This window comes from Tenrec ecaudatus, unplaced genomic scaffold, assembly GCF_050624435.1.
Source record: "Tenrec ecaudatus isolate mTenEca1 unplaced genomic scaffold, mTenEca1.hap1 Scaffold_148, whole genome shotgun sequence".
Classification (NCBI taxonomy): Eukaryota; Metazoa; Chordata; class Mammalia; order Afrosoricida; family Tenrecidae; genus Tenrec; species Tenrec ecaudatus.
Window position 1 is genome coordinate 351,158 of NW_027457965.1, and position 144,179 is coordinate 495,336.

Here is a 144,179-nt window from a genome sequence, read left to right on the forward strand (position 1 = left end):
TATCACCAACTCCTGTTGTTTCTGTAAATAGTGCTCAGTCACTTAAAGGTTTAATTTACACAAGTCAACAATTCATGTATTGCAGTTCACAGCTGGCCCATACTTGTATAATTTCCCTTTCTCGACAATGTTCTAAATTCTGTAACATTGGCTAAACTAATGACACCATCAAAGTGTACCGGCTACACATTAGACTCCTAAGTGAAACATCAGCAGTTTAAAGTCACCAGCCAAGTCTGTGGGGGAAGGATGAGGCTTTTTACTCCTGTGATGATGTGCAGGCTGGGAGACTCACAGGACAGTTCTACCCTGCCCTATAAAGTTGTCATGAGTCAGCAAGGGGATGATAATTGATAATGTTCTGTAACATAAAATGACAATGATGTCTCTTAGGTGAACCAGAGTCATTTATAAACCATGAGTGGATTTTAGGCTTGTACTTAATTCTAGTCCCAATCTAAGAACAGCTAGTTCTTATGACATGGTCCTGCTTGGTGGTTGCCCTCATGAAGAAATCACTGAAGATATGAGTCTACAGCAAAATGTGGTGAAGAACCTAGATGGTGCCCAGCTATTAGAAAAAATAGTATTGGGGATTTTAAAGGTTTGTTTTCAAACAAGCAGCCATCTAAGTGGGGTGTCACATGGAAGGAGCCCATCAGCCTGTGTGAACATAATCCAAATCTAAAGGCTGGAATGATATCAAAGCTTAAATTGTGAACAATTGGTTTGTAGAAGGCTATGGTTGTCAGTGGAAGCCCAAAATCCATTTAGAGGGTCCACAAAGAGATCAAGCCTCTTGTGAATTCCCTCTCGTTATAGCTGAGGGATGTGAAGAGCTCTATTATCAGACACTGTAAATCAATATGTCAGACATAGATCAAAATGCAGTATATCTTATTTGATTTTCCTTTGGACCCATTTTAAAGCTGTTTCAATTAAAAAAAAAAAGTGAAGGGAAAACACTCATGAAGCAAACCCTTGGAGCCTCACTGTGACCATGGACGAGGGGTGGAGGGCCTCGCTAGCATGCAGAGCGCAGTGGATTCCTGCGGATGCGGTTAGGTTCAAACTCAGCACCCCACCATTTGCTCTCCCTTATGAGCCATCTAAATGTGTTCTAGTTCTTAAGATACTTGTAGCTTTCTTTTGACTGAGGTTTTTGTTTTACTTTCATAGTCTTGTTAGTATTGTTTTTATTGTTTTCACTGTTTTTCTGTATATAAAATCCAAGATAGGTGAATCAGAGGCAGTAACTGGATTCATGGTTCCTTGGGGCAGGGCAGGGGAGGTGGGGAGGAAATGGGGAGCTAATAACAATGAGTCCAAGAATGAAGAAAATATCTAAACCTGATTATGGTGATGATTCTACAACGATATGTGAATTATATACCAATAAACTGTTAAAAAGTCCATCGCAAATGATATAATTAAATGGTTCAATCATATTAAGAAGAGTTGTACAATCATTACCACAATCGAATTTAGAACATTTTCTTCCTTCTTGTACTCACTGTTATTATTGTACTCACTTCCTTCAAACCGCCCCGGCCACAACTCAGGAACCATTAATCAAGATATTGTCTCAATAGATATACCTACCCTAGATTTCATATACACTAAAACATTTAAAAACAGCAAGAAACCTACTAAAAATAACAAAGTAAAACAAAAGTATCCCAACTGAAAAGATAGAAAATATAAAAAACTAAAATCAATTTAAAATGGGTCAAAAAGGAGATCAATGGCTATGGTGCTAAATTTTAAAGGAATTGCATCTGCAATAATCCACTTTCCAATGCACTCTGCATAACAGCAAGGCTAACCACAACACTTGTCTATGCTCAGAGAGGACTCACAGAGCTTTATCCATACATATTTCCCCTGCACTTTGTTTTTACTGAAGTAAAATGGGTCAAAACAGAGGTCAAATGATATCATGCTTTATTGTAATCATCTCTATAACACTCTCTGTCTGATAGCAAGACTACTGACATCCTTCAACTGAGGCAGAGAGGATTCACCGGAATCTTAAACCACTTGTGTGGAACTTGCAAATGATTTTGGATTTCCACTGTCATCCATATCCTTCTGCAAATCAGGTGTTCACAATTTAAGCTCTAATACTATTCCCTCCTTCATATTTGAGTTTTAATTATTCACACTCCTCTGGTCACAAAGGCTGATGTGCTTCTTCCATGTGGACTTAGGTGACATTTCACTCAGAAGGCTGCTTGTTGAAAAATAAGACCCCCATGCGCCATTCTTTCTAAAAATCATACCATCTAAATTTCTTTACTACACTTTGCTATAGCATCCATATCTTCAGTGAGCATCAAAAAGGGCCAAGTCACAAGAACTAATTCTCATATTGGGCTAGAATTAAATGCAAGTCTAAATCCCATTCATGTTATCTATGGTTTACGTACATCTCTGGTTAATCTTAAGAGACATCATTGTAATTTTATATTAGAGAACATTATCAATCACCCCCAGGGGCACATGGCAATTCTATTGATAGTGTGAACTTTTTGATTAAAGAATCTATAAACGAATGCTGATCAAAAGGGAAAAATTCAAAATTGAATTTCAAATTACCAAGAACTCTAGACTTTCTAGAGCCACGTAAACTGGAAAAACCCAAGTCCTAAAATAATCCTTAAACCAAAAATATCCTCCAAAGTGGGTCACTCCACAAAGAGGTGGGATATGGGATAAGACCATCCACCTGAGGGTCTACACCAAGACAAGGCTGGGGCAAATCCCCACAGAAATGAAAGAACCTTGCCAGGAAATCAAGTTTAGGCCAGGGGAGAGGAACATCACTGATAGTTCTGTTGGCGAGCATGGTAGGTGATTGGGGAGAAATATCCTCACATTGGGAAGGGGTGCTAAACAATGATTGTAGGGAACCTATAGGGACAGATTTTATGTTCCTGGGTAAACACTACAAATATGTCTCTAGCCAAAGCTCAATAAAACATGCCATGGACTAAACACCAAGATGTCACTGGATGCTGACCTTGTGGTACGGTAAACCTTGTGGTCAGCATGGCATCACTCGGGCTACACAAGCGCTTAACACAGAGGCCCAGCAGAATGAACTGAGCCTGGCCTCAACGGTGCCTGTACCCTTGGACTGAGGACTGGGGTGCTTAGATAGAAGAGGAAGCAGAGTGGCTGCCCTGGACCTGTGGAAGTGATGGTCATTGGACCTTGGGGGGAACCCCATTTGGTTGGAGTCCATCAAAAGGGACTCAGAATCACCATATATTTAGTACCTTGATGCTCCCCTCTCAGTGATATGACTGGCTTTGATCTGTTGGGCAGGGATTTAAACTTGGAAGAATTGATCCAGGATGTTTCCCCTGGCATCGATCCCCCCTGCTTAGGGTAAACAGAATTCAACTGAATATGAGATCTAACTGTGTGGAGCAACAACTCATGGGTTTCGGCTCAAGTTAGAACTGTACTTGCAGACTCCTCAAACCTACAGCAGAATGATGTGTCATCGGAAAACTTGATGGTGTTGCCAGTGCAATCATCTTATACTCCAGGGGGAATGATTGACAATGTGTTACTTTTCTGTTTCTATGGGTTTTTTTCCTTGCCTTTCATTTGCTTGTTTTGTTTGTGTTTGTCTTTAGTTGTCTGCTAGTTGTTTTGTTGCTGTTGGTGGGGTAGTTGGTCTTACAGGGTATTAATTTGTCATAGTATGGCTGTCAAAGTAAACCCGAGCTATGCATATCCCAGGGACAAGCAGATGGATTCTGGCCCCAATTTAACTTTAGTCCCAATCCAAAGACAGTTAGTTTGGATAACATGGCCTTGCCCACCTCATGTAATGATCACTGAAGATAAGGGTGCTATAGCTAAGTGTGGTGAAGAAAACAAATGGTGCTCACTATCAATCGGAATAGTGTGTGGAGTCTTAAATTCAAACAAGTAGTCATCTAAACGAGGAGTGAACTATGTCCACAAAGAAGAAGCACACCAGCTTGCGTGACCCAAAGGCACGCAAAACAAAATTCAAAAATGACAAAGGGAAAAGTATCAGAGCCCAAATTTCGAAGACCCAATTTATAGAATGCTATAGAAGATAGGGGGGCCCCAAACCCATCTGCAGAGTATCTAGTCAGATTAAGCCACCAGCAGATCCCCTCTAGTCACAGGAAAGTGTCTCGAACAGCTTTTCTATCAGATAGAGATCATTGTAAGTGTGATTATGCTGGAATGAACTGGATACATGGTCAGATGACCTCCCTTCTAACCTGAACTTGTTCTTGGTCAGTGGTTTTCAACCTTCCTAATATACATTTACTACAGTCCCTCATATTGTGGTGACCCCCCCAACCATAAAATTATTTTTGTTGCTACTTCATAACTGTAATTTTGCTACTGTTATGAATCGTCATGTAAAACCTGATAAGCAGGAAGTATTTTCATTGTTACAATTTGAACACAATTAAAGCAGAGTGATTAATCACAAAAACATTTTCTATTGTGAAAGACTAATTTCTAACTACAAATGAAATTAATTTTGTTGTAAAGCATAGTGTAGCATGGGTAACAGTTTTCACGCCAGTTACTCGTATGTGGGCATATCTGCATATGGGCAGCCCTGCCTAGAGACAGCTAGAGGAACAGTGTCTTGGTTCCTAAGACCATTGGAAATGTGTTTTCAGGTCTTAGGTGACTCCTGTGAAAGGGTTGTTTGACCCCCAATGGGTCGTAACCAACAGGTTGACAACTGCTGTTTAGGTGAGAGCATTTCTTGCTTGTTCTAAGACAAGGTGGTCTTTTCTTTCTTACTCATTATTTGTAATTTTATCTCTAAAGAATTGATTGTGTTAATGATTATGTAAGTCTTCTTGATATGACTGAACTATTGAATTGTGTGATATATGTGGATTAAGTACCAATAAAACTGTTTTAAAAAAGGCTCAGAAACCCACACAGGCAGTCTATCCTGTCCCATAGAGTCACTATGAGTCGGCATTGACTCAATGGCAGTGAGCTTGGTTTGTTTTTTGACCAAATCACAGGGCACTATTACTTTGTCTTACAGCTCAAATTCTTCACTGTGCCAAATCCCAGGCTGAACTTTTACTATCTGTAAATCTAGAAACCTTTTGAGCTTTCTGCAGCACTAGTTCTGTATAAACTCCACTCCAACTATGAATAATCTCTACTGCGCCGATACTCAAACCAAACTCTGCCAGTGAGTTGATTTCCACCCAAAGCAGTTCTGCCCATAGGACAGGGTAGAACTGCCCCTCTGGATTTTTAAGACTGTCACTTTATAGGAGTAGAAAGCTTCATCTTTCCTCCTCAGAGTAGCTGATGGTTCCAAACAGCTGATCTTGCAGTCAGCAGCCCAACATGTAGCTATCATGTTGTCTATTGTCTATACTGCCTACTATATATTGTCTATTCTCTTTACTCAATGCATTAAAACATCTATTAATTTTTTTAAAAAGTAAAATGTATGTATTCCACTTTGTTAGTGCTTTTATTCACTTGTATCTCAATTTGGGTCTATCCTAATTCCGTCATATCAATCAACCAACAAATATGCATTAAAGCACCCAAAATGCAGATATAACAATAAGCAATATTAAGTCCTTTAGAGCTGGGCTAAATTATATAGTTAGAATATAATCAGGTGCACAGAGATTAAAAAAAACCCAAATATGATGCAAAATCAACTAGCTAATATTATTTCTAATTAATTCTTAACTCTGATAACTTAAAAAAAATCTTATGAAAACTTACACATCGGATTGGTTTTGTTCATATAAAGCCTTCATCTCCTCCAGAATTTGTCTGAATCCATCCTCCTGGAATATATAAACTGCTTTTGATATATATCCATGGATTCCCCAATGCATTCAATTAATCCCCTAAGTCTATCTGTACTACATTTATCCTCAATTTATATATATAATTTATTTAAAATCCATAGCCATTGCATAAATTCTGGCTATTTATGTACCTATATCAAAAATAAAGGCTTAATCGAGCATGAAAGTACACATTTTCACTGCAAAAACAACAAATACAAGTTTTAAAATATTTCTCCCAATTTTTTCCCCCAAAGACACAGTTTTGGTTTGTACTGCAAGAAAAGAAAGGCCAAAGGAATTTTTCCTACCATCTACCTTAAGATAGAAATTTTTCACTTAGACAAATAAAATGTTTTAATTCTAAAATTCATAAATATTAATAAGATAGTTGACCATTTGAAAAGAAGTGACATCACATATTCTTTCAGCCAAAATACAGTCTTGGGTTCAACCAACCCTGTAGCCAATTATATGTTGAAAATATTTGATGATGATGAATAGCCTTGTTTACTCTTGATGTCATTTATTACCCATTTCATCTCCACAATTCTAAAAGTTACAAGTCCTGCTAGTCTTCAATCACTTAAAAAACTCATTTATCAATATCTGTAGAATTGAGTTTCAATCATCCACATTTCTCACCACTAGCTCATCTCTCTGCCTCCATTAGTTCTTCTCTTCTGATGCATTTTCCATATTGCCAATAACCAAAACCACTTCCATTAAGTACATTTTGATTAAATGACCCTATAGGACGGAGAAAATTGCTCCCTATGGTTTACACAGCTGTAAATCTTTACAGAAGCGGCTATCTTTCTCCCTTAGAATGGCTGGTGTGTTTGAATTGCTGACCATTAGGCTAGCAGCCCAATGCATAACTCCAGGCCTCATTTTACTGCCAATAAGTACTCCAAAATATAAAAACATCCCGCCACACCCCTACCTGAAAACCTCTACCTGATTCCAAATGCCTGTGGAATAATGCCGAAGTTTTTCTAATCCTAGAACCCACCATTGACATCTCCATACATCTTTCCAGTTGTGATCATGAGTCTTAAGCCATTGTTTATCACCTGCCTGTGTGAGGGCTAATACTTCATACAAGGCTCGAACACCCACTCCCAACCCCCCAGTAGCATTTCTCTTTATGCTCCCATCTACGCAACACCAGTTTCACTTACCACATTGCATTCTATTCACTTGTGTTTCTTGGTCCTCTCACTGACATCTATCTAGTTGCTGCCCTATGATTGTTTACTACGATGCTTAAACGTACAGGCTCTTGAGCCAGACTTCCAGGGTTCAAGCTCTAGCTCTGCTCTTTACTGGCTATATCACCACTGACAAATCTCCTAACTTCAATTCTCCACTCACATGTTTGAGGTGGGGGGAGACAGCTCAGATCTCACACAATGATGAGGAGAGACAATTGCAAGCTAAGTGCTGAACATCATTCCTACTTCCATGGTATTGTAGTGGACAAATAATCATAATAGTAACAATACGACTGTTAGCACTATTATTATTTCTTGTAGAAACAGCATACAGGGACTCAGCCCTGGGTGTGTCAGGTACAGTTCCTCACTACACCAAGAGCTCTGTACCATCATCATGCCCATTTTTGTTGGTGAGAACACTGGACGCACAGAAAGCCTGAGTCCACAGTGATCGAACAGAGTATGAATCTCAGTCTGGCACCAGAGGCCTACTTCATCATCACATTTTGCTCACTGAGTGCGTGCGCGCACACTAACGCGCATAAAACGCTAGATCCAATAAAAACGACTGGTTCTGTGGGTTTCTGAGGCTGTCAATCTTTAAAAGAACAGAAAGCTTCCAGCTTTCTTCGGCAGAATGGAGGTGGATTCGAATTTACTTTAGTTCGTATTGGCTAAGCAAAGGAAAAGCAACAAAGCTAAAAATGAAGCAAAACGGAAGGAAGTAGACTTTGAGGAAGCGCAATTGCTGAGTTGTACAGTAACTTCCTTCTTTCTCCCACAGTAACCTTTTGTTATGCTGTTACTTTCCCTTCCGGAACTTGGCTCACACCCTCAGGGGAATCTGAAGCAAACCGCGAAAAGAGCAGCCCAGGGGAGATCCCGCTCACCCTCCAGCCCCTTTCAGCCAAGCTCCCCGGACCTCCATCCCGCCCTCTGCCGTCCAGCCCGTCATATTAAAGGCGGGCAGCTGCCCTTCTGGCGTGTGGTGCAGTTCGCGGACCACCTCCGTCGCCTTTTCACAGAACATGGCGGGTAGACCTGGTACCGGGACCTCCTTGTCGGCCGCCCACTTGACCGAAGAGTCTGCGGGCTCCCTGCAGCCTAGTTCGCGCCGCGCTTATTAGCGCAGGTCTAGGAAATCGCCTGCGCTTTGGCGGTAAAAATCCCCAACCAATGGGAAGGCAAGGAAGCAGGTTGCATGGCTACGGTGGTTGCAAAGGGACAATTCCATACGCGGTAGAGAAATATGACCGGAAGTGGGGAGGCGGTGACCGGTGCCTTGTTCCGGTGGAACGCGGCCCTCCGGAAAGAGTCCTTGGGGTTCCATTTGACTTTATCCATGAGGTGAGACGAATTTTCCAATACTAATCTGAGCACATAGTTTAGGGAGCAGCATAGCTTGGAATAGATGTACCGCCCACACCCCCCGAAACTTCCTCTTTTCCCTTTTTTAAAAATAAAAATCATTCTATTGAGGGCTCATATAACTATCCATATGTACATACATCGTGTCACGCTCATTTGTACATTTTTGCCATCATTCTCAAAACATTTGCTTTCTCCTTACTCCCTTTATATCAGCTCCTCACTTTTTCCCCTGCTTCATGGAACCTTGATCATTTATCAATTATTTTGTCATGTCTTACAGTGCCCACATCTCCCTTCATCCACTTTTCTGTTGTGCAACTCCATGGAGGGGGTTATATGTAAATCCTTGTAATCAGTCCCCCCCTTTTTTTTAAATCATTTTATTGGGGGCTTGTACAACCCTTATCACAATCAATACATCATTCCATTGTGTTTAGGACATTTGTGCATTTGTTGACCTCATCATTCTCAACACATTTCCTTTCTAATTGAGCCCTTGGTATCAGCTCCTCGTTTTTCTATCTCCCTCCCTACCCCCTCCCTCCTAAAACCTTGTTAATATTGATAGGTTTAGAATTAAGGTAGCAGATGGACATTGGACCTCCACTTCTTTTCTCCCTCAATTGCAAGAACACTTTGTTCTATTGAACTGGCATGCCGTGATGCTCACCTTAAAAGCTTGAAAATAAACAATCCGCGATCTAGCTCAGAAACAGCAAAGCCCACATGGGAGAAGCACACCAGCATGTGTGATCACGAGGTGTTGAAGGGATCAGGCATTAAAGAACAAAAAAAATCACATCATTGTGAATGAGGAAGGGTATGGAGTAGGGACGAGGCCAAAACCCATCTGAAGGAAAGTGGACATCCCCTTACAGAACGGTTGTGGGAAGAGAAGAGGTGTTCAGGGTGCAGTGGAGCAACAATGAAACATACAGCTTTGCTCTAGTTATTTTCTATTTGTTTATGTATTTGTTTGTATCATTTTATCAGGAGCTTGCACATCTCTTATCACAACCCATACATACATTGTGTCGAGCACATTTCTACATTTGTTGCCATCATTATTCTCAAAACCTTTGCTTTCTACTTGAGCCCTTGGTATCAACTCCTCATTTTCTCCAACCCTCCCCGCTACCCCCTCCCTTATGAACCCTTGATAATTTATAAATTATTATTTTGTCATATCTTACACTGTCCGACTACTCCCTTCACCCACTTTTCTGTTGTCCGTCCCCCAGGGTGGAGGTTATGTAGGTCCTTGTAATCGGTCCCCCCTTAATACCCCACTTTCCCTCCACCCTCACGGTATAGCCATTCTTAGCACTGGTCCTAAAGAGAGCGTCTGACCTGGATTCCCTGTGTTTCAAGTTCCTATCTGTACCAGTGTACATCCTCTGGTCTAGCCAGATTTGTGCGGCAGAATTGGGATCATGATACAGGAGGGGGTTGGGAGAGGAAGCATTTAGGAATTAGAGGAAAGTTGTATGTTTCATCATTGCTACACTGCACCGACTGGATCATCTCCCGACAACCCTTCTGAAAGGGGATGACCACTTGCCTACACATGGTTCTTGGGTTCCCAATCTTCACTGCCCTCATTCACAATGATATAAATTTTTTGTTCTTTGATGCCTGATACCTGATCCCTTTGAAACATCATGATCACACAGGCTGGTGTGCTTCTTCCATGTTGCCTTTGTTGCTTCTGAGCTAGATGGCTGCTTGTTTACCTTCAAGTCTTTAAGAGCCCAGACGCTATCTCTTTTGACAGCCAGGATTTGTTTCACCACATTTGTTTATGCGCCCATTTGTCTTCAGCAATCATATCGGGAAGGTGAGCACACAATTATATGACTTTTTTTGTTCTTTGATGCCTGATAACTGATCCCTTTGGCACCTCATGATCACACAGGCTGGTGTGCTTCTTCCATGTGGGTTTTCTTGTTTCTGAGCTAGACAGCTGCTTATTTACTTTGAAGTCTCTAAGACCCTATATCTTTTGATAGCCATTTGTCTTCAGTGATCAGATCATTACACACCTCTTTTTAACAAGTTTAAACTATTGTATTATATGACATCTGAATTATATGTCAATAAAACTGAAAAAATTTTAAAGATTAAAGGAATATATGGAGTCGCTATACTAAAAAGAACTAGTCAATATTGCATCATGTTAAGAGGTATCATATAAGAACCAAAGGTACTGAAAGAAGAAGTCCAAGTTGCACTGAAAGCATTAGTCAAAAACAAGGCTCCAGGAATTGTTGGAAAACCCACTGTAGGCAGTTACATAATCTAATAACTTGAGAAAGGGTAAAGTCTAGCCTGTCAATAGGGTCACAGCGAATGAGGCCTCTGTGGGGCCTGGCTTTCTCCAGAGAATTTTGGGTATTCCTGTATTGCTATCTTGTGGTGGAACACACTGTCTCTTTTCTACACAATCCTGTTGACAAACCACATGGAGACACACTGAGAGAGCCAGAGCCCTGGAGCTGGAGGAGCCACATAGTGACCCCTGCCAGCACCAAGATCCTTCACCGCTACTGGATCTACATGACTTTCCACCCACTGGTCTGTGATATTCTTGCATTTGGCATTATTGCATGGCTACATGAGTCTAAAGAGGAATTTATTGACCAGTATTGGACATAGGGGATAATATTGGACTTACGGACTTGATCTGGACTGGGCTGGGATGTTTCTCAATATACAATTGCTCTTTTATACAAAGCTCTTTCTTATACACATGAGTGTCTGTGAATTTGTTTCTCTGGTCTACCTGGACTAACACATTATGCTACCTGGAGTGGTGTACTAGAGAAACAAATCACAAAGATGGAGAGTGGATGCTTGTTTGACGTCTGCTCATGGTAGTACTTTTTTGGCTAGCCAGAGGTTAGATCTGGCCATTCAGTTTGCTGGGTTGTTTTATGGAAAAAATACAGGAAGTTAAACTTTTTATGATTTCCTTTGATTGCTGTCTTTGGTGATTCCTGTACTAACTGGTAAAAATGAATGTGATTAATGTATATTTGGAGCTCAGGGGTAGAAATCCAGATTGGAGACTGGAAAGTCAACTCGGTGCTCCTCAAGGGGACAGGCACTCCCCTCTCTGGATATCACTTTTAACATCGATACACAAAGGTCGATTCTGTGAGGGTCACAGACTGGGGACTCCCATGGCCAAATGAGGACCTGTGTGGACTCTGGTTGGCCTGCTTATTCACTGCCATCTAGAAGATTCCAACTCACAGTGACCCTGTAAGACCGAGCGGAACTGCCCCTGTGGGTTTCCGAGGCTGAAATTCTATATGGACTAGAAGGTCTCATCTCTGCACAGCCCCCCACCCTATCCCCCAACCCCCGCTCCCCCAGTGTGACTGGTGGTTTCAAACTACTGACCTTCTAGTTAGCTGCCCAACACATAACCCACTGTGCCATCAGGGCTCTTTGGCCTACTTGGCTTCTATCCAATGTTATTGAATCGCCTTTGAAAAAATCAGGAGGTTTTTAAGAAAACAGGAATTTTGACTTTCTCTAGAAAAATCGATCTGGCATCACTGGAACCTAAACTAGAGGATCCACAATTCCACGTGGCTCTGGGAATCTCAACATTTCTTCCTCCTGCTCAAAGTAAAATGGTTTAAGGGGACCTTTCACAGCTGGTGGGCTGGTCTCCTTTCTAGAAAGTTGCCTCTGTAAAGAAAATGCATCTTTCTTCCCTTTTACCTAGTTGGGGGTGGTGAGGGTAGCAGGAGCTATTGGGTTAAGAAAAAACAGTCCAGGTAGCTTCAGTCTGCCCTGCCAGGGCTTTAGAGGCCAAGCCTTTTTTGCTCCAGCTGACTGACCTGCTGTTTCCAGGGCAGCCCCACCATCTGTTCCCAGATGCAGGGAGGGAGCCGACTTTCCTCCATCACACCTGCCCCAAACTCAGGCCCAGAACTACTGTCTAAACACAGAACAACTTTTGTCTGTGGCCAAATGTGGGACCCCAAATTTCTTCCCTCTTTCCCGATACTCCTTCAGTGACTTGATGACCTGGGCCAGGCTGAGATGAATTAGCTTGCTCCTCACAGCTGGCTGCTGGGTTCCAGTCAACTCCCAGAGGCCACTGGCTGTGCCCATCAGTAGAAGTGGGAGTTGAGAACCCTCAGCTCTTGGCTGAGCAGCTCTGTCAGTCTGTAGCTATTGACTGTAGCTGCTTCTGACAGCCAGTCTAGCTGGTGCTTTAAGTCATTTCAGTCGCTCCACCTCAGCTGTGATTAGTCTAGTCTCTGTAGCCTCAGAGGGAGGGGAAAACAAAACACCTCAATGACTTTGAATCAGAGTGGGTTATCCTCTTTTAAAAGGCAGAAAGTCTGAATTGGAGGATATTTTTGGGGGGTCTCTTTTATGCATTTCACATTTATGAAATAAGAACTAACAGTATTTGTTCCAGTAAGTGGATCAGAACCACCTAAGGGCACACTCCTCCCACCAGGCCACGCCTCACTAAGAATAGAGGTCCATCACTTGTCTGGCATTTTGTGGTACTGTGGTGACTTTTGTTTTGTGAGATACTGGGAGCTATGTGATTGGCATTTCATATACCAGCAGGGTCACCCAAAGAGCTTCCCGACAAAGAACAGACAATGAAGAAGGAATTGGCTGCCTGCATGGGAAGAATGAGCCATTGAAAACCCTATGGATAGCAGCAACACTGTCAGTTACTAGACCCCCCATGAACAACAGAAGAACATTGTCAGAACGTGTGCCAGAAGATGAGCTCTTCAACTTGGAAAGTACTCAAAATACGGCTGAGGAAGAGGAAGAGCTGACTTTTCATAGGCAAGTCGACCATAATGATGCAAATCGAGTATAGCCATCAGGACCTTCATTTGCTGATGGGGCACAACTCAAAATGAGGAGAAACAGTTCAAATCGTCATTAATAATTGAAACTTGGGATGTATGAAATATGAATCTAGGGACATTGGAAGTCATTAAAAATGAAATGGAATACATAAAGATTGATATTGTAAGCATTAGTTAGCTGAAATGGACTGATATTGACCATTTTGAAACAGAAAATCTTACGGTTTACTCTGCTGGAAATGACACAATCAAGAGAAACAACATTGCATTCATCATCAAAAGGACATTTTAAGATCTATTTTAATGTACAATGCTATCTTTGATAGGATGCTATCTATGCCCCTTCAAGGAGAACCAATCAATACAACTATTGTTCAAATTTATGCACCAACCACCCAAAGCTGGTGATGCAGAAATTGAATAATTCTACCACCATATTCAGTCCCAAATTTGTCAGACTTGCTATCAAAATGCTATTGGAATGCAAAAGTTGAAAACAAAGAGGAAGGATCAGTAGTTGAAAAATATGGTCTTGGTGATAGAAAACAAGCTGGAGATCGCATGACAGAGTTTGCAAGACCAATACATTGCTGATAGCATATACTATATTTTCCAACTTCTGTTCTTTCCTCTTTGGTTCCAACATTTGCACTCCAATCACCAATAATTACCAATTTATCTTGATTGGATGTTAGAATTTTGCATGATTAATGATTTCTTCAAACATTTGATCAACAACAAAAAAGGTGACCATAAATGTGGACTTCTCCAGATGGAATACACGGAAATCAAATTGACTACACCTGTGGGAAGAGACAATAAAAGAAGCTCAATATCAGCAACTGAAACCAGTCCAGGGACTGATTGTGGAACAGATCAGCAATTGTTCATATGTGAGCTCAAGTTGAAGTTCAAGAAAATGCAAACAAGTACACGAGAGTCAATATACAACCTTGATAATAACCAACCAAATTTTGAGAACATCTCTGAATAAAGCACAGTGTCATTATAAAAAAAAGGAAATAAAGAAAAGATACAAGTGCATGTCCAAAGACACTCTGAAACTTACTCTTAATCAGAGAGTAGCTAAAGCAAAAGGAAGAAATGATGAAGTAAAGAGCTAAATAGAAAATTTCAAAGGACAACTCGAGAATACAAAGTAAAATATTATCACAAAATGTGCAAAAGCCTAGAGTTAGAAAACCAAAACAAAACATATTCAGCATATCTTAAACTGAAAGAACTGAAGAAAAATGTCAAGTCTTGAGGTGCAATATTAAAAAATTCTATGGGCAAAATATTGAATGATGAAGGAAACATCTGAGGAAGATGGAAACAATATGGAGTCACTGTATCAAAAAGAATAGACCAACATTCAACCATTTCAGGAGGTAACATATGAGCAAGAACCAATGGTCAGGAAAGAAGAAATTCAAGATGCATGGAAAGCACTAGCCCAAAACAAGATGCCAGGAATTGCTGGAATATCTATTGAAATGTTTCCACAAGCTGATAAAGCACTGGCAGCACTCACTCATCTATGTCAGGAAATTTGGAATACAGCTACTTGGCTAACGGACTGGAAAAGATCCATATGTGTATACATACCAAAGAAGGGAGACCAACAGAATGGTCAAATTATGTAACACTATCATTGGCATCACATGTGAGTCAAATTGTACTGAAGCTAATACAACAACAGTTGCATTGATTCATTGACAGAAAGTTACCATATTCAGCATTCAAGAGCCATCGTGGCACAGTGGTTACAGGTTGGATTGCAAACCCCAAGGTCAGCAGTTCAAAACCACCAGTCACTCCGTGGGAGAAAGGCAAGGTTTTCTACTCCCATAATGAGTTACAGTCTCAGAAACTCACAGGGGCAGTTAGTTCTACCCTATACTATAGGGTCAGGATGAGTTGTCATCAACTACAAGGCAGTGAGTTTGGTTTCCCAGAGATTTAAGCCAGATTCAGAAGAGGATGTGGAACAAAGGATATCAGATATCAGATGGATCTTGCCTGAAAGCAGTGAATACCCTAAAGATGGTTACTTATGTTTTATTAACACCCAAGCTATCTGACTGTGTGGATCATAAGAAAACATGGATAGTTTTGAGAAGAGAATTCCAGAACACTTATAGAACAAGGGTAGATTGCATGGTTTAAGAACCAAGAAAGGTGTGCATCCTGGTTGCACCCACTTATTATACTTTTTCAATTGTATGGTGAGCAAATAATCAGAGAAGCCAAATTATATGAAGAAGAACACAGAATCAGATTTGGAGGAAATATTATTAACTACCTGCTATATGCAGACGACACAGTTTGGCTTGCTGACAAGGATGGGGGACTTGAAGCACTTGCTGGTGAAGATCAAGGATTGCAGCCTTCAATGTGGGATACAACTCAACACAAAGAAAACCAAAATCCTCACAACTGAACCAATAGGTAACATGATGATAAATCGAGAAAAACCTGAAGTTGTCAAGGATTTTGTCTTGTCTGGATCCACAAGCAATGCTCCTGGAAGCAGCAGTCAAGAGATGAAAAGATACATTGCACTGGGTAGATCTGCTGCATAAGAGCTCTTTAGAATGTTGAAAAGTTAGGATGTTACTTTAAGCAGGAAGTACACCTGATCCAAACCATAGTATTTTCATTTGCCTCATCTGCATGTGAAAAGCTTGCCATTGAGTGAAGAAGACCCAGGTAAACTGTATGAATTTGAACCATGGTACTGGCAAAGAATATTGACAGTACCATGGACTGCCAAAAGAACAAACAAAATCTGTCTTGGAAGTACGGCCAGAATTCCCATTAGAAGTAAGGATGGTGAGACTTTGGACATGTTGTCAGTGGAGACCAGTCCCTGGAGAGGCATCATGCTTAGAAAAATGGAAGGGCTGTGAAAAAAGGTTGAAGGCCCTTGAAGAGCTGGATTGACACAGTGACGACAACAAGAGGACTGAGCATAGGAACACTTGGATGGATGGAGGAGGAGCTGTTATTGTTACATTCTGCTGTGAATAGGTTTGCCATGGACCAGAACCAACTGGATGGCAAACTAACAACAACAACAACAACAACAGGGAGAGACATTAAAAAGCCAAACTCACTGCCATTGAGTTGACCTTGATTCAGAGCAACCCTGGAGGACAGGGTAGGACTGGCACCCGTGAGTTTCCCGAGAGTGTAACTTTTCACAGGAGGGGAAAGCCCCTTTAACCTACTACTTAGCAGCCCAGCCCATCACCAGGGCTCCACAAGGATAGAGAGAAACACTGTTAGGGCTGGATAGGGCAGAGGCTGTACACTGGTACAAATGAGGGCTGGAGGTACAGGGAATCCTTGGTGGACGATACCTTCAGGACCAAGGGTGTGAGGGGCGATGCTGGGAGAGTGGAGGGTGAGTGGGTTGGAAAGGGGGAACTGATTACAGGATCCACATGTGACCTCTTCCCTGGGAGAGGGACAGCAGAGAACCGGGGAAGGGAGACTCCGGATAGGGCAAGATATGACAAAATAACGATGTATAAATTACCAAGGGCACATGAGGGAGGGGGGGAAGGGGAGGGAGGGGAAAAAAAGAGGACCTGATGCAAAGGGCTTAAGTGGAGAGCAAATGCTTTGAGAATGATTGGGGTAGGGAATGTATGGATGTGCTTTATACAATTGATGTATGAATATGTATGGATTGTGATAAGAGTTGTATGAGTCCCTAATAAAATGTAAAAAAGGAAAAGAGGAGAAAAAAATTATTAGGGCAAAGACTGTACAGATGTGCTTTACACAATTGATGTATGTATATGTATGAACTGTGATAAGAGTTGTATGAGCCCCTAATAAATTGTTAAAAAAAAAATGATCCTCAATTCTATCTGAATCCTTGCCAGAGCTGCAAGTTGCCTTAATAAACACGTGCAAAAAAAGTACCTCTGGCAGCAGACCGCTCAGGTTCAAATCCAGGCTCTCTAACTTATTGACTATGTGACCTTGGGCAAACCTGGACCTCTCTGTGCTTCCAAAGACTCACTTTCCAAAAGGGAAGTCATAAGCCAACTTTTCTTATTCCTCACTGGGTTGCTTTGAAGATGAAATGAGACATCTGTCTAAAAATGCTTCTGACCATCCCTTGGTTCTCAGAGCTCCACAAATGCTATGGATTATTGTTATAAGATTATGAATGATTTTTTCCAAGGGTAGTGCAAAGATTAACATCAGTGCTACTTCTCTCTGACAAAATATCAATCCAAATTTCTAAATAGCAGGGTCTGAACGGATGCGCTGTTAACAGCATCTTGCTTTTCTCCCATCACTTGTCACAGTAAATCTGATAAGAAATGCTGGGCTAGGGCCTGCAGCCAAGCCCCTCACTGGCAGCGTGCAGGACCTCAGGTTGTTGCCAGGCCAAGGGACATCACAATGGCAAGAGGAGACTCCACAAAGGGCCCCTGCTTCCTCCCCCACGCCACCCTTCCCCACATTCAGGGTGAAACGTCAAAATACAATTTTTTTTGTCACCTGGTGAAATAATGAGCCCCCATTCCCGTTGCCTTGGTATCATCAGAGCGCAACAGCCACGTGGGGTAATCGCTGTCTCCGTGTTAATGCTGCTCAGTTCAAACATTTTCACAGGCCCTGGCGAAATGAAACCCGTGCTTTCTACCTAGGTAGAGTTTGAGGCGATTCAGCCCATTTGCTTCTGCTGAAGAGGCTACCTCAGAAAAACAGGAAATAAAAACATAGAGGGTGCCATTGACATTAGGTTTCTCGTTTTCTTCCTTTCTTCCCTACCTTCCTTTCTTCTTGCCCTTCTCTTTCTCTTTTCTTCCTTCCCTCCCTTTGCTCACGTCTTCCTGCCTGCCTTCACTTTCCATCTTCCCTCCCAAACTCCTCCATTTCTTCTTCGCTCCTCTCTCCCCACCGCCACCTTTCTCCTTTCCTTCCCTGCCTTTTCCCTTCAGCCTCCCAGTTTCCCTCCTTCACTCTCTCCTTTGCTCCTTCCTTTCCCCACCTTGTTTTGATCCAGTGATTTGTACTCCTTTCTTCCTCTCATCCCACCCCTCCCCATTGCTGGAGAAACATCAGTTCCTTGTGGTGCTGGTTTCTTGGCGCCAGACCCTGTTCTTTGGGTGTTCACAAGTCTGTGTCCTGTGTGCAAACATAAGACAGACATATGATCAGGATTGGACAGAAGATGGGATTTGACAGGTGTTCTGCATCCCAAATCTCCAGGAGGCAAAGGTAAAGTCAGGCTCCTGCCTTTAAGGTTATGTCTCCCATTGTAACTGCATCCCACAAAGGCTCCTGCCTCCTGGCCACCTGAGGCCTGCTGCCTGCCTTCCTCTAGCTCCTGGGGAATTGGGGCAGCAGTGGCAAGAACAACAAAAATCCCCAGGAGTTGACAAGAAGGGAAGCTGCCTTGCTCGAGAGACGGCCCCCTCACCCACCTGCATGATGTTGAGATACAGGTTCTCATCCCTGTGGCTGGGCAAGAAACACCCCCTCCCCAAACGCAGTGGCTTCAAACAAGGACCATCATCGTGTGGTTGCTGGGAGGCCACTGGGTCGTGCTTGGAGTCTCCCATGAGTTGGCAGTCACATGGGAGCTGGGGCAGGGGCCTCTGGTGACTCCAGTGCCTACATGTGCACTCAGAGGGCTGGAAGCTGAAGCTGGGTGCTTAGCTGAGTTGTTGGTTGGAGTGTCTCCACGTGGCCTTTCCAGGCGGCTCAGGCTTCTTTCAGCATAGTGTCCGGGTGCTGAGAAGTGTCCTGAGAGGTAGCACGTGGAGGCTGGACATTCTAAGGGTGAGCACTCAAGAAGAAGTCTTTGAAGGGATTTTTCAGAAGCTGTGAAGCACTTTGTGGGAGGGAAGGGGGTTGCCCAAACTAGATGTCACAGTGTCATCTTCTCCATAATCTATTGGTCACAGAGGTCATGGAACATCCCAATTTAAGGGGAAAGGGCATAGACTCTACCTTCCTATAGGTAACCTGTCAAGGAATTTGGGGGTCACATACGAAGACTGGGAGACCCTGGGTGGCACAAATGGTTAAGGACTCAACGTATCAAGAGGTGGGCAGCTGCACCCCTCAGAAGAAATAACTAATGGCCTGCTTCTAGAAGCCCACAGGCTTGAGAATCCTGTGATGTGTAGTTTCTCCCTGGCACCCAGGGGGTCCTCGGGAACCAGAACCAACATAAGAGCAATGGGTTGGGTTTTTGTTGGTTTTGTTTGGGCTAATATTAAAATGACTAGTATGAAATTATATATGTATTGTGTTTAACTCTCAGGACTCTGATTATGCTGAAGTTGAACAAAACCGTCTGCCTCTTCTATGAACGCCAGCCGATGGAGGCAAAGGGTGAGGGTCTAGAGGAAGAATGAATGTCCCATTCCCGTCCTTATGTTTCAGTTGTCCTTAAAGGGCACAGGGGACAAACCAGATGTCTTTGATATGATTTTAGCCTAATGATGTGCTAGTATGATGATGAGCAGCCTGAAAAGTGGTTTTAACTAATGTGATCCAATATTTGAAAAGTTGACGATTTCACATCGAATTTTATATTCTCAGCATCTCAGTTACAAACAGAAAATCAGGCCTTAAAATCCTTGCATTTCCCCAAGGCAACAACAGTCTGGAGCTAGAATTTGAATGTCCCCTGTGGATGAGCTGACACGTGCCTGTTAACCACAGTCCCCATCCATCCCTATTGCCCCCAAAACAGAGGTTGGCTACAAGTATCCTTTATCTATATGGCTAAATAGGTTAGTTAGTTTGGATTGGGTTGCTAGTTTTTCCTGTTTTGTTTTGCTTACTTTTGATTTTTTGGGGGCTAGGAAATGGTGTGTATTTTGGTACCATGTCTTCCAAAGCGAGAAAACCAAACCCAGTAAGCCAAGAAGGTCAAACAGTCTAGATTAATGATGAAAGGAGGAGCCCTGTTGGTGTGGTAGATTATGAGTTGGACTTCTAACTGCAACATCAGAAGTTCGAAACTCCCCCCACCCCCACTCCACAGGAGAAAGATGAGATTTTCTACTCCTGTAAAGATTTACAGCCTTGGAAACCCACAGGGGCAGTTCTATACTCTGTCCAAAGGGTTGCTATATGTCAGAATTGATTCCAGGGTAGTGAGGTTTTCTTGATTGATATAAATAATTTTTGGTGAGTATTGAAAAAACCAGTCAATATTATTTTTAATACACATCAAAGAAGGTCCACATTAATTGTTCACACAACCCTGCCACCTTCTTTCTTTATTCCCTTGCCTCCCACTCTCCTTTCTTCCTTCCTATGGTCTTTTATCTCATTCATTTTCTTTCAAGGGTTAGCCTAGGAGTGGGAAAGTCTGACTAATTCTTAACCAAAAGACTAAATTGGTTTTATTGTTGGTGTTATTACTTGGGTTAAATTTTTTTCTTTTCTCTTCTTCTATTGGTTTGTGTCATGTAACCCAGAAAATGGGGAAACATTTGGAACATCAAAACACTATCCTTTCTCAGTAGACTACAAGCATTAAAGGCAACAGAGATAAATACTCCAATAATAACAATAACATACAAGGATAGCTAGAGAGATAAATAGATAGATAGAAAAACCACAAAATCTGAGCAGTTGTGGGAAGGGGAATGGGAATAGCCCCATGAATAAATATAGGTTTGCCAGAGAATAGTTCTATATACATATTAGCATATACTACAAATATGACCATGAATATAATAGTGCATCCAGGAGGCATAGTTAGGAAATGTCTTAGCTAGAACAAAACCCCTTGAGGGAGCGTGTCCTAAATATTGGGGATCAGGAACATAGCTCTGAGAGACCTCAAGATCAATTGGTACAAACTAGCTCACAAAGACAATGTTCTGTATCCATCAGGGAAGTGACTGGGATCTTCAAAAGCTAGTGAGTAGCAAACTAAAAGTCGGTCCTTGGTCTCACCCTATGTGTTGGACAGGGTTCTCTAGAGAGACAAAACCATATTGCTAGTAATTATATATAAATATATTTATAAAGCTAGATATGCAATACAAGAAATGAACCACTAAATTATATACAGATAGATAACACAAGAAACTAACAGTTAAATTATAAAACAGTGAGACACTAGCAGTCCTTTAAGGCTTGAGAGCCGCCAGTTGCCAGTCCCTTTCTGTAGAGAGAGCTGGGCTATATATACCCAGGCAGCAAACAGCAAGGCAAGTCACCAACTGTCACCAACTGTCGGTCCCCAGCTCCAGAGACGAACATTCCAATCCTGTGGGATTAAATGGACCTCAACTTACAGCGACAGAGTCCACAAGCTAGGCATCCCACAGGTAGTGTACCCCTTTAAATTGAGGCATAGAACAAGCAAGGCGAGGCTCACGAAGCCATTTATCCCTCTGCCCTTCGATTAATCCTACTTGTGTTTATCGGCCAGGCTGGCACAATAAACTATTGCACCCTGTCTGGAGCGAATAACATTGAAGAAGCTCAAGATGCCTGGCAACAATTAGTCCAAATCAGTAATGGACTATGCGTACCTCAGCCTCTATGATGCTAAGGTCAGAAGAACTAAATGGTGCCTGCCTATGACAAACAGCTGCTCTGAAAGGGATCATGGTACATGGTCCTAGATAGAGTGGGGAGTAATGTGTAAGAAAACTGAAAGTCATACTACTACTACCAATAGTAATAATAATAATGGTAAAAGATGAGGTTTATTGGTTAGATAGACTAGTGAGATCCCCACTACTATGGTCCTTCATCACCCTTCAGGTCTGGAACTGAATTCAACCCCCTGAAAAATAGACAGGTTTATAAAGTGAACCTTATGAGAAAAGATTGCAGCCCTCAGTATGGTTTACAACTCAATGTCAAGAAGACACACATCCTCACAACTTGATCAATAGGTACCATGATAAATGGAGAAGTTTGTTGTTTTTTTTACTTGTTGTTATTTGTTGAAGTTGTCCCGGATTTTTTGTCTTGATGAGGTCTATAATCAATGCTCTTGGAAGCTGCAATCATGAGATCAAATGACGCATTCCATATGGATACATTTGGTGCACAATACGTCTGTAGAGTGCTAAAAAGCAAGGATGTTACTTTGAGGACTAAGGTGCACCTTACCCAAGCCATAGTAATTTAAATTGCCTCATAAGTATGTGAAAGTCAGACATTGAATAAGGAAGGCTGAAGAAGAATTGATATGTCTGAATTGTGGTGCTGGTGAAGAATATTAAAAGTAACATGGACTGGCAAGGGAACAAACAGATCTGTCTTAGAAGAAGTATGGTCAGAGGGCTCCTTAAAGGCAAGGATGGTGAGACTTCCTCTCACATACTTTGGTCATGTTATTAAGAGAGACTAGTCCCTGGAGAAGGACATCATGCCAGGTGAAGTAGAGGGACAGTGAAAGAGAGGAAGCCCCTTAAGGAGATGGATTGACAGTGACTGAAACAAGGGGCTCAAGCTTGGGAACAATTAGGAGAATTATTCAGGGCTAGGTAGTGTTTCTGTCTGTTTGGCATAGGGTCAATGTGGGTTGCAACTGGCTCAATGGCACCTGATAAGAACAACTACACCAAAATGAATCATAGCACTGAGGAGCACACATTCCTCAGAACCATCAACCATTCAAAAGCAAATAGGCAGTATTTGCCCAAGGCCAAATTCAAAAGGCAGGCAAGGTTAGGGGAGAAGGATGAATGAAAACAGGAAGCAGAGTTTCAATGGCATGAGTGATATTACATTGCAGGAGATTGTCATCAATGTCACATAACAAAACGTGTATAAATTGTTACGTGCAAAGCTGATTTTCTCTGTAAACCTTAACCCACCTTACAATAAAAACTTTCTTTTTTTAAAACAAAGACACCATCGTTCATATTATAGACACAGCCAAAGAAAGATCTCCTGGACAATCCTAAAATGATCTCCCAAATGATTTGGGTAGTTAGCCCTCCCCAGGGAGTTCTACCCATTGAAACGCTGGGCGGTTATGGCTGCAATTATATTTCAGGCCAGAAGAGGCAGCAGAGGCCTGGTTGTTCAAATGCTACAAAACTACCAGACAATGGGCAAACAGTTTCTTTCCACGGACGACTAGCGGCTCTGTCATATCCATGTCTGGTGTTCAACACTTGGCGACAGAATCCAGCCCGCTGGGTTTGGGTGGGGTCTGTTTCTCACCCATGCTTGGCTTGGGATTGTTCTATGGCATCCACAAAGTGGAGTCCTTTCCTTTCTGATGTCCCGAGAAAGTTGTTTTCTCCTTTTTCTCTCTCTGGCCCTCTTCCCAAGAACCCTGGGGTTCACTCTGCTTTCCTCTGGTTGATGTTTCTCAGGCAGTTACTTGACCTCGGTTCATCTACTGCAGGTGACCATTAGCAAGTAACTGTACCGTCCTTGGATGGTATTGTTCATGAGCTAGGCTGCGAACTACGGGTTAAAGGTTTGAGTTCACCCAGAGGTGCCTTCCAAGAAGGGCCTGGTGCTATGCCTCTGGAAAAAAACCCACCCCAGCCATGGAAAATTCTAGGGACCGGACTTCTCTAACACACTTGGGCTCTCCATGAGTCCGAGTTGACTCAATGGCAATTGGTTGCTGGTATTCCTGTAAGTAGAAGACAACAATCTTTAAGCAGTCCCTCTTGGATTCATGGGAGGAGGATGGCTTCCTCTGAGAGAACTTCTCAGGGCTCCAAGGGCTCAATGATCTTACAAAAAATGAGAGAAATGATGAGCCTGATGACAGATGATATTGCTATGCAGGCCTCGTTTCAGGATGCTCAAGTTTCCAGGTCTTTCCCTGACTCACAGTGTAGCCCTGTGAGGTTCCAAATAGAAGGGCACCCTTGCTCCCAGGACCTGGAGCCTTGTAGCTGAGCAGAGCAGTCATGATGAGAAAGAGGACCCAAGGGGGAAGTCAGGGGGCTGCTTCACTTGTCTCAGTGTCAAGCAAACAAATGTTTTGGCAGGAAATTTCTCTTCAAGAGTGTTCTGATTTCTTGAAGGAAATCTTTTTCTGAACCATTTCCTCAGGGGAAAACCACTCAACTACCTCGGGAAGGAAGATTTTTCTCCTTCCAAGCTTACCAGGCTGTGCTAACTCACAGAGGAGGTGTGACTAGCAGGCAATGAAACTGATTTCCAGACTCCTATGAAAATCAGCAAGTGCTCGGCTACTAAGTGAAAGGTCGGCAGTTGGAAAACCCCAGCTGCTCTGCAGGAGAAAGTGGTGGCTGACTGTGTCTGACAAGATGACAGCTTTGGAAACCCAATGGGGCAGTTCTCCTCTGTGTTCTACAGTTGCTTTGAGTTGGAGTGGACTTGACAGTGATAGATCTGATCTTTTTCCCCATGAAAATCAACTTTCACGAATACATGTGCATTCATGGATGTCTGTGTCTGCTTTGGCATGCATGTGCACATATGTGCCTATTTGCACGTGGATGAATACGTCTGTGAATGTGGGCGTCTCTATTTACTTTGCCATGTGTGTGCACATGTCTGCCTTTGTCAGTATGCATGCGGGTTCAGGCAGCATAAAGAGATCACAGAGAAACTTGGAGAGAAAGAGAAAAGTAACCTATTTTCTCATGGGTCTCCCATACCTGACAGTCTACTGGCATCCACCGCCACGAAGACCAGAGGTCACTTCATGCCATGTGTCCAGCTGCACATTGCTGGTTGAGGTCAGTCACCAGGGAGGCAAGTGAGACTGGCCTCGCCAACCTACCACCCACCTGCAGGAGTGATTCCCACCATCTGTCCTGGAGCCCCTCCCACCTTACTCAGCCTCCCTAGACCTTGAGTGAAAGGCGTTTCCAACGTTTTTACATAAAGATTTCTGAGATTGACTGAAGAAATGATTTCATTTGACAAAACAAGAAGCTTTGAATTTAAAGATTTGAGGCAAGTGCCCTTCAGAGAGGGGCCACAGGACGGGGCCATGCTCCCTTCCGGTATGCACAGGGGTTGCTATGAGTTGGAACCAACTTGATGAGCACCTGCCAGCAACAACAACAACCAGAAGTTGTCCAAACTTCTGTGGCCTCAACTCGGAAATGAGAATATTATTATTGCCTCCTAGAAAGAACTCAAGGTATGTACAATTGGTTAATAGGCGTTTGGAAAGTGAGTACATTAAGTGGACTGATGACATTGATAAGGCAATAAGAAACTGAGAAGGCTTCACTAACAGGTGCTTTCACATCTGTAACCAGTAGATTCCTTCCTTCTTCATCTCTTGCCATCTTAATCAGCTCCCACACTTTCCAGGCAGCTTGAGGGATTAAATGTTCAGTCTGATCCTATTATAAGCCTCAGCCTCAGAATCAGAGGCTTTACCTGAGGTTTGAGGAGCTATACTGGGAATGAGGGAGAGTAACCTGTCTTTTCTATTGCTCTCCTATCGCTCCCTCTTCCCTAGCCCTTCCCTGTCTCTGGGCCTGCCTTTCCTCCCTAGAGCATTGGCTTCCGGGAGAAGGGGATGGAAACAATGAGCACAATGAGCACATTCCTGACCAGGCCTCTTACCATGCTATGTTCCAACCCTCTCTTGGAAGGGCCTCCACGAAGTCCTCTTATGTCATCTCACAATAACTTGTTAGATACCATTGAGTGAGCTCCTGACTCATAGCAAAAGTACACACAAGAGATTGAAGCACCACCTGGTCCTGCACCGTCCTCACAATGGTCCTTGTGTGTGAGCCCATGGTTGCAGCAGTGTGGAGGAGATCCTGTCCAAGAAGGCTGCCAGTGGGTGGGAGGGGCTGCAGCTTTCAGAGACTTTGGAGGATGCCAAGGTGGATAGTTCACGGCGTATCATATGAGGTCAGCCAGCGGGCCTTGGGGGCCCTTCCCATTATCCATAGATATATGAAATAAATGGAGGCCCTCAGCAAGATGGGCTGCAGACACCTCCAGGACTCACTTGATCCTTGGCAAGCTCCCTTAGCCTTAGGACACCACCTGCTGGAACTGTGGCTTTGCTGCCTCTCCTGGCTCTCAACTTCCCTCCTAGAGGACTCCAGCCACCCTTCTCCTTCCAGATCCTTCCAGCAGGAGGCAGATATTGGTCTCTATGCTTTTGCATGTGGCCAGTTTTCTAGGGACAGATCAGCCTCTCCCAAGAATTTGGGTTCACCAGAGTGAGCGTGCCCACAAGTCTGCAGAGCGTACGGCCAGGCCTCTGAAGAGAGAACTGCTGGAAGATTTGCCCCTTTTCAAAAGCGCTAATTCCACAGTTGAGAGCTCGTCTCCTGGGGACTCAGCTTGAGTCTCAAGGAGCACATCCCCTTTGACACTGCTGGCAACTCGAGGTGCTGTGGGTCATTTTCTTGCCTTTGAGGAGTGCAAGGGAAATGCTACAATATGTCCCTTCACATGAACCACCAATCCTTATCTGGAGAACTCTCTGAGATGACAGGGATGAGAGGGAGATGTTCCTGGGGCACGCTTTCACCTGCACATCTCTCAGGTGAGTCAAACATTTGACCCCCAAAAGTTGAGTATGATGGTGAGAGTTCAGGCTGGGAGATAGAGTGTCTGGGTTCAAATCAAGAGACTGCACATCTCAACTCCCACGGTTCTCCTGCATAAAACCCAAGCCAAGCAGTTTATCACTTCCCGGCTGAGTATCCTACTGAGGCCAGCTAAACTCATTCTTTGCTGATGACAACGTTGCTTGTACCAAATGGCTTTGCCATGTAGCCCTTAGCAATGGCCAGAAGGGCTGCTCATCAAACCGCAGAGCAGGGCTTCTGGTGCACACGTTAAGAAGGGGGCTATTCACAACAAGGTCAGTAGTTCAGAACCCACTAGCTGTTTCTCTGGAGAAAAACTGTGGCTGTGTGCTTCCATAAAGATGCCCAGCCATGGAACCCCCCTGGAGAGGGCCATGATGAGCTGGAGTGAGCTCTACAGGAGTGGGATTTTTTACTGTGGATGTAATCCCACCTGGGCAGAGATTTTCTTTGTGACTTAAAGAGGCTGTACCTTACACCAATGACTTGGCTGATACAAAAGGATTCAATTCAACACTGAAGCAAACCAACTCCAAGGGAAGAAGGCAGCTGCCATGCAGAGAGCTCCAAGGACCACCAACCATGGAGGTCATTGAAGCCAAAACAAGAATACTGCCCACCAGCCCTCAGCCCCCAGGGATGGACAAAGAGAGCGTGCCCATCAAACTGGTGCACTGGCATGATGCTGTCAGCCTCCGGTGCTGTGAGAACATTGACTTTGGTGTGTTAAAGGCACCCACTTGCGGTATGTTTGTGATGTCAGCGTGTGGAAACTATGGCAAGCCCCCCTCCCTGCCTCACAGCAGCAAAGCCTCGGCATTAAAACCCTGTGCCTTCTGTGGCGCTTGCCAGCTGTGAGAGGGCAGGAAATGCCCTTGGCTTTTCTGCTCCTTGTTGCGACCTCCCTCTGAGGCAGGGAGCAGAGGATTTGAGGTTGGAATCTGTTTTGTTTCATCACTACCCTTTGTCATCTCTCTGAACACTGTCATGTGCTCCTCACCAGTGCTTCGCCCTCTCTATCACCACGCCATGTGCTCTTTAAAACATGCACACACACACACACACACACACACCTAATGTTCACATTTTGAGGCACATTTGTCTTTAATTCACTAATAATAACAATAATTATTCAAAGCCACTTTACCATCTGAAAAGAAATCTCTATGCATACACTTAGATCATGGATGCCAACTGCCTTCTTAACAACATTTCCCAATGAAATATTCAGCAGCGATTATATTAAGCCTGAAGTTGTTCATCCAGTTTGTGTTAATCAAAACAAAAACAAGAGACGAAGGGATCCAAAAGGACATGTAAGATCATAGACTGAAAGTAGCCCCATCGAGCACCAAAGGCTTGTCCAGAAGGGCAGAGCCACAGGGTAAAGCTACATCTCTCTGGAGTTGCTGGCATTTAACTAGATGCAAAATGTCAGCGCAGGAAATGGCTTGCCCAATGCAAATACTAACAAGGGAGGCATGTGTTCCTGTGTAAATGGAGCTTTAGCCAATCCAGGCCTTCAGGATCCAGCTCCCATCGCAGCATCCACGGGAAGCACCAGGGGAATGTTCCGTTTGCTTATTTTCCCTCTCTTTGCTAAGAAGAAAAAGAGCCTTTGTGGCCTAGTGGCTACAAGTTGGGCTGCTAATTGCTATATCAGCAGTTTGAAACTACCAGCTGCTTTGTGGGAGAAAGATAAGGCATTCTGCTCCCATAAAGAGTTCGAGTCTCAGACACTCACAGGGGCAGTTCTACGCTGCCCTATAAGTTGGCTGTGAGTCAGCATGGATTCGATGGCAGTGAGTTTTCTAAGAGTAAGAAGTATCTAGGGGTGTAAACAGTTAATGAGCTCTGCTATTAAGGGAAAAGTTGTCATTCCCAACCCACTTAGAGGAGCAGTGAAAGAGAAGCCTGGCAATCTTCTTCAGAATCCTCGGCCATTGAAAAGTTTATAGAATGTATTGACCTAGGTTGTTAAATAGATACAGGTATATGGTGGAGCATACAGGGACCAATGTCATAAAACGGGGTGGGGGTGGAAAAAATCTCTGAGACAGATGCAAAAACTGTGAGGGAATGAGTTTTTGAGGCTGGGGGATCAGGACCATCGTCTCTGGGATTTTCAAAGTTCCTGAGCAATCAGGAAAGGGGCAAGAGTTGGTCTCTCCCCATCCAGAGGACAGCAGAAGAGGAGAACTGATTGGGCACAATGAATCAATGACTAGTGACTCAAGCAATGATCACCCTCCAACACTGGAGACCAGAAGAACTAGATGGTGCCTAGCTCTCACTATCGACTGCTATGAAAGAGATCACATTAGAAGGGCTTGATTAGAGTAGAAGGGAAATGTGGGGCTAAACTCAAAATCATGATTGTCGCGCGCCAGGTCTCGCCAGCAAGAAAAGACGCACCACAACAGGATTCTTCCACAAGCATTTAATTTTTCATAATGCAGTAAAAGACCCCGAAACCCCAAACTACTGCTGCTTATATATGCTCTATGGGGACGTGCTGTGCCCTGATTGGTGCATTTGCCAAAACCTCATGCATTGATTGGTGAGTTCGCCAGAACCTTCGTTTGCATACTCCAGGGTGGAGTTATGACTACGTCATCTCAGCATCGCGCATGCGCTAAGTGGTTGTTTATCACTTAGTTGGACCACCGCCCTGACTGCCCGGCGCCATCTAGTAATGGCGGCGAGAGCTGCGGCTACCCACATCTCGCGAGAGCTATGGCTTCCCACATCTCCTCCTTTCTTTTTTATTTTAAGCCTAATCCATCGATCAATTCCAGAGCCTCCATCAGCTCCAAAAGATCAAGATGGATATAAAGTCCATCGATCCATCCCGGAGCCTCCAGCAGCCCCAGGAGATCAAGATTGATATAAAAACCCAAATCTGGTCACCCTAATGTGTGCAATGAGCAAAGCTCCACATGGTGCAAGGGCTGACCAAGATCCAATTTCTGTCACTCTTCCCAGTGCAATGGGACAATTCCCTTGGGGTGCAGGAGCTGACAACTTATGGGGGTTAATTTTCTCTTAACAAAGAAAGCCAAAGATCATGGGAACCACCGCGCTCAATCGCTAAGAGCGCCTGCATGATGATGACTTTGTCACGTTTTTGCTGGGCTTTAAGCTTGCAGAGCAACCATAGCAACAACACTCCTCCACAGCACATTATTGCAGCAAATGTAAACACCCCCACCCACTCTTTAAAGTAGGAAAAGGCAGTAGAAAGCCAAGAAGTAAAATCTCCAACAGTTATGGGTTTCATTCTTGTGCCATTAAGAGTCGTAATCTGCATCCGGAGTTGTTCTTGAAGTTCTTCCAGCTCAGCTGTCCATTGTCCTGTAAGATACTGGGATATATTCTTGCTGCTAAAAGAAGACTCATTCAAGAATTTTAAAGGTGTTATGCACAAATTAGGTGTTGAAGAAACACAACTTAATTGCACCATGCTCGTAAGAGTATCCACTTGGTGTTGTAATAAATCAACTCTCTGGTTCACTAACAGTAAACCAGACATTAATCGAGCATCCAACATATGGACTGTAGATAAAGCTTCTGATGTAGATTGTGTAATATTGCTAATGACATTTGCTGTCATTACTTGATTAGACATAGCCAATCCTGCTGTAACCGCTGCTGCAGCTGAGATAGTAATAGCTGTAATAATTGCTGCGGTAATGCCAAAATCTCTTTTATATCTATAAAGTGTAGCAATAGGAAAAGTATTGGGATCTGCTTCAACCGGTACAGGTATCATAGTGGGAATCTTTACTATCAAGGCAAATGCCTCAGAGCCATTCCAACATTCAGCAAGCCAACACTGACTGCTAAATCTATTACATGAAGCTTCCCAAAATGTATCATTTGCATGACTAAAGTTGAATGTTAACAGAAAGAAAAATGGGGGCTGGACACAAACAGGTGATGGCTGAAATTGCACTCTTGATATATTAACCATAGTATTTACTTTCAGCCTCTTTGTAGTGGTATTGTATACACCAGTGACATTGTATAAAGTATCATTAATTCCAAACATTTTTGCAAAAGGAGTTACTATGGTAGATGCTCCACGTTGATTATATACCATCCATTCATACCATGGCCAGGTATTATCAGGACCAGTGGTATTAGTATTACTATTCCATTTTGCTTTACCTAAAGTCGGAGTCATATCAAAACCTGGTATAATAGGGTTGCTCCGATAATTTGGAGACTGACATTGAGTAAAAGTAGGCGGAAAACTTTTTTCAGGTGAGCAACTAGGTAATATGACACGTCTGGTCACATTAGGTGGCACTACTGATCCATTAATGGGCCCAGAGGGCCTGGATCCTTCACGAATCACCATAAGTGTTGTTGTATTTACACGTTTTCCTTTCTCAGAGGTGCCACTTCCACCTGTAGCACCTTGTGCAACTTTCATAAGGGTGGATATAATATTATTAAATGTAGAGTCTCCAGAAGGATCCACCCAATTGACTAAAGATCCATTTCTTACAGATATACAAGGTGCACTAGTATTGATGGTGGTAAAACACAAACTATATGCCAATGTAAAATTGCTTGCATTATATACTTTAGGAGGCTCCCCTCTAGGCGTAATACATGGTATTCCCAAATCACATTGCGTTGATAAGAATAAGGGTAATATTGACGCATTCGAGTGTATGGGAATAGGTACAGGCCAAGTTTTAGCTATGGCCCATAAAAAAACTCCTTTAACTATTGGGGTCCATATTACCATCAGTATCAGCAACATTATTAGGTTGATCATCGTCTTCTTCATTCTTCCTGCTCACACGATCTTCATCCTCCTTAATTAATCTCACCAGTCTCTCTGGCACCCAGATGGGGTTTTCTTCTTTCTGTGGAAAAACACAAATTGCTCCCCTGGACCTGATTAATATGGGGTCCGGGCCATACCATTTGTTGTCTAGGACATTTTTCCATCGGGCCATTTCCTTTGGTGGCTTTGGCCATTGTCCATGTCTGTCTGCAGCTGATTGGCCTTTCTCATCCAGATTTAAAAAAAATTTCAGTTTCTCCCTATTGAGTAAGATGCTGGCAGTTGGTTTTTCATATATGTCCCTGATTTCATTGAGAATTTCCCTTCGATTCCTATTTTTTAGTATTTGTATCTAGAATGGCTGTTAGATATTATCAAATACCTTTTCTGAATCAATTGAAATGCTCATGTGGTTGTTTTTCTTTTTTATATGGTAGATCACATTCATTATTTTTCTCATTTCAAACCATCTTTGCATCCCTGGAACCAATCTCACCTGCTGTGGTTCTTTTGCTTAGCTTTTTGATAGATTGTTGGATTCTGTTGGCCAGGATTTTGAGATTTTGCCCCTATATTCATAAGGGATATTGGTTTACAGTTTTGTTTTGTTTGAAATATTTATTTCTGTTGACAAATAAATGAAATTTTGTCTTAAAGCATGGTGCAGCATGGGTAACAATGTTCACTCACGGTACTCACATGTGGGTGTATCTGCATGTGGGCGGACCCACCTAGAGACAGATAGAGGAGCGGTGTCTTGGTTCCTAAGAACATTGGTAACACAGAAAAATATGAGAAAAAAGACAAAAAGGATGGTAATAGAAATAAATTAATAAAAATATCTATTAAAGGCAACAAAAGAGAGACAATGGGAAGAAAACATAAAATTTAAATTTACAAGACATATTTTTGTTTTAAATTCTATACCATTGGCTAAATTAACTACACCATCAATAAAATTGCCTTATGCCCAAGGGGATGATTGATAATGTTCTCTAACAGAAAATAACAATTATATCTCTGAGGTGAACCAGAGCCAGATGAACCATAAATATGTGAATGGATTTTGCGCTTGCACTTAATTCTAGCCTCAATCTAAGTACAATTAGTTCTTATGAAATGGCCCTATTTGATGCTCGTCCTCATGAAGAAATCACTCAAGACATGAATGCTATAGGAAAGTGTAATGAAGAAACTAGATGGTGCCCACCTATCAGAAAAAAATAGCCTCTGGGGTCTTAAAAGCTGGTCTTAAACAGCCATCTAAGTGAGGGATCAACTAAGTCCATGTGGAAGAAGCACACCAGCCTGTAAGGTCCTAGGATTTTAACTCATGAAATTCAAATCTGAAGGAGGGAATGATATCAGCTTCAATTATGAACACCTGGTTTTAAGGTTGTGGATAACATTTGCAAGCTCTGGGGAATCCTCTCTGACCAGAGCCATGGGATGTGAACAGCCCTGTTATCAGACAGATAGCATTGTAAAATTGGTTATTGCAGATGTATTTAAGTTAAAATTTATACATCTCCCTTTTGACTCATTTTAAATATATTCCAGTTCTTTTAACCTCTGCTTTCTTTTCTAGAGCTTTTTTTAATCTGTTTTCTTTGTTATTGTTGTTAGGCTTTTAAAAATACATTTTTCTGTATATGAAATCCAGGATAACTAAATCTATATAGACAATGGTTTGGGGGCTATGGCAGGGGAGGTTGGGGGAAATAACATGAATACAATAAAGAAAAAATGTTCTAAAATTGATTGTGGTGATAATGATTATTACAATTTATCTTAATATAATTGAGCTATTGTATGGCATGTGAGTCATATGCCAATAAAAGTGTTTTTGTAAATGAATTAAAACAATTTTTCCAAGCTGTTCTCAGCCTGCTAATTGTTTCTGTCTTGGAAATTTCAACGACAATATGTTCCAGTGTTTTCTTTTGGGATCTGTGGTGTTTTGGGTTCTCTCTGCTTCCTGGAGAATTATTTTCTCCTCCTCTGTTCTGTTAAGGAAGTATTATTCCGGAATTTCTTATATGGATAGAATCCCACTTCATTCTTATGTTTTCTTCAGATTCTTTTGTTCTTTTAGCTGATTGTATCACTCATAAATTGGAGTTAAGAGATATGCCTTCAAACTCACCAATTCAGCTTTCCATTTCTTCAATTCTCTTACTCTGTTCTTCTAAATTGTTGCCTAATTCTCTTATCTTAATATTTTCTGCATTTCTTTTTAGAGGTTTTTGTTGAAGATATCTAGCTTTTCTATTCTGACCATTGTTCTCGCAGACTCTTTGTTGAAAGTACATGACAACATTTTTCTGAATTCAATTTATGATAGTTTCAGAGCCTGTTCTTTTTAAGAAAATTCCTTGAGATCTGAGTGTTGTTCATTTGTTAATCCTTCTTCTGATGAATCAGGAGTGACTGCTGCCACTGCAGCATCGTGGCCGGGTATTACGGTTGGGAGGGCTGCTAGATTTTGTGGGAGTCGATGACTTTGTTGAGTAGTGCCAGAAATGAATAATAGAAGAGGGACGGGGGAGGGAAAAAAGGCTTTGGGCAGTAAAAGGCTGTACTAAGAAAAGTTGGGAGGGGGAGGAACACTGTACTTGAGTGTATTCTTCCCTAAGGCCTAGAGCTTCTTAACATAGTCCGTCAAAGCACAGGCAATCTTCAGGAAAACCATCATGGTGCCAAGTTTGTCCTTGGGATAGCCTAGGCTGGTCCTTTGGGACCTATGCTCCGGGAACTGTGCAGGCCAGCTTGCTTGGAGAGCTGGAAGCCACATGGGACCTGCGTGCTTATTACACGTGAAGCTTTGGACCCTGCTCACAATGATAGTCTTTGAGGAGTGGAGCTGGGTTGCTGTAGCCAGCAGTGCAGAATGGAGCTACAGATGGGTAGCAGGAGACCACTGGGCGCCTCTTCAGTGGACCTGCTCTTTCCTTCCCTTCTCTGCTTGCTCCCACAGTCTCTGATATATGGAAGCCTCCTTTTACTTCACTTTCAAGCCATTGTCTGAGATCACAGGCCACCTGTCTTTTCTTAGGGCCTAGTCTATCCTGGTTGTTACATAAGGATCTACCTGTGTGTATGTGTTCAGTTGGACATGTTCTAGTCCCCTTTCTTTAATGTTTTTAAAAGTTTCTATAGAACTGGTGTCAGCACTTCTGAATTTTTTATGAAATATCCCAGTGAAGCCATCTTGCCATTGACTTTTCTTTTTATATATATTTTTGGTCTTTTTTGAAGGGGTGGAGCAGGGGGTTAATCACATTCTGAATTGCTTATTTCATAATTACTCTGCTTAAACCTATTTCTATTCATATTAGTTTAGGTATGTCGTATATTTTCAGGAATTTGTCCCATTCATCTGCACTTTCAAATCTGTTGCAGTTCTTTTTCATAGTGTTATGATTCTTTATTCAATGAATATGTTGTGTTGTCTCCAGATTCATTTCTTTTGATTATTTACCCTTCCCCCCCCCCCCCCCCCCAGTATATCCAGTAGTTTGTTTCAGTGATTCTTTTCAAAGAACCAACTTCTGGTTTGATTGATTTTTTTCTGTTGTTTAACTGTATTCTATTTCATTTCTTTCTCATTGGTATTTATTATTCATTTCAGCTAGTATCTTTGGCCTCTTGCTCTTCCTTTCCTTTTTGTTCAAGTTTTCATTTAAACAATTGATTTTCATCCATCTTTTTAAATATGGGCATGTATTGCTATGAATTTCCCTCTGAGAATGGTTTGCGCTGTGTCACAAAGGATTTGGTATGTTGTGCTTTCCTTTATATTTGATACCAAGTATATTTTTATTTCACTTTTAATTTCTTACATAGAGAAATTGTTTTCTAGTCGTACAATATTTAATTTTGGTATAATAATAATTATTCATTTTTATTCTTCCTGTGATTGATTTCTTACTTCATACCATTATGGTCAGAAAGTATGCTTTGTATGATTTTAATGTTTTAAAACTTGAGATTTGTGGCATAATCTGTAGTTGGTTCTGGAAAAATTATCCTGTGAAAATGTCTGCTGATGATGGATGGAGTGTTCTAAGTTAAATTGGCTTATGATTTTCTTTATGTTCTTAATGTCCTTATTGATTCACTTTTTAAATGTTCTGTTGAGAACTGAAATTGAAGGTTTCAAAACTACAAATATTAATAGCGGCACTGTAATTTTTTTCTTTGATATTAGTGTTTGTGTCATGTTTTTGGACAGGTTAGGTGAATATATGCTAATAATTGTTGAATCTTCTTGAAGTATTAGCCCTTTTATTATGTAATAGCCTTTATCAGTATGACCACACTCCTTTTTTTGGGTGCTGGTTGCACGGAACATTTTTTCCATCCTTTATTTTCAGTCAGTTTGTGTCCTAATGTGAATGTGTGTTTTGTGTAGGTAACAAAAGATGAATCATGTTTTTTATCCAGTCTATCACTCTGCCTTTTGTGTAAATATTTTGGCTATTTACATTTTCTTCATTCTTTTAGCTAATTGGATTTTGAGTTTCTTTTATCTGGTTTCTGTTTTTATCAATTTTCCTGTTATTTTTGTATTTAGCATCTTTTGTTATGAGCTTTAATTCCTCTTTACATATTCTCTTAGTGGTTACTACAAATATTATACTATACAACATGCAATTACAGTAACATTTAGCATGCAATCAACAATGAATGTGAAATATTAAGTATTCCTGGTTTACTGTTCCCTCTCCTTTTTCTGTTGGTGAACCTCCAGTGACAGTAATGTACACCCTACATCCAGTAGTCGTAATATGTACTTATTTTCTGAGATCTCTGTCTGACTCCTTCCTCCCCCTTTGTGTACATTTGAGTGTTTGATTAATGTTCTTTCCTTTCCATTTAGAAAACTTCCTTAAGTACATGTAGGGCTGGTCTGGTATTGCCAAATTCCCAAGGCTTCTGGTTATTTGGGACTCTTCTTCCCTGTTTCAAAGAAATGCCTTGACTTAGTGCTTTTCTGTTGTTTCCTTTTTAATTAAAGTAGGGCGATGCCATCTATCGGTTGGCGTGTGTCACATATTGGTATAAGGAGCCCTGGTGGTGCAGATTGGTGTGATACTGCTAACCACAAGTCAGCAATTCACATCCATCTTTCTCTGTAGGGGAAAGATCAAGCTATTGCTCCCATAAACATGTACGCTCTCAGAACTCTAGGGTAAAAAAAGAAACCAAGAAACCATGGGGAGCAGTTTTACTCTTCCCATAGGGACACGAACAGTCAGAATCAACTTGAAGGCAGTGGGTTTTTACCTGTTGTTATGGAATTAAAGAATTTCCGATTTATTACCAAAGGTTTATAATTCATTACTGTGCTTAGATTTCTGGTGTTCAAATTGTGCCAGACAGGTCAACCTATCTACTAAGTTTTTGCACTGCACCATCATTGTTTTGGTTGTTTTATTACGTGGTTCCTGAGATACTCCAGATTTACCTTGTACATTGCTGCCATTTACCCCAGAATCAGCCATTTCTCCAATGACTGCCGGTTCATTTGACAAGAGAATGATTCTTGAGGTCGATTAGGTTACCAGATGGGCTCATTGCTACAGGGATATCCTTGCTTGTTGGCTGAACTCAGTGTCTTACACTCATTCTACAGAAGGAGAAATAGCATGACCTTTCCCCCTGCGTAGCGCCCATTCTTTTCCAAATTTTAGCGTAAAGTTTCACTGTAATTTACAATGCATATTGCAAAGCACAACAACCATGCTTCTTCCCTTTGTCGCTGAATTTTCCTCCAATTTAGCTATCATTTTAACTTTCTTTCTCTTTCTCTCAGCTGGTAATCTTTGTTTTCTCGATGAGGCTGCCCTTGGCAAATATAAGATTTTAGTCAGATCGCTTTCAGTGGCAGTTTTTACTGCTATTGTGGACACTACAATGGATTTATCAAATGTTCTTTCTCTTTAAGCATCATTTCAGCTTTTTCTTTTTTTTCCCCAACTGTCCATCTTGATTTTCCTGGTGAGGCTGCCTTTGATAAAAGGAAATATAAGATGGTAACCCGCTATCTTTGGTTTGATACTTTTTTCTGCTGTGTATTTTGCTGGACACCATAATGGCTTTCTGTGGCCTCTGTAAGAAACCCAGAGTCCTTTGTTCTTAATGCTGTGATAGACCTGAGGGGACTTGCTACTTCACAAGACTTTCCCCAGATTCCTTATCACCTTCAACATCCACAGCCACCCACTTAAGCAAGTGATAACTTAAAAACAGTAGTCTGACTTCCATCCTTCCAGAGAGCCACCAAGTAGACGTGCTAAGGCCCTGCTGCTCCAGCTCAGGCTCCACACATCTCTACCAGTTGTAATGGACTATGCTCCTAGGTTTTGTGTTACTAAATCTCAAGACAGAGAGACTTCGACTCGTTGTATATCAGGCATCAGCTTTCTCACACTGCTGAGTGGTGTGGATGTGTCTAAAGGAGTCCTAGTGGTACTTAGTGGCTATGTTTGGGTGCTGTTAAAATCTAGGTCAGTCGTTAAAACCCATCAGCCAGTCTGTGGGAGCGAGATGAAGCCGTCTGTTCCTGTAAAGATTTTCCACCTCAAAAACCGAAAGAAGTAGTTCTCTGCCCTATATGGTCGTTGTGAGTCAGAATCAACTTGTTATCAGCAGTGGACATTTTCAGAATACCTATTTGGAATATAAGAAGAACCACACAAGAAGCAGGCCACCAGATAAATATGACTGTGGATGTTGCTTCCAAGATCCGTGCTGCCCAGTGGAAAGGGAAATGAGCTGCAAGTGCACACAGTTGACGCATCCCACTGCCGACTGCGAGGCTGGCAGTTTTGAGTCCACCCACATTGAAAGGGATATTGAAAGAAAGACCTGGTGATCTACTTCTGAAAAATCACCATCGAAAACCCTGTGAAGCACAGTTCTACCCTGACACCCATGGGATTGGCAGTACTACTCAACCGGGTGCCTAGCAAGACACCATTCTTTGTGGGATTTTTCCTATTTTAATTACCATCCATTGCTTTTTATTTTTTTAATCATTTTACTGAGGGCTCGTACAACATTTATCACAATCCATACGTACATCCATTGTGTCAAGCACATTTGTACATTTCTTGCCATCATCATTCTCAAAATATTTCTTTCTGCTTGAGCCCTTGGTATCAGCTCCTCATTTTTCCCCTCCCTCCTAACCCTTCTCCCTCATGAATCCTTGATAAATTTATAAATTATTATTATTTTGCCATGTCTTACACTGTCCAGCATCTTCCTTCACCCACATTTCTGTTGTCTGTCCCCCAGGGGGTGGTTATATGTAGATCCTTGTGATCAGTTCCTGCTTTCTACCCCTCCGTCCCTCCACCCTCCCTGTTTCGCCGCTCTCACCACTGGTCCTGAGAGGGTCATCTGTCCTGGAGTGCCTCTGTTTCCAGTTCCTGTGTGTACCAGTATACATCCTTTGGTCTAGCTGGATTTGTAAGGTAGAATTGGGATGATGATAGTGGGGAGGAGGAAGCATTGAAACTAGAGTAAAGTTGTATGTTTCATCATTGCTACACAGCACCTTGACTTGCTCATCTCCTCCCTGCGACCCTTCTGTGAGGGGATCTCCACTTGCCTACAGATGGGCTTTGGATCCCCACTCTGCACTGCCCCTCAATCACAGTGATAATAATATTTTTGTTCTTTGATGCCTGATACCTGAACCCATCAACATCTCATGATCACACAGGGTAGTGTGCTTCTTCCATGTGGGATTTATTGCTTCTCAGCTAAATGGCCTCTTTATTTTTAAGCCATTAAGACCCTAGGTGCTATATCTTTTGATAGCCAGGCACTACCAGCTTTCTTCACCACATTTGCTTACGCACCTGTGTTGTCTTCAGCGATCGTGTTGGGAAGGTGAGCCTTATGGAATGCCAGTTTAATAGAACAAGTGTTCTTGCATTGAGGGAGTACTTGAGTAGAGGCCCAATGTTCATCTGCTACGTTAATACTATAAATATATGCACATAGATCGATTATTTCCCCATTGTCATATATAAATATGTTTGCATATGTACATGCCTGTATTTAGACCTCTATAAATGTCCTTTGCCTTCTAGTTCTTTCCTCTATTTCCTTTTACTTTTATCTTGTCCCACTATCATGCTCAGCCTTCATTTGGGTTTCAGTAATTCCTCTCAGTTACATTACCCTTGAACAAGCCCTACCAGGCCTTTTACACCCTCCTCATCACTGATTTTGGATCACTTGTTATTCCATTGTCCCTGGGATTTATTAACACCACTTCCTTTCCCCCACCTCTCCCTCTACTATGTCCCCTGGAACCTTCGGTCCTGTTGTTTTCTCCTCCAGATTGTTTATCCAGACTCTTTTATCTAGACAGACCTGCAGAGATAATACTATGCACAAACCAAGACAGAGCAAAACAAAGCAACAAAAAAGAAAATAGCTCAAGGTCTATTGACATTTAGGAGTGTTTTCTGGTGGAGTCTGATGGAGTGCCACACCATGGCCCCAAAGTCTATTTTTGGTATTCCCTCGAGACGTCCTTGCTCTGCTCCCCTTGCTGTTCTGTTGCACGCCTTTAGTGTTTTGCCTCGGTGTGGTGGGGTCTGATCAGGCATAATTCCCTCACTGTGTATCCAGTGTTGTCCCCTATAGGGCTATGGGCCAGTGAGGGATGTCATGTCTCATAGTGGGGTTGACCATATGGCCCTCTCTAGCTATTGGCTGCTCTGAGCAGGGATATCATCTTCAAGTCTTGGTGGGCCAGGATGTGCTCCACTCTCTCTTCCTCCCCCCTCATTTGCTCCTGTGTGCTCTGATCAGACATGTCCCTCTCCCTGAGCTGTAGCTTCAGTGCTGCCCCTAAGGTAAATTCTTCAGGGGGCAGGGGTGGTTGTCCACATAGTTGGGATTGGGGCCTGTCTCTCAGACCCCTCTACTGGTTCCCTGCTTCATGCCAGTATGTTGCATTCACATCTTAGAGCACCGCTTTGTAGTCTGGTCCCTCTTTCCCTGAGAAGATATGAATAATACACTCCCCTTGGGGGAGTTAGTGCCCTGTTCCCCAACTACTCATTTGTTTTTTCTCTCTTTCCCCTTCCTTTTTAGTTGTCTACCATATGTATTCCTGGATTTGGTCTGGTCCCTGCCATACTCCCTGAACCTGAACCCAGGAATGTTTATATACAATAGTTTTTTCCCTAAGCCCGTTTTGCACTTTTTTTTTTTAAGCTTTCCTCATCAGACTCATATAGTACTTCTCATTTTCTGCTTGGCTTACTTCGCTTAGTATAATTTCCTCCAATTCTTTCCAATGTGCTTCATGCATTCATCACTACTTTTTTTCTTATTTTTTTAATCATTTTATTGGGGGCTCATAGAATTCTTATCACAATATGTTCTTGATCCATTGTGTCAAGAACATATGTACATTTGTTGCCATCATCATCCTCAAAACATTTGCCTTCTATTTGAGCCCTTAATATCTGCTGCTTATTTTCCCCCTCCCTCCCCACTGTCCCCTACCTCATGAACCCTTCATCATTAATAAATTATGATTATTTTGTCATATACTACACTGTCCGATGTCTCCCACCGCCTTCTTCTCAACTGTCCCTCCCCCAGGGAGGAGACTATATGTAGATTCTTGTAATCAGTTCCCCCTATCCACCCCACATTCTCTCCACCCTCCAGGCATCGCCACTCTCACCACTGGTCCTGAATGAGTCATCTGTCCTGGATTCCCTGTGTTTCCAGTTGCTATCTGTACCAATGTACATCCTCTGGTCTAGCCAGATTTGTAAGGTAGAATTGGGATCATGATAGTGGAGGAGAGGAAGTATTTAAGAACTAGAGGAAAGTTATATGTTTCATCGCTGCTACCCTGCACTCTGACTGGTTCATCTCTTCCCCACAACCCTTCACTAAGGGGTGTCCGATTGGCTACCAATGGGCTTTGAGTCTCCACTCTGCACTCACCCACATTTTCAATGATATGATCTTTTGTTCCTTGATGCTTGAAACCTGATCCCTTCGACAGCTCGTGGTCACACAGGCTGGTGTGTTTCTTCCATGTGGGCTTTATTGCTTTTGAGCTAGATGGCCACTTGTTTATCTTAGAACCTTTAAGAACACAGACGCTATATCTTTTGATAGCTGGGCACCATCACTTTTCTTCACTACATTTGCTTACACACACGTTTGTCTTCATTGATCGTATCAGGGAGGTGGGCACCCATTGATATGATTTTTAGTTCTTTCATGTCTGATAACCAGTCCCTTCTGCACCTTGTGGTCAGACAGGCTGTGTGCTTCTTCCATGTTGGCTTTGATGCATCTCAGCTAGATGGCCGCTTGTTTATCTTCAACGCTTTAAGATCCCAGACGCTTTGATAGCCACGTACCATCAGCCTTCTTCACCACATTTGCTTATGCACACATTTTTCTTCAGCAATCATGTTGGGAATGTATGCATCCTGGAATGCCAATTTAATAGAACAAAGTGTTCTTGCATTGAGTAAGTGGAAGCCTAATTGTTTTATTAGGAGTTCACACAACTCTTATCACAATTCATACATACATCAGTTGTGTAGAGCACATTTGTACATTCATTGCCCTCATCATTCTCAAAACATTTCCTCTCCACTTAAGCCCTTGGCATCAGGTCCTCATTTTGTCCCCTCCATCCCTGCTTCCCCCTCCCTCATGAACCCTGGATAATTTATAAATTATTATTTTGTCATATCTTGCCTTGTCCGACATCTCCCTTCACCCACTTTTCTGTTGTCCACCCCCTAGTAACAAAGTCAAATGCAGATCCTTGAAATCGATTCCTCCTTTCCAACCTACTCTCCCTCTACGCTTCTAGTAGTGCCACTCTCACCACTGGACCTGAAGAGATCATCCACCCTGGATTCCCTATGTTTCTGGTTCCTATCTGCACCAGTGTACATCCTCTGGTCTAGCCAGACTTGCAAGGTAGAAATCAGATCATGATAGTGCAGGAGGATGAAGCATTTAGGAACTAGAGGAAAGTTGTATTTTTCATTGTTGCTACATCACACCTTGACTGGCTCGCCTCCTCCCCTACACCCCTCTGCAAGGGGATTCCGGTGACTGACAAATGGGCTTTGGATCTCCAATCTGCACCCCGCCCCCCTACCTCATTCACTATGGTAAGATTTTTTGTTCTGATGATGCCTGATACCTGATCCCTTCAACACCTTGTGATCGCACGGGATGGTGTGGTTCTTCCATGTGGGCTTTGTTGCTTCTGAGCTAAGTGGCTGCTTGTTTGCCTTTAAGACACCAGACGCTATACCTTTTGATATCCGGGCACCATCAGCTTTCTTTGCCACATTTGCTTATGCACCCATTTGTCTTCAGCGATCATATCATGGAGGCAAGCACAAAATGTTATGATTTTTTGTTCTTTGATGCCTGATAACTGATCCCTTTGGCACCTTGTGATCACACAAGCTGGTGTGCGTCTTCCATGTGGGCTTTGTTGCTTCAGAGCTAGATGACCACTTGTTTATCTTCAATCCTTTAAGACCCCAGACGTTATATCTTTTGATAGCCGGGCACCATCAGCTTTATTCACCACATTTGCTTATGCACCCGCTTTGTCTTCAGCAGTTGCGTTGAAAAGGTCAGCATCACAGAATGTCAATTTAATAGAAGAAAGTATTCTTGCATTAAGGGAGTACTTGAGTGGAGGCCCAATGTCCTTCTGCTACCTTAATACTAAACGTATAAATATATGCACATAGATCTATTTACCCATCCTCATATATAAATATATTTGCATATATACATGTCTTTATCTAAACCTCTATAAATGCCCTTTGTCTCCTAGCTCTTTCCTCTATTTCCCTTGACTTTCCTTCTGTCCCACTATCATGCTCAGTCCCGACCAGGGTTTCAGCAAATCCTCTTTGTTACATTACCCTTGATCATGCCCTACCAGGCCTCCCAGCCCCTCCTCACCACTGATTTAGATCACTTGTTCCCTTGTCCCTGGGTTTGTTAACACCACTACCTTTTCCCCCACCTCTCCTATGTCCCTCCTGAACTGTCGGTCCTGTTGTTTTATCCTCCAGATTGTTCATCCAGCCTATCTTATTTAGAAAGACCAGCGGAGATAATAACATGCACAAAAACAAGACATAAAAATACCAAGGAACAATATACAACCAACCAACAACAATAAATCAATGACAAAAAAAAAACACAAGAAAGAAAAGTTTGTAGTTAGTTCAAGGATTGTGTGTTGGCCTTTAGGAGTGTTTTCCAGTTCAATCAATTGGGGTACCACACCCTAGCCCCAAAGTCCACCTTCATCATTCCCTGAGGACCTCGCCGTTCCATTCCCTTGCTATTCTGTTGCACCCCCTTAGTGTTTTGCCTCGGTGTGGCGGGATCAGATCAGGCGTAGTTCCCACACTGTGTCTCCAGTGTTGTCCCCGGTAGAGCTATGGGTCAGTGAGGGGCGTCATGTCTCATAGTGGGGCTGGCCATGTGGTCCTCTCTGTGGACTGGCTGCTCTAATCGGGATAATCGTCCTCAAGACCTGGTGGGCCAGGATGTGCTCCACTTTCTCCTCCTCCCCCTTCATCATCACCCATGTGCTCCCATCAGATATGTCCCTCTCCTGGAGCTGCAGATTCAATGCCGTCTTTTGAAATAAGTTCTTCTGGTGGGAGGGCCAGGCGTCCTCTTAGTATTTGTCATCACTGCTTTTTAGTGATGTGTAGTACTCCATTGTATGTATATACCACTGTTTTTTAATCCAATCATTTGTTGGTGGAAATTTGGGTTGTTTCCAACTCCTTGCATTCGGATTTGTACCCTTGTGGAACTGCTGTTCAGGTCCTTTGCCCACCTCCTCGGTGGGCAATTAGTTTTTTTTTCTCTTTGGAAACTAGCAGAGTATTGTAGATTTTAGTAATAAGGCCTTTGTCTGATGTGTCAGGCTAAAGATGTTTTCCCAGTCCGTGGGCTCTCTTATTACTCTCTTGGTGAATTATTTTGATGTACACAGATGTTTTATCTTCAGTGTATCCCACATGTCAATTTGTGACTCATGTGCATTTGTGTCCTTCCCTGTTTCTGCTATCCCATGTATTCCCAGTGCCAAAATTCTCAGATTGCTCCCAGTTCCCTTATTGATGGACCTAATAGTTTGGAGTTTTACCTCAAGGTCTGTGATTTACCTTGAGTTTATTCTTGTGCATGGAGTCAGATAAGGGTCATGCTTCATTTTTCTGCAGGTAGATATCCATTTTTTCCAACACCGCTTGTTAAAGAGGGTACCTGCTTTTGATATTTTGGGGGCTTTATCAAAAGTGAGTTGTCTGTATCCTGATGATTTTATTTCTGGGTTTTCAGTTCTTTTCCAGTAGTCTAAGTATCTGTCATTATACCAATACCTCCCAGTTTTGACCATGATGGCATTATAATATGTGCTAAAGTCAGGTAAAGCAAGCCCTCCCACTGTGTCCTTCTTAGGGAGTCTCTGCTAATTCTGGGCTTCTTCCCTCTCCATATGAATTTGGTAATCAGTTTTTCCATTTCTTTCAAGAAAGATGAGGGTAATTCTCTCAGGATTGCATTAAAGTTATATAGTGCCTAGGAGAGAACTGACATCTTTACTATATTGAGTCTTCTGATCGACAAAAATGGGATATTCTCCCATTTGCTGAATCACTCTTGGTTTCTTGTAATAGTGTTCCATAGTTTTCCTCATATAAATCTTTTGTTCTTTTAGTCTGCTATTTCCCTAGATATTTTAATTTGTGCTTGGCTATTGTGATGGGTACCACCTTTTTGACCTCCTCTTCTGTTATTTTAGCTGATATGTATAGCAGTCCAGTGGACTTCTGTTTGTTGATCTTGTATCCTGCCACTCTGCCCCTTTTGGATCTTTTGGGATTTTCCATTTATAAAATCATGTCATCTACATATAACGATAGTTTTACCTCTTCCTTCCCCAGACGAATACCTTTGATGTCTCTCCTTTGCCTTATGCTGCGAGCTAAAACCTCCAGTACGATGTTAAATAAGAGTGGGGACAAGGGGCATCCTTGTCTGGACCCTTTTTCTGTGGAATTGTGTTCCTCTTTTCTGCATTGACTACCATGTTGGCTGTTGGTTCTTCATATATAGCTTGTATTGTCTTGAGGAATTGTCCTTCCATTCCTATCTCCTGACGTGTCTTAAAAAGGAATTGGTGTTGGATGTTGTCGAATGCTTTTTCCACATCTATCAATATTATCATGTGGTTCTTAGAGTTTTTCATGTCAATGTGGCACATGATACTAATGGTCTTTCGTATGTTGAACTATCCCTGGTATGAATCTTGCTTGGTCATGGTGAATTACCATATATACTCGTGTATAAGCTGAATTTTTCAGCACAAAAAATGTGCTGAAAAACTGGGGTTTAACTTATACGAGGTGTAATATCTCACAGGTGATTGTCGTTCCTCCGCTGTTCATTCAAAGCCCCACTGATACTGCAGGGCTTTGAATGTTTGTTACTCACATCTAACCAATCAGAACCATCCTATGACGTGGAAGGCTCCAATTTGCAGAAGCACCCATAGTGATTCACTTACGCTGGCAGCTGAACTGGTCAGGATGTGTCCGTGGCTGCGCTCCGTCTCTCCCCTCTGGTCTCTGTGTTAATTCACATCCTGCATTTCCCACCCTAGGCTTATACTCAAGTCATCAGTTTTTCTAGTTTCCCAGGTAATAACTAGGTACCTAGGCTTATACTCAGGTCGGCTTATATTCAAGTATATATGGTATTCGTTTTATATACATTTGTGTTCTATTGGCAAGTATTTTGTTAACAATTTTTGCATCTGTGTTCATTAAGAATATTGGTCTGTAGTTCTCAATTCTTGTAGGATTCCTGCCCTGTTTGGGTATCATATTTATACTTGCTTCAAGAGGTTGCCGTCTTTTCTATGTTCTGGAAGATTTTGTGTAGGATTGGTGTCATTTCTTCCCTAAATGCTTGGTAGAATTGTCCTGTGAAGCCATCTGGTCCAGGGAATTTGGGGTTGGTAATCCCTTGATATCCTTGTCTATTTCTTCTATTGCTATGGGTCTATTGACATTCTTGATGTTCCTCTGGGAAATTCGAGGGAGGGATTGTTTTTCAAAATTTGACCATGTCTTCCAAGTTGTTGAATTCATTGGAGTACAGTCCTTCGTAATACTCTTTAATTATCATTTTGAATTCATTAGAGTCTGTTGTAATGCCCCCTCTTTCATCCCTCATTCTTGCTATTGAAATTTGTTCCCGTCTTTCTTTGGTTAGGTTTACCCACGATATGTTGATTCTGTTTATCTTTTCAAAGAACCAACTTTTAGCAGCATTAATTTTTTCCATAGTTTTCTTATTTTCCCTCTCCTAAATCTCAGCCCTGATTTTTATTATTTCTTTTCTTTTGCTATTAGCACGATGGTGCTGTTGACTCAGCCCTAGTTGCTGTAAATTTTGTGCCAGCATATCAATCATATGGCTTTCTTCCTTTCTCAGGTGTGCATGTATTGCTATGAAACTTCCTCTGATAACTGCCTTTGCTGTGTCCCATAAGTTTTGGTACGTCTTATTCTCATTCTCATTGGTTTCTAGAAATTTCCTAATTTCATCTATGATCTGAGCCAGTACACACTCCTTTTTCAGTAGAGAGTTATTCATCCTCCAAGTGTTTGCCTTGTTTTATTCATCTTCCTTTTGCTGATTTCCAGCCTTATGGCACAGTGGTCAGTGAGAGAAGTCTATATGATATCAATGTGCTTAAATTTATGCAGATTTGACTTATGCCCCAGCATGTGGTCTATCTTCGAATATGTGCTATGTGGGCTTGAAAAGAATGTGAAATATTTTGTATTTTCATGAAAAGCTCTGTAAATATATATCAGGTCAAATTGACTAATTGTAGTGTTTAGATCTCTGGCCTCCTTGTTGAGTTTCTTTCCCTGTGATATTTCTTTCTCAGAGAGTGGTGTATTGAAGTCACCTACTATAATTGTTGAGGCTGTGACTTCCTTTTTCATATTTTGAAGCATTTGTTTGACGTATTCAGCAGGTCTGTCATTTGGGGAATATGTTTACAATGCTTAGTGGTTCTTTGCCTACTGCTCCCTTGAGCATTATATAGTGTTCCTCATCTCTTTTTATGGTTTGCACTTTGAGGTCAGTTTTATCCAAGATTACGATTGCAACCCTTGGTTTTTTTTTAATTGCTGTTTCTTTGGTATGTTTTTCTCCAGCATTTGATTCTCAGCCTAGTTTTGTTTGTAGTCTTGACATGTGTCTCCTGTTGGCAGCAGATTGATTAGTTGTATTTCTAAACTAGTCTAAACTAGTCTGCTAGCCTTAGTCTTTTAATGCCTGAGTTTAGTTCATAGATATTCAGGGGTATTATTTCCATCCGTGGACTCTGTGATGTCATCTTACACCTTTTGTGTTGGGTGTTTTCCCACCTCCCTTTCTTTTTAATGTAGTGTGTGTGTGTGTGTGTGTGTGTGTGTGTGTGTGTGTGTGTGTGTTTCATTCTTGACTTCTTTTCACCCTTAATCCAATGCTATCTTGGGGGCTGTTTTCTCTTTGTTTCCCTCTGGGTGAGGTTGTTCTCTGTGGCAGTCTCTTACTTATGCTTGGTGAGTGCTGTTCTTCTGCCTATACTGGATCGACAAGGATCCAGGCTGGGTTTCTTCTAATGTATTCTTTGAGTTTTTCCTTCTCTAACAAGACAATTACTTCTTCATCTATCTTGATCAGTAATTTGGCTGTGTAGAGTATTCTTGGGTTTGCATTATTTTCCTTCAATTTTTGCAATGTTACTCAACAACTCTCTCCTCTTCTTCATAGTGTTCTCTGATACCCTGTTTCCCCGAAAATAAGACAGTGTCTTATATTAATTTTTGCTCCCAAAGATGCACTAGGTCTTATTTTCAGGGGATATCTTATTTTTCCATGGAGAAGAATGTGGTACACGTTTATTGTTTATTGTTTTATTAAAAGAGACCTCGTACTACCTGTCTGCTCTGACTGCGCTGCAGCCAATAGTGAGCTGCGTGGTGGTGCCCACCACTATGATCCAGAGTCCAGAGTTACGGTAGCTTCGGGGGTGCTGATTTTTGGGGAGGTCTTATTTTTGGGAGATGCCTTATATTTCAGCCCGAGGCAAAACTGTAAGTAGGTCTTATTTTGGGGGGATGTCTGACTTTTGGGGAAACATGATAGGTCTGAGCATATTCTTATTTGGGAAACTATGTGATTGCTTGTTTTTCCCTAGCTCTTCTCATGATTTTCTCCTTTTCCTCAAAGTTGGATAGTAAGTATGATGTGCCTTGATTTCTTCTTGGGTTTCAATCTGACTGGTGTTCTTTCAGCTTCCTGAATGGTTGCCAGGTTTTCATTCATTAAGCTCGGGAAGTTTTCCTCCAAGAATTTCCTCTCTGTTGCAGTTGACTTCTTTGTGGTGTCTTCCTCTGGTAATCCAATAATTCTAATGTTGTTCCACTTCATAGCATCAGACCTAGCTTTTAGGTTCTCTTCATCTTCACTAATGATCTTATTAGATTTTTGTTCGCATTTAAAGTCTCCTTGGCTGTCCTCTAGGTCACTGGTGCAATTATCTGCCTCCTCCAGTCGATTCTCGTGGTCTGCGTGTCTGCTACTAGTTTTTGTTATCTCTTCCCTGATCTCTTGTATTTCCCTTTGGTGTATGGACTTAATCTCCTCTTTCATTTCATCTTTTTTCTGTATTGTTTTTCTCATATCCTGTATTACAGCAAGAAGTATTCTGAAAAATTCTTTATGTGGCAGATAAATATCTGCTTCTTCTATGCATGTCGTTCGGTTCAGGACATCTCTGCCATTGAAGTTTGTTTCTCATGTTTTTTTGTTGAGGTCATTGGGCCTGATTGCTGTTTGTTTTAGAGGAGCCAGGTGCCATTTTTCAGGGAGTCAAAGAGCACTGGCTCTCTCTGGGAGACTCATAGGAAAGCTTCTTCGAACTGCTACAGCTAATTTCACTGTGGAATTAGCCAACCACTTCATCCTCCTGTGGCTTCACTCTTTCCCTAGTCAACAAGTTGGATGGGCCTCTCCGGAGATGCTGGTTGGGTTGTTGTGGATCCACGAGGATGGTGCTTTACTGGGTGATCTCACAAGAATCCATGATGGTGTGGCCCATGACGGCTTGGGTTGCCACAGGTGGCATGCAAAGGTGCCCGCTGCAACAGGAGTGTCACAGAAATCTGGTTGGTTGCCTGCTTTGGTATAGAGCACCGTGAATGTTGGGCGGAATTTCCCTGATCAGGTAGATCACTGCATAGGTTAGGCAGAGGTTCCCACTGCTCCGTGGAAAGCTGGTGAGTGTTTGATAAGCTTTCTTAGTCTGTGAGGCACTACAGCAGGCGGGAGGAAGCTCCCTCAGTAACGTGGGACCACAGAGGATGGATAGGAGCTCCCCAAGGCACACAGGCAGGATTTCCCCCAAAGAAGGGGTGCCGAATTTCTCCAGCCATGTCTTAAGCACTACAGAGGACCGGCAGGTGGGCTTTTCCAGGGAAGAAGTTGGGCAGGATATCCCCTGTTGGAGTGTGGGTGGGCTTTCCCAGCTTCCGGTTATGCTGCAGAGGGAGGAGCTCGCCCAGCAGGGTTGAGTGCAGGCATTAATGCCCTAGGCTAAGGGTAGTGGTCAGGATGTTGGCAGTGCTGTGTGAGAGAAAGGGGAAGAGAAAAAGAGATGGAAAAAAACAGCCCACTGAGACAGGGAGATAGGGGGGAATAGAGAGAAGAGAGGGAAACTGAAGCATCAATATAAATGAACCTGATCCTTGACCATGGGGCTGCAGGGGTTTAATCCCTGCCCTGAGATGGTGTCAAACTGTGGCTGTGTTGAGATAAAGCCCCTGTGTTGGCTACAAATGATCCTGGCTCCAGCCAAGACAGTGGCCGGGCCAAGGTAAGGTGACCAGATTTTAACATTGGTATAGCGGGACACCATTGATAAAACTCATATCCTGGTGAAATTGCCACATGGCAGCCGAAAACCGTACATACCCTCACTTGTTGTCCATTCTTTCCAAAAATTGGGACTTTTTAAAAACACCATAGACACGAGAAAAAATGTTTAAAAAGCGGTACGTCTGGTCACCTTAGGCTAAGGTCAAACCCTAGCTGGCCTCCATTGTGGTAAGCCAAAAGACCCAGCTCCTTAAAACCTATTGGATCTCTGCCTACTTATCTTTCTGATGCTCCTTCTGCGACCTGGCGGTGTGGAATTTCCCTCTTAGTGACTCTCCTGCACAGATTTCTGTGGAGTTCCTCTGCTATGTGTTACTCAGTCGCCATCTTCCTGGAAGTCTCTACCATCCATTTCTTAACAGATTTTTGTGAGAACTTTTTTTTCTCTCCCACTTAAAATTAATATACTTTTCCCCTCAAGAGACTGTAATTTACCTTTGTAAATTACAGAAAAAGGGCTTCAAAAATTCATGGAAAATTCCTTTACCTTTTAATCCTATTTCCATGAGCTATTTGTGACTCACTCATACATGTTATTCCAGTTACTATGGCTCCATAAGAAATTATCGCCAACACTTAATGGCCTAAAATAGCAATTAAATATGCTCATAGATTTTATATTTTGTGGGAAGGAACTCAGACATAGCATAACAAACATGTTTCTTCTCTGCCCTATGATGCCGGGGCCTCAGCTACACACCTTACTGGCTAGACCAGAAATGTCTGAAAGCTCGCTTACCATGTGGCTGCCTGATGGGCCAGTTTGGGCTTCTTCACAGTTCAATGTCTAGTGTCCCTCCAGAGTACGTTTCCTAAAGGAGAAACCAGGTAGAATCATACTCCTATAGTCCCTGGGAGCACTGCTGCCGTATTCATTAGGTCTGAAGAGTCCCAAGTCCCCCATCCCCAGGTGCACAAAAGGGAAAGTGACCACACACCTCACATTCCTTCACGAAGGGATCTAGGGTCCCTGAGTAAACCGCATGGAGTGCATAGCTGACCTCTGGCTACATCAAGGAGAAGAATCCTACGTAGCTCCATCAATCAAGGCCGATTGCCACAAAATAGAGATCAGGCATGCCTCCACCCTCCATCATTCTTTACCCTTTTCTGATAGTAACTGTTTCTTCCACAGCATTCTACTTTTGTGCTGTGTTCTATAATCCATTGCACTGGTCTCACAGAGCTCACAGGCAATACTCACAATTAAGGGAGCTTTTTAGAGAACTTAATGGGTTACTACAAGCCAAGATCAGAAAACACTAAGGATACACTCATTGGTCCACAGTTTCATCTCGCCTCAATCAAGTCTTTCTCTAGTCCTTAGTCTCTGTGTTGCTCTTCAATTCTGTCTCGTGTCTCCTTGCCTCAGCCTCTGACTTTGCCTTGTTCTTTCAGTCTGTCCAGTAATTTCTGTTTCACAGCCTCTGGTTCCTCTTGTCTTTAGACAGAGATCTCATTTGTTCTCCACTGGAAGTTCTTTATCCCTTAAGTTCATGGGATTCCTCTCTGTTCCTGTTCTAAGATAACACATCCCTATGGCCAGGGAAGTGGCAACGAAAATGAACCAGTCCACTCTGTTTTGTGTTAGACATGCCCTATTTGCAAAGTCCCACCTAATCATCAATGGGAATCACAAAGACCTAGACAGAAGAGCCATGCCAAGAGACTTCACACCACGATAGTCCCACAGACAGGTGCTTCTTGCCTTCTTACCCTTAAATCTACAAGTGAGAGCTGTGTCTTGGGAGATTCGCCTCTAAACCCTGGCAACCAAGTGTGCTTTTTACAGTGCATTTCCTCAACTCCTGTGCAGACAGACCACTGCAGCCAGGTGCTGATTCAGGGCAGCCTCCCAGCATTGCCTGTCTGTCCTGCAGACCCCACTCTATGTGCCTCATTGGGCCTCAGCCATCCATGTGGCCTTTCTGCTCTGCTGGGTGGCATTTTGTTTTAAGATGATGGCAACGCCTTGACAGTCAAAGCTGCAGAACCCTCTGGAGAAAGGACACCAGTGAGTTGCTTTTCTTGCCCACACCCCATCACTGTGGTGGACTTGCACACATTCCTGTTGAGTCAGATGTTGGTGATCTGCATTTCTCCTCCACATTCACTTCACTTAAAAAAAAATTTAGCCCCTGCTATGATTCTAGTGATAGAAGGCGATGTAGGATTTAAGAAAGCTGAATTATCCCTGTCATGTTTAACTCACTGCATAGTTGGAAACTTATAGTTTGAATGTTACATGTTTGCTGTCAGGAATTGAATTTCCTTTCCACTGGGCATCCTGCAGACCCTGCGGTGCTGCATTGCTCCTTGGACCTTGCTGTGTAGCATGGGGATTGCAGGGCCATCTCTACTCTGCTTATGGGACCTGCAGGACCGCAATGATGAGTTGCAGGCTGCGCTGGAAGGCCTACAGACATGGATGCACAAGACACAGAGTAGCCCATCTAGTTTCCGGCCAGATGGATGCCTGCCCCCAGCAGATTGCTCCGAAGGTAGAGGATCTTCTTGGGGAAAGGGTGGAGTCCTTGTTCCAGCAAACTGGGCTATCTCTCAGACCTACCCGTAGTTTGTGTCATGGGCCACTTCCAAGCATCATAGGGTATATTGAGGCACAAACACCTGCCCCAGACACACTGGCACCACCCGGCTGAGTTCCTTGTAGCTGGGAATTTATGGAAGGGGATGGGGGCTTTATCAACTGTAATGAAATGGCAGCAGTTATGTGATCTCACAATGACCTCATGAGAGGCATGTCCATCACTCGTAGATGTTCCAAAGCCACCTCCAGAGTTGTGATTAAGATGAAGGGACTTGGTGGTGAGGTTTCAGCATAGGCTAGAGACAGAGAGAGTGAGGGTATGTGACAGTAAATAAAGGAGCTATATTTCCTTTGCCCAGGTCACAGACCAGTCTCTATACAGATTGTCCTCTGAGCTGTAAGCTGGTTGATGTGAAAACTCTTTTAATAAAAGAGATAAATTATATCTAAAACATATTAATGACTCCCTGATGTTCAGAGAGAGCTTGAGATTTGTCCCCTTGAGTGTCAGAATTCGTCAGAATAGACCTGTGCCAGCGGCGCCTGCGCAGGACACAGGTCAAGCACTGGAAGCAGTTGGGACCTGTGTGCATAGGCGTGCATATCTGCTTAAAAGTAGATATCTCTGGCTTCAGGATCCTCTTAGTGCTGAGGTTTATGACAAATTCCACCTACAGTGTAGACTGTGTTTGATTAATCTCAGCTCCTTCAAAAGACAAGAACAAGGAGGTAACACAGCTGCCCTAGAGTTTTGTCATAGTCCTGTATAGCCAGGGGTTGGTTCTTGGATCAGTGCCCCCAACTGTGCATCAGCAGACACCGTGGCAAGTCTCTCAGCCCTGCTGCCAAAGCTCTGATACACAGTGGTTTTGTGTGCTAAGTTTTGGCCACTCCCTCACCCCAGGGAGATCTGTGGACACTGACAGGCCACTCCCTCACTCCAGGGAGATCTGTGGACACTGACAGGCCACTCCCTCACCCCAGGGAGATCTGTGGACACTGACCTGTGGATCTTTGGCAGTCGAGCATTTTGCATCCTCCTCCCTCCCAGTTTTGTAGTGCTCTAAAGCTATTTATTTAATAAAATGTAAATGAATTATAGCTAAAAGAGCCAACCTGGGAACCTTAAGTTTTCTCTGAATGTGGGTACAGCGTCTTTGGACCCCAACATAACCTGCTCACCTGCAAATGGCAGATTGGTGTCTTGAAATCCTGTGAGTCAACAGCCAAAGGCCATTAGACTCATTTGGGAAATGTGGGATGGAGCCTGACACAGCCAGCTGCACCACATCCAGAGATGCCAAGGGTGCTGTGACATCCATTTAAGGCATCCTACGTATTCTTCCACACAACAGACAGGTCAGCCATCCCCAAGGAAATGGACACTGTGTCCCCTCAACTACACAGAATTTATGGCCCTCAGCACGAACCACTGACCCAAAACCTGGGAGACAAGGCCCTGAAGTCTTGGGTCTGCTCGAGACTGGGGACTGCGGCACCAGATCACAGACCTAGGCTTCATGCCATCGCTAATGAAACCTAGCAGTTTCACAATGTGGCCTTTTTATGTACTGTCCTCCCATCCCTCTGATGGAAACCATTTTAGAAGCAGCACCAAGGCTCAGTTGACCCTTCCGATGTTTGTCTGCTGCTGAGAGAATAGTAAGAAGCTGGGTTGCAGTAAGCCTAGTGATGTGGACTGTCCAGCCTCACGGACCTCCTGTCAGCCCAGGTGACTGCGCAAGTTGACAGTTCTCAGTTTCCAAGGCAAAGTAATTCTTTCCAGAGGTTCTCATTCAGGTTTTTGTCTTGTCCCTTATGTCAAAGTTTGTCACCATTTTCAGGGTGACAATGAGAGTAGAGGATGACTTTGCCACGTCCCATCCTTGACACTGCAAAATGAAGACTGAGTCATGGCATAAATGCAATTCTGAGTCTCAGACCAGCTCTCTTCCAAGCCCTAGCAACACACGTAGTTCAAAGATGTGCCTTGTGTGCCTGGTGTGCGGAGTGGTGATTCAGGTCGGAAAGCGAGTCCTTGCAGTGCTCTCAAGCACCATTCCTCATTCCACACGTATGGAATGTGCCTGACTGCTTTATTTATTATTATTATTATTATTATTATTATTATTGTATTTTAAAATCATTTTGTTGGGAGATCTTACAAGTATAACATTCCATAGTTAAATCACATCAAACAGTGTTGTACAGTTGCTGCCACAATCCGTTTCAAAACATTTTCTTTTTCTTGAACTCCTTGATATCTGCTCCCCATTTATTCCCTCCTTTGCCCACCATATCCCGCCCCAGGAAACCTTACTTTATTTTTTTCCATATCTTGCACATCCAATATATCCACTCACATACAATTCTGTTGTTCAATCCCATTGAGTGGGGTTATTCAGTCATCAGTGCTCTCAGCTCCCTGTTATCTCCTCCCCCCTTCCCGTACCCTCAGGGAACCGTTACTCCATTTATTGTTTCTGAAGGGTTATCTATCTTAGCTTTCATGTATCAAATGATATTAAATATACGATGAACCTACATCAAATCTGATATGATTAAAGAGGCAAAACAAATAAAAACCATAATCATAAGGGGAGGGAATATTAAGGAACTAGAGGATAATTATGTAGTTCATCAGTGCTATACCACACCCTGGATTTATCATCCCTTCCTGTGTCCCTTCTGAGCGTGACTGTCCAATTACCAGAGGGGCTGTGATTTCTGGGTCTCTACTACATCCATGCCCCTTCACATCAATTTGGTTGCTTATCTTTTGAACTTCTGATACCATTTCTCCTCAACACCTCATGATCACACAGGCTGGTGTGCTTCCTTGTGGGCTGTTTCTTACCTGCTAGTTGGGCACTTATTTAACTGCAAAGCATCTAAGACCCCATATGCTATTAATAACCAGGCACCATCAGCTTTTTTCAACCACATTTGCTTATGCACCCATTTTGGCTTCAGCAATCATCTGACCAGTTTATCGAGCAACACACAGACTTACTGCCATCAAGTTGATGCCAACTCATAATGACCCTATAGGACATGGGAGACCTGCCCCTGTGGGTTTCTGAGACTGTAACTCTTGATGGTGGTTTCAAACTGCTGACATTTCAGATCACAGTCCAATGCATAAACACCATGCCACCAGAGCTCCTACATATCCTGAAACCCAGCATTATTTGTGTGATATAATAATGTGGAGGAGGAGGAGGCCAATTTGAAGTCTTTAGCTAATAAACAGGCCATGAGGTGTGTCTGGCCACCTTCACACACAGTGAGGCTCATTCCCAGGCATCACACTGCCCAGAGGCATGTGTCACCAGGTCACCCCACTTCTTCCATCTCCCCACCTCCTCTATGATCCTGGCATCACCAGGGAATAAACTTGAAGTGAAGTACAAGGGGGCCTTACATTCATGGACAATTCCATTATCTTTTTCTTCCGTGTTCTGGAGGTTTTTTGAAGTCCCTTCACACGATATCACTGCCACTTTGTAGGAACTTGAAGGGTGTGATGGGCTGCAGGAGCCTCCTGAGCAATCTGTTCTGGTGAAAGTGTGAAATGGTTCTAAATGAGTGTTTCCTAACGTGGGCAATGCTGCCCCCTGGGGGGCACTGGAATAATCCGTGGGAGCTGCCAAAGCAAATAACCTACACCCTATCCTGGATTAGGGATGGGCTATTGTATAAAAGTTAATTGCCAGAGGGTTGCTGGGTAACTATTTTTCTGAAAATTGGACAGCTGACCAAATAAGTTTGAGATCCTTTATTCTACATGGATACAACATAGCAGATCACCAGTGATGCGTGCTGTTGTACGCCAGTGTGGCAGGACTCCACCATCACTGCCTTTCCCTTGAAAAAGCACATGTAGAATCTGTGCTTTGTTGTCCCTTGGGAATAGGAAAGCTGTAAGAAACCTGTAATGTCCTCACTGAGCTAAGCTGAGATTTCCTCTTCTTCGCAGGCTTTTTCACATGCGTTACAGCTCCTACTCCAGTGAGCCTCGAAACGGAACTCATGATGGAGCAGGTGAAAGAACGTTACCAAGACGTCAAGAGCCAGCTGGAGACGAAGGTAGGTGTGAGGGGTGCCCGAGGGGGAGCCTGGGGCTTCCTTTTGTGCACAGAGAGCCGTGCTTAGTGCTGACCCTTCTCCAGGCAGCTGCCTTGGATTTCTCTGGTTGGTGAGCGGGGGCACTAAGAAGACAGTTTGAGGGAAATACAAGCAGAAATGACTGTCAGTGCCTGGCCCAAAGTCGCTGGGGGCTGGCATGCTGAGTGCAGCCCTGCCAACTGCTGTGCGGGAATTCACACCACCTACCTCATTCTTAGCATAACTTATCCTTGGCTTTGCCTCTCGTGGGATGCTGCATAGTTTCTCAGCCAGGATTACCCTGGCTGACAAGGTCTTCTCAGATGAAGTTAGCTCCTGCCTCTCCTTAAATGGTGACTAAGAGAATGTCCGCACACAGTTGCCATGTGCCGCGTTCATTCTACTTTCAGGACTCAGAGAGCCAGCCACCCTGTTTCCATCGGGACCTCTGAGCTCCTGGGTGCAAGTTACTTACCTAAACGGAGCTTGCCAGCCAACGGCCAGACAATATCTTCTCCCACGGGAGGTTATCCAACTGGTCCAGACAAGGCTGTGCCTACATCTTGAGCACTGAGTCTTGGGGATGTCACCGCTGCCTTTTCATCCCTGACTTCTGCAGGCCTCAGCTCCTTGGCATGCCCGACAACCTTGCTGTTTCCATGTCATATTGTCAGGGGCTAATGTTTCTCTTTCCAGGTAAACTACAAGCAGGAAATTGAACTAATGAAGAAAAACTTTGAGAAGGAGAAAAGGGAAATGGAGCTTATGTTCAAAAGTGAAGTCAGCATGCTAGAGAGCCAGAGAGCAGACCTGGAGGCGCTCCATGCACAGTCTCAGGATGCCCTTTGCAGCCTGCAGGGGCAGCTGTGGGAGATAAGGAGTGGGGGCCCACATTGCCCCAAGGAGTTGGCCACCTTAGCTCAGTGGCCAGACGAGAAGCTACGCCTGAGACACCAGCACGGACTACCACAAATCAGGTCTGCTGCCCTGTTTTCTTCTGGGTCCTCCTTCAGTCTGAAGTTCTTCCCAAAAACCCACATTAGATATTTAATTCAGGAAATGACTCAACTGCAGTGCATGCTAAGTGGGTAGTTTTTCTCTGGCCACAGAGAGGAAGGTAGGAAAAAATAGGGCTTTGTATGAGTTGTTTTAACTTAAATTAGAAATATATATATTAAAACTTAAGTTATGAAGTAATTTAGTTTGTAGACTACTTTTAACACATTCATATTTATTTTCTGCCTCAGACTTCTCTGTAGCAAAGGAACAAAGTAGCAAAGCATCTTCCTTATTTAATGTCATGTTCTAATTTTCCAGTGCACGCGGTAGCATGTGGGCAAATGGAGAAAAAGGCTAAAAGCTCCTTTGCAATAGGGAGGCCAGTTATCTGCGAAGGTAGCTTTTCAAAGCTGTCCTAAGCGAAAGGAGCCCTGCTGGGGCTTTGGGTTAGCATCAGGCTGCTAACTACAAGATTGGTGATTCCAACCTCCCAACTGCTTTGTGAGAGAAAAACAGACTTGCTCCTCCAAGAAGAGGGACCATCTGAGAGCCTCGGCAGCAGTTTGCTCCATCCTGCAGAGCATAGGAGTTAGAATCGGTTTCATGGCAGCGAGTTGCTGTGTCATCACAAAGAAAAGCAATGAAAGATTTCTTTGGAAAACTGAGCGTATCAAGGAGGTTTCACTTAGTGGAATGATAACTGGTTGCTGCCAGCCCATGCCTATTTATCATGACCTCACTCTCCCACAGAGAATCTTGGCCCTCGCCAACTTGGACACCAAGCGGGCTAGAGCCCTGCTGACCAGACCTGCAAAGCCTCCTTGGGAAGCATTCTTAGCTGGGAACATGGCTCGGGTTAGAAGTGGCACTACGATGACCACAGTGGACCAAGCCATCTCCCGTGTCCTGTGACCTGGGGAGGTTGATGATCCCAGAGCCAGTCTGCCTTTCTGTCATGGTGCAAGGAAATTGAGGCAGCTTGAGTATGGGCGGTAAAGAAAATCCTGGACTACTGAATTGTACCCTCTTCTGTACCCTGCCTTTCTGTTCCCCAAAAGATGACCACACAGTGGCCTCAGACCTGGGCGTTGCAATAACACATACTGCCCGCTAGGATGATCCAGAGCTTCCTCCTGAGAATTTTGCTTCATAGTATCTGAACCTGTGAACTGTCTGGTAAAGGGCGGGCTACTGTCCAGAACACCTTATAGACCATTGCCACTATTCCCAAGCCCTCTCAGGCTCTAAGAAGCAGCAAAGGGACATGTCTGGTCCCAGGAGTTTCCTTAACTGGCTGGAAGGCTGCTCCCACCCCCATTCCCACCCCATGTCATGATTGTGAGTCGAGCCATATTGCATGACTCTGATGAGCTGAGTTACTCTTGTTCTCCCAGGCTGACTGCTCTCAGCTGGGCCTCACTCCACCGCAGTGTTATTTTCCTGGGGCTTCTAAAGGCCTCTTTCCTAGATGTTTAAAATACTTTTTAGAGTAATTTCGACTAAAGGTACTTTTTTTTTTTCACTAAACTTTAGGCCAGTACTGCCCAATACAGCTTTCTGTAGTGATAGACATATCTTGTGTTTGCCTGCCCATTACAGGAGCCACTGGCCACATGGGGTCACTGAAAGTGACTGATGTGACCAAGAATCTGAGCTTTGATTTTATTCCATTTTAATCCGTCTAAATGTAAATTTAGTCCCATTTGACAAGTCGTGTCTGCTGCATTATCAACTAGATCCTGTGCATGCACTCTCTGAGCGCAGCTGGCACGAGTAGCGAGGAGTTGTGCACTTAGAACGTGCGCTTGGGCAGGCCTTTCTAACCCTGTGATACATGTGACATTCGTGTTTCTGAGCCAGGTCCATGTGAAAGTTTCTGTAGAAAGGGGGCAAAGGCTGAACTGAGCCAGGAACTCCTGTGGATGGAAGCAGCGCACTTGTTACAGCAATGGGACTGTAGAAAGAAAAAGATGCTTCAGAGGCAACTGCAGCTAGTGACAGACATGGGAGCCCAGCTGGACTTGGACAAGGGATAGAGAAGAGAGGCAGAAGGAGATGCTAGCCCAGTGCAAGAAGCAGCAATGCAAGTTGGGTGGGGGGTGGAGGGTGGAGGGTGGCAGGGAGGGCTGATGAGTAAAGAGCAAGCTAAAATTTGCAAAGTGTTTGCACTTGAAAAGTTAGAAACCACATATAGGAAGCAATTAAAAGGGCTTTCCCTGGAGGCAGAGGGGCTGAAAGCCTTCTTGAAGGAGGGAAAGGCAACTGCCTCCAGGCCTGCTGAGGTCCACAGAAGTCAGAAAGGAGACGGGACCAGCAGGGTCAGAACGTGGAGAGGCTGAGTTCCTGTGTATGCCAGGGAGGCATCTCACTGCAGATCCTGTCCAGAGCCCGGTCCCGAGAGCAGCCCCACAGCCCAGAGGACCCTCTGCATAGCTCACTATCAGGGCCATCCCATCTTGGTGAATGATATAGAGGTGGCTCCTGCTCCTTTAGAGACATGGGTGATCTATGCTATCCCCTAGAGGGGCAAGGCCCATGTTCCTGGAGAAACCCGTACCTTTGGCTAGCAGCCTTGCTGGTCAGAAGCAAAGATCATCTGAGCAGCAGGAGTCCAAAGCCACAGAGCAGCCCTTACTGGACATGGCTGGACACAAGCTGCCCCTCTAGGAGCCTCTGTGTCTTGGAAGGTGAGCATGGGGTAGGGACCACTAGGACAGGACAGCAGAAATTAGAAGAGGCTGTACCGATAACAGAAGGTAGAAACTGTGCTGGAGAGAGAAAAGAATGACATGAAAACCAGGCTCCTACAGCTGGAAGATAAGCTTCTGGCTAGGGAGAAAGAAGCAGACTCGAGAGAGAATAACAGGTTTGCCCTCTATCCATTCTTAAACAAGTGGAACTGAGTCATCTCAGTCCCTGATGACTTGATTGCATAACCCCCTTTCCTCCTAGCAGGCTGGTAGACTCGGCACCAGGAGAATACCACGTAGCCCAGGTGTGCCCAAGCTTACAAGCCCAGTCTGGCCTGTACTCGGGCCGTGGTGTTGCTAGGTGCTGTGTGAATGCGAAAAGAGAAATTTTCCATACAGAAACCCCCAGAACTTCACCAAGAGGACTGCTGTGGCTTAGACTCAGGTTTTCACTATCTCTGTCGGCAGGAAATCTGTGCTTGTCTCACGGGGCCCACGAAAGACTGCCCTGAACCCCATTTCATTCCTTTGGGGTCTCTGAAGGTCTCTGCCTGCCAGCTCCAAGCACCTTCCTTTAGTCCCACTGTGTGTATTTATTGAAAGTGTCCTTGGCGCAGATCTACTGCTTCGTGAATTCTGTGAGAGCCCCAAGAACTGACTGGGACACTCGGATGTTGGCCGCAGAAGCCAATGCCTTCTAGAGAAAGCTGAGCTGAGAGGGAGTTCTTAATTCCACCAGCTGGGCAGGCTGCTTGAAAGGCCACAGGTGGAACTGGCCTTCTCGCTTGAGGACTTTGGCTGGCAAATGCTCTATCTCAAAAGCCTGGGATATAGGAAGGCCTTTCCCAATATTTTCCATAGATGGGCCCATGTCCCTGAGTGGCTTAAAACAACACAGATTTAATATCTTACAGTTCTAGACGCTACAGGTCAGAAATAGGTTAAAATTTAGCTAATTTCTTGACAGCTTAGTTGCATGTTAGCTAGAACTGAGAGCTAAATTGTACTCTAATCGAGGTGTCATCACGGTTGTGCCCCTTCCAAGGGGTTCTAAGGAGAACCCATGTACTTACTTTTTCCACCTTCTAGAAGCCACTCACATTTCTTGACTCGTGGCCTCTTCCACTTTTCAAAGCGTCCAATGGCTGGCTGAATCTAAGGCTGTGCCTCTTCTGCCTCTTTCATTTAAAAGGACCCTAGTCTGTACAATAGGCCCACTAGAATAGTCCAGAATAATCTCATTATCTCACAGTCAGCTGATCAGCAGACTTAATTTCATCTTCAACTGTAATTCCCCTTAGCCATGTAACATAATATTCACAATCGGGAATTAGAACATGAATAATGTTTTACCAACTGCCATCGAGTTAATTCTGACTCATATCCACCCCAAAGGGCAGAGTAAAACTGATCCCTAGGGTTTGTGAGGCTATAAATCTTGATAGAAGCAGAAAGCCCCATCGTTCTCCTTTAGAGCAGTGAGTGGGTGGGTCTTTTAGCTGCTGGCTTTCCAGTTAGCAACCTAGAGTGAAATGCAGATGAATACAATACCAACTGCACCACCATGGCTTCCCAGAACAGTCTTTAGGAGGTCATTAATCTGCCAACCACAGCAGTGATCTGGATGTTTTTTATCTCTGATACATTCATGATCACATACCTTTGGTGTATTTAGGTGTGTATTTTTTAAAATATTCTAATGTTATATGCAATAAAAAGTGTACTGCTATGATTTTATAAGAAATTGATCAGATCGTTTTACCAGCACCCAAAACAAGAAATAGAACCCTCCTGGATTCCCCACACATAGCCAGTATCCTGACTTCTAACTCCTTAATTTTGCCTGTTTTTGCACTTTATATAAAAGAAGCATACCATCCGTCCTTTCTTACCATATGTTGTTTGTGAGATTCTTCCATATTGTTGCTTAGAGCTATAGTTATTTCATTTGCACTTTATTTTTCATTCTCTTGCCTGCATTTTTCTACTGCTATGAAAGTTCTGGGTCAATGCAATATGTTTGTATGGAATGGAATTTTTTAGATTTTAAGATATAATAATGTTTACCTTTTTATTGACATAAGAAACAATGTGTCTTGTGCAAAACTCAACTACAACTCTTTTTTTAATGAAGTTTTTATTGTGAATTAAGGTTTACAGAGCAGATCATACTTTAACACTCTGCAATTCATACATATTTTGATGCCATTCATTCATTCCAGTCCCCTTAATATGCCCTCCCTTAGTCCACGACTTCCCTGTTTTCTATGTCCTTTTCTCCTCCTTTCCTAGCCTTCTGTCTTTGGGTGAATGCTCCCCATCTCATTTTAACGGTTGACTTTTCTAACACAGTAGTGAGTTGAAGTCCAGACCCAAGGGAGCACGGTCTTAGGGGCCCTACCAGACACTGTCTGACCAGTAAGCCTGGTTTCTTTTAGGATTTTGATTGACAGGTTCTTCTTCTCTTTCCAGGACTCTCTAGTGTGATTTTATGCAGAGCTGGTGGTGGTGGCGCCAGGTATCACCCCGTTCTTCTGGGCCCAGGATTGTGGAGACCGGTGTTCTCACTGTCCCTTCGACTAAGTGTTTTCCCTGTGTCTGTTTAACTGCCACCCCGCTGCTCTGCTCTGGACAGGGAGAGATCAGTCCTTGCACCCTAGACGGCTGCTCAGAGACCTTTAAGACCGCTGCTACTTACCAGATTAGAATGTAGAGCACTGTCTTTGTGAACTATGATATGCTAATGGATCATTTTGTCCCCTGCAACTATTGTGATACCACTCCCCCAAAGCCCAGTACCTTATTCCTTCAGAGTATCTGCTTATATTTAAGAAGTTGTCATAATTTTGTCCTCTGTTCGCCCCACCACATTCATGGATATATTTGCAGTAAAAGTAAATATACAAATACTCTCTTTTAAACACACACACACACACACATATATATGTATGTATATATATATATATATATATATATATATATATATGTTTGTAAAAGTCTCCTATCTGTTCAGCCTGTGTGTATGTCCAAGTACTCACTTGTAGATTCCCCAATCCCCCACTGTTGTAGGACTTTGAATCTAACAGTGTTTGCGTCTGTAGTTTCTCACTCTTGCAAACTACCGGTGTACTCGCCTGCCTGCCTCCATCGTTTCTCCTGTGTGTTGCATTCCCCTCCACCCAGGCTATCACTTGCCTGTGTTCTAGCCGCACCTCCCCCCCCCTCCTTTCCATCCTCTGCAACCATCAAAGAATGTTTTTATTTCCATAAGAAAACTTACTGTTGATTTTTATAGTGGTGGTCTCATACGATATCTGTCCTTTTTGTTTTTGACTAATTCCACTCGGCGTACTGTCCTCCGTGTCCATCCCTCTGTGAGGGCTTTGCAGGTGCATCGTTATTCTTCGACGTTGCATTGCATTTCATTGTGTGTTTATTGCACCCAAGTTTGTTCATCCATTCTTCCACTGCAGGGCATTTAGATTGTTCCTGTTTTTTGCTATTGTGAATAATGCTATGATGAACATGGGTCTGTATCTATTTATTTGTGTCATAGTTTTTATTTCTCGAAGACACATACCAAGTAGAGGGATTGATGTGTCATGGTATTTCTCTTCCCAACTTTCTCAGGGTGCACCATACTGCCTGCCACAGTGGCTGCACCATTTCCCAGTTCCTCCGGCAGTGTATGAAAGTGCCAGTCTTTCCACACCCTCACCATCATTTGTTGTTATCTGTTGTTGTTTTTTTAACCTTCCAGTTAATTTGGGGGGTGAGGTCGTATCTCATTTTGATGTGTATTTCTCTAATGGCTAATGATTAAGAGCATTTCTTCATATATTTTTGCCCCCCTGAATGTCTTCTTTGGTGAAGGATCTGTTCACATCCTTTGACCATTTTTTAAATTAGATTGCCTATCTCTTTCTGTTGAGATACTCAATTTTCTGTAAATTTTAGAGATGAGTCTCTTGTCCAGTATGTCATTGTCCAATATGAAATTCCACAGCCTTTGGCTGCTCTTTTGACTCTTGGTGGAATCTCTTGACACACACAATTGTCTACGTTTTCGGAGCCCCTAGTCATCCATTGTCTTCTGCTCTGAGTGTGTTCTCCATTACTTCTGTGAGGGCAGTTACATACTTGGCTTCACATAGTCTCTTAATTGTTCAGCAGATAGGATGAGCAATCTTCAGTGTATCTGCGCTCCAAGCAGCCAAAAGTAGAATTCCACCTCCACCTAACACAGTGTACACACCTAGAATCAGTCTGTTTCCCATACTAGAGCCAGAGTGACCATTTCAAATTTCATGTCCCATTTATTTGACAGCCCTACTCTAAACCCTTTGCTGCTTTTAAAGTTCCCATGACTTCTTTTTCTCTATTTTTCCCTTAGTGCCCCATGAGATCAAATGAAGTCAGATGAGACATACTTGTGCTTGATACTAGAACATAATGCATAAGATAAGCATGGCAAGGTTATATAGTACCTTGATTACTTAGATTGGGAAAATTAGAATCTAACAAGATGCCAGACAAAGACGTAGTTGGGGGGATAAATATCGGCATGTGTTCAGGACAGAAAGTATGGGTTCAAAGCTCATTAGGGATTTTTTTGTTGGTAAAAATACTTGCCTGTCATAAATCACTTGTGTTGTCTTGGCAGAGATTCTTTAAGAATTGTTTGTCAGGAAATAATGTGGCCCAGGGTAGCCTTGGTCATGGAGTAGATAGTGACACCTGCCTTTCTCTGCTGAGGTATTCACTGTGCATCAGGCCGCTCCATAAATCAATATGTATTCTTCCTCAGTTTTTCCTTCCAGTGATGACCTTGGAGTATAGCAGGTGACAGTCTCACTAAAGAGGAAAATGTGTGCATATATTTTAAGCTCTGGTCATTCTTGTTTCTTAGATCCCTGCCGGGATTCACTAGCAGGGAATAGTTTTTGGAATGCCCCAAGGTCTCACATTCAGTATTACGCATTAATACCAACCATGGGCACATGGTTCCCAACTTACTTCTGATTGTCAATTGTGCTTGCAGAGCCGAGCTACAGAGGCTTTCTGAAGAAAACACATCGTTGACAAATGAATTGGGAAGGATTCAGCAAGAACTTAAAGTTGCAGAAAGAACAAATGATGTACAGAGGTAAAGGCTTGTCCAGGTTCAACTTAGGACCTTTGAGCTTGTGACCCAGTTTTCACATAGCAGAATGAGTGGTTTCCTCTCAGTAAAGTGAGTGTAGAAGTTACTGAGATAGAAAGTGGGGCGTATTCTCAAATCAACCTCACTTTCCAGAAAGCCAAGAGTGGATGAACCTAATTGGTCTCTGACCATGACATGACACATATGTAAAGGGCCCTGGCCTACCTCCACATGCAGGCAGCCCCTCTCATACCTGAATGCCTGGTCTCAGACGTAAAAGGTAGAACACGTATGTATGTGGCAGCATTGCCCACCCCACAGTGAGCAGCTGCTACACCCATCCTTCTTACTTCTGCCATCGTGGCATACCACCTTATTCCCTGTATGAAAGTACTCCGCATCACACCTGATGGTGAGGACAGGTGGACATAGTTTAGTACAGTGAAATGATCCTAGGGCCTTCCTAGACAAATACAATATCTATGTTCATGACTCAGTAATAATTTCAGGTGGACTTTTCACCACGGTTTATATTTGTATGTAGATATCGGCATTAGGGGTAGGTCTGGGCCCTAGGACACTGAGGCAGGAACAAGGGACAGGGAGTGGAGTGCTAACACTGGTCAGTGAGTTTTCACTGCTGTAGCCATATCCAAGGGCAGTCTGCCTTTTGATTTTTCTTCCAAATAAGAAGTTCAAGATAAAGTCAACTCTGACCTGCTGCGAGCATGGAGCATAGTTGATGGAGTAGCCATGACGGTCAGAATATGGATGGCAGGGGAAGGGACCAGCGGGGATTTGCATCATTACAGTTCTGAAATCCAGGAGGTCTTCCCTTGAAACCATTTTCTCCTAAGTTTACTACCAGACTCCATTCCCAGCAGATCGCAGTGAGGGTAAGATGGTTGGTGTTTGTGTTGCTGGGTGGCTAGTTCCATACTTTGCTAAATCCGTAGTAATTTGCTTGACTAAGGATTGCCACGGAGAATGCTCCTTTTGTACAATATGGCAAAATCTTGCAAGCGAAAACTAAACCCACTCTCATTGAGTCTGTAGAGGGTTTCTAAGACTGAATCGTTAAGGGGTGTGGGAGGCTATACCATTGACCTTGGCAGTTACCAGCACAAACCAAGGTGACACCTGGCTTTGGTTTCACCCTCCCTGCTGAAAATTTTCATTTCCGCCTCAAAAAGAGTCACCTGACGAATCCCATCTGACCCTAGACCAAGGATGGGACCAGCCTTGTTCTCATGTAAAATGCATTGGAAAGGGGATTATTGGAGATGCAGTTAGTTTAAAATTTGGCACCTTGTCTTTTGATCTCTCTTAAGTTCCATTTTTAATTTGTTCCAGTTTTTAATACTTTCTGCTTTCTTTTCTAAAGGTTCTTGTCTGTTTTACTTTGTTATTGTTAGTTGTTTCTGTTTTTTTTTAAAGTATGTTTTCCTATAGATGAAGTCCAGAATAGGTGCATCTATACAGACCCTAACTGGATTAATGGTTCTTTGGGAGTTTCACACAGTTGGTTAGAAGGAAATGGGAAGCTAATAACGACGAGTACAAGAATGAAGAAAATGTTCCAAAACTGATTGTGGTGATGATTATACAATCTTGATATGATTGAACTATTGAATTGTATATATGTGAATTATGTATCAATAGAACTTTTTTAAAAATTAAAGAATCGCCTGAGAACTTTGCTAAAATATTGATTGTGATTCAGTATATTTAGGTCAAAAATTCAAATTATCAACAGGGGTTGGAACTGGAATGAATCGGTTTGAAGTCCTAAGGGTAAACTTTCCTAAATTCTTCTGGCTTTAGGAGCTTGGGATCAAGATTGAACCATCACCACTATTATCAATCATAGCAGTAGCAGTAGTGTAGAGGGATCTGGGCCGTAGAATATGAGGGGAGGTAGGGGTGGGCCTTTTTGTCCAAGCCATGGTGGACTGTTACTAGAAGAAGAAAACTCATTAATTGGCAATGATATTGTTAATTTTGCTTTTTCAACAGGAAAGAAATTGATATTTTAAAGAAAGAGAAATATCAGGCCTGCCTTGAAATGGAAATGATCAACAGTCAGGTTTAGTATTACCACCTGATGTGAAGCTAATGAACTTTTCTTTCTCTCTTTCTTTCTTTCTTTAAAAACTATTTTCGAATATTATAGAGGACTTTGTTCCTCAACGATTTCAGAATGCAGTAACTACCTCCCTTGTCAAAAATCAGAAAGTTCGTGTGGATACATTACTGCCGTCAGGGACACCCCATTTTGGTGCTGCCAGCCATCCTGATAATTCTTAGAATCACATGTGGCATTTATATCATGTCTTCTTGTCTCTTTCTCTCGGTCTATTCTTTATTTTGGAGACCATGGCACTTTTGAATATTACATGCAATTGTTTTGTTCCGTGTCTTGAAGTTTGGGTTTGTCTAGTCATTGATAATAATTAGATTGAGATGAGGCTTCTTTGGCAGAAGTACAAGAGTAAGAGTTGTGCAGTCATCAGCACCATCAATGTCAGAACTCTTCCTTCTTCCACTCATTGTTAGCTTCCCACTTCCCGCATCCTCCCTGCCATGCCCCTAGCCAACTATCACTCCAGTTACTGTCTCTAGAGATTTACATAGCCTGGATTTCATACACAGAAAATCACACAAAGCACAAACAATGACAAAGCAAAACAGAGAAAAACCTCAGCCAAAAGAAAATATAAAATGTTAGAAACTGCCACCAGTTAGAACCTCCTTGGGAATTCAGCCAGTCTCAGCCAGAATCTTAACAGTGAGACACACTTTCACATAAACTAACAAGTACTAGCAGGCCCCTTAAAATCCCCTTTTTTAATTTTTCAGAAAACCACTATAACCAGAACACCACTTATGATTATTTCTGTCACCTAAATCCTACTCATGTATTCCTATCTCCTATTCCTTCTACCCAGTCAGCTCTATCATTTCTTCCTCATCTCAACAGAATACATTTCCAGCCCCTATCTGAACTTTCTCCACTAACCCAAAGAGCAAGTCCTGTCCCTCCCTCCTCCACCTACTCACACACAATCCAGAACCTTACATACCATCTACAGTTGGATCACTATGCCATGCAAACAACAGTCAGCAGTAGTAACCACAAAAAATCAAGATAAACAAAAGTCAACAACTGAAGATTACGCAACTTCATTGGAATACACAGAAAGTGAAGACCTTAAATTACCAGAAAGAGAATACAGGTGAATGATGTTTGTGACCATACAAGAGATTTGGGGATCAATTCTGAAAAAAGGAAGAAAGTGTGATACTAAAAACCTCACACCCCAAAGAAACCGAGAAACAAAACAATGAGATAACAGAATTAAAAAACATTGTATGAGAACTGAGCAATACCGGTGTTCATCGCAGCACAGTTTACAATTGCAAGGAGTTGGAAACAACCCAAATTTCCATCAACAGATGAATGGATTAAAAACCTATGGTACAGATGTGCTTTACATAATTGATGTATGTATGGATTGTGCTAAGAGTTGTATGAGCCTCTAATAAAATGATTTAAATAAAAACTATGGTACATACATACACTGGAGTACTACACATCACTAAAAAGCAGTGATGAATGCATGAAGCACCTTGCCACATGGGAAAAACTGGAGAAAATGATGCTAAACAAAGTAAGCCAAGCACAAAACACAAATACAACATGAGTCCGCTGAGGTAAACTTAAAAAAAAATGCAAAAGAGACATAAGGAAAAAGCTACTGTATACAAACATTCCTGGGGTGAGGTCCAGGTAGTATGGCAGGGGCCAGACCAAATCCAGGGATACATATGGTAGACAATTAAAAAGGTTGGGGGGTGGGGGATGAAAATGAAATAAATGGGTAGCTGGGGAACAGGGAACTAACCCATCCAAGGGGAGGGTCTTGTTCATATCGTCGCCGGGAAAGAAGGACCAGACTTCTACCCCATGCTCCAAGATGTGAATGCAACATACTGGCATGAAGCAAGGAACCAGTAGAGAGGTCTGAGGGGTTGGCCCCAATCCCAACTACATGGACAGCAGCCCTTGCCCCCAGAAGAAAGTACTTCAGAGGATAGCATTGAAGCTACAGCTCCGAGAGAGGGACATGTCTGATCAGAGCAAATCGAAGCAAATGAAGGGGGAGGAAGAGAGACTGGAGCACATCCTGGCCCACCAAGCCTTAAGGACAATATCCCCACTAAGAACAGCCAATGCACAGAGAGGACCATATGGCTGGTCCCACTATGAGACAGGACATCCCCCACTGACCCATAGCCCTATAGGGGACAACACTGGAGACACAGTGTGGGAATTAGACCGATCTGACCCCACCACACTGAGGCAAAACATGAAGGGCATGCAACAGAACAGCAAGGGGAGCAGAGCAAGGAAGTCCCGAGGCATTATCAAAAATAGACTTTGGGTTCAGAGCATGGCACCCCATCAGGCTCAATCAGCAAACACTCGCAAATGTCAACAAACAGACCTTGAACTATTGACAGGCTTTTCTTTTTTGTGTCATTTGTTTTTTGGTGGTGTTGTTTTGTTTTCTTTTGTTGCTTTGTTTTGTTCTGTCTTGTTTTTGTGTATATTATTATCTCTGCAGGTCTATCTAGATAAAATAGGTGGGATAAACACTCTGGAGGAGAAAACAATGGGACTGACAGTTCCGGGGGGACATGAGAGAGGGGAAGGTTGGGGGAAAAGAAGTGGTTAACAAACCAAGGGACAAGAGAACAACAAGTGATCCAAAATCAGTGGTGAGGAGCGTGTAAGAGGCCTGGTAGGGCTTGATCATGGGTAATGTAACCGAGAGGAATTATTGAAACCCTAATGAAGGCTGAACATGAAGAAGAGCAAAGTAAAAGGAAATAGAGGAAAGAACTGCAAGGCACATAGCATTTATAGAGCTCTAAATATAGGCATGTACATATGTAAATATATTTATATATGATGATGGAGGAATAGAACTATGCATATATTTATAGGTTTAGTATTAAAGTAGCAGATGGACATTTGGCCCCTACTCAAGTACTCTCTCAATGTAAGAACACTTGTTCTATTAAACTGGCATTCCATGATGCTCACCTTCCAGACACAATCACTGAAGGCAAATGTGGTGAAGAAAGTCAATGGTGTCGGCTATCAAAAGATATAGCATCTAGAGTCTTAAAGGTTTGAAGGTAAACAAGTGGCCTTCTAGGCCAACCAAAGCCCACATGGAAGAAGCACACCAGCCTGTGTGATCATGAAGTGTCAAAGGGATCAGGTATCAGGCATCAAAGAACAAAAAATAATATCATTGTGAATGAGGGGAGTGCAGATTGGGGACCCAAAGCCCATCTGTAGGCAACTGGACACCCCCTTACAGAAGGGTCACGGGGAGGAGATGGGCCAGTCAGGGTGCAGTGTAGCAATGATGAACATACAACTTTCCTCTATTTCTTAAATGTTTCCTCCCCACCACTATCATGATCCCAATTCTATCTTACAAATCTGGCTAGACCGGAGGATGTACACTGGTACAGATAGGAACTGAAAACACAGGGAATCCAGGATAGATGAACCCTTCAGGACCAGTGGTGGGAGTGGCAATACTGGGAGGGTGGAGGGAAGGTGGGGGTAGAAAGAGAGAACCAATTACAATGATCTACATATAACCCCCTCCCTGGGGGATGTACAACTGAAAAGTGGGTGAAGAGAGACGTTGAACAGTGTAAGACATGACTAATAATAATTTATAAATTATTAAGTGTTCATGAGAAAGGGGGGCAGGGAGGGAGGGTAAAAAATGAGCTCATACCAAGGACTCAAGTAGAAAGCAATGTTTTGAGAATGATGAGGGCAACAAATGTACAAATGTGCTGACACAATGGATGTATGAATGGATTGTGATAAAAGTAGTATGAGCCCCCAATAAAATAATTACCCCCAAAAAAGAACTGAACAATAGAATGGAAGAAAGTGAAAATTGAATCTATGAACTTGAAGACAACCATGCAGACTTCAGCAAATGAGAGAAACAAACAAAAAAGTAAAATAATCTGAAGTAAACCTGAGGATGATGTGAGAAACCATGAACAGAAGTAATGAATGTCTTGTTTGGAATACTGGAACGGGAAGAAACAAACAAATCTACATATAAATTAGTAAGAGAATTTGTGGAGGAAATTTTCCCCAGTACTATAAAGGAGGAGATAATATCCATTCAGGAGACAGAGAGAACTCCAAGGAGGTTAGACCCGGGGGGTGGGGGTAGGGGACATGTATAGGAGGGCATCAGGACATATGATAGTCAAAATATTCAACTTCAAGGAAAAGGAGAGAATCTTGAGAGCAGCTAGAGAGGGAAAAAGTCACCTTCAGAGGTAATCAGATTGGAATAAGCTCAGAGCTCTCAGCAGAAAATATGCAGGAAATAAGAAAATGGAGCAACATAGATCAAACTTTCAAAGTAAAAACCTGCCAACCAAAATCCTGTATCCAGCAAAGCGATATATCACATATAAAGAAGAAATAAAGGTATTCCCAAACAAGGAAATAGTTAGAGAATTCATAAAAACAAAACCAGCATTGCCGAAAACACTAACCATATCTCTATGGTCAGAAAATCAACAGCACAAAAACATTATGAGATCGCCACAGTCCGTGCTACTATCCAGAAGTCAACACACTAAAACAACACCCAAAACAGTAGATCTAGACGGGAAACAAGGACATGAATAGATTCCTCCCTCCCAAACACAGATAATACAATATGATAGTAACTCACCTGCATTTGGAATTAATACCAATGAAAATCAATGGGCTAACTACCCCAGTCAAAAGACAGAGTAGCAGACTGGATTAGGAAACAAGATCCATCAATCTGCTGCCTTCAAGAAACACACCTCAAACTCACAGACAAAAACAGACTGAGAGTCAAAAGATGGAGAAAAATTTACTAAACCAATGACAATGAAAGGAAGACCTCACACAAATAGAAAACTACAAGCCAATATCTCTCATGAACATAGATTCTCAACAAAATCCTGGCCAGTAGAATTCAACAACATATCAAAATAATAATAATACTTCATGCCCAAATGGGATTCATACCACCATATAAACAAAATATAGAAGAACCAGATGATCATATTGATGGATGTAGAAAAAGCATTTGACAATATCCAACACCCATTCCTAATAAAAACAATAATTAAATATAAGGAAATTCTTCAATATACTAAAGTCCATATCTTAATATCCAACAGCCAGTATCATACTGGATGGAGAAAAGCTGAAATCATTGCAATTGAAAATGGGAACCAGACAAAGATGCCCATTATCCCCACTTTTATTCAGCATTGTGCTAGATCCTAGCCAGAATCAAAAGGCAACAAGAGATTAAGGGAGTGCAATTGGGCAAAGAGAAATTAAGCTCTAGTTATTTGCAGATGGTATGATTTTATAGAGAGAGAAAAACCCAAGGTCTCCACAAAACCCTGTTGGAAATAATTGGAGCTTGTTTCAAATAAGCACCCATCTAAGTGAGATGTCAGTAAACTCACCTGGAAGAAGCACACGATCATCGATGATCCAAGGATTATCAATTATATAAACCAGATCTGAAGAAGGGAGTGCTGTCAGAGCTGAAATTTGTGACATTCTGGTGTTCACAAAGCTATGGCTGACAGTGGGAGCCCAAAATACATGTTCAGGTTCTCCACAGGGAATAAGCCTCCAGTGGCCCCCCTCTGACTATCACTGAGAGATAGGAATAACCTGGTTATCAGGCAGCTGGTATTGGAAAGACGATTATAGTAAATTAAAATGATAAATAGGGCTTGAATGGTTAAAATCTTGTTATTTGAGCTCCCTTTAGATACACTTTGACTTTTATCTAGTTTTTAATATTTTCTGGGTTTTGCTGTTGTTTTCTAGATTAGGTCTTATCGCTGCTGTATTTTGTTATTTTGGTACCTTTCTTGATTCTCTGTTATGTATCTTTCTGTGTTTGGGGGTTTATCAAACCCAGATTGGGTGAATCTGTAGAGGTAATAACTGGAGTAAGAGTTCTTGGGGTGTATTGATGGGGAGGAAAGAGGTAATGGGGAGCTGACATCACGTAGTATGAAAAGGAAGAAATTGATTATATGCAGTAATTGCACAACGCTGCTTGATCTGATAGAGCTATTGGTATGATGTCTGGATTATGCCCTAATAAAATGATCTGGGAAAAACATAAATTTTAAAAAATCAATTTTCATTTACATCAGGGCTATCACATTTTTAACAAAACTCAAGTGAATATTCCCAAATTAATTAAGTTTTCCCACAAGTTTACAGGAATGCTGCTGCTCCACATAACACAATACTTTTTAGCGTTTTAATGAAGGTCGGGAAGACCTCAAAGATGAATTCAAGGCAAGTCACCTCAGAAGGCTTTGGAGACTCTCTTTCTGGGTTTCAAAGGAATCCTCTTTATATTTTCTCAAGGATGATCACAGAGACTTCTCAGGAAGACATCTGAAGAGAATGGAAAGCTGCGCTGGGGAGGAGGAAGAAGGACAGGAAAATGTACCACGGCGTGTGTTCTGTTACGGCGCCATACCTGCTCCTCCTGGAGGGTAGCAAGGACTGTCTGACGAGCTCCTCATTGGGAACGACCCATCCACCTGACGCAGCCTTATCTGCCTTCCACACTGCTCTGTGTTCCCAAGCTCAGAGGACATTTAAAACGAACATGATTTGCATCCCTTGAACATGACAAAACTCCCATTTGACATGACATAAATTGAAGAGTGAGAATTCTTTGGGAAATGAATAGAAAGATGAAAACACTTCAGAAGCATATAGGCATAGATAAAGATATGACATGAAACAGTAGCTTCATATTTTGATAGTTTTGTTTAATTAAGGTTTCTTTTTTTAATCCTTTTATTGGGGGCTCATACAACTTATCACATTCCATACATACATTCATTGTGTCAAGCACATTCATACATATGTTTCCATAATCATTTTTAACAAGTTTCTATTATACAATGCTTTTATACTTACCCTTGTGTGTGCGTATTAAACCTACAAGATAAAAATGATATGATTCTGCTCATTGCTGAACCATAGGTATTCACACCAACGTGGGAATACCTTGGAACTGTGGTTGATCTCTCCCCTGAAAACTAATTGTTGTGAGAAAAAAAGAAAGGCAATCCAACAAAAATGTAATTTGATTCTTTTAAATTGTAATTTATTGAAAGATGCTCCTGACCAGTGGTTGACAGTAACTGAAATCTCTATGGTGAAAAACTGAGAAATTTTCTAGCAACTGTTGGAACACACGGCCATTTGTGTATACACCAAGAGGACATCTGTCAGACACTCTAATTTCCTGGCCCAGTGGTACTGAGAATATCAACAACTTACTGCCAGATAGATTTGGATATCAGGGACAGGTCAGAGGTCCTTTTGAAGAGATTCATATGCTTTAAGTTTCTTCCCCCCCCCCCCTTAACACGATGTTTTAAATAACTTAGATAAAAGTGGGAGGCCTTCAGAACAGTGGTTTGAATGTTCTTAATGGTCTAGATGTATTCTCACTTCTTCTCAGGAATAAAGCAGAGTTCTCAACTTCAGCATCATTGCTGTGTGAGACTGGATAAGTCTGTATAGGGGCTGTCCTATACACTGTAGGATATTTAGTAGCATTTCTACATGTCAGTAGCCACCCCTACCTACCCCAATTATGACAATGAAAAATGCCTCCAGATGTTGCCACGTCCCACAGTGAGACAAAATTACCCCTCATTAACCACTGAAAGGATCTGCTGGGGCTTCGTTTTTGTTTTCAATCATTGTTTTACCCTTTTTTGCTCTAGAGTCAGAAATACAAGGATCAGTTATCTCAGCTCAACCATAGGATCCTTCACCTGGGTGAGGAGGCCTTTGTCCACAAGGCTCAAAATGAGAAAAACCAAGTACCCGTTCAGTTGCTGACACTGAAGATGGATCGGGCTGGTCACCAGGTGAAAGAGCAGGTGAGTGGGCAGTGCAGAGTGGGAATATGAGAGCAACAACTTAAAGATATGGAGACATACACTGCCCCACACATAGCCAGGAAGCCTGGGGGAAAAGAACATGGAATATCATAGTTTTTTATAAATCTGCTTTATTTAGAAGAGTAGCATAAAGGAATTAAATCTTAAAAAGAGAGTAAATTCCTACAACCTTTCTGAAAAGACAAGTTGAAAATATAGATAGCAAGAGCCTCAAGAATCTCATTATAAGAAGTGAAACTTCACTGTTTGCAAATAATATGATTTTATATATTGAGAATCCTAAAGGGTCCACAAGAGACTAGCTGGAAGTCATAGAGGAGTTTAGTAGAGTAGCAGTATACAAGAGTAACAATTGACTTCTTCTATACCAGGGATGGGGGTACAGAAAAAGATACCAAGGAATCAGTATCCTTTGCAAAAGCTGAAATACCTGGGAATAAACTTAACCAAAAACCAAGACTTGTACGAAGAAAACTATAGAACATTACTATAAGAAGCCAACCGGGATCTACACAAATGGAAGCATATTCCGTGTTTGTGGATCAGAAGACTCAGTATTGTGAGAATGTTGATACTATCTAAAACAATCTACAAATAAAATGCATTGCCGATCCAAATTCTAACATTATTCTTCAAAGAAATGGACACACTGATTATTAACTCCATATAAAAAGGGAAGAAACCCAGGATAAGCAAAGAACTCCCCAAGAAAAAGAACAAAGCAGGTGATCTCACATTACTTGACCCCAAAACCTACTTATACAGCCACAGTTGTCAAAACAGTCTGATACTGGTATACTGATACATGCTCCCTGTCACTAGCCACCCAGGAAATGCGAGTCAAAATGACCATAAGATCCCACCTAATGCCCATAACTAGCCCAATTAAAAAAAACCAGAATGTGAAAGGGAGGATAGGGCGGAGGTAGGGGGAGGAATGAGGAGCTGATGCCAAGGGCTCAAGTAGAAAGAAAATATTTTGAAAATGATGATGGCAACAAATGAACAAATGTGCTGGACACAATGGAAGGATTACAATAAGTTGTACAAGTCCCCAATAAAATGATTTTTCAAAAGAAACAGAACAACAAATGTTGGAGAGTGTGTGGTGAGATAGGAACTCTTATCCCCTGCTGGTGGACTGGTAAATATGTACAGGCACTCTGGAAGGCAGTATGGCGATACCTAAAACAGATGGCAACTGAACTACCATATGATCCAGCAATACCATTGCTGGTATGTACCCCAAAGAAATAAGAAGCAGATCACGGACAGATGTTTCCCTCCCCTATGGTCATCACAGCAGAGTTCATAGTAGCAAAAAGCTGGTGGGTGGGCAGGAAGAAGCTGGAAACAGCCTACATTACCATCAGTACAAGAGTGGATAAAAACTGTGGTACATACATACAATGGAATACATCCCTAAAAACAGCAATGAAACACCTCAAGTTGTAGAGGCATCTGGAAGATATTATGCTGAGTGAAGCTAGTCAAGCACAGAAGGATAAACACTGTGTGAGTCCACGATAATAGGAACATGCAGCAGAACGGGCACAAGTTCAAGTGTGCAGGCCATCCAGTCGTCTGGCTGGGGACCAGGCAGGCCGCTAAAGAGCCACACATCATCTGCTCAAAGTAAGTATCATGTAGGTCACTTGGCCGAAGGTCACCTCATGAGAGCTGGAATCAGATGGATGGGGTGGGGTTGATGCTGGTCCCTGAGAGGTAGCCATGTGGATTTGGGGTGAGGTCTCCCAGAGAGGGAATCAGCCCTGTCAGAGGAATGGGGCTTACTGATGCGAGGGGCAGCACAGGAAAGAAGAAAGGCAATGGTCAAATTTGGGGGAACATAGGTGCATGCCTGTTGAGGGGAGAAGAGGGAGGGCTGACATTGTGGGGGGAGGGGTGTCCAGTGAGGTTGCTCTTGGGAGGACCTGATGCAGAGGGGTTAAGTGGAGAGCAAATGCTTTGAGAGTGATTAGGGCAAAGAATGTATGGATGTGCTTTATACAATTGATGTATGTATATGTATGGATTGTGATAAGAGTTGTATGAGCCCCTAATAAATTGTTTAAAAAATAATAATAAATTTTTTTTAAGTTGTATGAGCCCCTAATAAAATGATTTTTTAAAATACTGTAAAAAAAGAAACCAAACTTGACCAACAGTTACCATGGGTGAAGGGGAAAGATCTGTTGCTTTGGGAGCATTGAGTTTCTGTCACTGTGGTCGATAGTTTGAAAAAGGATAACAATGATAGTTGTACAACATGAAGAATATTATTGAGCCTCTTCTCTCTCTGAATTATACAACTAGAAGTTGTGCAATTGGAAAATATTTCTGTATATTTGTGCCACAGTTAGAAAAAAATAAGTACATGAATTACAATGAGTACAAGGAAGAAGAAAAAGGTTTTGAATTAAATATTGTAACAATTGGACAACTTTTCTTGATCTGATTGAATTGTATGACGTGGGTGAAGTGCTAATACAACTGTTTTAAAAGATGTGATGCAAAACAATAATATGGATTATTTGGGAGAACATGATGCTGAGTGAAATTAGTCAATCACAAGAGACAGATATTGTATGAGACCACTACTGCAAACGGTTTTCATATTGAAAAATAAATAACGAGATAGAAAGAAACTCCATGTGGTTACAGATCAGATCAGGTTTTCTGGGATGTTAGAATTACAGAGTCAGATCATGACCAAGAAAGCCCCATGGAGCACTTCGACTCTGACAAATACATGTGTTGCCGTGAGTTAGAACTAACTCCACAGCATCAGTTTTCGTTATTAACTGCTGTCTCTTGTTCCCATTCAGGATGACGCTTAGGGTTGCCCGTAGGCATGCCCTGTACCCAAGATTAAAGTTTCATGCAGAATAATTTCACTGCCCTTAAAATTCTCTGCTCCACCTGTTTGTTCCTCTATTGTTCCTTGAACTCCTGCTAGTCGCTGACCTTGTTTCTGTCTCTTTAATTTTGCTTTATAATTGGAATCATGCATTATGTAGCTTTTTCAGACTGGTTTCTTGTACTTAATAAGTACTTAAGTTTCCTCCATATTTTTTTCATGGCTTGATGGCTCATTTATTTTTTTTTGCTAGATAATATTTCCATGATACAGATATGCTCGTTTGTTTAGCCATTGACCTGTTGAAGGACCTCTTGATTACTTCCAGTTTGGGGCAATAATGAATAAAATTACGATAAATATTTGTATGCAAGCTTTTATGTGGATACAGATTTTCAACTCATTTGAGTAAATACCTAGGAACACAACTGCTAAAACATATGACAGGCCTTTGGAATAGTGGTTACATTACCAGATAAGTATTGGACTGCTGACAGCGAGATTGACAGTTCAAATCCACCAGATGATCCGAGGGAAAAAGATAAGCCTATCTATTCCCATAAAGAAATCCTGTCAGAAACTCTATAGAGGGACGCTGTGAGTCAAATTGGCTTGATGGCATTGTTTTTGTTTTTTTGTAAGCCTATGTAAGAAACTGCCACTGTCGGATTCCTATGCAAAACACTACGCCCTGCGCCACACCTATACTCCTGACAGAGCTTGTTAGCATCCCATGTTCAGACAGAGGCTCGTAGCTAGTAACTTGTAGATGTGTACATTTCGCCCAAATACCATTTTAAATGTCTTGAAGTTAGTTCTTTTAAAACATAATTTTTTGATTGGTAACCTCCTTTTGTCAGGAAATACATGAAAAACAACTTAATACCACAGAAAAGCAAGTGGATAAAGTGGAAATGATCTTAAAGAATATGGAAATGCTTCTACAAGAAAAAGTAGATGAGCAGAAGGACCAGGTGAGTGATAAGTTCTTGTCATTTCCTCACAAACATCTTATATCTGCACACTTCTACCTCCTGGGTATTCACACAGCTGGTGTAGTAAGAGACTGTCTGGTCACAGACTCCGAGAGGCCATGTTCATTAGTTACCCCTCAGACTGAGCCTCTGTCAACACCTTATTCTTGAACATAAAGTAATTTGCCACAGGATTCATAATTGATAGCAGTCAATAAAAGATTCTATTATATATATATAACTAGCTTGTTTATTGACTTATTTTCTTTTGGGTATCATTTTAAGGTTTCTTTTTTGAGATGGCCACATAACCTCAGGAAGGTTATGGATTTATTCATGCATCCTTCATTCAGCACATTGCCTACTGAGCACCTACTGTGTAGGAAAGCATTTTTCTAGGTAGACCTGAGATAAATAAGCCCTCATGGAACTTAAATTCTAGAGCTGATGAGAGCTATTAATAAGATTGTAGTTGGCCAAGGGCTTTGAAGAAAACACATTTTCCTGGACTGTAGAGTCAGGGTGTTAGGGGAGACTATACTGCACAGATAAGGTATCTGAGCAGCCCCTTAATCATGACCTAACATATATGAGTGAGTAAAAAAGAAAAACAGGAAAACTCCACTCTGTGGAGCTTTCATAGGATGCATTGTTCCTACTAGCTGAGCATCGAGCAACTTGTTCTGAGTTAGTGCACCCAGCGGCGTCGCCTGGGAAGGTTCTCTGGTCACAGTGAATTTTTTCATAAAAGCAGTTTTGCTCACACCTTGTTTTTTTGTGATGGCTCATTTAAGAGAACTGCGTGTGGCTGTGAATGTTTGCTTTCTGCTCCAGAAAAATGTCACAGAAACTGTTGTGATGTTGAATACAACTTACAAGGATAGCACTCTGAAAAAAACTCAAGTGTACCAGTAGTTTTCTTATTTCCAAAAAGGTAAAATGTCGATCGATAACAAACCTTATTCTGGATGTCCATCAACTTTCCAAACAGACAAAAATGTCCAAAAAATTCATCCACTTTTGCTTGAAGACCAATGATGGACCATTAAAAAGATGGGGAAGTTATCTGGACTATCTTGGAGCTTAGTTCAGTGAAGTTTAACAGAAGATTTGTGACAGGCCACCAAGAAGGAGTGTCAACTGGAAACAAGTCATTCTTGGAAAGAACAACTCTGAAGTGATCCAGACTTTTCTCAAGGTCATTACTGGTGACAAGCAAACTTCAGTCAAGCCAGGGGAAGACACCATCATCACCTTGCCCAAGAAAAACTCGTCAAGTGAAATTAAAGATCAAGATTATGCTCATTTGATTTTTTTGATGTCCATAATATAGTGCATTTAGAGTTCCTTCCACTAGGTCAGACTGTTAATCAAACTTTCTATTTAGAGGTTTTGAAAATATTGTGTAACAATGTGCAACAAAAAAGACCTGATTTGTGGCAGATGGGGGACTGGTTTTACCATCATGACAATGCAACTGCTCACATGCCATCTCAGTGTGCCAATTTTTGACAAGAAACAGCATGCCTCTCTTGTCCCATGCACCTTACCTGACTTCACTCCATGCAACTTCTTTGTGTTTCCACCAATGCAGAGGAACATGAAAGGACAGCTAGTTGATGATATAGAAGAGATGAAGCAAAAAAATGAGAGAGGTGCTGTCAGCCGTCCAAACAGCTGAATTTGAAAAAAAACAATGTTTCCAAGAATGGAAGCGCAGAATTGACAAATGTATTAGGTGTAATGGAGAGTACTTTGAAGGTGATAAGGTTGTTTTGTAAAAAAATTTAAATACAAAGCTTTGAAACATAATTCCAGGTTTTGGGGGTACCCCATCGTATACCTCAAGTAGAAAACAGATTAGCATTGGGGGAAGCATGTTGCTCACTGGTGGAATATCACATGTGTTGTACTTGAGAATCCTTCCTGACAGGTGCTAAATACCGGTAACATTTCCTGATCACCAGACAGCCATAAATAGGCACCCACACACTTACACTTCCCTGTTCGTGGTTGTGGGAAAATAGTCTCGGCCCTGTAAAAGGTTTTGCTCTACCGAGTGCCAGGCACCATGCCTGTCACTGTTCTACTGTTCCTTTACTTCCTCCTGCCCCTCCCCTACTCCTCTTAAGTCCCCTTTCTCCTCTTCTTTCCATCCTGCCTTGCTCTTTTTTATTCCCCCACTCACTGGGAGCCCTCCTTGCCATAAGTATGTAAGCCCATTGTAAAGAAGCCTGGCCCTCTGGCCTAGCCCTCAGCCCTCCTCTCTGCTCTTTAAATGCCCTTCAAAGACTCTGTGCTCACAACCCTGCTTCTCTCCCTTCCATGCTCCTCTCATGGCTCAGCCACTGTTCGTCCCCCCTGCCTGGGTCTACACCTAATTCGCAGCTCAGCTTTCAGAATGGATATAGACTCCAAGCACTCGTACCCCACTGATCTCACTCTGGTCCACACCCCCTCACTTTATGCCCTCTCTCTGGCCTTCCTGGTTCTGCCTTGCATACCGGCCTTGATTTCTTCTTAGCACAGGCGCTGCAATACCTCTGAGATCTCAGCTCGCCGCGCCTCACACCTTCCCATCTTCTTCAAAGTAAAAGTCAACCTTGTCACGGTGTCCTTTAAGGCTCTCTTAGATTTAGTGTCCACTCCTGCCCTGACTTCCTGTCTATGTTTCCTCAGGAGCACACACCTTCAGCTATGGTGGCTGCCTGCTGCTACCTAGTCACCCGAGGCCCTGACCAGCTGCAAGGTCTTTGTAATCTCTCTTCTTGCTACCTGGTGTTCACATAGCCCCTAGATTCCTAAACTTACTTGGCCTACCACCCCTTTTTACAGGAAAAAAAAAATCACACATTGTCCACCTGACCATTAAAATCTTTTGTACTATTGCCCCTAATTCAGGATACGGTTTGGGTGTCTGCTTGTGTAGCGCCCCTGGATGCTTTGAGGCCCAGACATCGTCACTGGACTGTTTCACTGCTACCCAACGGGCAGTACCGCCCCCTTTGGGAAATACTGGGATAGTCTCTGGACTCTCATTTTACTCAGAACTCCGTTCACATGTCATCTTACAGGAACAGCCTCGGGGTTTCTGTAGACAAGCAAAACCAGTAAAACATGTATGTAAATATATTGAGAAAATTGTACTTCGTGACTCACACACATGGGGGGGTTAGCACGTCCCATATCCGTGGGTCCAGTGGCAACTTGGAGACCTCTGCTGGTTCATGGGGTAGCAGAGGAACAGATGTCTGCAGGTTTATGAACTAGAACTGCAGGCCAGGCGTTAAGCAAAAACATAACAAAGAATCGAGACGGCTAACCACGATGACAAAATACAACAGAAATAAACCCCCATAGTTTTAACTGTTCGAGATTTTAGCTATTCAAGTCAGAGTTATCATTTTAATTTCCTATAGTCATCTTCAGTACTCTCATCTGGTAACCAGGTTCTTCCCATTCCTCAGTTTCATCGGAAAATCACTGGAGACTTATTCGCTGAGTAGCTCCTGCAAATGTATTTTGGCCTTCCGCTCTCATCCATTCCCTTCTGAAAACCAGAATCTCGCCTGCTAAGCTTTGATACTATTCCCTTCTTCCGATTTGGATTATATAATTTACAATCCATGGATAACAGATGTTGGTGTGCTTCTTCCATGTGGATTAGTTGACATCTCACTTAGATGGCTGCTTGTTTGGAAACAAGCCTTTAAGATCCCAGATGCTGTTCTGTCTGATTAGTGGGGCACCATCTAATTTCTTCACCAATGCTACCCTTAAGGGACCTGATCTCATTCAAGAACTTTTTGAAGCCCCCTTGTATTCTTGACCTTGATAGCTAAAGGTACACTGCTTCTGACAGGTATCAAGAAAAAGACATTGATTAAAGCAATAGCTATGTGCTGTCTTCCAGGAAATGTACTAATGTGCTCAAGCAGTGAAACCACATCTGGATTAGCAGTTACAATCAGAGCCACCACTGGTTAAGTTTATATCAATTCACTGTCACTCTCTTAAGATCCTTTTTTTTTTTTTTTTGCACAAGACAGATAGGTAAGTTGAATGAGATTGTGGTGGAAATCATCCCCCTCCATTCTTCAAGTCTTTATGGTGACATTAATCTCTGCAGGTTCTCCAGCAATGTAATACTGTTTTTGGTCTAATATTTCTTTGAGGAAAGTTCTAATGGCTTCCACTTGGCCTTTCTTACTGTAATAACCCTTTCTCCATGTGTCAGGGATCCAAAATTCTGCCAATTGCATATTCTGGACCTGGAGAGATTATTACAGGATTATTTCAGAGACCACTGTACCCACTGTTGGATAGGCATGAGCTGACATTTGGGCCTCCTAGAATGAGTGTCAGTTTAGTGCCATAGGGATCCTTTGAGAAATATTAACTATCTATATTCTGACAGTGTAGTGGATTTCTACCTCAGAGGATTCATAGGAGTTGTGGGCCTATACACTTGCTCATCTTGGAATTGATAGAGCCCTCTAAGCATCCCCTGCATGTGTGGGTATGTCCATCTTGATAAATCTACTCTAACATTCCAATTTACTTCAGCTTTTAGATCCCTTTTCCAGTATATAAAAGCAATTCAACTTCATTCAGTATAGGCCACTTCATAGTCCTCATTGTCGTCCCGCAACAATGTAACTACTAGGTACTTTTCTGACGCCGTGAGCTGAAACATCGAATGAAGACTTGCCACTTGGCAGGCTCATAGCACTACACTCAGACTGACACAGTTCCCACACCTAATCCCGAGGCCTTTGTTTCTCCTTGTGTTCAGTAGGAAAAGCAAGCAGTCTCTGTCTGGAGTATGCCATACCTCCTCCTGGGCCACACTTTATGCCTCAAAGAAGTCGTGTCACGGGACAGTGGACTTCACACTAGTTATTGTTCTAAAAGCAAAAAGTGCATCTTGCAAAGCATTTGCCTCATACAAAGATTCCTGGGACACAGCTGTGGGACTATGGTCAGATGAGGATAAGAGGGCTGATTTTACTCTCGAAGGTGATTCAGGCAAAGAAGGTGGGTTAATCCCTTCAGATGGGGGCAGGAGGCTGGTCCTTCTGAAAATAAAAAAAGGTAATTCAACAATAAGGGCTCCATGTCCCTAGCTTGATCCTTTTATTGTCCACATTTTCCCATCTCAATTTTCAGGATCTCACATCTTCCCCGTCAAACCTTTCAACATAAGGGATTCAGTTGATGGTGTAATTAGCTATTCTTCAGCTAGGACTCAGGAATGATGGTGGTGTGTGGGTTACAAACTGGACTGTTAGCTAAAGGTCAGCGATTTTAAAAGCACCAGCCACGCCCCAGGTAAAAGATGAAGTTTGTGCTCCGATAAATATTTATAGCCCCCAGAGCCCTCGAGGACATTCGATTTTGGCTTATGCAGTCACTGTGCATTGCAGCCAACTCAGTGGTAGTGAGGATAAGACTCTGGATGGGTTTTCAGCAATCTCAACACTGCTACAAGAAATAAGACTTTATTTCAAGACCCAAATAGCAACTTTCAGGTCCTTTATGTACTGCTTGAGCCAGGACTTTGAAGCTCTGGACTCATCATTTTCTCTTTCCGCGTTGTGTATCTGAAAGCTGAACCAGCCAGCTTCACTATGCTTGTGGGTGTAACAAAAATGTTGAAAGATAATAATGAAATAGTAGTCACTCACAGCATTGTCTCTCACAGATGTTTGATCTAATGGTGGGGATATTATGCTTGTCTTTATTGCCACCTCATGCCATGGATTACTATGCCTCTTTACTATTGGAAGTCGAGCAATTAGTACTTTTAAATCCAGCCAGACTTGAGAATAAGTTCAGAAAGCATGCTGTAGTGGAGTTAACAAACCCAGGGACAAGAGAACAACAAGTGCTCCAAAATCAGTGACGAGGATGGTGTAAGAGGCCTAGTAGGGCTTGATCAAGGACAATGTAACTGAGAGGAATTACTGAAACTCAAATGAAGGCTGAGCATGATAGTGGGACAAGAGAAAAGTAAATGGAAATAGAGGAAAGAACTACAAGGCAAAGGGCATTTATAGAGGTCTAAGTACAGGTGTGTACATATGTAAATATATTTATATATGATGATGGGGAAATAGATCTATGTGCATATAGTTATAGATTTAGTATTAAGGTAGCAGATGGACATTGGGCCTCCACTCAAGTACTCCCTCAATGTCAGAACACTTTGTTCTATTAAGCTGGTATTCCATGAAGCTCACCTTCCTGACATGATCGCTGAAGACAAATGGGTACATAAGCAAATGTGGTGAAGAAAGCTGATGGTGCCCAGCTATCAAAAGATATAGCATCTGGGGTCTTAAAGGCTTGAAGGTAAACAATTGGCCATCTAGCTCAGAAGCAACAAAACCCACATAGAGAAAGCACAACAACCTGTGTGATCATGAGGTGTCGAAGGGATCAGATATCAGGCATCAAAGAACAAAAAAATCCTATCATGGTGAATGAGGGGAAGTGCAGAGTAGGGACACAAAGCCCATCTTTAGGCAACTGGAGATCCCCTCACAGAAGGATCATGGGGAGGAGACAAGCCAGTCAGGGTGCAGTGTAGCAATGATGAAACATACAACTTTCCTCTAGTTCTTAAATGCTTCCTCTCCCTCCCCCGCCATCATGATCCCAATGCTACCTTACAAATCTGGCCAGAGGATGTAGACTGATACAGATAGGAAATGGAAACACAGGGAATCCAGGATGGATGAACTCCTCAGGACCAGTGGTGATACCGGGAGTGTCAAGGGAATATAGAATAGAAAGGGGGAACCAGTCACAAGGATTTACATAAAACCCCCTCCCTGGGGGACAGACAACAGAAAAGTGGGTGAAGGAAGATGTCGGACAGTGTAAGACATGACAAAATAACAATTTATAAATTATCAAAGGTTCATAAGAGAGGGGGTCTGGGGAGAGGGGGGAAACAAGGAACTGATGCCAAGGGCTCAAGTAGAAAGCAAATGTTTGAGAATGATGATGGCAACAGATGTACAAATGTGCTTGACACAATGGATGATTGTGTGGATTGTGATAAGAGATGTAAGAGTTCCCAAGGAAAGTATATAACTAAAAAAGAAAGAAAGCATTCTGTGTTGGGCCGGGTTGACTAGAGAAACAAATCCAGAGATACTCATATATGTATAAGAAAAAGTTTTATCTCAAGAAGTAATTATGGATCAATAAAACATTCCATCCCAGTCCAGCTCTTCAGTCTATAAGTCGCTCTTCAGACTCATTAAGTCACATGCAATGATGCAGAATGCAGGACAATCACAGGCCAGTGGGTGTAGTTATGTGGATCCAACTGACCGTATCGTAGTGCTTGCAGCAGCCAGGAAAGTGAAGGCACAGAGAGTGGGGGAGGTGCCCAGGACCCTGCTTATGAGAAAGTCTCGCCCACAGAGAGTCACCATCAGGGTGTGACCTGATTGACAGACTAAACTCTACCCTTACACTTTCATATATCTTCAAGTTGACATGAAATGATGTAACTACCACTTATTCTTTGAGTTTTGTTCTTCTAGAATCACTCTTGGTGCCAAATAGCTAAGTCTGAGTTCTCAAGAGGGGTGCATCAGTGAGATGCACACATACATACATATAAAGAGATTTGCTGCACGGTAGGGGTTTATGCAGTTGTAGAGGTTGGCAAGTCCCAAACCTACCGTATGTGTCCAGTGGAAGCTAAGGATTTCTGATGACTTGTGGGGTTGTAGGACTGGTGAATCCACGACCTGCTGGTTAGGATGGAGACTTCTTCAGGTTTATAACACAGGAACTGCAGATCAGGCAACTAGAGTGCAGGTCAAGAAAGAGAGCAAACTTTGCCACAACTTCCACTTCGATAAAGGAAGCTGGCCACACTCCCGAGGCAATTTCCCTTTCAACTGATTGGCTATTCATATCAGATTACAAAAATGAAAGTTGATTCCATTATGAAAAAGCACCTGTCAGACTGATGAGAATCACAGTCTAGTCAAATTGAGGTTTACATTAGTCGTTACAGTTCCCTCAACCAACTAGCTGCCCCCCTCTTGCTCCTTGCTTGGTTTTCTCAGCACTTCCCCCATATGGCATACTAAGTTTGGTTCTCATTAGCATATGTGGTGCACAGCCCAGAGACTACGTTCACCACTGCTTCGCTAGTGCTAGAGCAAGACCTGGCATGTGGGCGCTTACTGACTATGTTCTACAAGTGAAATTTGGTGTTGACTGAACCCCATGCTGGGATTCTTGTGCCCTTGTATTTGGAATGAGGTCATTGCTAGTGTTTCCTGTCATTCACATCTGTGAAACCGTATGGGTTTGGCAGAAAGCTCAGACCCAGGAAACAGCAGTGGGGGTCAGGGCCACAGTGATTCCTAGGGCAAGGGGCAGTAAAGAACCAAAAATTGTTGTCATTCTTTGCAATTCATTATTGTATCGTACAATAGCCTTTCTGAGAACTGTTGATTTGTGACTCTTGGGTCTTCCGGTTAAACTGATTCCCACAATTTCCCTTAAATTTTCTCCAGTACATAATTCATCACACCCTCAGTTGGAGGTCTCACTTCAGGGTAACAAGAAGTGTCATACACGCAATATTTTTGTTATATTCTTAAGAACCTAAAGTTATCATTTCAACGACCGTGGAATGAACAGGGTCGGGAGCATGTACCCCTTCCCTGCACTCACAGTAATGGGTGGCTCTCTTCCCTCTCTAGTTTGAAAACAGCGTGAAGTCCAATTTGCTGCTCAAGGAGCTTTATGTGGAGAATGCACACCTGCTAAAAGCCCTCCAGGTTACTGAAGAGAAACAAAGAGGAGCTGAGAAAAACAGCCTCATCTTGGAAGAAAAACTCAGAGCTCTCAACAAATTAATCAGTAAGATTTCTCCGGCATCCCTCTGTGTGTAAAGACTGCTTGGTTTCTTGGAATTCATTCTGAAAAGAAAATCTTAAAACCTGAGCCACTGTGATGCCTTAATCACTTGCAGCTTATTGGCCATGGTCCTCAGAAACAGGGCGACTGTGGTGTCTGGCTCGTTCCAGCAGCATCTGCTCTGTGCCAGATCCTGGGAACATACACGTGTTGGACAAGAGCACATTTTTATAAAACTCCCAATTTTACCACTGGGAAAACATGATGGAAACACTTGGTCAGGCCTGACAGAGAAAGTGGGTTAAGATAATGCAGTTCCAATACTGCATTTTCGACTTAAGCTCTCATTGCCATCGAGTCAATTACAATTCGTAGTGACTTTGGCTTCAAAGATTAAAATGTAAAGTAGGGCTCTAGACAGCTTTATCATATTTTTCCTTTTAAATTTCATTTATGTTTTCTTAAGCAGACACACAACAAAACATACATCACTTCAGCAGTTTTTAATGTATACAGTTTGCTGATACGGATTTTATTCCTCCGGTCTGTAGCCATTTTCAGCTTTTTTGAGTTGTTGCTCATCTGTTAGCATAAATTCACTCCCCTTAGAGTTCCAGGGGAGTCCAGGTGGCATGGTGATGACAGCGCTGGGCTTCTAGCCACAAAAGCAGCACTTTAAATCCAACAGACTTGGGAGAAAGACATGGCTGTCTGCTCCCATGAAGAGTTGCGGTCTCAGAAACGCACAGGGGCAGGTCTACTCGGTCCTGTAAGGTCATTGTGAATCAGAATTGATTTCATGGCAGTGTGGTTGGCTTTGTTTTTTGTTTAAAGTCCCAGGCAAATACTTCAAGTTGTTTTCCATTTTATTCCACATACATAGTTGTTAAAAGATCATCAAGCTCAAAGCAGACTTTTTTTTTACTAGTTAAGCCAAACTATTACTTGGTTTCAAGAAGACATTATGGTACATTTCTGGTTTAAGGCAATAGTTTTAGGAGTTCAGCCACCCTCCATGGCTCCAGAAAGTTGGGAATTATGAGAATTTTCTATTCTTGTCTGTATTTTTGCCCCATTTTGTTCAGGATCCTTCTCTGAACTCTTTGATCAAAATGCTCAGCAGTGGTAGCCAGGCACCATGCAGTTCATTTGGACTCGTGACAAAGGAGGGCATTGTTTATGGAGGCAGCTAATTAGCCATGCATTCCAGAATCCTACTCTATTCCATTCTGTTGTTCCACATGAATCGACACCAACTGTGCCTGACAACTGAAGGAGGAGGTAGAACAGAAGCACCAAACATGTTAATAAGCCAAATAATGGTATGTCCCATGAAACCATTACCCTGAACCTAAGAGCTTTACTGTCTGGTTATTCAGCTCTGTCCTCTGTTACACTTCCCAATGGCTGCTGAGTGCAGACTTTCCAGAAGGGCTTCCCTCTGTAAGCAGAGTGTCCTCTAGACAATAAAGGGGAGGACTCTTGTTCGTTTGGAACCACTTTACCACATGTAAATTTTGGTACTGTGGTTACATCTGTAGGCTTGTATTTATTGTACATTAATCTTTTTTTCATTGGAGTGTTTTTGCACTGGGAATTGAACTATATGTTAAAAAAGATAAAAATATAGTTTTATACCAAAATTGATGGTCATTTGTTTATCTGAATGTACTACTGTAATGTGAAATGAGTCACTGTATTTGCAGTTTTTCAATTAAAAAATTTCAATTTTGTCCTTTGTTCTTCAATTATAAAATATCTCAAATAATTAGAAAATACAGTTTTAGGAGAAAACCCATATACCCATCAACTAGATACATTTAATATAATATTTTGAAATTTTTCTTTTTAAAAGGTATAAAATATTTTAGATAGAGGTGAAGGTCGTATTCTATTGATTGCAACCTTTTACTCGTCCTAAAGGCACGCACTATCCCAAAGATGGTAAGTAAGTCTCCTGGTCTCTTTGTACATTTATTATATATGCATTATATAGTCTTGATTAGTGTCCACTCTTTTACTTTTGCATGTATCCATTGCAACGGCTACACAGAAACTCACAGACAAAATGCGTGATGAAAGAATTTAATAACTCAATAAGTTATAGTGCCAAGAGAAATGCTCAGGGTAGGTGTTTAACAGGACACATTACAGAGTTTCAGGTATGCTAATAAACACCCGAAGTGGCATACAACTCTGCTATGAGCCTCAACCCAAAGACATTCAGCTCAGGCTCTGGTCAAACCCAGGTCAGCAAACCCAGGTCTCCGAATTAAGTGCCCAGACTGAAGGACCAGGAAAACGTCAGTCTTCACAACCTAGAAATTGAAAACATTGTTCGGCACCCAGCTACCATGACCAAGTGTTATGAAAAGGATCACAACAGAAGGTTCTGTCTAGAGTGGGGGAGAAGTTAAGAACATAACCCTAAAGGATGCCAGGTTTACTGATCGAACAGAGATAGGCAGGACCTCCAAGATTTGCACTCTTCCCCTGCAGATCGGGAACTGAACTCAAATGGTACATTGACGGTATTGCTGCAATTAATGGGTTGAATCAGAATGCATATGAATTGTGGTAAATGATGTAAAAATATCACCTGATCTTTTGAGGGCAGGCCAGGTATGAGTGATAGGCTTTTTCACTGGGGTCAAGGAGGGGAGCCAAGCCCTTCTTTCAAAAGATATTTTTAATTAAAAGTTTCTTTTTTCATATAACACTGTTTAGGAATGAATAAAATGTAGCACAAAACCTGTCTCTTTCAGCCCTGCCATGTTCCCAAACATGCTCCGCAGTGTTCCCCTTGCTCATATGATAAATATGATTATATCTATCCATACTTGTTTTATGAAAAATGCTTACACTGTACAAGTTGTAAAGCGGTCCTTCAAAAATTAAGGACTGTAAAAATTGTCCTTCAAAAAAAAGTTAAGTATTCCAAGATAAAAGCTGAGCGTTCATAGCTATTAGACTCCCATACAAGAAAACTTAAAGCCAGTCCTCCAACGTGAGAAATGTGAAGGAATGATACTAGAAAGTCACTCAAAGTTGAACACAAAAGGGAAAATGATGAGAACAAATGTACAAATGTGCTTGAAAATTGATATATTTATGGATTGTGATAAGAGTTATACAAGCCCCCAATAAAACTATTTTTTAAGTTGTACGAGCCCCCCAAAACCTGATTTAATAAAAAAGAAAGAGCTAGATCTGGAAATGGTGGAATGTCACCTGGCTTATATTCTTTTCTTATTTTTTGTACAATGACTATATTCCTTTCTCTCTTTTTTAATCATTTTACCACAATCCATATCTACACCCATTGTGTCAAGCACATGTGTACATTTATTTCCATCATCATTCTCAAAATACTTTCTTTCTACTTGAGGCCTTGGTATCAGCTCCTCATTTTTCCCCTCCCTCCCCACCCCCTTCCCTCATGAACCCTTGACAATTTATAAATTACTATTATTTTGTTATGTCTTACACTGTCCAACATCTCCTTTCACCCACTTTTCTGTTGCCTGTTCCTCAGGGAGGGGCTTATATTGTAGATCCTTGTAATCGGTTCCTCCATTCTATCCCACCTTTCCTCCACCCTTGAATTATCGCCACTCTCACCACTAGTCCTGAGGGGTTCATCTGTCCTGGATCCCCTGTGTTTCTTTCTGTACCCGTGTACATCCTCTGGTCTAGCCAGATTTTAAGATAGAATTGGGATCATGATAGTGGTGGGGAGGAAATATTTAAGAACTAGAGGAAAGTTGACTCATCCTTCCCTGTGGTCCCTCTGTGGGGAGATTGTTCCACTATCTACAGATGAGCTTTGGATCTCTGCTCCAGCCCTCTCGTTTTTATTTGTTATGTGTCTGCTGATGCCCAGTTCCTATGACTCCTCATGATCGCACCAGCGATGTGCTTCTTCCATGTGGACTTGTTGCTTCACTGCTGAATGGCAGCTTGTGTGACATCAAGCCTTTTAGACCCCAGACACTATATCTTTTAATAACCGGGCACCATTTGCCCTCTTCACCACATTTGTTTATGCACCTATTTTGTCTTCAGCGATTGTGTCAGGAGGGTAAACATCTCATGCTGCTGACTGGTTAGAACAAAACTTTCTCTTTTTTAAAAAATTTATGTATTGGGGCTCATGCAATTCTTATCACAATCCACACATACATCAATTGTGTAAAGCACACTTATACATTCATTGCCCTCATCATTCTCAAACTTCGCATTCCGCTTTGGTTCCTGGAATAAGCTCCTCATTTTCCTTTTTTCTCTCCCTCTCCCTCCCCGCTCCCCTCTCCCTCATGAACCCTTGATAATTTATAAATTATTATTTTATCTTATCTTACACTGCCAGGCGTCTCCCTTCACCCACTTTCCTGTTGCCCATTCCCCAGAGAGGAGGTTATATATAGATCCCCGTGATTGGTTTCCCCTTTCTACCCCTCCTTCCCTCCCGGTATCACCACTCTCACTGTTGGTCCTGAGGGGGTTCATCTGTCCTAGATTCCCTGTTTCCAAATCCCAACTGTACCGCTGTGCATCCTCTGGTCTAACCAGGTTTGCAAGGTAGAAGTGGGATCATGATAGTTGGGGGGAGGAAGTGTTTAAGAACTAGAGGAAAGTTGTGAGTTTCGTTATTGCTACACTGAAGCCTGAGTGACTCATCTCCCCACTACCGCTCTGCAATGGATGTCCAGTTGTCTACAGATGGGCATTGGGTCCCCATAGAACAAAGTGTTCTTGAATGGAAGGAGGATATGAGTGGATGCCCAAAGTCCATCCCCTACCTCAGGGTATTGCCATATAAATATATGTACATGGGCCAATACCTCTATTTTTGTAGATTAATGTATTTACATATGCACACCACTATGTTTATACCTCTATCCATTGCTTTGCTTCCTTGGTCCTTCCTCTGTTGCCTTTTACCTTCCTCATGTCCCACTGCCACTTTCCCCTTATTTCTGCCTCTTGGTAACCCCCTTAGCTAGTCTGCTGTTGCTCCAACATTACCACCACCCCCACCTTGGATCCCTATATCCTCATTACTGGCTCTGACACCCCAGTTGTTCCCCTGTCCATGGCGCAGCCTGCTCAGCACCCCCTTCCTCCACCACTCTGACCTCCCAGTTCTCCCTGGAACCGTTGGTCCCAATGCTCTCACCTCAAGCATGCCTCCCATACCTATCCTATATAGGTAGGTACACCGACTATGACATAGCCCAAAATGATTTTTTAAAATAAAAATAGTAAATCAATAAGAAAAATTTTTTAAAAAGAGAAAAGAACTATACAAAAATCCTGGGTCTCTTCGCTGGCCTTCAAGACTGTCCAGGAGCTGCCTCTCCCAGCCTGGAGTGCATGTAGACCCTACTATGAAGCACCAAACCATGAGGACAGCATGGTCACATGGAAGGATGCATGAAGAGAGAGAGCTACAGGCTAGGGAGAGGAGCCAGCATGCCACACCCACACAGAGGCAGGCCAGGAGAGAGGAAGAGAAAGAGAGCGGGACTAGACCCCACGCTGGCACGCCAGGCTCGGAGGATGACGTCCCTGGGGGAAGCTAATGGGACACAGAGGGAACTGGACAACTGACAACAGCTGGTGGCATGCTGTCCCCTTGCTGGAGCAGACTGCGACAAAGTATATTTCTTGATCACAATTGAATGTAAACAGAATTTGGTAACACAATGAAACTGAAATACACAATTATATGGAAATTAAACCATTATACAAACAACCAGTGAATATTTAGAGTCAAATGAAAATGAAGATACAACACACGAAAACATTTGAGACTCTGAAACTGTTAGGGTGGGGGAAGGGAAGTATACTTATTACCAATTAAGTGAAGGTTTACAGAGAAGTTCATCAGTTTTACATCGAAAAATTCATACACATTGATTTTGCACATCCACTCCAATACCTTCCATGTGCCATCCTACTTCCCCACTGGGCTTTCTCTTACCATCACTCCTTCTTTAGTAACCCTCTGGACTTTGTCATTGGGTAAATGCTGCCCTTTGGGTTTTAAGCTGTTGATGGTTTTAAAAAAGGTCATTTCAGTTCCACGCCTAGAGGACATTGGCTATATTCTTGGGGTATGCTACTAGACTCCATTCAACCAGTAAACCCAGTCTGTTTTATGATCATGAGTTCTGTTCCACATTTTACCCCCATTCCATTGAGGACCTTCTAATGTGATTGTGTTCAGAGTAATAGGTAGCAGTAGTCAGGCACCATTTAGGTTTTCCAAGCTCAAGATTATAGAGACTAATGTTTGGGTTGTTCATCATTCTATTGTAATAATTGTATTCAACATGTCTTTTGACTTCACTCTTGTTTCCTCCGAGTGCAGAGAGACCAATAGTTACTACTGGCTGCTCATGCACAGTTTTTCTTATTTAAGTCACTTTTTTAAAAAACAAAAATTTCAAAAGAGGACCTGATGCAAGGAGCTTAAGTGGAGAGCAAATGCCTTGAGAATGATTGGGGCAGGGAATGTATGGATGTGCTTTATACAATTGATGTATGTATATGTATGGATTGTGGTAAGAGTTGTTTGAGTCCCTAATAAAATGTAAAAGAAGAAAAGAGAAAAAAATGATTAGGGCAAAGACTGTACAGATGTGCTTTATACAATTGATGTATGTATATGTATGAACTGTGAAAAGAATTGTATCAGCCCCAATAAATTGTTAAAAAAATAAATTTAAAAAAATTCCTTTTATTTTTTTTGTACTGTCCGACGTCTCCCTTCACCAACTTTTCTGTTCTGTTTTAATGTAATTTTTATCATTAAACTGTGAGTCTAATGGTAACAAAATAGAACGTGTGTGTGTCTGTGTTAAAACAGTCATTAAAGAATAGAATTCAGAGACAGAGAATTTTTTTAAGTTTTTAAAAATATTTTCTATTGTTACTTAGGTGAAGGTTTAAAGAGCAGACATCAGTTTTACATTAAATAAGTCGTTAAATCTACCATTGTCTTTTCATTTCCAATATTTTTTGCCTATCTCTTGTTTTATATTGTCTTCCCTTCACAAAAATAACACCTGTCTACCCTCTAGCTTCCACAGACAGAGAACTTATTGTTGACAAAGGCCTAAAAAACATTAAATGGGAAGCAGACACCTCTTCAATAAATGCTATTGGAAATACTGGCTATCCACTTGCAGAAGAACAAAAAAAAGACGACTGCCTCACCCATGCACAGAAACAAACTCAAGATGGATCAAATTCCTAAATGTAAAACCCAAAGCTCTCAGGATCAGAAAACTGGGACAAAACTAGGAACCCTAGTGCAGTAGATGGGCTATCAGAAATAACAAAGCTGACACAATCCATAGAAAACAAAATAGTGGGACATATTAAAAAATAAAAAACTTGCATACATTAAAAGACTTCATTGAAAGAGTAAAAAGACCCATAGACTGGGAAAAGATATTTAGTAATGACATAACAAAGGACTAATTACTAAAATCTACAGAATTTACAAGGTGGCAAGAAAAACAAACTAGTAGCCCTATGAAAAAGTGGGCAAAGGACCGGAGCAGATGATTCACAAAGGATGATACGTGAATAACTAATAAACATATGAGTAAGTTCTCTCAGTCATTAGCTATCCAGGAAATGCAAGTCAAAGCAACCATGAGATACCACCTAACACCCATAACTGTAGCCCAGTTAAAGTAAAAAAGCTGAGAACAGCAAATGTTGGAGAGTGTGTGGTGAGATAGGAACTCTTATCCTCTGCTGGTGGACTTGTAAATATGTACAGACACTCAGGAAGGCAGTATGGCGATACCTAGAACAGATGGCAACTGAACTACCATATGATCCAGCAATACCATTACTGAACATATACCCCAAAGAAATAAAAAACATCATAAGCAGACATTTGCTCCCCCATGTTCATCACAGCACAGCTCACAATTGCTAGAAGCGGCCTCCATTCCCAACAATGGATAAAAAACCTCTGGTACATAAACATGATGAGTACTGCGCATGCCTGAAGAACAGCAATGAGACCCCTCACGTCGTGGAGGGCTCTGGAAGACATGCTGAGGGAAGCGAGTGAAGCACGAAAGGACAAGCACTGTGTGAGTCCAGAGCAGCAGGAACAAGCAGCAGAAGGGGCGCAAGCTCAAGCGTGCAGGCCATGCAGTCGTCTGGCTGGGGTCAGACAGGCCGCTAACGAGCTGGACCAGTGCCAATGACCTACACATCATCTGCTCCTGGTGAGTATAGTGTAGGTCACTTGGCCGGAGGTCACCTCACGACAGCTGGGATCAAATGGAGGGTGCGAGGGGGTAGTGGCTGTTCGCTGAATAGTAGCCATTTAGATCTGTGGTGAGGTCTCCCAGAGAGGGAGGTAGCCCCGTCGGAGGAATGGGGTTTACTGATGAGAGGTGCCGCACAGGAGATGAAAGGGAATGGTCAAATTTGGGGGTACATAGGTGCATGCCTGTTGAAGGGAGGGGAGGGAGAGCTAACCTCCAGGTGGGGGACAAAAGACTGAGGATGCTCTTGGCAACAATAAATGGGAGGTGTCTTCAGTGGCATGCAATGGGTGGGCAGAACTGGTGTAGGGCATCTGGGGGGGGGGTATCCCAGGAAAGCAGACCAGGTGCCATAAAATGCTGGGACAACAAATCCTGGATCTTTGGGGTGCATGCATGCTCCAGAGGCTACATCAGTGAGCCCCATATGGGAATCCCACTGGGTGAACTAGACTCTACCTCAGACACACTTGTAACATGAGGACTTAAGCGGGAAATACATGGTGCCTGAGGAAGCAGAAAACAGCTGTACCAAGAGTGGTGTACTGATGGTTGGTGGACAAATAAGGTCATGTTACATCAACCCCCTTTATGCTGGGTTAAGATATCTAGTATTCTGGAAATCTTGTGACAGCCCCTCTACTGTGTGTTGCATGTGCTTGGGTATATTAAGGTGTGTCTCAGGGGTGCAGCACCATGGGGGTCACTTTCTTGAAGCTGTTATTTGTTTCTGCTTTTTAGTAAATGAGACCCAGAGACTTTGAGAAAGAAAATATAACAATAGTTTGGGGGGGCGAGGATAAAGAGGGTCGGGGGAAGTAAGAGGGAGATGATGTCAAGTAGTCTAGGAGGGAAATGTATGTGTGGAGACTGATTGTGGCAGCAATTTTACAATTCTGTTTGATGTGATTGAACTATGGAATAATATGACATTTGTATTAACTCCTAAGTTAGCAAATTTTTTAAAAAGCATAGATTCAGGAATGGTTTGGGGGCTCACACTTAAAAAGAATTATCATGGCCCTGCTCAGTACTCACCTTCATGAAATGGTCACTGAAGATAAAGGTACTACAGCGAAGTGTCGCAAAAAAGTAGATAGTAGCACTCCCTCAATGTATGAATACTTTCTTTTATTAAATTGGCACTCTGTGATGCTCACCCTCCCGACACAACTGCTGAAGCCAAAGCGGGTGAACAAGTAAATGTGAAGAAAGCTGATGGTGCCCGGCTATCAAAAGAGATAGTGTCTGGGGTCTTAAAGGCTTGAAGATATACAAGCGGCCATCTAGCTCAGAAGCAACAAAGCCCACATGGAAGAACACACCAGCCTGTGTGATTGCATGGTCCCGAAGGGAACAGATATCAAAGAACAAAAACTCAAATCATTGGCTGCACACCTCCATGATACAATCACCGAAGACAAACAGGTGCATAAGCAAATGTGGCGAAGAAAGCTGATGGTGCCCGACTATCGAAAGAGATAGTGTCTGGGGTCTTAAAGGCTTGAAGGTGAACAAGCGGCCATCTAGCTCAGAAGCAATAAAGGCCACATGGAAGAAGCACACAAGCCTGTGCAATCACGAGGTGCCAAAGGGACCAGGTATAAGGCATCATGCAATATATATATATATATATATATATATATATATATATATATATATATATATATATATATATATACACACACACACACACACACACACACACACACACCATAGTGAATGAAGGGGGAAGTGCAGAGTGGAGACCCAAAGCCCATTTGTCGGCCACTGGAGATCCCCTCATAGAGGAGTTTAGGAGAGGAGATGGGTCAGTCAGGGTGCGATGTAGTACCGATGAAGAACACAGCTTTCCCCCAGATCCTGGATGCTTCCTCCCGCCACCTACCATGATCCGAATTCTACCTTGCAGGACTGGATAGGGCAGAGGTTGTACACTGGTGCATATGAGGGCTGGAGGCACAGGGAATCCAGGGTGGATGATACCTTCAGGACCAGGGGTGTGAGGGCCGATGCTGGGAGAGTGGAGGGTGAGTGGGTTGGAAAGGGGGAACTGATTACAGGGATCCACATGTGACCTCCTCCCTGGGAGATGGACGGCAGAGAAGGGGGGGGGGCGGTAGACTCTGGATAGGGCAAGATATGACAAAATAACAATCTATAAATTATCAAGGGCTCATGAGGGAGGGAGGAGCGGGGATGGAGGGGGGAAAAAAAGAGGACCTGATGCAGAGGGTTTAAGTGGAGAGCAAATGCTTTGAAAATGATTAGGGCAAATAATGTATAGATGTGCTTTTACAATTGATGTATGTATATGTTTGGGTTGTGATAAGAGTTGTATGAACCCCTAATAAAATGTTTTTTTAAAAAGTACTAAATCTAAAAAAAAAAAAAAGAGTGGCTGAATTACAACACTAACTGAACCCTCTACTTAGAATGATTTCTGATGTTAATAGGAGAGCATGGATTGGGACTAAATGGGAACCTGAAAGTTACGGTGGAGAGGACTGTGCTACGCTGAGTTTTCTAGAGAAATAAATCAAACTACACTCAAATAACTTTATAGCAAAAATAAATTTACATCAGGAAGCCCAGCCCAGTTCAACTCAAGTCCATGGGTCAGATGCTAGATGAAGTCCCCTTTAGACTCACCCAGCTTCCAGCCAATGAAGCAAAGGCAAAGCAGGAATCGGGAAAATCACAGGCCAGTAGGGGCAAGAGCATCTGGATGTAAGGTCAGCAGGAAGAGGGCAGGGCACTGCAGCTCCTATGATCAGCAGGCCGGCTCGGCCATGAATCCTAGAGATGCAGAATCAAGGTAAGCAGGATGGAGGGAGAGGGAAGGAAAGTTGTCCATGGCATCTCTCTAAATTGGGCACCTCCTCCAAGGAGAGGGCCTTATTGAGATTGAACTCTACCCATACTTTCACACAGATGCATCAAACTGATATAAAATCGAACCATCATAGGGACACACGGAAAGATTATTCTCAGAAATATCAGAACATGGATCCTTGACATGCCATTGAGTTACTTCAGCCAACAACACTACCACTCACATCTGAAGAGTTTAATCCATCATTAGTAAAGCCATTGTCCCCTCCACCTGCACTTGAGCTTAGCCCAACTTTCCCTGCTGATAGGGAACCTCGAGTTGTATCTGGAGCATTCCCTGCAGCAGATGCCTTGCAAGATAATGCTGACACTTGCTGGGAAACACCTTCGACACTCATGCCTGCTTCGACACTGCCTCTAAACTTGTCTCAGTAATCCCAAAGGTGACCTCCAAATATTGATCCAGAAAGAGCTGTGCTATCCTCTTAAAGGACTGCTAGCATTTTCTAGTATGTACAGGCAGAGACCCGAGGAATGTGTGCGGGAGTGAGATGATGATGCAAGGAGCGAACGGTTGCATCAGTCTGAATGTGTTGACGTGGACCAACTAAGCACTGATCCTTCAGTCAGTGTTTCAGCACCAGACGTTAGGACAGAATCTAATAGTTTATCTGTTTGGTTTACTGAAGCAAAGCTTCTGCAGTGGCTTAGAGCAAGTTAAGTTGAAGTACCAGACCTAGCTTGGTATACTTTAGAGGATTAAGGGAATGGGCGTGTTTCAGGGCAGACCCATAGACTCACAAATGGAATGCACTGAGGACACACCTTTTCTCTCAGTGGGAAACAAATTTCTGAAGGGATCATAAGTATCTCTAAAGACTGCTGTGATTGATATTTTATTTTGAGCCAGTTTTGACAGTGGAAAATACCCTAATTAAGACGTTTGCACATAACATGGCTGATTGGGTCCCATGGTAGTAGGCGGTAAGCAGTAGCATTTAACAGAGACAAGGTGGGTGTGGTTGCCAAATGGTTAGCAGAGTCAAAGTAGTAACAGAATAGCCTGATTTGTATGGCATTGGATACCTAAGCAGAGTGTCCCTAGGAGTGAAATAAATGAGAAACCTACCAAATCTATCATTGATCTGTACAAGTTGAAAAATTCTAGGCCAGTTGAATAGCAGTCTAATTCAAATAGCCAGATATAGAGTCGCAAATGCTCGATCAATTCCCAAAAATTGAGCCAGTTCACAAACCCTTCATTTACGGGGAAGCCAGGTCCCTTTGAGGAAGGCACCCACTACACTAATAAAAAAAATGCATAGTTAGCCTTTCTCCCAGGCCTGCCCAGTGGAAACTGCGCCTTTTATAAGTGACAATTCATTGGAGAAAGGAAATAATCAGACGTTGGGGATGGTTACTGGACATTGGCTCCAAACTGACATTAATCTAAGTGACCCTAAATTTTAAGGTCCCACAATCAGACTAGGAGCATATAAAGGTCAAGTTATAATGGAGTCTTAGCTCAGGTTGATCTCACAGGGGATCCAGTATGAGCCCAAACCTATCCTATAGTAATTTCCCTGTTCTAGAACACATAAATGGAATAGACAGACTCACTGACTGCCAGTACCCCATATGGCTACCTGACTCTAGAACATGGACTACTATGGCAGGGGCAGGAGTGGAAGCTAGTAAAGCTACCTCTACTTAGGAAAATGGTAAAGCCAACGCAATTATGTTTTCCTGGAGGGATTGCAAAGATCAGGGTGCAAAGATTGCACCATCAAGGAATTGAAGAATATAGGGCTGGAGACCATTACTTCCGAACTGAGCTGTTGTCTATGGGGGGACTAGCAAACTCTAGACCTATGTGGTTTGTAAGGGTCCAGGTATAAGCTGTGCTTACACACACACAAGCACCAGCAGCGGTTAAGCCAGTTTTTAGTGTGGGGTTTTTTAATCACTTTATTAGGGGCTCTTACATCTCTTTTATAACAATCCATACATCAGTGGAGTCAAGCATATTTGTACATATGTTGCCATCATCATTTTCAAAACATTTTCTTTCTACTTGAGCCCTTGATATCAGCTCCTTTTTTCCCTCCCTCACCCACCCTCCCACCCTCAAGACCCTTGATAAATTATTATCGTTTTCCTATCTTACACCATCTTCTGTCTCCCTTCACCCACATTGCTGTTGTTTGTCCCCCTCAGGGTGTGGGGGTTATGTCTACATCATCATTGTAATCAATTCTCTGTTTCTCCCCCTTCTCCCCCTACATTCCCCCTAAGTGGCCTACGCTGATAGTATTGCTACTCCCATTACTGTTCCTGATGTGTTTATCTGTCCTGGATCCCGTGTGACAAGAGCTCTTATCTGTACCATCTGGTCTAGCTAGATTTGTAAGCTAGAACTGGGATTTGTAAAGTAGAAGTGGGGTCATGATAGGTGGGTGGGGTGGGGTGCGGGAAGCACTAAAGAACTAAAGAAATGTGTGTCTCGTTGGTGCTGTACTGCACTCTGGCTGACTTGTCCCTCCTGTGAGGGATGTCCAATTGTCTACAGATGGGCTTTGAGTCTCCATCCGACTCCCTTCATTCACATCATATGATGGTTTGGGGTCTCCTGATGTCTGATACTGTTAGATTCCTCAGGTGGAAATACCTGGGTCATTGGCTTCCCATGAGAATGAATTCACACCGAAGCCTGGTTTGTGATCCAAGTGAATTTTTATAAAGGATAGAAGTGTAAAGATGAAACTGAGGTACAGGGAGGAAGACAGACATAACTGACAGGACAAGGAAAGCAGAAACAGAAATAGCTTTATTAGGTGGGGCAGTAGGGCGGCTCCTGCGGCTCCCTGCCGAGGTTTCGTGACCTAGGCGGACAGGTCAGGGAAGTCCCATTCAGCAGCTGGGGGCGAGGGTTTTTACAGGGGTAGTGAGGAATGTATGGCAATTAGCATATGGGGTCTGGAGACCTGGAGAATTGCTTGTCATCTCCTTGCAATTCTGACTTTTCAGGGCCCTCCACTGGGAGGCGTGGTTGACAGTACTGGTTGACTCCATTGACTCAATTAAGCTTACCTGGCCTAGATTGAGGTCCTCCCAAGAGTACTGGCTTCGTCTCAACTGCCTGAATTTATTCATGCCATCCAGCCTGGAGCAGCTTCCCACAGTCTGTAAGGGTGGAGGGAGGCCTTGGCAGGTAGAGGTAGAGGTTTCTGCCTCTAGCTCCCTAACACTTTCTGATCCCATCTACACCTTGTGATCACACAGGCTGGGCAACAATTTTATTAGAGCATAGATAGAATCATTTCCAAAGAAAGTATGTGAGTCCTTCTGGCATGGTGAAGAGGATACCTTAAGCATAGATAAAATATGCTTTGCTCCCGGAATGTAGTGGGGGCCCCTTTCACAAATTAAGAAGGGTCATTCATTGTCTAGGGGAAGACTCCTAGTTTCTAAAAGACAGTTTTAAAGGGGAGGAGTTTGCCACTCCACAGATGTACAATTAGCTTTCTAATTAGTTATTTAGACCACCCTTGAGGCTCTTTAAATTGCAATCTCAGCTTTTGTCTCTGGATCAGTGTGCTGTCAGATTTATCTCCAGCAGCACTGCTGTGTGAGGACATTCATTAGGGCCTAGCTTCAAGGTTGACCTGCTTACTAACCTGTTCTCACAAGGTCTTCTGTTAATTCCCATATTGCAGGCAGAAAATGCCTCTTCTGTCCCTGTCAATTTGGTCAGTGCAAAAAACAGATGGATCTTTGAGAATGGCAGGGGGTGCCTGGAAACTTATCCAGGTGGTGACTCCAATTGCAGCTGCTGTCCCAGAAATGGTTTTATTGCTTGAGTAGATTAATATCTCTTCTAGTATCTGATAGCAGCTACTAATTGGGCAAATGTGTTTTTCTCAATTCCAGTTTTAAAGGAGCAGCACAAGCAGTTTGCCTTTAGCTGTTGTGGCAGTTAGATGTTATGTCAACGTGACCCTGTGGGAAACTGTAGCACTAGTCCCACCTATCAAACAGGTTACAGCCTGATGACTCCTCCTAGGGGATATGAACTTTCAAATAAGAAAGACAATGAGAGCAGCAAGAGGAGATAAGCAGCACCTGAGAGGGGATTGAGGGGCAGCTGGGAGGAGGAGGATGACCAAGCAGCACACACTGCAGAGAACAGCGCTAAAGAGTTACTGAAAGGGATAGCACGTCCAGACCATAGGATTGTCACCATAAAGATAGGTAGACACAAATAGACTACAACGAGAGAGCAGAAACACCAGCCAATTAGAACCGCTTAGGGCATCTCCCCTCGGCCGCCTGAGGGGAGATTCCCGGGTCTTTGAATTGGGAAGCTAGCTGAGGGGGTGGGGGGTACGTGCCAGTGGGGTGTGATAGAGCAAAAGGATCATAATTCGAAGTGACCAGACTGGGACCAGGGAAAATAAAAATATAAATTTCTTTGGCTTCCTGCCAAGACCAGAAGACTGCCAGTGGAGATCCCCCATCTAGGACTCACTCCTAGTAGTGGGTACTTCACAGCTTACTGAGCCTCACAGGGCTGAGAACAGGGCAGCTGAAAGCAGGTGTTAAGTGATTAACACCAAGAGCTCCAGCCCCCTCCTGAGGTACCACTCAGCACAACCCCTGATCAGAAGACACCCAAAGGCCAGGTACCTTAAATAATTGGGCCACTCTGAGGATTTATTTTCATATTACTTGTTACACATACCTGGATTGCATACACCTGACTCATTGACTAAGTATTTGCATCACAAAACAAGAAGCTGGAGCAGGTTTGGCAGGCAGAACAGGTTTTACAAGCCCAGGCAGGGAATTTATATAAGGGAGTTTATATATATCATTTGTATATATTTGTATGATATATTACTTTACGTTTTTTCCTTCCGATCTCATTGGTTTATTTCCTAGACCCCTAACACCCCATCTACCTACTAGTTCGCACCCACAACAGAGACTAAGCTCTGTGTGAAGCTTAGTGTCCCGGACAAACATACATTAACAGCTCTCCTGCATCTTATGCTAGTATGATTTTTCCTATTACTATTATTAAAACTGTCATCTCTTACCCCTTTTCTTTCATTTTCCTTTCTTTAGTCTAAATATCCAAAGTTTTACTTCATAACATCATTAACCTGTCTTTTAGTTTCACTGTACTGATCATCAAAATTTTTCTTACATTTTCAGACTCATAAAACCAAAGACTAATACTACTATCACAATATTTAAAATTGTTTTTGCTCTCAAATACTAGTACCCATTGATCCATCGTTGCAAATGAGGCATTTCAGGGCCAAATACCCCTTCCTTTAACCTACTATATAACACTACCTGATCCTCCACCCTCTTTTTTAACCTACTGCTTCCTTCACTCTCCCAACACTCATAACATTTCCTCCCCAAATTTCATATGACTCCCTTAACACATAAATTAGCAACCTCCCTCAGACACTTAATACAAACTATCCATTAGCCCTCTACTGCACCACCTAATAGAGTTAACCAGTTCCAAATAACATCGCCTACATAACACTCCCAATAGACTCCAAGATGACAAGGAAACAACAGAAGATATTAGTCACACACACACACACACACACACACACACACACACACACACAAAACAAGAGAAACATAAACAAATAACCAAATAGCAATCAGACTTAAATGTAATACCTGAAACTGTACAAGTTATGGATTTCCCAGAAAAAGAATGTAAAGAATGATGTTTGTGCTCATGCAACAGCTGAAAGAAATCTGAAAGGAAAAATAAAACAATAGAAAAGCTATAACCTCATTAGAGAAACAAACAGAAACACAAAAATCAAACACTACAATAAATAGCAGAATTACAAAGCAGGGGTGTCAAACTCAATTAAAAAGCGGGCCATTTGGTGCAACAGGCAAGATTCACATGGGCCACATCACATTTACAAATTTTGTTCAATTTTTATTTTGAAGTGAGGATTCAGGAATATGGATAGGATAATTAAAATACTATAATAGCTTTTATTTAAATATTTATTTTATTTAATGTATTTATAAAACTAAAATTATTGTTTTACCCTTAACTTGACAGTGCTTTCCTTCTACTAGTTTTCACTACGTCTTATGTTGTGACCGGAAAATATAACAAGGTAACTAATAAAAAACACCAAGATTTGGGCAGCTGACAAACGTGATGCACAATTGTAATGGCTTCCCTCTAAAAATGTTCACTAGCACTGCTGCTAGGTATGATCATAACAGCACAACCCAGAGGGCTATTTTTCACCTTTTCACTATTGGGATCTCTTTACATTATGTGACACTGAGAGTGGCAGACAGATCGCTTCCAATCATCACTGGAACTAGGTCAGTGCATTTATACACATCCACAGGCCCCCCAGAAAGCACTGGGCCACATGTATACTCATCTTCAGATAAAGGGTTAACGAGGGAATTGTGTGTACGGTATTGCCTCGATCTCCCCTAAGTGCTATTTTCTTCATAACAATTTTTTCTATTTTCATTTTATTTCAGAGCATCGCAGGCCACAAAAAAAGCTCCTCAGGGGCTACATGCGGCCGACAGGGCCAGTTTGACACCCCTGCTATAAAGGAAAAGCGGGAGGCTGTAAAAGAAATAGAGATACAGAATTGAAGAGATAGAAACCCAAATTAGTGAACTGAAAGACAAATCTATAGATTCCAATCTAAAGGAAGGACAAATAACCAAAAAATGCAAAAGAGACTGAGAAAAGCTTGATAATAATGTGGGACACCATTAAGAGGAACAACCTGCATCTTGTAGGAATTCCAGAAGAGGAAGAAACAAACAAAGTTACATCCACACAGAGAATAGTCCAAGAGCGCCAGCCAAAGAACTTTGCTCAATGTCTAAAAGAGAAAAAGACGATTGTTTAGGAAGCCAAAAGAACCCCAGCCAGGAGAGATTCTAAAAGGCAAACTCCACGGCATATTGTAGTCAAGATGTCGAACATCAGAACGGAAACAACAAACAATCTAAAAGCACCTAGAGAAAAAGATCAATTACACACAAAGGTTCAGCAACTAAATATGGTGGTATAATACAATTATTTCAAGACAAGAAAAGCCAAAAGCAAGACCACCATTACAAAAAATACTCAATGAAGTACTGTGGCCAAAAAAACCAACAGCAACAACACACAAACCTGAAACCAACATTCAAGACAATTCCTCACAAAAACCAGCACACACAGAACAACACCCAGAGCAAGGGAACGACACAGGAAGAACAAAGAAACTGAACACAATACACATCCAAACACACAACACACGCATATATAAACCAAAATGGTGGAAACAAATACACATACATGTCAATAATTTCACTGAATGTTAATGTACTAAATACACCAGTACAGAGACAGAGAGAAGCTGAATGGATAAGAAAGCAAGCCCCATCAATATGCTGCCTACAAGAAAAACACCTCACAAACAGAGACTTGAAGACATTAAAAATCAGAGGTGGAACAAAAGCATACCCAGCAAACAGCAACAAAACTCAGCAGGGGTAACAATATTAATCTCCAAGAAGATAAACTTCAAGGTAAACAACATAACGAGAAAAGATTGAATACTACATAATGATAAAGGGAAAAATAGCTCAGAAAACCATAACTATAATAGTCATCTATGCACTCAATGAAATACCTTTGAAATACATCAGATCCTCATAGAATTGAAAAAGGACCAAGACACATCGACAGTAAGAACAGAAGACTTCAATACACCACTCTCAAAGAAAAAAAATGTCAAGAAAAAAGGCAATGAAGACCAAAAAAAGTTTAATAACACAATCAATAAAAACTATCTTGGATGTATGAGCCCCTAATAAAATGTTTTTTAAAAAAACTATCTTGGAGGGAAGATGGTGACTGAGTAACACATACCAGAGGGACTCCACAGAAATCAACCCAGGAGAGCTACTAAGAGGGAAATTCAACACTGCTGGGTCGCAGGAGGCGCATCATAAAGATAAGTAGGCACAGATCCACAAGGTTTGAAGGGACTGGTGGGCCCTCAAAGTTTAGTATTAAGGTAGTAGATAGACATTGGGCCTCCATTCAAGTACTGCCTCAATGCAACACTGTGTTCTATTAAACTGGCATTCCATGATGCTCACCTTCCCAACACAATCGATGAAGACAAATGAGTGCATAAGCAAATGTGGTGAAGAAAACTGATGGTGGCAAAAGATATAGTGTCTAAGGTCTTAAAGACTCAAGGTAAACAAGCGAACATCTAGCTGAGGAGCAACAAAGCCCACATGGAAGAAGCACACCAGCCTGTGGGATTATGAGGTGTCAAAGGGATGAGGTAGGAGCCATCAAAGAACAAAAAATATTATCATTGTGAACGAGGGGGGTGCAGATTAGGGAACCAAGAGAGACTCATCTGTAGACAACTGGACATCCCCTTACAGAAGGGTTGGGGGGTGGGGCGAGACAGCCAATCAGGATGCATTGTAGCAACAATGAAACTTACAACTTTCTTCTAGTTCTTTAATGCTTCCTTCCCCACCACTATCATGATCCCAATTCTAATTTACAAATCTGGCTAGATGAGAGGATGTACACTGGTACAGATAGGAACTGGAAAAACAGGGAATCCAGGACAGATGATCCCTTCAGGACCAGTGGTGAGAGTGGGGATACCAGGAGGGTGGAAGTAGGGGGGGTGGAGGGGAAACCAATTACAAGGATGTACATATAACCTCCTCCCTGGGGAATGGACAACAGAAAAGTTGGTGGAGGGCGATGTTGGACAGTGCAAGATATTACAAAATAATACATTGCCAAGGGTTAATGAGAGAGAGGGCAGCGACGGGTGGGGGGGGGAATGAGGAGCTGATGCCAAGGGCTTAAGTGGAGAGCAAATGTTTTGAGAATGATGTGGGCAACGAATGTACAAATGTGCTTGACACAATTGATGTGCTATGGATTGTGATAAGAGTTGTATGAGCCCCCAATAAAATGATTTAAAAAAATAAAGATTTATTTGAACATAAAAAATAGATATAACTGATGGCATATATTCAATCTTGTTTTGTTAGGTGCCACCCAGTCAGTGCAGATTCGGTGACCCTATCGACAATATAAGGAAACAGTGCTTGTTTCTTGTGTCATCCTTACACACGTTTTTCTTTCTGCCTATGATTTCAGTCATGTCAATCCATCTTTTTTGCTGTGCCTTTTCTGTAACAAGCATTCTTTCAGGGACTGGTCTCTCCTGAAAACCTGTCCAATGTCCAACATCTTGCCATCCTTGTATCTAAGGAGCATTCCGGCTATACTTCTTCCAAGACAGATTTGTTGTTGTTTTTTGGCAGTCCAATTACTTCCAATATTTTTCACAAGCACCATAATTCAAATACATCGATTCTACATTGATCTTCCTTAATCAATGTCCAATTTTTACATGGGAATGAGATGATTAAAAATGCCATGGCCCCCAAAAGACTGGACTGGAAAACGCTCCTAAGGGCCAGCAAACGATCCCTGAACTAACTACAAGCTTTTCTCTTGTGAACTGTTTTGTTCTGTTCTTTGTCAGTGGTTTGTTTTTGTTGTTTTGTTGCCTGGTTGTATATTGTTGCTTTGTTTTCCTCTGTCTTGTTTTCGTGCATGTTAGTGTCTCCACAGGTCTGTCTGAATAGGACAGGCTGGATGAACTATCTGGAGGAAAAACAACGGGACCGACAGTTCCGGGGGGACTTGGGGTGGGGGGGTAGAGGGGTATAAGGAAGTGGTGTTAACAAACCCAGGTACAAGGGAAAAACATGGGACCCAAAATGGTAGAGAAGGGGGAGTGGCAGGCCTGGTGGGAAATGATCAAGGGTAAGGTTGATTAGAGAAGAGGTATACTCTAGCCCAGGTGGCGATGAAGCATGGTAGTAGGGCAGGAGGAAGGTCAAGGGAGATGGAGGAAAGAGCTAGGAGTCAAAGGGCATTCATGGAGGTCTAGACAAAGACAGGTACATGCAAATATATATAGGAGGATGGGGAAATAGATCTATGTGTCTATATTTATAGGTCAAGTATTAAGGTGGCGGAAGGACCTTGGGCCTCTACTCAAACACTCCCTCAATGTATGAATACCTTCTTTTATTAAATTGGAACTCTATGATGCTCACTCTCCCAACACAACGGCTGGAGCCAAAGTGGGTGAACAAGTAAATGTGGTGAAGAAAGCTGATGGTGCCCGGCTATCAAAAGAGATAGTGACTGGGGTCTTAAAGGCTTGAAGATAAACAAGCAGCCATCTAGCTCAGAAGAAACAAAGTCCTCATGGAAGAACACACCAGCCTGTGTGATCGAGTGGTCCCAAAGTGATCAGTTACCAGGCATCAAAGAACAAAAAATCATATCATTGACTGCACACCTCCATGATAGGACCGCTGAAGACAAATGGGTGCATAAGCAAATGTGGTGAAGAAAGCTGATGGTGCCCGGCTATCAAAAGAGATAGTGTCTGGGATCTTAAAGGCTTGAAGGTGAACAAGCGGCCATCTAGCTCAGAAGCAAATAAGCCCACATGGAAGAAGCACATCGGCCAGTGCGATCCCGAGGTGCCCAAGGGATCAGGTATAAGGCATCATGCAAAAAAAAAAAAAAAGATATAAGTGTGTGTATGTATGTGTATATATGTGTATATGTATATATGTATGTATATATGTATATATATATATATATCATAATAAATGAAGGGGGAAGTGCAGAGTGGAGACCCAAGGCCCAAGTGTCGACCAATGGAGATCCCCTCATAGAGGGGTTTAGGAGAGGAGATGGGTTAATTAGGGTGTGAGGTAGTATCGATGAAGAACACAGCTTTCCCCCAGATCCTGGATGCTTCCTCCCCCCAACTACCATGATGCGAATTCTTCCTTGCACGGCTGGATAGGACAGAGGCTGTACACGTGTACATATGAGGGTTGGAGGTACAGGGAATCCAGGGTGGATGATACCTTCAGGACCAAGGGTGTGAGGGACGATGCTGGGAGAGTGGAGGGTGAGTGGGTTGGAAAGGGGGAACTGATTACAAGGATCCACATGTGACCTCTTCCCTGGGAGAGGGACAGCAGAGAAGGGGGGAAAGGAGACTCTGGATAGGGCAAGATATGACAAAATAACGAGGTATAAATTACCAAGGGCATACGAGGGAGGGGGGTATGGGGAGGGAGGGGGGTGGAAAAAAGAGGACCTGATGCAAGGGGCTTAAGTGGAGAGCAAATGCCTTGAGAATGATTAGGGCAGGGAATGTATGGATGTGCTTTATACAATTGATGTATGTATATGTATGGATTGTGGTAAGAGTTGCTTGAGTCCCTAATAAAATGTAAAAGAAGAAAAGAGAAAAAAATGATTAGGGCAAAGACTGTACAGATGTGCTTTATATAATTGATGTATGTATATGTATGAACTGTGAAAAGAATTGTATCAGCCCCAATAAATTGTTAAAATAAAAAAATTAAAAAAAAGATGTAAGTGTGTGTATGTATGTGTATATATGTGTATATGTATGTGTATATATGTATATATATATGCCATATTAAATGAAGGGGTAAGTGCAGAGTGGAGACCCAAGGCCCAAGTGTCGGCCAATGGAGATCCCCTCATAGAGGCGTTTAGGCGAGGAGATGGGTTAATTAGGGTGTGAGGTAGTACCGATGAAGAACACAGCTTTCCCCCAGATCCTGGATGCTTCCTCACCCCAACTACCATGATCCGAATTCTACCTTGCAGGCCTGGATAGGACAGAGGCTGTACACTGGTACATATGAGGGCTGGAGGCACAGGGAATCCAGGATGGATGATACCTTCAGGACCAAGGGTGTGAGGGACGATGCTGGGAGAGTGGAGGGTGAGTGGGTTGGAAAGGGGGAACTGATTACAAGGATCCACATGTGACCTCTTCCCTGGGAGAGGGACAGCAGAGAAGGGGGGAAGGGAGACTCCTGATAGGGTAAGATATGACAAAATAACGATGTATAAATTACCAAGGGCACATGAGGGAGGGGAGAAAGGGGAGGGAGTGGGGAAAAAAAAAGAGGACCTGATGCAAGTGGCTTAAGTGGAGAGCAAATGCCTTGAGAATGATTGGGGCAGGGAATGTATGGATGTGCTTTATACAATTGATGTATGTATATGTATGGATGGTGATAAGAGTTGTATGAGTCCCTAATAAAATGTAAAAAAAGAAAAAAAAATGCCACGGCATGGTCAGGTGCAACTTGGTACTCAAAATATTCAGTTACCCAAATACATGTCTTCTGATCTCTTTGACTGCTGCATCCATGAGCATTGATTGTGGATCCAATCAAGACAAAATCCTTGACAACTTCAACCTTTTCTCCATTTATCATGCTGTTACCTACTGGTCCAGTTGTATTTTGGTTTACCTTATAGAGTAGTAACCCATACTGAAGGCTGCAATCCTTGACCTTCATCAGCAAGTGCTTCCATTTCTCTTCATTTTCAGCAAGCAAGGTTTTGACATCCGCATATTGCAGTTTGTTAATATGCCTTCCTCCAATTCTGGTGTCACATTCTTCATATAATCGAGCTAATCATACAGATTGAGTAAGTATGGTAAGACAGTATAAACCTGACTAACACCTTTCATGATTTTAAACTATGCAGTATTCCCATGTTTGATAAATTACAGAATGGAGACATAGGTACATAGGTAGAAATTTTCAATTTCTGTATCACTAGCTTGAATGGTTGGTATGTAAATTTGAATAATCACAATTGTTTGGATTTCCTTATATGAGGATAGATTTTGCATCACAGACAGCATTATACTCTAGATCTTGAAATGTCCTTTTTGACAATGCATGAAACACTATTCCTCTTGAATCTATCATTCTCAGCAAGCTACATTTAGATTCAGAATGGCCAATGCTAGTCCATTTTGGTTCACTAACATCACGAATATCTATTTCTGTCTTCCATTTCATTTTTTACAACTCTCAATTTTCCTAAATCCCTACATTCTAAGTTCCATTACTGTATATACTCAAGTATATGACCTGAATATCTGCCGAAGCACCTAATTTTACCACAAAAATTACATTAAAATGTGCTGAAAAACGTGGCTTACCCACATGGAAGAAGCACACCGGCCAGTGCGATCACGAGGTGCCAAGGGACCAGGTATAAGGCATCATGCAAAAAAAAACAAACAACGATATAAGTGTGTGTATGTATGTGTATATGTATATATATACCATATTAAATGAAGGGGGAAGTGCAGAGTGGAGACCCAAGGCCCAAGTGTCGGCCAATGGAGATCCCCTCATAGAGGCATTTAGGAGAGGAGATGGGTTAATTAGGGTGCGAGGTAGTACCGATGAAGAACACAGCTTTCCCCCAGATCCTGGATGCTTCCCCCCCCCCCCAACTACCATGATCCAAATTCTAACTTGCAGGCCTGGATAGGACAGAGGCTGTACACTGGTACATATGAGGGCTGGAGGTACAGGGAATCCAGGGTGGATGATACCTTCAGGACCAAGGGTGTGAGGGACGATGCTGGGAGAGTGGAGGGTGAGTGGGTTGGAAAGGGGGAACTGATTACAAGGATCCACATGTGACCTCTTCCCTGGGAGAGGGACAGCAGAGAAGGGGGGAAGGGAGACTCCGGATAGGGCAAGATATGACAAAATAACGATGTATAAATTAGCAAGGGCACATGAGGGAGGGGAGAAAGGGGAGGGAGGGGGAAAAAAAAAGAGGACCTGATGCAAGGGGCTTAAGTGGAGAGCAAATGCCTTGAGAATGATTGGGGCAGGGAATGTATGGATGTGCTTTATACAATTGATGTATGTATATGTATGGATGGTGATAAGAGTTGTATGAGTCCCTAATAAAATGTAAAAAAAGAAAAGAGGAGAAAAAATGATTAGGGCAAAGACTGTACAGATGTGCTTTATACAATTGATTTATGTATATGTATGAACTGTGATAAGAATTGTATGAGCCCCTAATAAATTGTTAAAATTAAAAAACAAAAAACAAAAAACGTGGCTTACACTCAAGCATATATGGTAATTGGTGTTTTCAGCTATCTCTTCTCCTTTTGAGTCATGTCCCATCAGTAAATGAAGGTCCTGAAGGCTTTACTCATGTAGGGTGTATTCCACCCACATCACAATAGACTCTACTTTGTGAAGGCAGTTCTCCTGGAGTCATACTGAGTGTCTTCTGGACTGAAGGCTCATCTTCTGGCACCATCTCTGACAATGTTGTTTCTACTCTTAAGGTTTTCTGTATCTGATTCACTCTGTTTGTCTCCCTGTGAGACATTCCTGTTGACAAGCCACTGGGAGCTACACTGATGGAGCCAGGGCCCTGGAGATGGAGGAGTCATATGGAGACCCATGACATCGCTCAGATGCTTCCACCACCACTGGATCCCGATTTTTCACCCACTGGCCTGTGATTTTCCTCATTCAACATCATTGCATGTGTTGCTTGAGCCTGAAGAGGAATTTATAGACTGGTATTGGACATATGGACTAATATCAGACTTATGGACTTGATCTGGACTGGGCAGGGATGTTTTCTCAATATACAGTTGCTCTTTTATATAAAGTTCTTTTTTATACACGAGTGTCTCCCTGGATCTCTCTACCTGGACTAACACACACAACCACCACAGTAAACCTGAGTCATGAATATCCCCGGGAGAAGCAGCTAGATTATGGGCCCCAAATGAACTCTAGCTCCAGCCCAAGAATAGTCAGTTCTGAAAACATGGCCCTGCTCAATACTCACTCACATGAAAAGATCACTGAAGAGTGTCCTACGCATTGTGGTGAGAAAGCAGATGGTGCCTGGCTCTCAAGTGGAATCGTGTTTGTGGTTTTAAGGTGTGTATTCAAATAAAAAGCCATCTAAGTAAGGAGTCCACTAAGCCAACATGGAAGAAAACCAGCTCGTATGAGTCAAAGATGACAATAAACTCAAATATGATGAAAGAAGTAATATCAGACCTAAAATTATGAACACCCAATTTGTGGAAGGCTATGGAGGACAGTGGGAGCCCAAAATCCATCTGCAGAATATCAAGACAAATTAAGCCACTGGCAGATCTCTAGTTACAGGCAAAGGTCTGAAATACTTACTACCAAACAAAAATCATTGTCATCCTGATTATGCTGGATCAAACTTGGGATTTGATCAGTTGACCTTCTAGATCCATCCTGAATTTGTTCTAGGTGTAAGGATCTCTTGCTTACTCCATGATAAAAACTTCTTCCCTGGCCTTTAAAATATTGATGGTGGTGGGTTAGGGAAAAAAAAAAATGATGGTGGTGCTTTTTATTTGTCTTTATATATTATTGTCTTATCCATATCATTTTATTTTTTGTTATTATTTCTGTTGGATTTACCAGTTGAAGCACAGGAGTGGATAAATATAGTTAACTGATGAAAGGGTTTCTAGGAGACATAGGGGTGGGTGAGCAGGGATTGGGGAGGGTGAGGCTATTTCGGGAGTAAACAATGAAGGTGGGAGGGGGAGTGAGTACTAGGACTCAAGGTGATTACACAACTCAATTTAAAGATGATTTAACCATGGGAGTGGGGGGTTATAGAGAAAATATTCTGAAATTGTGGTAATGATTGTACAATTCTTCTTGATATGACTGAACTATTGAATTGTGTGAATGTGGATTAAAGAGAATTTCAAAACTTAAAGTACAATGCTTTCTGTAATATGAAAATATCTATATACCTACAAGGAAGCCCAATTAGTATGACTATTATTCTAATTTAAGAATAAAGAAATTGAATTCTACCAACTTCAGTCTGAACTGATCACAAATATAATCAAGATGCATTATTGATAATTGGAATGAGAGCTGGAACAAAGAGGGACAATAGTTTGAAACTATGGCTTCAGAGAAACAAAAGTTGCTGATTGCATGATAGAATTTTCTGAGATGGACTTAAATGCAATACCTTTTTCAACAACATAATGTGTACTTGGATAGACAGCATACAGAATGTATAGATAGGTCTCATACTGACTACCTCCATGGGAAGAGATGACAGAGAAGCTCAGTAATAGCAGCCAAAAGGCTGACTGTGAAACAGAACATCAATTGCTCACATAAAAGTTCAGGTTGATGTTGAAAATTAAAACATGCCCACAAAAGCCCCAATATGACCTTGCATATATCCCACCTCAATTTTATAGACACATCAAGAACAGCATTAAATATTAACAACACTGATGACAACTGATATGCTGTGGGATGAAATAAATGACAAGGTTATATAATAAGAAAGCAATATGCCAATAAAAAGAAAAGAAAGCAGATATCAGAAGAGACCCTAAAACTTGCAGTTGATCATAGATCAACTGTAATAAATTTAAGAAATGAAGTTCACAGAAAATCACAAAGGGCAGATTAATGAGACAAAGTATCAAATATGCAGACTTGAAGTTAGAAAACCAAAAAGGAAGAACACACTCAACATATCTCATGCTGAAGGACTGAAAAAAAAAAAATCCAAGCATTGAGTTAAACATTAAGGATTCCTATGGGCAAAATATTGAACAAAGCAGGAAGTACCCAAAGATGATGGGAAGAACACTCACTGTACTGAAAAGTACATTCAGCTATTTTAAGAGGTAACTTCTGATCACAAACCAATGGTATTGAAGGAAGAAGTCCAAGCCCTATCAAAGGCATTCGCAAAAAATAAAGTTCCTGCAATTGGTCAATGGAAATGTTTCTTCAGCGAAGTAATATACAGGCTCGTCTATGCCTAAGAAATTTGGCACAAGGTTACAAGGCCAACTGAAAATCTGTGCCTACGTCAAAGAAAGGTGACACAACAGACTGCAGAAGTTATCAAACTTCTTATATTAATATCTGTTAAATCAACTTTTGCTGAAAAAAATTCATCAATGGTTACAATCAACAGAGTGCTGCCAGAAATTCAAGTCAGATACAGGAGAGGATGTGGAACAAAGGATTTATCATTGATTATATGAGATGGATCTTGGCTGAACAAAGATAACAACTGTTGCTACTTGCGTTGTAAAGGTAACAGGGTACATAGATCATAACTATTGATCACATTTGGAAAAATGGGAATTCCTCAACCCTTGATCATCCCTGTACAAACCAAGTGGTATTTGAGGCATTCATTGGAATAGAACAATATGGGGCTGTTTAAAAGCAGCTAATATTCATGTCAGAGCTGCTTTCTTTCGCCATATTTAATCAAAATATATGGTGAAGTAATAATCTAAGAACATATGAAGACAGGCCCAGGATTGGAGAGAGTGTTTATTAACAACTTACAATATACAGATGACACCTCAACTGCTACAGGTGAGGACCTGAAACACTTGCTGATGAAGATCAAGGGTTGCAATCTTCAGTATGGAATACAACTCAATGCAAAGGAAACCAAAACCCTTATAATCAGTAGTCAACATTATGGTAAAGACTAATATTATCTAAAATGTCATTCTGCTTGGATTGACAAGCAATGCCCATGGAAGGAGCAGTCAAGAAAACAAACAGTATTGCACTGGACAAATCTGCTGCACAAGACATTTTAGTGTTGAAGAGCAAGGGAGTCACTTTGAGACTGAGACCTGTCTGACCCAAGAGAGTGTGGCATTTGGGCATTAAGACCAGAGAAGAATGGATACATTTGAATCATGGTATTGATGAAGAACAGTGAGAAGACCAGGGACAGGCAGAACAAGTATTCTAGAACAAATACAGCTAGAATGATCCTTAATGGTAAAGATGACAAGATTTCATTTCACATACTTTGAGCATATTGTCTCAAGATGTTGGACATCAGACTTGTTAAAATAGGGTAGTAAAAAAGATTCTCACAATGGACTGATAAAATGGTTACAAGTTCAAACCTAATTGTGAAGAGGCACAGGACGGTAGTATTTTGCTCTTTTGTACACTGGGTTGCTATGAGGAACCAACTAAATAGCACCTAAAAATGATCAGCTTAATGAGCTTTGTCTTCTCTTGATGAATGTTTCTTCTTGATTACATTTCATTGACTTACCTTCAATGCTACCTACTTCTGTAATCTTTTGGATTTTAATTTGCTGTGTTGGTATAATTTCTAATGTTTCATTTATTTTGTTATTGTAGTCGTCCCTGAATTTTCCCAAAGTTTTGTTGGCCTTGCAATATTCTCTATGTAAAATGGCCAATTATTAACTATTAGGAAGTTCCCATGACATTTCTTCCTTAGAAAGGGTTTCTAGATCTTTATTTTGGTGAATTGTTTCTTTGGGTGAAATGAAATTGAATTCTTCAGTGTACTGTAATGGTACTATTTGTACTTAATTGGTGATTATATGTTGTTAGGTGCTAAGCACCTGTCTCCTTATGTGTGTGACACAGAACGGGAATGACTATAATTCTCTGTCCACTGCGGAGTGCAGTTGAGAACAGATTTAGAAGATGTTGGCCACTATCATTAGTCAAAAAGTGGCCCCCACCTGTAGGTAGAACTCCTATGGTAAATGGGTGGGGGGAGGGGGAGGGCTGGGCACCTGGGCTGCCAGCTATTGATATGGGGCAGTTGTCAGCTCATTGTTCTGATCAAACCCTGTTCACAAAACTTCATAATGTTCAACAGCAATGGGTACAAGAAGAAAATCTTCCAATGTTGATTATAGTGATGATTTCACATTAAACACAAATTTCATAATGGATGTGCTGTAATGTCAGTTGAGAATTTACTAGTCTCGTGTCTTCATATTTAGATTTTATTCAGCTTCTTGTAGTCAGCATTCAAATAATCTCTCTATCCTCTCCTCTAAAACTGAGGGTCCCTGGATTTTCATTCGTGTTTTATTTGGTCTTTCACATATTTCTTGTACAGGATCTTGGTAGTGTGTCTGTTTGGGCCAGGTCCGGACCAGGCAGCCCCTTGCACCAGCCTCTCAAGAAGACAAATGACCTGCTGAACTTCAAAGCAGCTGCCTCCAGCATGTCACAAAGCTTACCCCCGGGCAGAACACAGACTCCCCCCCAGCGTGCCAGGAAGCAAGTTTGCTGAGAACAAGATGATTTATGGACAGGTCATCTCCTGCTCCGAAACTTGCAGCCGCAGTACAAAGAACCTCCCTTACCCTTACCGGCCCATATGCCTTTAAGCTCATATAATATGTATATATCCTGCCACCCTAGCACCATGCGCGACTTCCTTAACCTATTCTTGTTGGGTTGCGGAATCCATCTGGGAGTTCTTTTCCCTCAATAAAATCTTTCTCTTTCACTCATTTTTGTCTGAACCCTGCCTCTGTTCTGTGACTCTGTCTCAATCTCTCGGTGTCTATTTAATCTTGGCAGAAGTCCTTCTTGATTATCTTTTAGTTCTATTTCCACATGACTTTTTGGAAAAGCTTTACTCACTTACTTAACATTTCATCATTTCATAATTTAAAATATAGTAGAGATGACCAAAACTACAGCCCCAACAAACACTTATGGGGTTGCTGAGTTGAAAATCTTAAACAGCACCCAACATGCACAGCAACAACAATCTAATACTAAGTTTTTATTTAATTAAAGAACACTTCATCATTGTACCTGTTTACAGAATTAGTTTCGCATTCAACAATTCTTAATTTGTTTCTTTTGTGACATTAGTTGTAATCCCTTAAACATCCTTTTTGGGTTCCCATTTCACCCTCTTCCTGCCTTCTGAACTTGGCTTTTAGCAACATTTCTTCTCATATGATTGTCAGTATACTTTGTTCTCATGAGTCCTCACAAGTGTTACTATTTTACAGGTCTGTCCAGTATGGCATAAAAATGATCTCTGGGAATAGGTTCATTTTCAGGTTTGACGGATGTTTAAGGGTTATAGTCTTAGGGGGAGAGGGGATTCTCTACCTGTCTTTATCAGACCAGTGAAGCTGGTCTTTTCTCTCCTACTCTGTTCAGGATCTTCGATTTTTACTAGAGTGGTAGCCAGGAACCTTCCAGTTCTCCTCGTCTTAAGGTTAGAGAGGTTGTGGGATACAGAAAGGTTTTCCCCAGGTTGTCACAACCTTATTATGACACATGGTAAATGACTGTACACTTGGAGGTCAGCTGCTTAGAGGGTATCTTGTCACAGGTGTATCCCCAGTGTTTCCCCCTTCCTATTGTGTGTGTATTCCTAGCTCGTCCCCTTCCTGTCACGCATAAACCTATTGTACAGCCCCTTCCTGTTACGCATATGGTTACCTGTCACTAGGGGGCTTGAATGTCCTCAAAATGTATATACAGCATGATTAGAAATATGATACATTTTCTCTCTGTGTGTGGACCTGGCTGTTGAGATCATGGCCGTCCTGAAGGTGAGCAATTGTATACTTTATTTTGTCTGTTGTCTCTTTAATTTTACCCCTCAATTACACAACTGGACCCGTTTGATTGTGGGAGTTGGTACCCCTCAGGAGGTAGGAGTTCATGTGGTCCAATAGTTCTTTAACCTAATTGTTTGGGTCTTTGATTTCAACTCTTTTCCAAATGGAAAGAGACTAACAGTTGGAACTTAACTGGTCACCACGCAAGCTTATAAGACTCCCTGTAACTGCTACTCATCCAAATAAAATGCAAAACATTCGGTTTAAAGACTGTTACACCAATTGCCCTAGACAGTCTCCAAACTATGGTCTTTACCCTTCCAGTCCAGTGCCTCAGAACTTGAAGGTGTTTTTGGATATGAATAAGTTTTCATAACTTTGTACCCTGTATGCTCTATCACATACGTGGACATATTGACATATTTACAGTACAAATAAGTATATCAAAATAGTCCCTGCCACACAGGTATACTCCCACAGACCACCGGTTCAACTCATATCTACCTATATATATACATACACTTATAAATTATTATTTGCTTTCACTGTTATTTCAAAATGGTGATTGGTATCTTTAAAAGGCATTTGAATCCAAAAACACAATTAAATAGATAATGAATGATTGACTACAAGCTAAGCAACTCTAAGAATTGCTGGCAGTTCCCAAAAGCTGAGAAAAACGATATACGGACCTCCCTTATTTCAGAGAGAGAACAAGGTGCTGTCAACACTTGCCTTCAGATTTCTGGCCTCCAGAACCGAGAATAAACTTCCCTTTGTTTTAAGCTACCTTGCTTATGGCATTTAGTTGTTGCTGATGCACAAGTTTATTGATAGTCATGTGCCAGGCTAGCCATTACTGTCTGCCTTCGCAAATCAGATGATAAACAATTGTGGTTACACATTAAATATAGCAAGAGGTCTTACACATCATCGTAACTTGCTTGTGTGAAACATTAATAAATATTCAAGAATCTTGGGCTTCTTGGCTTCACCAGGAATGCTACAGCATCCCTGCCGAATGTAAGACCCATGAGGGTCTGCCTTCTTCTTGTACAGCCAAATGCAACTGTGTTTGGGGGGAAAAGAGGAAAAAGACTCAAAGGTAATTAACAAACCACTAATATAAAATGTTATATATATGGATAGAGATTACTGCAAGGATGAGAATTCTTAGGATTCTAATAAATTCTTAGAAATGAGCACTAAAACTATGTAGTCAAGTAATTCTGGTTTTACATAAAGAATGCCTGTAATTTTAACAATTAAACAGTGGTGTCAGGTAGATGGAAAGATGTACAGATGTCTCCAAGAGCTGCACTCTGTCTAAATGTGAAGCTATGACAGCACATGTTCCAGAATTCCTTGTCTGGTTAACTGTTCACACTTCCAACGAGGTAAAAAATGCTGAGGGAAAAAAGGGACACAGAAAAGAAATTATTGGAAAATAACCTCTTGGATTATATTTTACATCAATAAAAAACAAACTAATAGCTTATTTTAAAATTCCAACAGTGATAGATCATAATCAACTCAACAGCAACAAGTAGTTAATAAGGAATTAAGTTAACTTTACTATATTTATTGCTTTATTCAAATTTTGTTAAAGCTATTGGTATTTTAATCAGAATTACTTAAATGAATTGTGTAGTTTAAATTAAATTCAATAAGAAACTTGTAAACACAGAAGTGGTTTTTTGCCCAACTTTAATAAACCCTGAATTTTCCAGGAGTGTAACTAGTATATATTTTTTTTAAAAAAAGAAGAACTTATGAATTAAGGACATCAGGTATAATGAATAACTATACAGACAACTTACAACAAAGATACAAGAGATCTAGTAAAACTAGGTAATCTTGGAACCTTGAGCTTCAGAAGAAATTATAGAAAAGTGGACTGAAAACTAACTAGAAGATGAAGGGAAACAAAAGTGGTGCAAGAACAGACAGGTGAATTGTCAGCTAGCCTGACGCATTCCATCCAGACAGAAGCCTGGCACATTGGTAGCTGGCACTAAGAAAGGATCCTCACTTGTTTCCCACACCCTCCTGATATCACAATTGCCAGCCCCTACCTTCACCCATACACCAGACAGAGATATCCTTGTAAGTCCATTTCTGCTTGAAGACAAAGCTATGCCCTCATGGTTTAACATCCCCATGCCTAGAGATGGATTATCACCCCCATGCCCAGAAATGCTTGAGATTCTCCTCAAAGCACTAGCAAAAAATACAATGCTGGATCCCTCGCTGCTCTTGGACACGTGGAAAGTTCCCCCATGATTAGCCATTCTGACCCAGCTGCTTCTCTACCAGAAAGAATCCCCTCAGCTATCACCTAAGCTGTAAAAACGCCCTACTGGATCAGGTGCGTGGACCACAGAAAACAGATAGGCCTGCCAAGCTCCATCTGGAATCAATATTCAACCCCCTAGAGGCTGTGACCTATACAAAAAGGTCCTCACCCCAAGTTTTCTCTTTGTTTTTCCTTTTCCTTCACTTCCTTTTATTTATTTTAATCACGTCTGCACTCTGCTTTCTTCTTTATTTCTGCTTCTACTTCTATTCTTTCCATTTTAATTTACTTTTCCAGTTCCCTTCCTTTCCTTTTTTATGTTTTGATTAGCTTCTCTTTTATTTTTCTCTACCTTGGTTTTTGACACACACACACACACACACACACACACACACACACACTTCTAGTTATTAAATTCCTTTCACTTGCTCTTGTTTGTCCGCTGTCTCTTGCTGGTTTCTTTTTCAAAAATTATTTCTTCGTTGGCAATTTTTTTTTGTCCCTTCCTGTTCTACCTGACAGTGGACAGCAATCGCAGGCCTAGCCACCTCTATGACTGTAGTCATACCTATACAGTGACAGACAATACATACTCCTGTACCACCTGATCATCTTTACGTAAGTGAGACCACCAAACAAACCATTGCTAACTGTGCTATAATAACAACCAACAGTACCACACACATTCTCAAATTATCCTTTACAACAACCAGTAGATAGGTGGAGTGTCTGCAGTCTCAAATACTAAGATCAATTAAACACAAAAACACTAATACTACAACATCTCAGTGGCAAAGGCAATTTAAGTTTATATGAAGAAACAAGACAGAACAGCTGAAGCACATGACCAATATAGAGCTAGAAGACCTTTTTTCAGGAAGAAAAGGCATTGAAATTACCTGATAAACTATTAAAAATTATACTTTTATACTATCAATGAACCGGGAGAAAGGAAAGATTGCGAAGCTAAAGAAAAACTGAACACACACACACACACACACTTTAGAGTAATTCAGGAAAGCACTAAAATAACACATCAATTGAAACTAGAAACCGTATACCACAGCAAAGAGAAATTCAGAAGATTAATACTAAGATGAGAGAAACAGATAACGCATTAGAAGAGCAAAGTACTTTGCGAGTAGAAGGAGGCAGGGGAAGGGAGTGGTAAGCAAACAACGCCAAAGACAGGAGAACAACTAAGGAATTAAAATCAACAATGAGGAGGACATAGAGATCCTGGTGGTGTTGGGGTAACAGCAATTTAGCTGAGAAGAACTACTAAGGTGGAAGAAGGGTGAGTGTGATGGTGAGGTAGAAGAAAGGTAAAAAGAAACAGGAAAGATCTAGGAAGCAAAGCTATAGATAGAGGTATAAGCATAAGTGTGTACCTATGTAAATACATTAATTCATAAAAATAGAGGTATTGGTCTATGTACATCATATATGGCAAGACATTGGTGTAGTAGATGGACGTTAGGTCTCTGCTCAGGGCCTGCCTTCAATACAAGAATACTTTGTTCTAAGAACCTGGCATGTTGTGATGCTCACCCTCCTGGCATGATCGGTGAAGACAAAATGGGTGCACAAGCAAATGTGGTAAAGAAAGCTGATGGATTGCCTGCAACAATGATGCAAAAATAGAGCGATACTGGGGATGGTTCAGGACTGGATGGGGTGTGCTCTCTTGTCTAGAGGGTCACTGTGAGGTGGAGCTGGTTCGACAGCACCCGACCACAACAACAACAGAAAACTAAGACTGGCTCTGACAAGTGTCAGATGCTGCTCACCCAGGCTTGGACATTAACTTTCCATCGCATTAAATGTAATCGCTTGGTGTCAGAGTTGGAGAAGCTGCTATTCATACTCTAGTGATCAAGTGTTATGTGAGAAAATTACTTGTACATTTACTAGTTTGCTATTCATACCTTATTTCAGTTTAGCTTAATAACCCATTCCCTTGTTTTCTTTATCTCTGGGGAAAATAAGTATCACTAATTGGAGCAGGATATGTGAAAGTACTGCAAAAATAAAACACACCATGCTAATATTAAAAAAAAAAAGAAAGCTGATGGTACCTCTTCTATCAAAAGATATAGCATCTGGGATCTGAAAGGCTTGAGGTTAAACAAGCAGCTGTCTAGCTGATAAACAAACCCACATGGAAGAAGCACACCAGCCTGTGTGATCATGAGATGGGATCAGGTAACAGGCATCAGAAGACGCAAAACACACACACACACACCCCACCCCCCCCCCCCAAATCCATCTGTAGATAATGGAACATCTCCTTGCAAAAGGGTCACAAGGGATGAGTCAACTAGGATGCAGTATAACACCAATGAAATATACAATATTCCTCTGGTTCCTTGAGGTTCCTCACCCCCCACTACCATGACTCCAGTCCTGCCTTTCACTGAGGGCTAGACCAGAACATGTACACAGATACAGATAAGAGCTCGAGACACACACTGAATCAAGGAATAACAATGGAAGTAGTGATACCAGGAGGGCAGGAGAAAGGTGACTCCAATGATTGACACATAACCACACCCCCACCCCAGGGGGACGATCAACAGAAACCAAGGGTGATGGGAGAGAGTGGTTGGTTAAGATATGAAAATAATAATAATTTATAATTTATCAAGGGGTCAAGGTGGGGTGGGGAGGGAGGGGAAAAAGAGGGACTGATATTTTGACCCTGGCCTCTAAACCCCTGATAAGGCCTGACCGTGGCAGCCTGCTCTCTGCTGGCTCCTCTAAGCCCCATGTCCATCACATGGCTGGTTCATTTTCTGTCAGCGCCCACGTAACTGACATATCTCCCCCACTTGCCTGAAAAGACAGCCAGGAGATCACCTCGCTAGGGTTTGGGATCAACGGTGGCCCTCTCTCCTTTGGGGACTGCCTACACCAGTGGAGCTCTTAACACTGGTCTCACTTCATGCCCTGCCTTGCCCTAGGGGCTAACTGACCCTGGGGCACAGCAAGGCCAGTATCATCACAAGGGCATAAGGACTGCACCTCTTGGCCTCCTAGTACAATCCTGCCCCTTGAGAGTCCCTGGGGTCTAATAGTAAGGGCTCAAATAGAAAGTAGATGTTTAGAAAATAATCTTGGCAACATATGTACAAATATGCTTGATACAATTGATGTATTGATTGTTATAAGAGCTCTAAGAGCCCCTTTATTAGTCTAGGTACTTTGGAGAAGTAAATCTACAGCAACTTGTGTATAAGAGAGAGTTGTATGTAAAGGTTAAGTGCGCATCAAGAAAATATCCCAACCCAGTGCTGCCCAAGCCCACAAGTCCAACATTAACCCATTAGTCCAATAACAGTCCACAAAGTCCTGCTCCATCTCACAAAACAGACACAATGATGTCGACTGCAGAGGAAAGCTGAGTCAATGAATATGTAAGCATCTCAGCGCTGGCAGGGGTCTCCACGTGGGTGCTCCAGCACCCAGGGCTGCATCGGGGTACGTTCATGTGGCTTCTCCCTGGGGATGTCTTGCAGGAAGTCTGTCTTGCAAGCTGAAGCAGGGAACTGCGAAAGCAGTTGCACCCTGGTGTGACCACAAAGCAAGAGACCCGAGAACTAGAAAGGTGAGGCTCACTGAGCCATTTATCCCTCTGCCCTTCAATTAACCCCACATGTGTTTATCGGCCAGGTTGGCACAATAAACTGAGTCCCCAGTAGTATGATCTTTTAATTTTAAAAAAGAGCAAATGGACTAGAATTGAATCAGAGAGAGTTCATCAGTGAGATTAAAGAAAATCTCTCAACCTAATTTGGTAAAGGAATAATTTTTAAAATAGACAAGAAAATCTAGAGAAAATCACAGAATTCTGTGGGACAACATCAAGTACATTATGTGTGATTGGACAAAAAAACAGGAAGAAACAAACAAAACAATCAAAAGAGCAGAGAGAAGGAAACTTCCTTAATATATCATGACATGGTAACAAATGTACTCATGAAGCTAAACAAACCAAAAGCAGGGCTGACTGAAATAAAATAATCATGACATATCATGATGAAAGTTACAAATGACAGGAATCCTGACAGCAATTGAGGAAAAATAAGTTACTTAAAAAGAGGAACTGAAAACAAAAATTGTCTTAGAAAAAGTGCATCCAGAAGGCTCTGTAGCAGAAAATGACGAGACTTGGTTTAATGTACTTTGGACATGTTGTCCAGGGAGACAGACCTTGGAGACGTGTCCCACGCATGATAAAAGTACCGGGTTTTAGAACCGAGGAAAACCTTCAACAAGATGGATTGACACAGTAGCTGCATCACTGGGCTCAAAGATAAGAACAATAGTGAGGACTGCACAGTATGGGGCAGGGTTTTGCTCTATTGTCCATAGGAACACTGAGTTGGAATAACTCCACAGCACCTTCCAATAACAGCAACAACACCACCATCTATCATACACGAACACACTGAAGCAGGAAAAGTAAACATACATATTGAAAAGAGAAACGAGTCATGCAATTAAAAACTCCCAATACATTCAAAGAAGAGTTGACACCAATTTTATTCAAACCATTGTAGGACATAATAAAAATGGAAAGTCCCCAAATTCATTTTATGAAACTTGTAAAATCATTATACCCAAATCAGACAGAAACATAGCCAGGAAAGAAAATAATACAGCAATATCCCTTATGAACATAAATGTAAAAATATCTCAACAAAACCCTACCTAATAAAGCCAACAATAAATATCTCAGTAAAGTAAATCATCATGACCAACATGAATTCATAACAAGGGTGCAATGATGGTTACATATTAGAAAAACAATCAATGTTATCCACTATATAAACAAAACAACAGGAAAGAACTTTATAACCATATTAGAAAAATTCAAATCCTACAATCCTGAGAAGAAAATGGGACCGACGGTTCCAGGGGATAATAGAAAGGGAGAGCTAGGGAAGGGGGAGGGGAGCCAACAGACCCACGGACAGGGAACAACAAGAGATCTAAAATTGATGGAGAGGAAGGTGTAGAATGCCTGGTGGGGTTAGATCAAGTGCAATGTAGCTGAAAGAGGAATTACTGAGAGCCAAATGAAGGTCAAACATGATAGTGGGACAGGAGGAAAGTAAAGGGAAATAGAGGAGGAAAGGAGGCAAAAGACATTTTTTTTTTACATTTTATTAGGGGCTCATACAACTCTTATCACAATCCATACAAATACATACATAAATTGTATAAAGCACACCCCTACATTCTTTGCCCTAATCATTTTCAAAGCATTTGCCCTCCACTTAAGCCCTTTGCATCAGGTCCTCTTTTTTTCCCCCTCCCTCCCCGGTTGCCCCCTCCCTCATGAGCCTTTGATAATTTATAGATTGTTATTTTGTCATATCTTGCCCTATCCGGAGGCTCCCTTCCTCCCTTTCTCTGCCGTCCATCTCCCAGGGAGGAGGTCACATGTGGATCCTTGTAATCGGTTCCCCCTTTCCAACCCACTCACCCTCACTCTCCTAGTATCACCCCTCAGACCCCTGGTCCTGAAGGTATCATCCACCCTGGATTCCCTGTGTCTCCAGCTCCCATATGCACCAGTGTACATACAACCTCTGCCCTATCGAGTCCTGCAAGGTAGAATTCGGTTCATTGTAGTTGGGGGAAGGAAGTATCCAGGATCTGGGGGAAAGCTGTGTTCTTCATCGGTACTACATCGCACCCTGACTGACCCATCTCCTCTCCTAAACCCCTCTATGAGGGGATCTCCAGTGGTTGACAAATGGGCTCTGGGTCTCCACTCTGCAGTTCCCCCTTCATTCACTATGGTATATACATATATATATATATATATATATATATATATATATATATATTGCATGATGCCTTTGGCACCTCGTGATTGCACAGGCTGGTGTGCTTCTTCCATGTGGGCTTTATTGCTTCTGAGCTAGATGGCCGCTTGTTCACCTTCAAGCCTTTAAGACCCCAGACACTATCTCTTTTGATGGCCGGGTACCATCAGCTTTCTTCGCCACATTTGCTTATGCACCCGTTTGTCATTGGTGATCGTATCATGGAGGTGTGCACCCAATGATATGATTTTTTTGTTCTTTGATACCTGATAACTGATCCCTTCAGGACCACGCGATCACACAGGCTGGTGTGTTCTTCCATGTGGGCTTTGTGCCTTCTGAGTTAGATGGCCGCTTGTTTATCTTCAAGCCTTTAAGACCCCAGACACTATCTCGTTTGATTGCCGGGCACCATCAGCTTTCTTCACTACATTTACTTGTTCACGCACTTTGGCTTCAGCAGTTGTGTAGGGAGGGTGAGCATCGTAGAGTGCCAACTTAATAAAAGAAAGTATTCATGCATTGAGGGAGTGCTTGAGTAGAGGTCCAAGGTCCTTCTGCCACCTTAAAACTAAACCTATAAATACAGAAACATAGATCTATTTCCCCATCCTCATATATATATTTGCATGTACATGTCTTTGTCTAGACCTCTATAAATGCCCTTTGACTCCTAGCTCTTTCCTCCATCTCCCTTGACTTTCCTCCTGCCCTACTACCAAGCTCCATCCCCACCTGGGTTACAGCTATACCTCTTCTTTATGTAACCTTACCCTTGATCATTCCCTACCAGGCCTGCCACTCCCTCCTCACTACCATTTTGGGTCCCATGTTGTTCCCTTGTCCCTGGGTTTGTTAACACCACTTCCTTACCCCTCCACTTCCCCTATCCCAAGCCCCCCCCGGAACTGTCGGTCCATTGTTTTTCCTCCAGATAGTTCATCCAGCCTGTCTTATTTAGACAGACCTGTGGAGACAATAACATGCACGAAAATAAGACAGAGGAAAACAAAGCAACAGTATACAACCAGACAACAAAACAACAACAAATCACTGACAAAGAACAAAACAAAACACATCAAGAAAGAAAACTTGTAGTTAGTTCAAGGATCGTTTGTTGGAGGCAAAAGACATTTATAGAGGTGTAAATATACACACATATATAAAAATATACTTATATAATGATAGGGATATGGGTCTATGTTCATATATTTATGTTTAATATCAAGGTTGCAGATGAATATTGGTTCTCTATTCAAGTCCTCCCGCAACGCAAGAACACTTCCTTCTAATAACCTGGCATTCTGTGATGCTCACCTTCCTGACATGATAGCTAAAGTCAAATGGGTGCATTAGCAAATGTGGTGAAGAAAGCTGATGGTGCCTAGCTATGAAAAGATACAGTGTTTGGGGTCTTAAAGGCTTGAAGTTAAACAAGCGGCCATCTAGCAGGGAAGCAATAAAACCCACATGAAAGAAGCACACAGCCTGTGTGATCACAAGGTGTCAACAGGATCAGGTATCAGATGACCCAAAACAAACCATCATATAGATATGAATTGGGGGGGGGGGTTTGGAGTGGAGACCCAAGGCCCATTTGTAAACAATTGGACATCTCTTCACAGAAGGGTCAAGTCAGTCAGGGTGAAGTTTAGCACCAACAAAATACACACTACTCTAGCTCTTTAATTGACCTTGGCACCCCACTATCCTGACCCCAGTTCTAGCTTACAAATCTGGCTTGACAGGAACATGTACCCTAGTACATATCAGAGCTCTTGGTACACGGAATCCAGGACAGATAAATCCCTCAGGAACAGTAATGGGAGTAGCAATACCATGAGGGGAAGGGGAAGATGGGAGAGGAAAGGGAGAAAAGGAAAACCAGTCACAATGATCGACATATAAGCCACTCCCCACCTGCAGGGGACAAGCAACAGAGTAAAGGGAGACTGCAGACAGTGTAAAATATGAAAATAATAATAATTTATAATTTAACAAGGAGTCATGAGGGTGAGGGAGGGAAGGAGGGAAATAAAACAGGAGCTGATACCAAGGCCTCAATTAGAAAATGTTTTGAAAATAATGGTGACAACATATGTACAAATGTGCTTGATACAATTGATATATGGATTGCTATAAGAGGTGTAAGAGCCCCTAGTAAAATGATATTAAAAAATACATCTACCTCTCCGTCTCTCTGCCACCCCGAGTGTGGTGGTGCTCCGACTTCACCATGTCATCTCATAAGACTTTCAGGATCAAGAGATTCCTGGCCAAGAAACAGAAGCAGAATCTGCCCATTCCCCAATGGATTCGAATGAAAACCGGTAATAAAATCAGGTACAACTCCAAGAGAAGACATTGGAGAAGAACCAAGCTGGGTCTGTAAGGAGCCCCCTGAAGGATGGCACGCATGGCCGCATTTTCCCAGGCTCAAATCATGAATTAAGATTTTTGTCCCCATCTGATGAATTGAACTTCAATCGGCAAATAATCTGGTTTATTCCTTGTTTTTTTGCTTCCTAATCAAGTTTAACAATAAATAATGTAAGGTTGTTGTTGTGAGAAAAAAAATACATCTATACTACTATAATACCTCAAGTAGAAAAAGACAGAAAATGGGGTAAGATGGCCACCATATAACAAGCCCGGGAAGATGTGCTCAGCAACTACCAAAGAGTTTCCACTATGAGAGAGATTCTGCACTTCCTGGTAGCAAGAAATTCAACTTAAAAGCCAAGTTGACCCAAGTTTCTCAAAGTGGAAAGCAGCAAGGCCTGCTGACAGACTCCCCTTTACGGATGAGCAGCAACATGAGTTGCTTCTACAAGCATCGTGATTCTTCGTGGCCCCTGAGAAAAGACAGTCAGCCAGCCAACCCTCTACCTCCCTGGCCTCTAGGGACACAGATAGCTAGCAGATCACTTGGGCAGCTTGGTACACACATGCTCAGTACCCAAGGTATGCTTTGTACCATTTCCCCATCTTCCTCCTCTTTTCCTGCTTTGTTCTACAAGGCATTCCATCCCGTGTGCCAGCGCCGTGATACCGCATACATGTACACACAGACTACTAAAAGAGCAGGAATCCCCACCCACAAGGTAGCTTTATTATATATATTTTTGGATTTTGTACTTTTGTTCTATTTTAATACTCTCTCTCTCTCTCTTTTTTGATCTCCTACTTCCTCTTCTGGAGTGACTCCACCCTCCTGAGAATCCACATTCCTCCCAGGAAGAGACAGGTCTGTGTATCCCAGCATACCCACTCTAGCATGGGCTTTCCAGGACCTCCTAAGTGCACAGATATGCTCACATTCATTCACATTGCCACAATAGCAGAATCTGGTACCCACAACCATACCCAAGTCTTTTTTTTTGATCCTTGTACTTCTATCAATTATCTTTCTATTTTCTTGCTGTTCTCTCGTTAAATATCTTTCCATGAAACCTATTAATTGAGATTAACTCTCTGCCCGCAAGTGTCAACTCACAGTGATCCTATAGGACAGGGTAAAACTGTCCGGTGAGTTTCTGAGACTGTAACTGTTTATGGGAATAGAAAGTCTCCTTTTTTTGGCGGAGCAGCTGGTGGTTTTAAAATGTTGACCTTTCGGATTACAACTCAATACATAACCATTATATGACCAGAGCTCCTTATTGTGATTACCCCTCTGAAAATATTTTCCCATTATTTTTGCAAGTCTGTTGGCTTATTCACAGTCACTTATTACTATCATTACTTTATTCTTATCATTACTTTTATTTTATTCTATTTTTCCCAGCCACTATCCCCACTTAGGCACCTTTCCCCTTCTTTTCATTTCACCACTGTATGTTTTCCAGCTCCTATTAGAACTCACCTGTGTCACTAGACAAACTCTACCTCTGTATGACCAGCAGCTCACACACCACAATGCTGAAGAAACAGCAGTCAAGCACAGAAAGCTTCCAAATTCAAGAAAAACAAACATGAACAACCAAGTAGCACTCAAACCAATGGAATAGTCTGAAGATGTGATTGTGAACCACCAGTAACAGAATTCAGAAGAATGATGCTTAGGTCAAGAGATCTGGGGAATGTTCATGAGAAAAACAGAAGAAATTGAGAAACTAAAATCCTTAAACCAAAGGATTCTAGAAGACAAGCAATGAGATAACTGAATTAGGCAACATAGTAAAAGGCTAGAGGAATAAAATGGAAAAGGAAAATAAAATAAATGAGCTTGAAGACAATTACCCTCACGACAGTAGACAAGAGAAGCAATCAACAAAAAAACCCGGAAGCATCCAAATAAATCCTGTAGGACACTATCATAAGAACCCATCTAAGAAAAGAAAAAAGAAAAGAAATGCTGGGAAAAGAACACCACCAAAAAAAAAATCTACAGAGAATAGTACAAGAAACCATGGAAGAAAATTTCAACATACTATTCAACAAGCTGAGAAGAATGGACAACCAAAGAGAAAACATCAAGACATAAAGAAAAGGAGAGAATCTGAGGGCAGCTAGAGAAAAAGGAAAAGTCATCTACAAAGGAAAGTTGATAAGGATAAATTCAGACTTCTCAGCAAAAGACCTGCAGGCAAGAAGACAATGGAATGACATATATACAATTGTGACGGGTGGAAGGGGGGGTGGGGCGGAAGGAAGCCAGCCAAGAATATTATACTGAACAAAAATATCCCTCAAATACAAGGGAGAAATAAAGGTTATTTCCTGAGGAGGAAAAAATAAAGGAATTTTGAATTCAACAATTCATTTTCTCAGATCACAATGTTATAAAACTGGAAATCTACAACAGAAAGAAAAGGAACAAAAAGACAAACACATGGAGACTGAACAACATACCATTTCAAAATGACTGGACACTAGAGTAAACGAAAACGAGAAATTAAGAAACTCCTTAAAACAAGCAAACCTATAACACATCATACCAAAAACTCGGATACAACAAATGCAGTTATCTGAAGTCAATTTATAGCAATCAATACACACACGAAATATGAGAGAAATCCAAAACCAATACTAATAAAACACTTCCAAGAAGTAGAAAGAGGGAAACCACATAAGTCCTTCAACAATAAAGGGAAAGAACTAATAAAAATTGAAGCAGAAATAAATGAACTGAAAAATGGGGGGGGAAATCAACAAGACAAAAAGTTGGTTATGAAAAGATTAACAAAATCGACAAACTGCTAGAAAACTTAACAAAGGAAAAGAAAGATGCAAATATCTAGAATTTGAGATGAAAAGGGTGCCATCACAAAAGATCCAAATGAAATAAAAAGATACATGTAGAGCAAAAGAAGAATTAGAGGTCACCAAGAGACTTCCAACCAAGAAAGATTCTAAAGAAGTATGTATGTTGCCTTCACAGGAGAATGCTAGCAAGTATTCAGGGAAGAGCCATAACTAATTCTGTGCAGACTATTCCAAAATATAGAAACTGACAGCAAACTCCCACACGCATTCTATGAAATGAGCATAATCCTCAAAACCTGATCACGAGCATTTAGAAAAAATGAAAACAGGAAGTAGATAAGAGTGTCCCTCATCAATATTCTTATTCAACATTGTACTACAATAAACATCTTAGCCAGACAGACAGCAAAAAAATTTTAAAATAAAAGGAATATAATTGGGCAAAAAATAGGTCAAGCTGTCACTATTTGCAGATAGTATGATTTTACATAGTGAGAGCCCCAAGGACTCCACAGAAAGATTGTTGGAAAGTACTAACGAATCTGTTAAAGTAATGGCATACAAGATTAATAAGCAGAAATCAATTTTAATATGCTATTGAAGAGCTCCAAAATAAAAACATCAAGAAAAAAAATTAAAAAAGAGAAAACAATATCATTTATAATATCCATACAAAAGATGAATACCTGGGAATAAACTTAACCAAAGAAACAAAAGACCTGTACAAAGGAAACTACAGAAAAATCAAAATGTGAATATTACTGAAAGCAATAAATCTATAGATAGAACACAATTCTGATCAAAATCATTTTCTTGGGGGCTCATACAGCTCTTATCACAATCTATGCATCCATCCATTGTGTCTAGCACATTTGTTCATTGTTGCCATCATCATTTTCAAAACAATTTCATTCTACTTGAGCCCTTGGCATGGGCTCCTCATTTTTCCCTCTTCCCTTCTTCACGAACTCTTAATAATTCATAAATTGTTATTAATTTTTCATGTCTTACACTGTCCGAGGTCTCTCTTTACCCTCTTTTCTACTGCCCATGCCCAAGGAGGGGTTACATTGTGATCAGTGCCCCCTCTTGTTACCACTACTCTCACAGCTGTCTACAAATGGGTTTGGGGTCTCCAGTCCACCCTCCCCCTCAATCACATCAATAAGGCTTTTTGTTCTGGGTCTTTGATGCCAGATACCTGATCCCTTCAACACCTCTTTATCACACAAGCTGGTGTGCTTCTTCCATGTGGGCTTTGTTGCTTCTTAGAGAGAGTCACTTGTTCATCTTCAAGCCTGTAAGACCCCAGATGCTATATCTTTGCATTGCTGGACACCATCACCTTTCTTCATTACATTTGCTTATGCACCCATTTGTCTTCAGCAATTCTGGCGGGAAGGTTATCACAGAATGCCAGGTGACTAGAACAAAGTGTTCTTGCGTTGAGGGAGTACTTGAGTAGAGGCCCCCTTAATTGGACCTTTTGGACCTACTTTCTATCCAGCTCTTGGTAATCCAGGGTGTGTGCTACAGACTCGTGGACTTAATATTGTTCTTTGGAGGCACACAATATCTTTCATAGGCCACACCAGAAAGAATCCTTGTGGAAGCTACATTCACTGGAGTTTGTAAACTGGGCTTTCATTCAAACTCATCAGGAGCCCTTTGATTTAAGACTGAAATTCATCAGTGTGAGAAGATGATGACTGCTATCCCAAGTTATGGAATTGGCAGTTATTGGACTTTGGTTTGACTCTCTGGCCTTCAGGGTGCCTAATGAATGGTGATCCAGGAATACCAAATATTTACTACTTTAATGCTCTTCTTATTTTGTTATGACATGTATTAGTCAGGTATGCATGTTGCTACCTTTTGGAATGAATTTTGTTGAAAGTTTTGTTCCAACATCAACCCTAATTATTTGTGTAAATAGTGTCCAGCCCAGCCTGTGTGATCACGAGGTGTCAATGGGATCAGGTATCAGGCATCAAAAAACAAAAAGTCCTATCACTGTGATGAGTGGGAGTGCGAAATGGGGACACAAAACCCATCTATAGGCAACTGGACATACCCTTACAGAAGGGCCTTGGGGAGGAGACAAACCAGTCAGGGTATAGTATAGTAAAGATAAAACATACAGCTTTCCTCTAGTTCTTTAATGCTTCCTCCCTCCCACTATCATGATCCCAATTCTACCTTACAAATACGGGTAGACCAGAGGATGTACACTGGTACAGACAGGAACTAGAAACAGAGGCAATCCAGGACAGATGACCCTCTGAGGACTAGTAGTGAGAGTGGCGATACCGGGAGGGTGGAGGGAAGGTAGGGTAGAAAGGGGCAAGGGATTATAAAGATCTACATATAAACTCCTCCATGGGGGACAGACAACAGAAAAGTGGGTGAAGGGAGACGTTGGACAGTGTGAGATATGCCAAAATAATAATAATTTAGAAATAATCAAGGGTTCGTGAGGGAGGGTGGGGGAAGGAGGGTGAAAATGAGGAGCTGATACCAAGGGCTCAAGTAGAAAGAAAATGTTTTGAAAATTATATGGCAACAAATGTACAAATGTGCTTGACACAATGTATGTATGGATGAATTGTAATAAGAGCTGTATGAGTCCCCCCAGAAAAGATTTTTTAATAAATTGTTCAGAAACTTGAATTTAATCTATATAAGTCAACAATTCAAGCATGAATTGATGTCTGAAACCAGCCTATACTTCTATATGCTTTTCTCAACCGTGTTTTAAATTCTGTATCATTAGCTAAATGAATCACACTATCGTTACCTTATGTCCCAGGAAGATGGTTTGAAAAGTTTTCGTTATCATAAAATGATAATGTTGTTTCTAAAGTGAACCAGACACATATATAAACCACAGATATGTGAATGAATTTTGTGCTCCCATTTAAATCTAGCCCCAATCTAAGAACTATGAGTTCTTAGGATGTGGCCCTCTTTAATGCTTAAAGAAGTCACTAAAGATATAGGTGCTATAGAAAAAACAAAACAAAAGAGAATGAAAAAACAACAAACAAAGCCCAAGTAATATACTCATAAAAATTATATCTGTTTGTAATTAATAGATAAAAATTTTACTAGTACATTGCTTAGAACACATGGTAGATAAATGGAATCACAGAATGGAATTTTCCCACTTTTTGCAGTCCATTGTATATTCAATATTTGTAAGTCTTAACATTTACAAAAAGTACAAAACAAGGTGATCTATATTAAACATAATGCCTGTGCTATAAATTGTCATCACAAGGTAATTATTTTACTATTGATTCGAACATTTTCTTCATTCAATACTTTTATTGAAGTTCAAAGTATACATTCTTAAGACAATAAATACCTGGCTGTTTTTTCTTAGTATCACAGAGGTACCATCATCAACTTCAAATTCTCCATAGTCTCTTAGACACCGTACCTGAAAAGAAAATCAGATATTTTATCCAAATTACCTTTTAAAATATGCAGTGATCATAACATGAAGTGGGATTATATAAATGCCCGAACAGTAAAAGTACTGTATTTTATGTGTATGTTTCCTCCTCTGTGTACTTAGGACCCTTACTATTCCCAGATATTTACTGTGGTCCTAAACCTAAAGATCTCAATTTCCTACGTCACCGGGAAGGGAAAAATAAGCTTTGCAAATGTATACATGGATGGTATTACCAATAAGGAAACCAGGGATTTAGATAAAAGGAGACTACATAGTTGGACGTTTTCCTCTCAAACAATGCACTATATTAATCAGAAGGAATAAAAATGAGGGACATAACAGTGGCAAACAAGAAAGAAAAGAGCATTTTACCTCAACTAGATTGACCAGATCCTTCCCATAATCCATCAGGATAAAAGAACATACACCTAAAAACAAACTGTTTTTCTTTTTAACAATTTATTGGGGCTCATACAATTCTTATCACAGTTCATACATATACATACATCAATTGTATAAAGCACATCTGTACAGTCTTTGCCCTAATCATATTTTTCTCTTTTCCTTTTTTACATTTTATTAGGGACTCATACAACTCTTATCACAATCCATACATATACATACATCAATTGTATAAAGCACATCCATACATTCCCTGCCCCAATCATTCTCAAGGCATTTGCTCTCCACTTAAGCCCCTTGCATCAGGTCCTCTTTTTTATTTTTTCCCCCTCCCTCCCCTTTCCCCCCTCCCTCGTGTGCACTTGGTAATTTATACATCGTTATTTTGTCATATCTTGCCCTATCCGGAGTCTCCCTTACCCCCCTTCTCTGCTGTCCCTCTCCCAGGGAAGAGGTCACATGTGGATCCTTGTAATCAGTACCCCCTTTCCAACCCACTCACCCTCCACTCTCCCAGCATCGTCCCTCACACCCTTGGTCCTGAAGGTATCATCCACCTTGGATTCCCTGTACCTCCAGCCCTCATATGTACCAGTGTACAGCCTCTGCCCTATCCAGCCCTGCAAGGTAGAATTCGTATCATGGTAGTTGGGGGGAGGAAGCATCCAGGATCTGGAGGAAAGTTGTGTTCTTCATCGGTACTACCTCGCACCCTAATTAACCCATCTCCTCTCCTAAACCCCTCTATGAGGGGATCTCCATTGGCCGACACTTGGGCCTTGGGTCTCCACTCTGCACTTCCCCCTTCATTTAATATGGTATATATATACATATACATATATACATATACACACATGTACACATACATACACACATATCTTTTTTTTTTTTTGCATGATGCCTTATACCTGGTCCCTTGGCACCTCGTGATCGCACTGGCCGGTGTGCTTCTTCCATGTGGGCTTTTTTGCTTCTGAGCTAGATGGCCGCTTTTTCACCTTCAAGTCTTTAAGACCCCAGACACTATCTCTTTTGATAGTCAGGCACCATCAGCTTTCTTCACCACATTTGCTTATGCACCCATTTGTCTTCAGCGATCCTATCATGGAGGTGTGCAGTCAATGATATGATTTTTTGTTCTTTGATGCCTGGTAACTGATCCCTTCGGGACCACTCGATCACACAGGCTGGTGTGTTCTTCCATGTGGACTTTGTTGCTTCTGAGCTAGATGGCCGCTTGTTTATCTTCAAGCCTTTAAGACCCCAGTCACTACCTCTTTTGATAGCCGGGCACCATCAGCTTTCTTCACCACATTTACTTGTTCACCCACTTTGGCTCCAGCCGTTGTGTCGGGAGAGTGAGCATCATAGAGTTCCAATTTAATAAAAGGAGATATTCATGCATTGAGGGAGTGAACAAACTGTTTTTCAAAGGAAATCAAGTCTTCCAATCTCTTGTTTCTCAGGAATACTTAAAAATACATTTAAAAGATTCAGTTTCATGCTCTTTCATTTTGCTTACACAGTAACTTAGCAATCAATTAATTTTCATTTAGTATTTTAAAAATAAAACAAAATTTATGGAAGATGGAATGTTAGATTACATTAAGATGCTTGAAATTAAAGTGCCAACATCCAATCATTTTTGACCTATAAAATGTAAGCTTAATATAGTTCAGCTCACACATCACTATTACCTTAAAACTGTGAATCAAAGTTTGTTGCAGAGAGGGCACTATAAGCATTTCCATACTCCTGTCCCTCTATAGCAGTGTTTCCCAAAGTGGGGATACTGCAATGATCCAGGAGGAGTACAAAGCAGATAGCTACACTTTATCCTGGAGTATAGGCTATTGTATAAAAGTTTTTAATTTTACACACACACACACACACACACACACACCATAGTGAATGAAGGGGTAAGTGCAGCGTGGAGACTCAAAGCCCATTTGTCGGCCACTGGAGATCCCCTCATAGAGGGGTTTAGGAGAGGAGATGGGTCAGTCAGGGTGCGATGCAGTACCGATGAAGAACACAGCTTTCTCCCAGATCCTGGATGCTTCCTCCCCCAACTACCATGATCCGAATTCTACCTTGCAGGACTGGATAGGGCAGAGGTTGTACACTGGTGCATATGGGAGCTGGAGGCACAGGGAATCCAGGGTGGATGATAACTTCAGGACCAATGGTATGAGAGGCAATGCTGGGAGAGTGGAGGGTGAGTGGGTTGGAAAGGGGGAACTGATTACAAGGATCCACATGTGACCTCCTCCCTGGGAGATGGACGGCAGAGAAGGGTGAGGGGGGGGGTAAGGGAGACTCCGGATAGGGCAAGATATGACAAAATAACAATGTATAAATTACCAAGGGCACATGAGGGAGGGGAGAAAAAAAAGAGGACCTGATGCAAAGGTAAAGTGAAGAGCAAATGCTTTGAGAGTGATTAGGGCAAAGAATGTAGGGATGTGCTTTATACAATTGATGTATGTATATGTGTTGATTGTGATAAGAGTTGTATGAGCCACTAATGAAATGTAAAAAAAGAAAGAAAAAAAAAAGAACACAGCTTTCCCCCGGATCCTGGATGCTTCCTCCCCCCAACTACCATGATCCTAATTCTACACTGGTGCATATGGGAGCTGAAAGCACAGGGAATCCAGGGTGGATGATAACTTCAGGACCAATGGTATGAGGGGCAATGCTGGGAGAGTGGAGGGTGAGTGGGTTGGAAAGGGGGAACTGATTACAAGGATCCACATGTGACCTCCTCTCTGGGAGACGGACGGCAGAGAAGGGTGGGGGGGCGGGGGGTAAGGGAGACTCCGGATAGGGAAAGATATGACAAAATAACAATCTATAAATTATCAAGGGCTCATGAGGGAGGGGGGCAAGGGAGGGAGGGGGGAAAAAAAGAGGACCTAACGCAAAGGGCTTAAGTGGAGAGCAAATGCTTTCAAAATGATTAGGGCAAAGAATGTAGGAATGTGCTTTACACAATTGATGTATGTATATGTGTGGATTGTGATAAGAATTTATGAGCCCCTAATAAAATGTAAAAAAATGATTAGGGCAAAGAATGTACAGATGTGCTTTATACAATTGATGTATGTATATATATGGATTGTGATAAGAGTTCTATGAGCCCCTAATAAAACAATTAGGAAAAAAAACAGGCCCAAAGAACAAAAGAAAACTGGGTTAGCAATATATATACATAAATTAAAATATCTATAAAGAGATTCTATCACCGCCCTCTAGTTGATTCTAACTCACAATGACCCTATATTGGTTTTCCAAGGCTGTAAATCCTTACAGAAACTAAGAGTCTCATCTTTCTCCTGAGCAACAGTTGGTAAATTTGAACCTTAAGAACCTCAGAACCCTGGTGGTACAGCAGTTAATCACTGGGTTGCAATCTGCATGGTCGACAGTTCAAAACTACCAGTACCAGTAGGAGAAAGCCTGGGCTTTCTACTCAGAAACCCATAGGGGATCCCTAGGAATCAGCATTGACTCCATACCAGAGAGTTTGGTTCTGGAACCTTATGGTTAGCAGTCCAATCAATGCCTATCCTACAATGTCAGCAGGGATCCTAAGAAAGAGATGAAGAGATGTAGTCAATGAATAAGGCCCATCTAGCCATCATCTCTTATGCATTGTATTATCAATTCTAGCCTATATGGCTATGGTTAAAATCCCATTTTGGAGGGATGGTTATGTGGAAAAGCCATCTCAGAAGCAGGAACACAGAGAAATGCTGGACCATCAAGGTGTAAGAGGCCCTAGTGGGACATACTTGAGATCTTTGTCTGAAGTGGTAGAGACTGAGATGGAGGCATCAAAGGCTGCAGCACAGAGACCATGGGACAGAACAGAGGGACTAGGCCAAGACCAGAGCTGAGGCAAGGCGTCCATGACATAAAACAGAGGAGCAATACTGAGACTATGATACTTTGAGGCAGAGCAGTGGGCTGCCTTTCTGGCCCAAAGAGGCAAAGGGACTATGTGACTGAGAGGCTAAGGACTAAAGACTGACATGACTGCTGGATGACAGGAGAGGTACACTTACTGTTTCCTGATGCTGACTTGTGGTAACTAGTTACCTTCCTTAATAAGCCCACTAAATTGTGAATATTGTCTGTGAGTTCTGTGAGGCCAACTGGGACCGATAATTGAACCCGACAGAAAGGCAGTGTGTGAGGGAGGAGTGGGTGGTGTCAGAATAGATATTGAAGGATGAAGGATGGAGGCATGTCTGAACTCTGCCTCATGGAAACAGTGAAGCCAGAGAAAGTCAAATACGGCCCTCTGATATGTCTTCCTACATTTAAAGAAGCCAATCCAATTACTAGCACTAACAAATAAGAGAAACAACGTTACTGGATAACTCAACAGGATATTTGAGTTGGCAGAAGAACAGAACAGCTTATTGAGTCTGAGGAACAAAAGTAAAGAAACATGATCCCAAGGAACACCATCAAGCAAATCAATGCAAATATTATGGAAGTCCCAGAAGAGGGCAAAGGGTAACTAAATAAAACTTAATAGACAACAGCAGAACATTACCAAAACTTGACAAAGGACAAGAATGTACATATCAATGACACTTAAGAATTTCCAAATCAGAAGAAAGCCTGAGAGATCCACACCAAAATATCTTATCATCAAACTCTTTAAAAAAAAGATAAAATCTTGACAATATCAAATAAAATGAAGTACCAATTTACATATATAGAAACCCTGGAAACCAGGAGGTAATAGAGTCACATATTTAAAATAATGAAAGAAATGAACAGCCATCCAAGATTCCTATAGCCAGCAAAACTTTCCTTTATAAATGAGGATAAAATTCAAGAAAACAAATAAAACCTGAGGGAATGTTGAGACATTCCTTTAGATTGAAATACAAGGAGAGTAGATTGCAAGATGAAGCAATATAGAGAAAAAGGTGTTAGGTTCCTGGATTCAGGTACCTGAAAGAATTCACACAGCAGAAGCAGGTTTGTAATCCAAGTGATTTTATGGGGAAAAGGGAAGTTTCAGGTATTACAGCCTCAAAAAATACACATTGTTTTAAGAAAGCATACAAGGATCCGCAGAACTGCACATGGGTTCACTGCTGAATGGGAAAAAAACACATAGAAAGAACAGGAACACATAACCCAGCACGTGGAACCAGGAAATCCCAGGGGCCAAAAGGGCTCCCACCCCCCACTTGTGGAGAATGCTGGAATGGAAGGAAGTCAAGGCAGGGTCTTTATTCCCTCCTCTCCACAACGGCTGGGGGAAGCATGGTTGAAGGTATTGGTTGGTTCCACTGGCTTGAGTTTAGGCCCACCTCTGTGAGGTAATGTAACTGAGCCTAATCTGTGTGCCCTGGTGGACCTCCCCTCGGGGCGGAGGGAGCTCTTGTCTGAGCATGCTCAGTTTGATTGTTCTAAAATTTAATGGATGCCTGATTTCTTCCAATCCTTTTGCTGTAGCCTTATGCAGTTACTGCGGAGACAACCCCCTTGTGGTGCTTATGTAATCTGATGTCAATTTGGGACTTGAGAGGATTAAGAGTGAAGTGGTGGAGTCTAGTTGGTCAATCAGGATAGCGAGTGAGGCCTCTGTGTGGGCATTGCCTTCGCCTGAGAATTCTGGGAACTCCAGTATTTCCTCCTTAAACAGGAGACGCTTCTCTCTCTCAGCTCACTTCCTTGGAGATGCTCTACTGGCAAGACACATGGCACTACGTCCTGGTAGCTGGGAAAGCCACACGGACCTACCCTGATGCAACAGACCTCTGGAGCCAGAGAAGCTACATAGAGAAGAACCCTGCCAGCGCTGAGATGTTTACAATGCTACTGGATCCAAAAACTTTCTACTCGCTGGTTCAAGATCGTCCTGCAATCGGAGTCATTGCATGTTTCGTGAGTCTGACGAGGCCTTTACAGATTGGTATCAGACATATGGGCTAATATTGGGCTCACGGACTTGACCTGGACTGGGCTGGGACGTTTTCGCAATATTCAGTTGTTCTTCTATATAAACCTCTTTCTTATAAACATGAGTTTCTATGAATTTGTTTCTCTTGTCTACCCAGACTAACACTCCCCCTTTATGGCCCCTATTCTGGCTACCTAACATATTTAGCCAACACCTAAGTTGAATGCAAACATTTTTCTTTGGTCTACTTTATTCAATATTCAAAAGTATACAAAAGAGGATAATAAAGATGGTTCAAAATCCAAAAATTAACTAAGCGCCAAAGTACGTGGTACTACTGGAAGAAATGAGGAGCAAAGAGAGGATAACCCACTTACCAAGTAACAAAATGACAACTATATGACAGGGACTTCAAGTGTGTGCAAATATGGAATTTAAAAACTGAAAAAAGTCCCAGAAACATTTGAAGCTCCTTGGTAAGTACTTCCTTAGTGGTAGTAACTTTCAATATGAAAGTATTAAAATGTCCAGTGTA